Source organism: Sinohyriopsis cumingii, unplaced genomic scaffold (genome assembly GCF_028554795.1).
Source record: "Sinohyriopsis cumingii isolate HCF-2022 unplaced genomic scaffold, ASM2855479v2 utg000305l, whole genome shotgun sequence".
Lineage (NCBI taxonomy): Eukaryota > Metazoa > Mollusca > Bivalvia > Unionida > Unionidae > Sinohyriopsis > Sinohyriopsis cumingii.
The window spans coordinates 582231-726409 of record NW_028315886.1 but is presented as its reverse complement, the minus strand read 5'-3'; the positions used below and the strand labels follow the sequence as shown (position 1 = coordinate 726409).

The window sequence follows — 144179 nt, the reverse complement described above, 5'->3', positions numbered from 1 at the left end:
TTACTGAAAATTGTGTTTTCTCGAAACACGACAGGTTTAGAATATTATTTTTGGCAAAGCCTCCATTTGATTAAAATCAAATCTAAATTTCACCTTGGACAGTATTGATTTGATTTAGATTGTGCCATGTTAAGGCATGCATGTCAACATCTTGAAAATACATTTACTAATTTCACCAGCGCGATCAAGGTTTCCTCAGGCAAACAATTTTTGTTTCGACAAGCCTGACGGGCACCTCATTTTGAATACAGGATGGGCCGGAACTAAAACCAGAGGGACCCAGGGTGTCGGGCTATCCGATTTATTTTTAGCACTGCTGGTGTAGATAAAAGATCTGTGAATTGATTGTTGCATTTTGTGGTCACTTACTCGGCCTTCTGCCTATTTTCGTAACTCGCACGTTCAACACTTTTCCCAGGATTTAAAATATTCAACGTTATGTCTGGAACAGAGCCAACTTTTTGTCTAAGCCTAGCGTTTGCGTATCCTTGAGCTGCCATTTTTTCAGAATCCCTGTCGTAACAGTTCTTTGAGAAATGTAACGAGCACATAGGGCTGTATGGTGTTGCTTTGAAATCGACTCGTCTGTAATAATGTATCCATTCTTTCAGTATGCCTTTATCTTTCGGAAAAGAAAAAAAAAATGTTGTCCACTGGCTTTTCTTAATGTTTTATTACACCCGTAAGCAACGCAAAACGGTATTGTCTTTTACTCTGGCAACTCCCACTTGGGCTGCTGGAGTCGCTACTATGACGTCACATCCCGAAAGTAACCGAATAGGCGCGGAAATTTTGCATACGAGGTCACGGAAATTCAGCTCCTAGAAGAGAGGCCAATATTTTAATATTGGCATTTCGGTCGCAGATGATACTTCAGAATAAGGTTTACTGCTATAGTACCTTTATTATTATCCAATATTTCCATTGGTTTCTGGTCTCCTTTAAGCTGTGTAAAAGTCATCCGAAAACATTGGTGAAGATGCAGGAAAAGGAAACGACACTTTCCGCAGAAAGCTCTATTCTTTATTCAGTGAACGTAGCCTTGACTCTTTACCTTTTGACTGTATGATTATATTTCAAGTGGAATCTATAGCTAAGTTACTGTCAGGGTATGTGATGCAGAATTAACATATTGCAAAGAAACCTGGTTTCATTGTTCACTCATTGTGACCTTTATTATTTCATCTTTTGGTCTCAAATCAGTTCTACCTTACCACAAGTGGCATCCAACTACAGCTTCATAACTGTAGATGACGAAGAACTTAAATATTGTCTAGTAAATTAATGTGTGTGTATCTGTGTGTGTTTGTGTGTGTTAGGATTTTTAACGTAGTTTTGAAACAAATTCAGTCATATCCATACGATGTCTGCAGTGTGGCAGTTCATAGTGATGTCTAGAACTGGGGCATCATGCCGCAGACATGTAGTGCCAGATTATTCTAACACCAGGCCGACCATTCCTAGCACTAACCTCTTAATGCTGAGCGCCTATCGAGGCAGCTGTTAGTACCATTTTTGTAGATCTTTGGTATGGCTCGGCCTGGGTTCGAAACCACGACATCCTGCTTCCGGGGCGGACGCTCTAGCCACTAGGCCACCGGAGCGGTCCCGTAAGTTAATGGACATACTTCATGGACATACCTATTCATAACGTAGTCCCACTACTTAACGGGCAACCATAGTCATAACTTAGTCCCACCACTTAATGGACATATTCATAGCATAGTCCCAATACGTAAAGGGCAGCCATATTCATAATATAGTCCCACTACATAATTGACATACCTGTTCATAGTATAGTCTCACTACTAAATGGGCAGCCGTATACATTGCATAGTCCCACTACTTAATGGACAGTCAGATTGATAGCGTAGTCCCACTACTTAATGGATAGACAATTTCTTAGCGTAGTCCCACTACTAAATGGGCAGCCATTTACATAGCATAGTCCCACTACTTAATGGATAGTCAGATTCATAGTGCAGTCCCACTATTTAATGGATAGTCAGATTCATAGTGTAGTCCCACTTTTTAATGGATACACAATTTCATATCATTAGTCCCATTATTTAATGGACATGCATATCCTTAGCATCGTTCCACTGCTTAATGGACAGACATTCATAGTAGAGTCCTGCTATTTAATGAACAGATATATCATTAGAATAGCCCCACTACATAATTGACACAGAGTTTCATAGCATTAGCCCAATTAATTAATGAACATACATATACATAGTATAGTCCCATTATTTAATTGACAAATAGATGCATGATACCTGTCACGGAATTTTATAAATAACTTTATTTATTAAATACATGTACTCGGATTTCGTTTTTTGTTTTGTTTTGTGTACACTGATACACAAAGGTGATTTATGTATATTGTACGATATTTAAAACAGTTCGGATGAGTTCGGCTCATCCTATGCCGCACGTGCGAAGTGCTTTTGATGGAAAAAAAATCGAATACTTCCAGCGCACAGATGACGTATGACTGCGTCGTCTGTGTATAAATGCCTCACCGTAACACTAAATATACACATTACGGAACGTCTTGTCAGTGAGCGGTCGATATCAACTCCGTAAGGTATAACTTCAATGCAAGAACATATCTGGCAGAGGCAAGGGAGGAAATTTTAGGATATGTTCTGCCAAGTCCAGCATGTTTGTGGATAAGGGACTGGATCATAAGTATCTCTAACGAGGGAAAACCCACAAAACAACAAACAACGGAATATAAATGGAAAAGAACAAGGACTTCGACTTATAATAGCGAATCTAGATATGGTATATTTTGACATATCATGGCAAGAATGCAGGAACGAAAACGGAATTTGACCCAAAAATTTGGACAATTTATATGGAATTCTAAGATTTAATCTGCATCTACAACAGCAGACGTAATGTCGGGCGGAGGAGGGAGATATTTCCCGCCAAAACCGGGCGCGTCAGCAAGGTGGGTTTCGGATTGATTCAATAGCACCTTTAACAGATATAAACCACAAAACAAATAAAAACACCCCACCAAAAGGAATAGAATTCGAAATGAACAAGGACTCTGATATATAATAATGTTTTCGAGATAAGGAATATTCTAAACCAGGAACGGAAATGGTCTTGGACACACGAATATGGATGATGTACATGGATCAGGATTCTTTAAAGAAATGGAAACAATAAATGTATTACCTGGTACTTCCTATGACGTTTACCCCGCTTAGCACAGCCTCTAATAACGGCCCCCTCCCCTAGAAAACGCACAATAAAGCAGGAGCCGGATAGTCTGCAAAACGAACGAAAGTAAAGAACCTGTTGGACGAAGATGTTGATGAATTACTTTTAAAGTTGCCATAGGTTAATGTTTTCTTATCTAAAACACTGGAATCGGATTACAAATACTATTACAACTTGGAATTTACCAAAACTAATGTATAGTTATAATTCAGCTCGGTTGAAGCAACACTTGTTGATTACTACTCTTTTTATGGGAATTAACATAAATAAGTTGAATACATTTTAAAAGTTTCGAATGGAATGACTCTCCCTTCTAAAATATTGACATTTCAACATACAACCAAGAACTGATAATATAAAGTGACTTAATAAGTGTTTTCCATCACGTCCGCGTGATGGAAGATTTCAATGTTCTTTTTGCAACAAGGTGCAACAAGAAAACAGAGCACAATTAGATCACAATATGTTAAGGCATATATAAAAGCATCAATAACAATACGCAACATACGCAATCCCTAAAAAAATAAAAAACACAAAGCACTTAGCTACTTTAGCATTTGCAACATTAAATATTCTATTTTCAGCCTAAAATACTGTTTCAAATTCATTTTAATACAATATGTTTAGATGAGAACAAACAACTACAATGAATTTGATTTAGGTAGAGCCATCCTTACATCTAAACGGGAGCTACTACAACATAATACACACTAATGCACAACATAAGGACAAAATGAATCAGGAAGAATCTCTATAACAAGAGCAACCACAAGTAACAAAAAGAAAAAGAACTCCTCCCATGGACTTAATAGTTCTATGGGAAGTTAGTACTATCCTAAGTTCTAAGCGAGGGTGGTTAGAAATCAGGCCAATTGCCAGCCCAGGCAGAGAGTATAGCTACCTAAGCTTTATTGGGATAACGTTAAACTCTGCAAGTTGGCGAACTAAACAAATTAACCATGACAGAATAACAATTATTTTATTCATTTATTATTATTTTATTTTAACACCAACACATCCAACGCTTAATTTGTGGACAAGAAAACACCGCATCGCGTATCATTTTCGGAAAACAAGGGTGTCACTTCTAAGCTCTGACCATTTATTTGGGTTGTGATGGAGCTAAGGGGATGTCAACATCTACTTAAGGATTTGCACATCTTCAGCTGTAGACGTATGTGAGTTATTTATTAATTTCCTGTGTATAACTACTGTACTACGTTTATGTTTGTATACTTTTTATGTAGCTTCGGCTTACGTGGTGTAATGCAAATATCTTATATTCTTGTTTGCTACTTAGCAAGGTATTTATATTAGCAATGTAAAGCTCCATTTTTAGGAATTAGTACCGTAGGATTTTTATCGGGCATGGGTAGGTTCACTTCAGAACCTGATTATTTATTTGTAATTATTGTGCCGATAATGTAATCTGTATAGCTTACCGTATATAACGTTATTACGTTTGATCGTATATGCCCGTGTCATGCATAGTACATGGTGTTGGATGTACTTTTAGCTGATCTGAGTCGCAGTTGTAGAGCTGATCGGAGCTCACTATGGAAGTTGACCTTATCAGCTGTAAAGCTGAACCATAACAACCGCAGAGCTGAGTGAACAGTGGTTGTTGGTCAAGTAGCAGGTGATCGGGCGTTGCTGACCGATTGGTGGGCGCTGATTGCTTGATTAACCAAGGAATTGAATTGTGGTCGGTGACTACCGGGAAAACTGACTGCTTGATTAACCAGAGTGACAGGTAGCTACGTGTGCTGGTGACCGAGTGTGTAACTCCATACATGTGATGTTTTAGCCGTGGGCTAATTTTGGAGTTTGTAATACCCAGTGTTTAAGAATTGTAAAGATATTTTGCATGATATCTGTCCTTTTGTTTTCATCCTTTTACTATTTGTGCAAAATACCTCATTTGTCACTATTTGAGTGAATTCTTTACTATTTAAGTAAAACTCTATCATTTTGTTGGTCGTGTGACATTAGTGAATCACTGACCCTTGTCCTTGTACTGTGTAAGATCATTTATCTGTATTTTCATTTGCTGCATTATTAGGTTCGTGCGAATTATGTTAATTTTTCAATTATTTGGATCATATACACGCACGTATTAATCAGAATTCTTTTCTCATTCAAGTCATTCATCATTAAAGACTAGATTTGTATCACCATCAAAAGTATTCTGTTCTAAATCCGAAATCCAACCCCGTTATCTTGTTACAATCCCACATATCCATATTAGACTTGGTGTTCTGGAGACATGGATATTATTAAGTTTAGAAATGTATTTAGTCGTGCTTAGTTAACTCCACATGGATTCATAACGATAAATTTGCATGACACACGAACACGATATCGAATCGGTCTAGACAAAATATTTTAACTATTAACATCAGCAGGGAGGAGCCGTCTCCGGGTCTTTCTAGGTTTTGTCTTGATGTTACTTAATATATTTAATCCCATAAGGAAGCTTCTATTTGGGTAAATAAAGACTTTTCCCAACGATTTTTTCGTAGAAGCCTTTAATTCGAAGAAATCTTTGGGATTCAATTAGAGACTGTTCGCCCTCCCTGCTGCTCAATGACTCTGATATAACATTAATGTTTTCGAGATAAGGTATATTCTAAATCTGGAACAGAAGTGGTCTTGGACACACGAATATGGATGATGTACATGGATAATAATCTCTAAAGAAATGGAATCAATAAATGGATTCCCAGGTACTTCGTATGAAGTATACCCCGCTTAGCACAGCCTCTATAACGGAGCCACTCCCCAGAAAACGCGTAATAAAGAACCGGATAGTCAGAAAACGATCTAAAGTTTAAAAAAAAAAAACCTGTTGGACGAGGATGTTGATGATTACTTTTAAAATGCCATATGTTAATACTTTCATATCTAAAACACCGGAATCTGATTACAAATACAATTACAACTTGGAATTTACTACAAATGACTATTTATAACTCAGCTCGGTTGAATCACTTTCAATTTGCCGAAGCAACACTTACTGATTATTACTCTTTTATTGATAACTAACCTAAATAGTTTGAATACATTTTAACGTTTTAGAAGGGGATGACTCTCCCTTCCAAAATATTGGCATCTCAACATGCAACATACATTTCAATCGTCACCAAAGTGCAACAAGAAAACCCAGCACAATTAGATCACGATATGCGAAGGCATATAGAACAATTGAAAAATCATTAACAGTATGCAGGACACGCACTAACTAAACAAAACACAATGAACTTAGACACTTTAGTATTTTGAACACTAAATATTTTATTTCCAGCTTAAAATACTGTTTCAGATTCATTTTAATACACTAGGTTTAGACAGGAATAAACAACATATAATGTATTTCATCTAGATAGAGCCGTCCTTACATTCAAAGGGGAGCTACTACACCACAACAAACACTAACGAACAACATAAGGACACAATGACTGGCAGAGTCACTTTAACATAAGCAACCACAAAAAACAAAAAGGAAAGGAACTCCTCCCTTGGACATAATAGTCCTAAGGTAAGTTAGTACTATCCTAAGTTCTAAGCGAGAGTGGTTTTAAATCGGGCTCATTGCCAGCCCAGGCAGGGATTAGAGCTACCTAAGCTTTATTGGGATAACGTTAAACTCTGCAATTTGGCGAACAAAACAGAGTAGCAATGACAGAATAACAATTTTTTTATTTATTTATTCTTATTTTATTTTAACACCAATACAGCCAACGTTTAATGGTTGGACAAGGAAACACCGCACCACGTAGCATTTTCGGAAAACAAGGGTTTCACTTCTAAGCTCTGACCAGTTATATGTGTTGTGATGGAGCTAAGGGGATGTCAACATCTACTTAAGGACTTGCACATCTTCAGCTGTAGAGGTATGTGAATTATATAATTTATTGTGTATAAGTTACGAATATTGTACTACCACGTGTCTTTTTGTATATTTTCTGTGTAGTTTCGGCTAATATTCTTGTTTAATACGTAGCAAGATATTTATATTAGCAATGAAAGTTGGATTTTTAGGAATTAGTACCGTATGATTTTTATCGGGCACGGGTAGGTTCACTTCTGAATCTGGTTATTTATTGTAATTATTGTGCCGATAATGTAATCTGTATAGCTTACCGTATATAACGTCATTACTTTTTATCATATATGCCAGTGTCATGCATAGTACACAGTGTTAGATGTATTTGCAGCTGATCGGAGTCTCAGATGTAGAGCTGACCGGAGTCGAAATTGCACCAGCTGTTGAGCTATCAATAGAAGTTGACCGTAGCAGATGTAAAGCTGAACCATAGCAGCCATAGAGGTGAGTGAACAGTGGTTGTTGGTCGAGTTGCAGGTGATCGGGCGTTGCTGACCTATTGGTGGGCGCTGACTGCTTGATTAACCAAGGAATTGAATGGTGGTCCGTGACTACCTGTCATATTGACTGCTTGATTAACAGTGTGACTTGTAGCTAAGTGTGCTGGTGACAGGGTGTGTAAATCCATACATGTACTATTTTAGCCGTAGGCTAATTTTGGGGTTTGTAATACCAGTGTTTGGGAATTGTACAGATATTTTGTATGATATCTGTCCTTTTGTTTTCATCCTTTTACTATTTGAGTAAAATGCCTCATTTATCACTATTTTAGTGAATTCATTTTACTATTTGAGTAAAACTCTTATCATTTATTTTCAATCTTGTGAAATTAGTGAATCGTTGACCATTGTCCTTGTACTGTGTAGGGTCATTTATTTGTATTTTCATTTGTTGCATTATTAGGTTCGTGCGAATTATGTTAATTTGTATATTGTATGATCGTATACACGCACGTATTAATCCAAATTCTTTTCTCGTACTAGTCAGTCATCATTAAAGATTGTATTTGTATCACCTTCTCATTCAAGTCATTCATCATTAAAGATTGTATTTGTATCACCATCAAAAGCGTTTTATTATAAATACGAAATACAACCCTGTAATCTTGCTACAGTCCCACTTATCCATCTGAGGGTATGCTGTATTGTTTACTCCAGAGTATTATCTGTATTATCCATGCTAGGGTACGCTGTGTTGCTTACTAAAGAGTATTGTCTTTATTATCCATGTTAGGGTACGCTGCGTTGCTTACTCCAGAGCATCTTTATCATCCATATTAGGGTATGCTGTGTTGTTTACTAAAGAGTATTGTCTTTATTATCCATGTTAGGGTAAGCTGTGTTGCTTACTCCATAGTATCTTTATCATCCATATTAAGATACGCTGTGTTGCTTACTCCAGAGCGTCTTTATCATCCATATTAGTGTATGCTGTGTTGTTTACTAAAGAGTATTGTCTTTATTATCCATGTTAGAGTACGCTGTATTGCTTACTCCAGAGTATCTTTATCATCCATTTTAGGGTACGCTGTATTGCTTACTCCAGAGTATCTTTATTATCCATGTTAGGGTACGCTGTATTAGCAGCAGGGAAGTTGAACAGACCAGTGCGTCCAGCCAAAATAAACCTTCCTACGAGAACTTTCTCCGTAGAAGCCTCGGAATTCAAAAATAAAGCCTTCTACGGGAGCTAATTTTCGTGCATTTCAGACCAAGTGCATCGGGTGGTCGCGCCGTGTGTGTTAGTAAATATAGCGTCCAGGACAGGAAAAATAAAAGTCAGGGAATAATTTTTTGTGTTATGTTTTTTGTTGCATGGTGGGGCTGCTTTTTCATGAATAAATTTGATCAAGACCAATTCGATACCGACTGCGTGGATCATGAAGATTTATCGTGATGAAACCATGTGGCGTTGCCTGAGCGCGGCTGAACAAATTTTTAAATTTATTTATATCCATGTCACCGTTGCACCAGGTCTGATGGATATTTCGCAGCGTGTGCGTGTCTACGCCATTGAATACCGATAAAATATTGCAATTATCTCTAATCACCTTTGGAATCTGCGTATATATCTGTGTCACGTAAATAACATCGGTGTTCTTGTGTCTGCCACGCGAGAATATCCTAGCCGGATTAGTTTGCTTGTCCAGCATAACGTCATCGAAAACAACGAGATTATTAGCATCGCCGTCCAAATTCTCCACGGATGGAGCTTCATTGATGTCTGTGATGAATTCGATCGTGCCTTCGTCGGTATTGTCGCTAAATTCCTTTAACACTTGATAACAACGTTGATCGTCCACGGATGGTGCAACCAAATACAACTTGTCCCATTTCAGCCATCGCATGATCAAATTCAATAACAATTGCGTCTTACCAGATCCTGACGGGCCGATGATTATCATTCTAATCGAATTCGGTAATGCCGCATGATGTTTTACCTGCTCGCGTCGTTTCTGGCTGAAAAATCAATTACATTCATGTTACTAAAATACATGGATCTATATTGTGTTAAGTGTTGCACACACACAGCTACGATAAATCCAACCGAAATTGTTACACGCAATAACAGAAACGCAATTGCAGGGGAATGCGAAGTTTGTAAGACACGCAAGTTCAGATTTGTAAAAAAAAAAATAGAAGAACCGGAGGAGACATTGCCGCCTCCTTGACAAATCTACCTGGGACCCCCTGGGCAAAATATCCCGGAGAAAAGCATCTGCCAGGGTATAATTATTGTGGACCCGGAACGAGGCTCGATATCAGACTCGACGATAATGACCAACCAAAGCAAGGTGAAGATCCGGTAAACGCAATCGATAAAGCTTGTTACTACCACGACCTCGCATATCGCAGCGGAGATTTACAACAAAGACATCTCGCTGATATCAAGCTAATTCACGCATTAGACGCGATTCCTAATAAAAGTTTCAAAGAAAAATTGGCAACTTGGTTGATAAAAGGCGCTATGAAAGGCAAATTAGTATTCGGTGCTGGTAAATAATATGGAGCAGATATATTATTCTCCGCGAGGATTCTGGCGAGGAAAATCAGCGATCGCCAAACTTGCCAAAGCCGCTAAAGTAAAACAGTCCGTCGCTGAATCGTGGTTATCGAAACAGGCAATTTGGCAAATATATCTTCCTCCGCCTAAAAAAATACCATACGCGAGTTTCACTGTCAGTGTCCCTAATGAGGTTCATCAAGCGGATCTTATGTTTCTTCCTCATGATACCGTTGACGGCGTCACATACAAATATGTCCTGACCATCGTTGATATCGCTAGCAGGTATAAAGAAGCCGAGCCATTATCGAATAAAACAGCAACGGAAATTGCTAAGGCATTTAATGAAATTTATTCACGATCCCCGTTGACATGGCCAAATCTTCTTCAGGTTGATCCAGGTCGAGAATTTCTTGGCGCGGTTACTTCATTGATGAAAAAAAATAATGTGAAAATTCGTCGTGGTATCGTAGGTGTTCATCACAATCAAGCTATCGTCGAAAGATTCAACAAAACGCTCGCAGAACGATTATTCGGATACCAATACGCGCGCGAGTTTATTCAAGATAATCGATCTCACGATTGGGTATCAAGATTGCCTCATGTAATTAACGCGCTGAATAACGAAGTAACTCGAACAATAGCAATGAAACCTGCAATTGCAATTACAAAATCGAATATACCTTTGAAGCGAGATTCCACAATTCAGCCTGTACTAGGTAGTGTCACGGTCAGATATTTATATAAAGAAGGCGAGGCCGAAGGAGGCAGAAAAAGAGCGACCGACCCAACCTGGAGCGTCACAACTCACAAAATATCCGCCGTAACAAGATCGTCAGGAAGACCAGCGATTTATATCCTAGATTCGTTAGCGCCACAACGCGGATTTACCAAAGAAGAATTACAAATAGTCCCCGAAGATACTCAACTACCGCCATCGTCACTAATGTAATTTACTCGAATTCGTCCTAGGTGAGATAATTTTCTTACTCTCGATACGGCCAAATATACTAGATTTGACCAAGAAATTCTGTCATCGACGATCCAAACTTGGCCATCTACGGTCAATCCTTGCGACGAGTGTATCGTTGTTGCGTAACCTAATTTCCACGGTGATTTTTCTGCATTTATCGCGTCATTGACAAGATTAATATCAACAAAGATAATATCGTTCAGAACCAAAATCTTTTCCTTTCCACATGGCAGAGTAATATTAATATTTTGTCTCCTAGTATTAGCGGGTCTGTAGCATAACGGTACCTGCAATGTTGGAAATTTCTCACAATGCAGCTTGAATAACATTTCCTGAATAATATCACGAATAATTTTCCTACTAGCGACGATCAAATGATCAGGACGCCACAAATTTAGAAAATCGCTCATCGGAGTTTCGTCGATTATTTTCCTCATAACGTCACACTGAATCTTATTCGGTTGTAATCGAATCAATTTTTTAAATTCGGTCAACAAAATATCTGTAGATCTATAATCAGCGTCGATTTCCTCGTAATAATCAACGAAGTTTCTGAGCCATTCGTGAGGCGATTCGCCATCGATAGGATTAGGTTGGCCATGATCGCCGCACATTATTACGGCGGTATTTTTCCCTCCCAGCCAAGCTAATATCGATTTTAATATATCTAAATTCACCGTGCAAATCTCATCAAATATTATGATCTTGTTGATATATTTATCGCCCATGCGTGCCGAGTCCCATGATCCACCGCTGTATTTGAAATAGCTATGGTACGTGCAAGAATTAACACCGCGCTGCTTTATTTCTCGCGCTAATCTATGTGTCGGAGTCAATACGATCATATCGGAGTTCGCAAATAAGTTTATTACTCGCGTTGTTTTACCGCTACCTCCAGGCCCATTTAGGTAAACAAATTTGCTGCGTGAAATTGGATCGAACGCAGATGCGGCCGCCGAAGATTCTCCAAATTTACCTTGATGAAATTCATCGCAATCTTCGACATCGGCGTCTTCACAATAATCTAGGATATCCTCGTTTTTTATCCTCCAGGTTCCCCATGAGCTACCATCGGTGATTAAATTTTCCAACCTATCTTGGTATTTTTTATCGATATAAAACGAAGTCGTCGCGACCCTTACTGCGATATCAGAAAATTTATTTATCATCGAGAGTAAATTTATACTTACATAGGCGAGCATCGACGACCGCAAATGCGTATATTGCGCTGATTCTCCGTCAAGGTAGCTAATCACGGTACCTAATTTTGCTCCATCAATGATAATATTCTCTCTGTTGCAAAATATTCCTCGTGATACCGTATCGGCGATCATAAAATCCATCTCGGCGTCGTTGATAAATAATCTAGCGTGTCGATGTTTGTGATTAACGGATCCACCTTGAGTAAATTTACCGATTATTTTTCTTCCTATATCTTTCGCGTTGTCACAGTCCGACGGCAACCACACCTCGATCTGTTTTCTGTAAGATACAATCGCCTCGCTCACCGTCAACGACACTAACATCGACGAATCTAGCATATATCTCAATAACACCGTAGGGACCCAACGGCGCTGAGAGAAATGCTTGCCAAACCAAATGTAGCAGATTTTATGTAGATTTTCAGCAAACTCGAATGACGTAACGCAAGCGAATCCGGTCATGACAAAATCAGGCAATGGTCCGTTAATTGCTACTCTTGTCATCTCGCTGGTAGGATGGCCGAATTTAGCAAAATAATCTGCACAATCGCCATATCCAAGGAAACCTCCAGGATAAGACGCGCTCATGTCAACGGAGATCATATCTTCGAAATCGTACTTGGTATTCCACAATCCGCCATGGCCATACTCGATACAACTAAGTTGAATATCAGCGAGGAATTCGTTCCTCGTAGGCTTCCACGAGTTTTTCTCTCTAGCGGCGTGAGCAGCAACAGACGGAATTGTAAAGCAATTTGTTAATAATTGATCGGGATTCGACGAATATTTCACCGCGAGTTTTTTCATCGACTCGTGTAATATTTCGTCTCTGTAAATATCACCGCATGGTAGGATAAATTGATCGTATCTTTCCTCGCTGGAAAACAAGCATATCGATATTGGATCAGATGCGCTTAATTTTTTGATAAATCTAAACATGGCATCGGAATTATCTTTCGCAACATCCGCCGTGGAAAATTCCACGGGATAAAATTTAACCACACGATCTCGCGGAAATATCATTACCGAATGCGACCACGCGTGGGAGTTATGATCGATAATCTCGATTGGCGCTCCTCGGGATCTGTACGGCGACGAGTATAATATTTCTCCCGATAACGTTTTCACCGTGATTGGAAATTTAAGTTTTTTACTCAACGCAGCTACATCGTCCACCGATGCACCATCAGCGACAGTCTTCGCCCACGCGTTAATTTTATCCAACCTTAATTGTGTCAAACTAGATCCACGTCGAGCGTTTTTCATATGTTCGATAACACGCTCAGCCACGCAATTTATCATCGGTGATTCTTTCATCGCAGGTAGGTTTTTTACGTCCGGATTGTTATTCAGCCGATAAATTCCATAAACAACAGCGCTGGCTGGATAGGATCTAGCATAATAAGGGCCATCGATTCCCAGTAACAATCCGGGTTTAGAATTTTTATCAAAAACAACGTTTTTCTTACCACCACGCACAGGATCTCGCTTATCGCGAATAATCCAGGTATCATCAGGCATTTGTGCGATAAATTTTATTCCAAAGATAAATCGCTCTTCTTTGTGTTCGGTTTTTATGTGCTCGATTATTTTCTTAGCTCGCTCCAGGTTCATCGTAGCATGAATAGAATTTGTTTTCCATGTCGACCAAGTGTGAACAGCTCCATCATCAAAGAACTCTTTCTTGGCTCGATCAACCTCAGGAATAATATATTCTGCCTCATCAAGATCAAATATATCCATGATTATATTTTAGACATATGTTTAAATTATATGCATTGCAAATGGATACTAATCGGCTCAACAAATAATTGTGACAAATCTTGCAGAGGCGATTATTGCGGCGCTCACATACATGCGATTCGGCGTGGTAGCAAAGGACCACAGCGATGTTTAGTTTGTCAAGTTGGCACGCGAGGGAAAACTCGGTTGTGTTTGGCTTGTGGAGGAAAGAATTATCGAGAATTGCGTCGGTATTACGAAAAAAAATCCTCGTCCGTGATAACATGCGAAGAAGATTATATTAATCGATTTCAAGCTAATAACGATTTAGACATATAGATTATCATATATGAGCCTGAAATCAGAGATTCCTGAATCAACAATGACACACGAGTTTAAATCTCACCCAACGATCACTGGATACGAGGCGTCGTCCGATGGTATCGTTAGAAATATTAGAACAAAGAATCGGGTCGGTAAGGTTTGTAATTCAGGTTATCATATTTTTACCATTAACAAAAACAAAAAACGAAGATGTGCAAGTTATTTTTGTCATAAGTTTGTATTTGAATGTTTTCACGGACCAATAAAAGTCGGTCTTGTTATCGACCACATCGACGGAGATAAGCTTAACAACAAGATATTCAATCTTCGCGCGGTAACTCCGAGTGAAAATTCCAAATCTGGTAATACCGGTGGCGTACGGCGACCATCTAAGGCGGTTAAATCAGTAAATCGAGAAACAAACGAGGAAATTATATTCACATCGATGAGTGCCGCTGCAAGATATTTTGATATTAATCCAGCATCGGTGCAACGTGCGACAGAAAAAATAATCAACGCGACGTTTTCCTACAAATTCAGCGAATGGTTCGAATTTTACTATATTCCGATAATATCCGATTAAAAATCTCAGGATTTTCTAAAATTAAATTGAAGATTACAAATATAATATAAATGAACGAGGAAAATGTAAACAACATCAGGGGCCATCGAGGATCTGAAAAATAAAAATGTAAATTTATCTTCAGATTTGGACGCAGGTAAAATCCGGTCCGAATTTGAAACGATCGTCCAAGGAAAACTCGAGTACAGGTACACGCTGCCATCCGAATACAAGTTCATAAAGAAAATCCAGATTGCGATGTATCAATCGCTTGCGTCTGTCAGCGATGATCAAATCGAGGATTTCGTTAAATTATCGACGCTGGTAGAAAAAGTAAGGTCGAGTTTATCAGACGAATACGAGTCGAGAAAAATTACCAGCTCGCGCGTCAGGCAGCTAAAAAAGCTGGTCGATGAGAGTAAAATTAAAATCAAAGATTCTTAAAAATTTCTATCAACAAAAAAAAAACAAAATTTCAAGAATCTCCGATTCTAATTTTTATTATTTTTTTTATTTATTTTACTGAAATTGTGCAATTTTCTTATTTCTGACTACCATTTACCCCAACAAATTTACGAAATTATATAAATTGCACAATTTGACAGGTATTTACCCCAGCAGATTCACGAAATTATGTAAATTGCTCAATTTGACGGGTATTTACCCCATCAAAAACATAAAATTACACAAATTTCTTAATTTCCCTGATTTTTATTACTTTTTTTATTATTTACTAAATTAATTTATTTACTGAAATTGTACAATTTTCTTAATCTTGACGGGTATTTACCCCATCAAAAACATAAAATTATATAAATTACTCAATTTGACGGGTATTTTACCCCAACAGATTTACGAAATTATATAAATTACTCAATTTGACGGGTATTTACCCCATCAAAATTAAGAAATTTACTAATTTTGAAAAATTTCCTGGTTTTTATTTATTTTTTTGGTTATTTTTCTCTGGCGGGCAGATTTTTTACGATCTCACCAGCAAGTTGATAATCAGTGTTTCCCCGCGTATATCAAGCAAATTTCCATTCTGGTCCGTCAGTTTGAAATTTATCTTCGATAATAATCGATTGTGGCATCGCAGGTAAAACGGATTTACTGGCTCCTTTATTATCAAAAAACCCGGAGAGGCGCTAGGTGAAAACGAATATAAGATAAATCCCTGTTGTGCCTGCTCTGACACAGACGCATCTGCGTTGTAGCTACCTTCAACGACGTCCGCGTGAAGATCAATCGCGATAACCTCCGTTATATTGACGATCCCCGGCGAGATATGCCGCCCCCCTTCCGTTTGATCATTATTGTGTTTGAGAATTGATTCCGATTGTGAATTTTTAGTCCACGCGGCGTGTAATTTCGGAAATAAATCATCGATGGTATCAGTGACGGATTTTCTCATTTTATCAACGTCATAATCGGGAAATTTGAAATTTGGTAGCGTTTCCTCGGTTAATCCAAATACTCTCATGAATTTTTGTTTTTCTCCTGAATTTCTGATCAACGTGAAGCTGCTAATAGGAAGAACATAATCGGCAATTGATATATCATCGGTTATCGCCCGAATGAACATGTCGTGATAATATTCAACATCATTCGCGAGTTGATTTAAAATCTTCACACGTCCGATAATTTCGCTGCATGAACCTGATTTATTTAAGATGCATTCATGAAAGGATTCCCGCAATAAATTTAAATGTAATTTATGTTCTTGATTAAATTCGTTGATGGTTTTTCTTATCATGATGCCTTCTATGGGGAATATTGTCCTGTTAATGTTAGTAGCGTCGAAGATTTTCACGCCGGGGGGAATTTTGGGAAGAACCAACCACGAGAGAATTCTTTCGTCCCTAAAAGTAAAAGCGAACATTAACATGTTAAATTTGTGGATATTCATGATGTTGATGGCATTGTGGATTAGAGACTTGTGTTTGATATCTCCGTACCATCCCTCATCAGTAGTAAAATCAGATTTTTTTTGGCTCCGGTAGCTCTGGAGGAGCTTCCTCGTGCCAACCTGGAATAAAAACATCTGGTTTTTTTGGTTTTGCCAGAGGTGTGATTTCGGGCCAACCTAGAACTGTCCTAATCGATGATTGGTAAATATCAACGACATATGGCGATTTTACCTCGATTATCGACGACAACGTTGGTTCGTGCGCTAATATTTTTATTCCTGGCTAGGCATCGCCGGTTGTGTTTGATATTCTACTGGTAAGTTCCTTGTCGATTTGCTCAATTTCGTAACTGCCTGTTGGTATGCCAACGACGATCCAATCGGGAGTTCCATCGGGTTTGTTTTTATTGGCAAAAACAAGCGAATTATTTGACAATAATTTACCGAATGGTTTTGATCTAATATTGGGCCAGCTATTATAGACGCGTAACTGTGACAGCGCAATTTCCTTGACGCTAATTGGTATTGGAAAATCGATACTAAATTCTGGCCTGGTTGAGCTTGCCGATATCAGCGTTGTTATCGGTGGTGTCGTGTTTGTCACGATTTGAGCTAGTTTCGACATTATTGATATTCATTTGTTCAATCTCAGAGTAGATATTTACCATCATGGGAAATTCTAGATTGGATATAACGCCGTCGTTGAGACTCTCAGAAAGCAACGACGATAATTTCGAATACGCTTCGTTGACCTGGGATAGTTTACTCGTGTACAGGGACAATTTTTCATTTGTGCATGAGGATAATTTTTTTGCGATAATATTGAGAACACCGGCGATTGTCGTTGTCGATTAGATTATTATCGTTACTACGATTGGCGCGATTGTTGTTACCGCGGATAAGATTATTCCCGCACCGGCGACTATTGCACTTACCGCGTACACAGCAACATCGATGGCAACTAATCTACGCTGGTATTTTTTTATTTTTGTTTGATATTCGTCGAGGAGTTTTTTTAACGAATCCTGCCATGAACGCGCCTGATTGTATCCGTAATCCGATGCAGTCATTTATTAGTTAACTTGCCCAATCAATTGATTGTGGAAGTTCGGATAAATATTCGAAAATTACAATATATTCAACTGTCATCTGAAACGTTCTATCTGGCGGTTCTAATGTAAACGTTTCTGTATAGTTTTCGTATATCGGAAGAATTAAAAACCCGGGATGATACTCATAAGAGTCACGAATTCTGGCTTTTACTTTGAATTTTACCGGGGAGATAAAATATATTCTATATACACCAGCAATCGAAAAAGTAAAACTAAATGTGTTATTCTCGGGAAACCATCTGTTTTTTTGTTTCATTAACACAAATGGCACATAACAATCAATTTTTTCTGTTTCTACCTCCGATGGTATAATAATACGCGCTAGTTTTTTAAGATTCACTGACGATATTTTTGCGCTAATATCGTTAATTTTTGTAGTTGCGTCAAGAAGTTTCGTGTTAAAATCTCGAATTTCTCCGTCGTACAATGATATATCTATCTTTTGACGCGCCAAATCACGTATCGTGGAAATTTCCTCGTTAATTTTAGCAATATCCTCGTTGATTTTTCTAACATTCTCGCTGAGATCGTCGTGTGATGTTTTATCGCTTTTCTGACTCATTACGGTATTTATTTCGGTAACATCGGTGAAAATTTTAGTAATATCTTCGCTGATTTTTCTTACTTTATCGCTAAGATCATCGTGCGATGCTTGATCGACTTTTTTCTTTGCTAGCTCGTTTGCGGTGGTGGAGATATTATCGCCGGATGTTTTTATATCTTCCTCGATTTTTTAACTAAATTTAGTTAAAGTATCGTCGAGTTTTTTAAGATCGTTATTTAGCCTGTTAAGTCTTTTTGTCACTCTGTCCTGAAGATCGTCGTATAATGTTTTATCGGCCTTCAGAAGCAACGTTGCTGATAACTCGTTGTCTTTTTTTTCCACATCTGCGATATTGGCCTTCAGGGGCAACTTCGCTACAAAATCGGCGATATCAGCGATGGATTTTGATACCGATTCTGATAGGTGAGTAAATTGATTGATATGATCGTTATATTCGTCTCGCTTGATTATATCAGTTATTTTGACGTTGCTTGTTTGTAATCTCCCTTCGCGGCTCTGAAAAATAGCAACTTCGCCAGGATCCACTTCTGACAGCGATAGAAGATTATTAATATCATCTCTGGTGGCGAATTTTGATGTATCAACGTCGTCTACCTCCTTCTTCCTGTAGAGAGATCTACCGTAAATATCAACCATGATATTTATCTACGGCGTATTTAAATACGATCCTATGATACGGGTCGGATGCTTTTGAAATTGCGTCGAGGACGTTAATTGATTCTGGACCACATATCGGTGGATCCATTAATGTTTGTGTTGGAAGTGTCGAGTACCAAATCGGAATATTTAACTTTGACACGTAACTGATGAATTCTTTCGGTGGAGCTAATCCGTACGAGTCAAAATAAACAACTTCGCGAGGATTAATCGCGTAGGCAACCCAGTGTGTGCCAGGTCCGGTACTTGAATCGAGATTTATTATTCCTGTCTCGGTAGAATTTGGTTTTTCTGGTAGCTGATCCCGCATAAATACGCCTCTGAAAAATTTTATTTTTTTATTTTTTGCTTCGTTGAATAAATCTAAATTTGAATAGGCCGTGCTAATCTTAGGCCGGATCCGTATGGGGGGCGTCTTAGATAGAGGCCGTTTCCCTTTTTTTTACCATATCGCCCTCCCATTACTTTGTGTACTAGTTTGTCGCCTACAGCTCCGGCCGCACCTAATCCTATCGCTTTTGCAATTGCCGGAAGAGCCCCGGATAATAATCCAGGAATAGCAGCTAGGAAAGGGAAAATTCCGCCCGTTTTGACCATGTCTCTGATGGCACCTATACTAAGATTCACATGAACGCCGAAATTCGCTGATTTGGCTTTGGTGAAACGTTCACGTTGATTTTTAGTTAGCGACAGTTTGTTAGGCCCGCCCTGAATTTGATCGTTTTTCAGGGTTAATTTCACACCGCATCGCTTTGCTGTTGCTGTTTGGAGTTTTTTCATCTGACCCGGGGTCAGAGTTACGCTGACGTGTTCGTATGGCATATTAATAATCGTTTAATCTAAATTTAGAAATCTTAAAAATCTTAAAAATCTTCGATTTTCATTTTAAAGTTACATTTTCTCGACAGGAGCGTCGATGACTCTCATTCTGCCGCTGATGCCTTCCAAGATCATTGTTCTATCGCTGAGAATCACCGCGATTGCCCTTGCTGCTGCTCCACCTGTGTTAATTGTGGCTTTGAAATGGATATCAACGACAGATTGTTTTACCAAATCGAGATGTTCCAGGGAAAAGTAATAGATAGGATAAAGAGTATTAAAATCTAACTGTGATATTTGCAATCCAGTATCGATATTTTGATCACGACCCATGAAACACAATAATCGATGATATGCGCGGGCCGTAGAATAGTTGACAAAATCAATCGATATATCCTCGGATGGTTCTTGTTGCCCGTTTATCCTTAATGACACGTTTGTTGCTGCGAATGCATCAAATATCATGTGACTGTTCCCTTGATTATATCTATTTGCAGCTTGAAGAGCAACAAAGATGTGTCTAGGTGCCGAGACACCTTGTTGTGACGCAATTCGCCATGTAAACATTCCGTTAATATTAACGTCGATAGAGTCAGTCGTAGTTGTTAGCCAGGACATAACAGACTTACCACCTTGATTCATGAATGACAATAATTTTTCTTCCGCAATTATCGATGGAACTATCGCTGGCATCCACAATGTAAATTTAGATAGTTTCACCTTACCTCGATCACCTACACCCGCACCTGCTTCTCGCCAGATGGCTCTGTCATTGCCCGTGTCATCTCGAACTAAAGAAATCGTGTGTTTCGCTCCGTAAATAACTTTCCTGAAATGCCTGCAAAATCCAAAAATGTGAGATAACGGAATTGCACAAGAAAAATCTCTCTCATTTCCATTTAACATTTTTCTCCGTATGGCAAATCCAAGGTTGTAATCATCATTGGTGCTCATCATAATAGGCCTAACGTCGGCGTCAGCATTATTAGCGTGATTTCTCGGTCTACCGGTGTTATACTGGACATGATCAGCTTCATCGGAATTATCTTTCGCGAACATCATACTAGGACCTGCCGACCTGATAAAATCATCCGAGTATCTGGCCAGACCTATTATCGTCGTTGCAACATCAGCGTTGCCTGTGATTGATTCAATTTCTCTTCCATCAATCATATAAGTGGCGCTCTTAAATAATGCCATGATGCCATTGTTGACAAATCCGATTTTAAAATCTCCTCCATAGGCGGTATCGTCATGTCTCAAAATTTTACCAACAAATTCGATATATGCCTCAGATGGAAGAAAATATCTCGTTGTATCGTGAACTTGAATTTCAATGCGATTAGGTGCATTTGGTATCACTGTGTCGTACGAGTAATACTGGAAATCACGCACGGAGGTGTCTCTACCTACAGGCTCGTCCATGTCGAACACTTCGTTTGACACTTGTGCGAACATTTATTATTAAGAATATCATCTAAAACGAAGACCGCCGCCTGATATGAAACTTGTGTTCGCTATTTCCTTTGCTACTTCCTTTGCGAGATTTGTGTTAGCAACTTCCTGTGCTAGCTCATTTATTTTTTTATTTGCTGCGTCGTTTATAGCTTTACTGACCTCGGGGGGCATTTCGCTGGTGCTAGGTAATTTGACTGGCTGCTTTTTTTTGCGCATCAAATTTGATATTTTGCCTTTGACAAAATTGAAGCCTTTACTGGCTAAATTACCAATACCAGAGATGACAGTCTCGCCAATTTTTCCTATTGCTTTTGATGCAATTTGCTTAGGTGCGGGTCCGATTTTAGGAACTACTCGCGTAACGAGGCTTCCAACGATGTCGCCGAATCCATTGCCGTGAATATATTTATATACGGGCAATCGAGAGTTAGCTACGCGAACCTGTCTAGGTCTGCGTTGATGTTTGTGAACGATCATGTTATTTCAATTAATGTTGTTTTAATCGATGAGTTCGTCAACGAGCTCCTTGTAAATGTAAGAATCAATAACACCACCGCGGAATAATCGCTGGCAAATATCTGAGGCCTCGTTGATTATTTCAGAAGAATTGTTTCCGGCTCGCTTTCCTCCGATTAATATTTCGAGGCGAGATACATCGTTGACGACGCTGTCAGGGCAAATGGTATATCCGCTTCCTATTTTAGTATCTTGTGGTGGTGGCGTGCTTGGTCTAGGATCTTCCGGTAATGGTGTTCTTTTTCCAGGATATTGTGGTGGTGACGATGATAATCGTTTTTTTTGCCTTTCCCTTTCTTCATTGACCTCCCGTAAAAAATCCGAATATCCGAGATCGTAGTAATTTATCGGCTTTCTTAAACTACCAAAATAAATTATCGCCGACCAATCCCCTAATCTGATTGTATCAACGAATTTTTCTCGCAGGAATAATTTTCTATTTTCTGGAATATAATTCGCAGCGACGGCTAATCTTGCAAATTTATCATCGAGCATATCGATATTGTCTTTTCTCAAATAATAATCGGCAGATTTACTATAATCAATCTCCTCTCTTGAACGAGATGCAATTTCTTCCTCAGTTAATGCTCGAACTGTCTCGTCCGCAGGTGGCTTGTAATCGCTTGGTTGAAATATTGGTTCCTGGTCGCTCTTATCTTTTTTCTTTTTTGGTTTTTTCTCTTTTTTCTGAGGTTGACTTTTTTCCTTTGGTCTAGCCCCTAATTCCCGTGGTTGAAATTCTTCTTTTAATACCTGTGGTCGAAATTCAAACTCCTGTGGTTGAAATTCTTCTTCTTGTGGTTGAATATCTTCTTCCTGTGGTTGAACTTTTTCTTTTGGTTTTGCTTTTCTTCGTGAAGATTTAGGCTTTTCTTCTTTCTCCTGTCGTCTTTTTTCTCTCGTTTGTTGAATTTCTTCTTTCTTTTGTCGCCTTTCTTCTTCCGCTAGTTCCTTATTATACCGCGATTTTTCAGCCGCACTTGATAAATATAAATTATAAGTCGGATCGTTTTTACTTGCTTGTGTTAATCCAAATTTAGCTTTGAATAATGTATTAATCCAAGTCTCGCGACTTTTTAATTTTTTTAGTCCTTCGCCTGTTAAAAAAGCGCCTCTTCTACGGTAGGAATCTTCGGCAAACGCACCAAATTTCGCAAGATCATCGGTAGATTGAATCGACATTTTCATTATCGTATTCCAACCACCATCGGTAAAATTTTTCTTAATTTCATCGAGAATAATTTGTTTTCTTATAGCAATAGTTCCTGGTCCTTGTGCCTTCGGTTGTATTCTTGGTATTTGTGCTGGCAAATCCGGTAATATTCGAGTATGTTCCTCAATATCTCTCAACACAGGAAGAATTCCGCGTTTTCTGATATCCGGATCTTTCACATCACCAAGAAGAACTTTTTCGGTTGTTTCGGTAACTGGCTTTAGCCATTTCGACGATAAATCGGTAATTTCATACTTCATGTCTTCGTGTGCTCGGACCTTTTCCTTGAATAATTCTTTTACTGGAATAGTTTCTTTAGTGCCGCTAATTGTTCTCGCGCTAATCTAGCAGAATGAGGTTCTCCAACTGTGCTAGTTTTCGAACTCATATTATTTTCAATCATGTCGTTTTAATGCGACGTAAAATGGACAAAAGCAGCCCAACCATGCAACAAAAAACAAAAATTTATTCCCTGACTTTTATTTTTCCTGTCTCGAACGCTATATTTACTAACACACACGGCGCGACCAACCGATGCACTCGGTCTGAAATGCATGAAAATTAGCTCCCGTAGAAGGCTTTATTTCTGCTTTCCGAGGCTTCTACGGAGAAAGTTCTCGTAGGAAGCTTTATTTGGTCTGGAAACGAAGGTCTGTTAAACTTCCCTGCTGCTCTGTATTGCTTAATCCAGAGTATCTTTATCATCCATTTTAGTGTATGCTGTATTGCTTACTCCAGAGTATCTTTATTAACCATGTTAGGGTATGCTGTATTGCTTACTCCAGAGTATCTTTATTATCCATGTTAGGTATGGTCTACTGCTTACTCCAGAGTATTATTTATTATCCATGTTAGGATATGCTGCATTGCTTACTCCAGAGTATTGTTATCTTTATTACCCATTTTAGTGTATGCTTTATTTTTTCTTCAGAGTTGAAACATAAATCTGACGATGTTACAATAATTTAGTTTTCCAACAGGATCTTTAAAATGTCCAGGGTAAGAATAGGAGACAAATCAATCCAAATTGCATAATTTGAAAACAGGCATACAAAATACTTTGCTCTAAAAATAGAATAGCTTAAAAAGAAGACAATTTTATCTAATCAGAAAGTTCTCTACTTTACTGTAAATGTCTACACGTTTACAAAAATCCAATTAAAGTATAAAAAAATTGACTGACCGTTTAACATTTATCAGTATCATGGAGTCTACATCTTTTGGACTTCGGACAAAACTTGGTACACCTGCACATCAAGGACATGGAATACATCCGCAACATTATGTTTTTGGACATGCGATATAACTAATATGAGTTTGGGGTATTTAGTTAACAGATATATAAGTTCCTCTTAAGTTTTATGTTTTAACTTAGAAAAATTAAATTATTTGTTAACTGTTACAAAAATGAATCATTAGTTTTGTTTCTTCCTGCTACATAGTTTATGACCATTGTGTCTTCATAGATGATTACATAAAATTTAAAGAGTTTTAAAGCAACATGACGTCCAAAAGACTTACCTCAATGTCAATGCGTACAGAATAACTTAAGTGCAAACAATATAAACCAATGACCTATTTTGGATGTATCCAAGTAATATACCTTAAGATGAATGGAAATATGAGGTTCATCAACGTGCAAGAATTAGTCTACTATAAACTCCCCGAAATAAAAGGAACTTTTCCTGTCATTTAAGACTAAAGAATACGTTATGTCCACCTAGTATAATGGTGGTGTACTGTACATACATATAATCCAGTATTAATATACGTGGATATCTATTTAGTTTGGTCCACATACAATTTACACTGCCATGGGTTAGCATCATTTATATTTAATAACAGTTCACCCTGCCCTGGACTAATATTATATTCAAAATAAACCATTTCCCTGCCATGGATTAATATTGTTACAGATGACGATTTACCAGGTCACGGGCTAGTAAGATCTGCTCCTGACAACAATATATCCTGCATCGTAAATGTTTATATTATTCAACGTGCATTTTCAAGTATGTATTGGCATTTCTATACTGTATGAAATAAAAATTTGATTTTTAAAACTATTTAAGAAAAATATATTCTGTTTTAAAAGTACAATTTCAGTACCTCACCATGCCAATTTACCTGAATTTACAGGAATAATTTTCCCACTTTCTGTATCCTACATTAAGTAAATGTAAATCACTGTTTACATTATATAACATGTGTTTAAATGATCTATACATTATCTGTTCAGTAAGGGGTTGTCCATAAAAGACGCCCGCAAAGATGGGGGAGGGGGTTTGTCCAAATGCGAACGACTGCGGACAAGGGGGGAGTGGGTGTCAAGGACCTTGCAGACATCAACAAGTTAGAATTTTTTGTTAGATATTATGTGTTAAACAGCTGCTTTAGGCCTACTGCGTGTATTTCAGTATGTTTTGCGGACGTCCTTAATGGGTGATTACTACGTATAAATTATTTAATTTCAATTTGTACGATTCTTGCCACGGAATACAAAGCTGTCGGGCATTTCTGCGTACTTAAGGTTTCCGTCTCCAATTTTGAAGCAAAACGCAAAACCGAATCCGACCTATTGATGAAAATAAAATATTGCAATGCTTACCATTTGATAAAATGCAATTTGTCCAGTACATTCTGTTCATACTAATATTAATTTTGGACACACCGGATATCACCCCAGTGTTTTCGTAACTCACAAACAGTTGACCTATTCTGCGCACAGCTTTGAAAAGATGTAATATTTATCTAGCTACAGAAATGAAATATATTACTTTGGACTTTTTTTCAGCACTTCAGTCGAATAATTAGGTCGGATTTATAGCTAGTTTTACAAAAGTCAACGTGTTGTTCTTGTTCTGATTTGGATTTTTAACGTAGCTTTAACAAATTTTCAGTGATATCACTACGATGCCTGCAATGTAGCAGTTTATAATGATGTTTAGCATTCAACGTAACAATGCCAATAAATGGCAAGAGCTATTAAGCAAACTAAACCGATCCTGTAAAAAAATTAGTAAAGTTCAACATTTTATCAAAAAATAAGCTAATATGTGGAAGAGAAACAACAATGAATAGGATATAATGTGTTTACAACGTCTTGTTTATGGGGAAAAATTACTAAAGAATTTAGAAAAAGACTATACGTCCTGGAATTTAGTTCTAGGTTCTAGCGGCATGTTGATACGTTGGGTCGCAGCTGACTTTGTACGTGTGTGACAACTTCTTGCAAAATGGGAAACTTGGATTAAGATGCGATGCAGAATTAGTTAAGGTTAATATTTCCATCTTTTCAATAATGCATTTATTTGTATGATTCTAAAAGATGCATAGTAAATCGAATTTTCTGGGTTACAAGTTCAAGAAGGTCATGGAGTGGGTCTACATGTTGACGTTTAGAAATCACATTTTCATGTGCATTTCGAATCTAAATGTGGGACATTTTTGTACACTTTATGAATAACAATGACCTTGATTAAAATACGATTGTCGTTTTTTCTTGATACAAACTGGATTTTTGAACCCCAAAAAAACACGTGATCCAATGTTTACATCAATGACGTATCGTTGCGCAGTTACCCGACGCGCATATTTGGCCGACATGGTTGGTGTTTATGAATGGGTTGGTCTTGAAGCAGGCGGCTGGATACAGTAGCCACCACTACACTGCTGCTATGCACAGTACATCTCAAAGCAATGACTCCAGCTGTCTTTCGCACATGTGTGTTGGGGCCCGAAGTGGCCGAGTGGTCTAAAGTGCTCTCCGTTACGAATCACTGCCATCTCACCTCTGTCTGCGCGGATTCGAGTCTCAGATTCGGCTAATGTGAGTATGTGAGAAAACCTGCCACTAGCTTTTCGTGGGTCGATGCTTGTTTCTAGGGGTTTTCCCGGGTTCTTCCTCCAACATTAATACTGGCCGCCATGTATAGCCTATAGTGTGCTGAAAAATGGCCTTAAACCATACAACAACAGCAATAAGACACGTGTGTGTAAATCAGTGCCATAGGCAACATACTGTTTAATAGTTATTAATATTAATATTTTTCCAGCTAATGCTTCATATTATTTAAGAATATTGTTACGTATATCTGATTTAATTCATATTTATTGTAATTTAATTGTTGGTGAGCATTTAATTTTTAATTCTTTTATATGCTATTATAATGTAAATTTATTGACTGGAGATGATATTTTTTCCAGACAATCGGTTGACCTTAATCATTATTTATTCACCAGGTGTTGAAATGGATCCTGACCTTGATTCAAGACAGTAGCAGCCAATTGAATAGGTTGTTTTTATTTTAAAATGATCGGTTGTTGTCAAGGTCATGATGGGACTACGTGCTTGAAGAAGTAAATAATTTTTATTATCGGAGAAAATCATTGGTATAATCAAGGCCATATTCTGTGTACGTGATGTTTTATATGTAAACACGATCACGTGAATCCACCCTTTTTGATTTCGCAATTGGGGAAACTTCGAAACTGCGTCTTAGAATAATATATAACCATTGTTTTAGAGAGATCTCTCAGTTTTCGGGCTTTTACACTTGGTATCAAATTGTGCTATTTTATTGTAGCCATATTTTTGAGTTATACTTTTCTTCAGGTCGTTTGTTTTTCAAAAGGATTAATTACTTTTCCTGGAAATATTTGTGTGCTCAAACATGATTCTTGAGCAAAGACATTTAGTGAAGTTTTATTCGGATTTCCAACACCGGAGTGGCATTATTTGTATTTCTACAAGGAACTGTATATAATAATAATAATAATAGTAATAATAATAATAATAATAATAATAAAACAGTAAAGACTACAGCATGCGTCATCGTCATCCATCTTGGATTGTTCGTCGAGATTTTGAACTTGAAATTATTAGAACATTTCATTACTAGGATGTTTGCAATTTAATTTGTGGATTATTCTTGGAGTATTTTTTTGATTATTATTGCATTTGATTCTTGAAACCGTAAGTTCTTATTTTTTTCCTCATTTTTGCAGAATGTTTCAAGGGAAATAAATTATTTGTTAAATTTTACAAAGCTTGTTGTTTTCACTCTTTCTGTGTTACTGTTTATTAGAGCTTAAACACGTAACATAAGAATATTCTGATTACTACCGATGCGCGTTATTAACTGTAAAGCGACTTCAAGGATGCTTTCATTGTTGCACACCATGATCTGAAGGCAGATCTGGCACATAAACAAAATGAAGAAGTCAAACACTTGATTCGAGTTTAGCATGCGAGAGCAGCAGAAAGAAAAAGTCGTATGACGAGCGTGTGGGCCCGCACTAACACGGCTAAGGCAAGTCTAGGCCAAGCATCAGTTTCAACTATTTGACGGTAACCACGTCATCTTAGGAACTTCCGTCAACTGTGGTGATAATAATTAGTGACGTTCAGCCAGAAGTGGAAGAGGCATCTTGTGCTGACGTAACAGCAAGAGAGACGGAATGCCCCGCTTTAGACGGAGACCAACCACAGTTGCTAAAGACAATCGTGGACATTGTATCATGTGGAGCAGCTGCTGATCCGCGGCGACGATATCAGAAGCTTAGTAGCTGCAAAACTTTGGATGACTTGCATGAAGTCCTCATCCAATATGGTTTCATCACCAGTCGAGCAGGAACATATCTACGTCTACTTCCACTTAACTCGTTGACGAATGAAGGTAAGCATCACATGATCATTTTTCAGCAGCTACAATCTGCTCCCTGAATGATCTGGCTGTCGCTATGGAAGAACACTGATTTTGGTCTTCAGCCAAGACGACAAGGCACGTGTCCCACTAGAATTACCAGCAGTTAATAACCAGGCGCCCATTCTAATGCACATCGAGTGCCGTGTGCAGCTGCCAGATCACGACTGTCTAATTTCTGAACGCCACAAACTGACCCCATCAGTTTATGTTGCATGTGCTATAAAACCAGGGGCAGTATCGTATTCAGGGCCAACTGCTATCTTCATTCGTGGTGGGAAGCATGACAGTAGCACAGCAATGACACACGCTGCTGATTTTGAAGAACTGAAACAAATTCCAGCTTTTCAGCCTGTTATGTGTATTAATGGATCAGTGAAGCCGACTGTGGTCATAATAGCAGATGGCGGTCCGGATGAGAACCCTTGATTTCCGAAAACACTGGCCGCCTTCCATTACAACAACATGGATGTAATTTTCGTTGTGTGCCATGCACCAGGGCACTCTGCCTACAACGTCAAATGACGCATGGCTCCTCTGTCACGCGACCTATCAGGATTGATTCTGCCTCACAGTCCTTATGGATATCATTTGAACAACAATGGCAAGTCATATGATGTAGAGTTGGAAAGGGACCATTTCCAGAAGGCCGGTATAGTTGTTGTTGTTGTTGTAGCTTCTCGTGAGTCGGTAGTTCTTCCCAGGGTTTTCCCGCTTTCTTCCTCCACCATTAATACTGGCCGCCATGCATAGTCTATTGTGAGCTGAAAAATGGCGTTAAACCCCACAACAGCAGCAACAACCATTCTTAGTGTTGTCAAATGAATAACGTAATACTAAAAGCTGTGCTCTACATATATTCTGATCTTCTGAAAGATTGACAGGTGTAAGGTGAAGACTTTACATTTGTAACAAGCACAATGGACAGAATGTTGGTATATGTCTGTTTCTTTCATGTGAGTCGCTACTCACATTTCTTTAGATATTGTCATTTTGGAAATTGAACATTACCTAAGAGGGCAGGTAATTAAAATGATTGCTCCCCTGTCCTAACAAAATCAGCCTGAATCAGTCTAAAGTACATCATCTTTAGCAGTCATTAAAATAGGGAAAATACATTTTGCTGGACTAAACACTATCAGGTTCCGAAAGTGAGATGAATGAATTACCAAATATATAAAACGTAAGAACATTTTATTGGCTTTGTTCTACAATTTAATTAAGTCTGGTAAGTGTAAATGACCAAGTGGAGCTAGCAGTCTTTTGAGTGGGGCACATCGTAAGTATGGCCAAGCTGTATAATCTATAACACACACAACTACCATCAATCATACAACGGCATCATGGGAATTAATGGTTATATGAACACTACCTAAGATATGCAATGCCTTTCTTAAATAGCCATTGTAACTGGTGAGGAAATCCTGGGGAATTATTTTTCTTTAAAACTTTTACCATCATTGGTGTAATAAAATAAATATGTTAACACTAAGTAATTTCCAACACTTTTACCATTTTAGTAATCTCACATGAATATCTTAAAGCTAATAATACTATACAACTTTTACTATATTTAATGTCAAATCAAATAAATATGATCATAATATGTAGTTTACAAATCCTTTTACCATCTTCAGTGCTATCAAATTGGTATGTATTTTTGATTTGTATAGTGTGACTCACCTTTGCCTGAGGGCAGTAGTTTGGTCCTACCTGACTAATGTAATGTTTTGTATGTATGTGTATTTGGGTTTGAGTTATATATACATCTTTGGGTCTGACCTTAGGAGACTTTGGAAATGAATTGTGTTAACAGTTGGATGAAAGTCACAGTCTTTTCAGAAATTGGTAATTGCAGCATGTTTCACGTGGAATGGAACATACAGCTAGTTACATCCGAGTTATTCATCCCAAATATTAACATGAGTCTTAGTGTCATCAATTTTAGTTGTGATTTAATTTGAGAGGAATTGATTATTTTTATTTTTTAATTACAAATTACTCATTTATATTTTAGGGCGAAATGACTTTTGGAATTATTCTAGGATATTTTTGGATTATAACATTCAGATACATCAAAGGTGTTTACAACATTAAATTTAAAACTAGTGGCACATCAACACATTCAACATTGGAATCGAGTTTGAACACCACTGTAATTCATTCAAAATAATCTATATCCGTGATAGAACCTTTAGCAATACATCAGTAGATTAGTAATATACAGGATTTAGTTCAAAATACTGTACTTTTTAACTTTGTATTCTAGTCATGGGAACTAAATAACTTGTGAAATGTAGGCTTGTAATATTTTATGTTATTAAGTTTGAGACCATATAGTTATAACACAAATAAAATAATGCTAATATTTAATTGACAAATCTAATTTACAACACATTTACCATCTTTAGCAATATAAAACAAAGACAATGATGCTAATATTTAATTGACAAATCTAATTTACAGCACATTTACCATCTTTAGCAATATAAAACAAATAAAATGATGCTAATATTTAATTGACAAATCTAATTTACAACACGTTTACCATCTTTATCAATATCACACGAATAACATAATATAACATGCAATCTGCAACACTTTTATATGAAAATAGCTATGTTCTATATTCATCACGCTAAATCTTCTGTTCAGAAAAAGGCAACCTGCTTTAATTATTGATAGCGCGTCATGTAAGAAGACTACTTCTGCTATTAAGTCAACCAATAATCAAGAAACATAATCTTCTAGCTTCCATTTACCAGGTGACTAGTTAAATGACAATACACCATTATTCTCAGTCTTTAATGATATTTGTTTTACCAAGAAACGTAACATTGGACTTGATATCATAATTTCTTTCTAGCATATATGCACATTTCTGTACACTTTGATCTTGTCGGAATTTTCATGCATAAACTTTAGCCTTAATAAGTCTTCAAATTTCCTATATGTTTCACTAGAGTTCCTGTAAGCCTCATTATTCATGCATTCACTTTAGACCTAGTAGGTTTTTAAACTGCTGCATATTTCAGTAGAGTTCCTTCAAGTCTGTGGATTCGTATAAAAAATGACCACCTACTAAATCTCTGAATTCATAATTACTATTTGCCCATATTTCTGAAAGAAAAAAATGTCATGACCTTCCAAAAGGTTAAACATTAATATATCCAAAAATTATTTTGGAGACCATTAAGGTTCAAAAATTGAAGATCAAGCATGCAAACATCTTACTAATATCCAAATCATGGAGCTTCATAATCAAGGCCTTTTCTGAAATTGTTACAGCCCTCCAACCCTGTCACTATTTGAAGATTAATATAAATGTAGCTGCTATACATTTGTTAGCCAAACTATTTTCAGACATTTTACTTTTTCTCTCCAAAGTTACAAACAAAAGCTTCTGAAGGGCATGGAAATAGTGTAATTTAAATGTCTCATTAATTTGCATGTACACATATATGATCATATAAAATAAAACCGATATGTTTAATGTCTTTCAAAGAATCTTGTGGTGAGTTCTTTCATGGTATGCCTTCTTGTCCAGAAGGGAAGATGTGGCAAATAAGAGTTATAATATATGTTCTGGTTTTCTTTCCTTCTTCGGGAGCTTCATGTGGTGTAAAAGGGTTTGATTACTAAGCCTCTATCACTTATTCCTATAATGCCTGAACATCAGCAGGTTTAAGATTTATTTACAGACTGATCATCAATGCTATAAACAAACTTCCACACACTAGTTGTATCTCTTGGTTGACCTGTTGAAAACTCCATATCTAGTCCTACATATATCACCTGTTCTGTATTGTAACATCCTTTTTGCACTATGCTTGTGGTAAGCAATTTTTCACATTACCTACCACAACAAATATCAGACATTCACATTTGTATGTATATGAGATTCCAAGAGAACTGTAATACCCTCAAGCACAGCCAGCAAACCCTATTCACTGTATATTTTTCATGAACCATACTGCCTCTTCGTCATTAACCCTAAGAATTCAAAGTGAAGAGCCAACCAGTTGACACTGCATTTGTGTAATTTGTTGGGACAGTTTGAACGATTGTGATTGGTAATATATCAATCTTGAATTTGGCACTAATTGGCCTTTATTAAATCAATATACAAAATATTCAAATACAACTCAATCCCAGTACATTTAAAAATGTACTTATACTAATTTTATCTAAAGTAATTTATTTCCTTCATCAGGTTTTTTTTTTTTTTAAAGCCAAAATCCAGATTAACTTAAAGAGGAGTAAAAAAGCAAATTTTCACATAGGTTACATTAAAATTACAAGAAATAAAGTAACATCACATATCATATCCCTGTCTTTTGGACATATCCACCCCAAATATTACCCATAATGCATTAACGCCATCATGTTAGTCTTTTTGCTTCAGGAAGAGAACACAGTTTCACGCTCATTACATTTTCCACAGCTTTCCAGTCAAGATGGATTAGTTTCCTTTTTATGGTTTCAAACTATTATCTGGTACAAGGTCCACCACTATTAGAAACAGCCTGTAGTGTCTGTTGCATGACTCATTCTGAAAGATAAATGTAGATTTAGTTTATCAAACTATATTCCTACTTTGATGAAGAGAAGAATCCCCACGGATTACTCCCAGATGCACGGTTTCCCATATACCATATAACCATCACTTTCTCTTAACTCACGTTCTAATGACCAACATATTGGTCAATCTGTATGCTAGGTTGGCCGAGTGGTCTAAAGCACTCTCCGTTACGGATCACTGCCATCTCACTTCTGTCTGCATGGGTTCGATTCTTGGATTTGGCCAATGCAGGTATGTGAGAAAACTTGCCAGTAGCTTCTTGTGGGTCATTGATTATTTCCGGGGTTTTCCCTGGTTCTTCCTCCACCATTAATATTGGCCATGTATAGCCTAGCGTGTGCTGAAAAAAATGGTGTTAAACCCTACAACAACAACAACAACAACTGGATGCTAGTTTCTCTTTGAGAATCAACTAGACGCTTTAAGAGACCTTCAGATGAGATACCAAATGTCACTATAACTTTCCATCTAACTGGAGTGGGTACAAGAACAATTTCATGATGGGTGATGTGGTAGCTATATTTGAGGTCAGATTGGCACCATTTTATTTAAGGTTCAACTGGATATTATAAGTGATCTTCTGGTAACAACTCCATGATGATGTGACTTTCCAGTTGAAATAGCATAAATAACACAATTTTCAAGACGGATGCGAAGGTGACCATACTGAATGTCAGCTCATCACCAGTTTCACCCAGGACTGATGTTAACAATCTTATAGCATCAAACAATATTGATATGACTTACCACCTAGCTGGCATAGTGACAAGTTTTCGAGAAGGCCATTCTTTGAGTTATATCGGATATCTGATCAGCACAGTTTTTAAGACCGACTATACACTTTAAGAAGTCTTCCTGTGGAAATCGCATGCACATCAGACTTTCCATTCAGAAGATGCATGAGTAACAAAATTTCACAAGATCTCTAACCACACTGGATATCCGATGAAAACTACTGTCGACAATTGACAGATTAATGCTTATACATCTAGAGGAAAGATCTTTATAAGATTTTAATTTCAATTGCGGTCTTAAAGAGTGTAGCAGAAAGAAAGACATATGGATATTGAAATGGTTATTTAAATATTGAAGCATGGCATCATCGTCATTTAGGATCAACTAGATTTCATCCAAGTTTTCAAGTGAACACCTGATATAAGAATCCATTGAAGTAGGATAGTGATAAAAAGACTGTCAAGATGGCGACACTGATCGCTTTAATGGGTTTGCATGCAGCACCATTTTAATTTACAACTAACCATAAATTGTAAGAAGTCTTCTGGGGAAAACTTCAGTTAAATACAATTATCTGCTCAGGAGAAATTTAATATGTCAAGATCACTGCCAAGGTGGCTATTGAGAATCAACTAGACAAAATAAGTTGTTTTGTGGTAGAAAGATTAAATCTTGGCATGATCATCCATCTGGAACATTACTATTTTATTTAGAACCCATTAGACCTAAGGGCGAATGTCTGTGTACGGTTTTGTGTCAATCTTCCAAGCAGCTTCGAAGGAGTAGCAATAAGAAACTTGTGTTTGTAGACACAAAACTTTGGATGATATTTTACAGATGGCAGACCAGTTGCTAACTCATAAGCTCTTCTGCTCTATGACCCTTAGCCTTGTTAACAGAAGAATACTAGAAGACCGCATATTGCACATCATTCCTTCATAACTGTACACTACATTAATGTGTAAAATGTTTGTGAAAGGAAACATCAACTGTTATTTCAATCACTTTATCTGGCCTTCACAGAATGTACTGTATAAGAATGGCTTATGCCTCTTAATCTGTTACCTCAGACACCTTCTCTTGTCCTAACAATTAACATAATATATCGTCTTTTAGAAACTGATTACATACCAAAGATTAATCTTTGTATTACAGAGGTGTTGGGTAGCAGTAGCTTATTACACTATTTAAAATTTCAGCGCCTCCTTTTGGACAATTCTTCAGACCATCAGTACCAGAAACCATGGATGGCATTCTGGATAAGCTTTCTTAAAATGGGATTGAATTTAAGAAGCAACAATGCAAGGTACTTAAGAGTCATTCATGCACGAAAGAGGTCATAATTTGGAAGTGATTTCAAATGTCAGAAGGATAGCTTTAAGTAATATAATTGTTTATTTTGTCCTGTTTCTTAGGTTATTTCAAACTGTAATGTAAATGTGGCAAGTCCAATATCTGGACATATGTTTTATGTATCTTTCTTTCTGATGAAGTTTCCAGTATTGTTTACTCAGTATTGATCTTTTTCTGCACTCATGAATGAAGATAGATCTCCAGCATTGTATAAAGTGTATCAAATATAATGCAAGAGAGGGAATCATAAAACAAATGTAATAATTTGTACGCACTTTAAAAATAAATATGGATGATCGCGTAGCTGTATGCCCTAACTTACTGTCCAACATTTTGTTTCTTTCTATGACAATATAACAGTATGAACTTTACATATATACCAGATGAAGTTGGCTTTTATTGGTAATCTCTACAGTATATCTTTGTCTTATAAAAGCCTGTTGTGCTACTTTTTTAGACAATCTTTAACAGATGGTAACCTAATTTTATCATGGAAAAAATGCTGTATAGCATGTATTGATTGTTTCGTTACAGTAGTAGCAACCAAAACGTGTATACACAACTACAATATATATTGCTAACTCCTATTTGTACATAAACATACACACTGTGTAAAGCAAGCATACAACAGAGCTACCTACATAGACATGTAGATGTTATATCATTATACATACATAGAGGCAAGCATGCAGGTGCTATATCAATCTACAAGCACAGAGGCAACATAACATGGAAATGATGTCTCTATTTACTCACACACACAGGCCAGAATGCACATGCTATATTACCACACACATAACACACCAAGACAAAGCATACTCATATTATCTCTATCTACACACACATATACATGAAGACAATGTTGCATATGCCAGATCTACCTACAAACATAAAAGGGCAACAAGTACATTACATATATACATATGCACATAAAAACAAGGATTAATTAGCATATCTACACAAACATACTGAAGCAAGCAGATGCATTACACCTATGACCATGAACATATGAACACAAAGCAATGATGCACATATCATAAACACCCCCAAACATCCATAGGCAGGCATGTACATATGAGCTATGCTTACTTTCAATCTGGACCTAACTGCAAACAACATACTCAGACCTAATAATGCCAAAATGTTTGTAGAACAGACCAGTCCATAGTCATGCTTGCTGTAGCCATACTTCTATGATAACAATATATATTTTGATATGTCAATGCAATGTGCAGCAGCAGATCTAAATCTACAATGAATTAAATAAACAGCAATGACACTGACCTGCCAATACTTAATGTGTCCTTGGAGCTAGACCTACATTTTTGTATGTAATCAATATAGACCTTAAGCGACCAGTGATGTGTGTGTCAGAAAATCTAGGTCAACATACAATGTGGCAACTCATTCAGTTAGAATTTGATCTGCCACTACATTTCAGAGTAGGGTTAGGTCTACACTATGGTAAGTGAACATCATACACCTAGATCTGTCAGAACAAACTGTGATAGCAGTTCAATGTTTGCAGTGTGGTAAACAATCAACATAGACCTTGATCTGCCAGTATGTGTGACTGTTGATCTAGAACTACACTGTGTTAGGTAAACATCATATACACTGTTGGAATAAATCAACATAGACCTTGATTGTTCGCAATAAGTCAACACAGACCTTGATCTAGATCTACCCTGTTCTAGGTAAATATATAATTTGATCTGCCAGAAAACAATATGACAACACATCTAGGTCTACACTGTTGTAATTAATCAATATAGGCCTTAATATGTCAGTCTAACATAAGAGATATTCCTAGGTCTGTATCATATGGGGGATTCCTGCATCCTTGTAATAAAAATGAGAGGGAGGAGGTTAGAACAAAAACGAGCGGGATGACGAAATGCCATACTTCAATATTTAAATAACCATTTCAATATCCATATGTCTTTCTTTCTGCTACACTCTTTAAGACCGCTATTGAAATTAAAATCTTAAAAAGATCTTGCCTCTAGATGTATAAGCATTAATCTGTCAATTGTCGACAAGATTAATATATTGTGTGTATGAATATTCTTCTGTACTCAGATGGGATACACATGCCTAGCTTAGCAAACTGTAATGTATATGTGGCAAGTCCAATATCTGGACATATGTTTTATGTATCTTTCTTTTGATGGAGTTTCTAGTATTGTTTATTTAGTATTGATCTTTCTCTGCACTTATGAATGGAAGGCTAGATCTCCAGCATTGTATAAAGTGTATAAAATATAATGCTAGAGTAGGAATTATATAACAAATGTAATGAATTTGTATCCACTTTAGAAATAAATAGGGATGATTGCTTAGATATATGCCCTAATTTACTGTCCGACATTTTGTTTCTTTGTACGGCAATATAACGGTATGAACTTTACGTTTAAACCAGCTGAAGATGGTTTTAATTGGTCATTACGTTTATGAATATTTACAATATATCTTTGTCTTATAAAAGCTTCTCGTGCTACTGATTTAGACAATTGTTTAAAGATGTCAACCTAATTGTATCATGAAAGAAATTCTATCTAACATGTATTAATTGTTTTACAGTTGTAGCAACCAACACATGTATACATATCTACAACAGATATTACTAACTCCTGTTTGTACACAAACATACATATTATGGAAAGCAAGCACAGAATATAGCTAACTACATAAACATGCACAGATGCAGGCGTAAAGGCTTGCATGTATGTGCTATATCAATCTGCAAACACAGAGGCAACATGACATGGAAATGTTTTCTCAATTTGCACACACACACATGCCAGAATAAATGTTCTGTTTTACCACACACATATAAACTGAGGCGAAGATGCTCAACCTATCTCTTTCTACACACATATATACACTGAGGCAATGCTGCATGTGCCAGATCTAACTACAAACATACAAGGGCAAGCAAGTACATTACATATATACCTATACACATAAAAACAAAGATTCACTTAGCATATCTACACAAAGCAAGGATGCACATACCATATATACCCTCCACTCATCCATAGGCAGGCATGTACATATGAGCCCTGCTTACTTTCAAGCTGGACCTAACTGCAGACAACATACTCAGACCTAATAATACCAAACAATTTTAGAACAGACCAGTCCATAGTCATGCTTGCTGTAGCAGCAGATCTAAGTCTACAATGAAATAATTAGCAAAGACCTTGACCTGCCAATACTTAATGTATCCACAGAGCTAGATCTACATTTGGACATGTAATCATTATAGACCTTAAGCTGTCAGTGCTGTGTGTGTGTCATAAAGTCTAGGTCAACATACAATGTGGCAACTTAATAAGTTAGAACTTGATCTGCCACTACATTTCAGAGTAGGGTTAGGTCTACACTATGGTAAGTGAACATCATACAGCTAGATCTGTCAGAACAAACTGTGATAGCAGTTCAATGTCTGCAGTGTGGTAAACAATCAACATAGACCTTGATCTGCCAGTATGTGTGACTGTTGATCTAGAACTACACTGTGTTAGGTAAACATCATATACACTGTTGTAATAAATCAGCATAGACCTTGATCTTTTGAAATAAGCCAACATATACCTTGATCTAGATCTCCACTGTTGTAGGTAAATATATAATTTGATATGCCAGAACACAATATGACAACACATCTAGGTCTACACTGTTGTAGCTAATCAAAATAGGCCTTAATCTGTAAGTCCAATATAAGAAATGTTCCTAGGACTTTATCATATGGGGGCTTCCTGCATCCTTGTAATAAAAATCTGGGGGAGTGATTTAGAACAAAAATGAGGGGGAGGAGGAAATGCCATACTTCAATATTTACATAACCATTTCAATATCCATCTGTCTTTATTCATGCTACACTCTTTAAGACCGCTATTGAAATTAAAATCTTACAAAGATCTTGCCTCTATATGGATAAGTATTAATCTGTCAATTGGTAACAAGCTTAATCTATAGTGGTATGAATATTGTTCTGTGCTGAAATCACTTTCAGTCTGCTGTCTGAGATGGGATACACATGCCTAGATTAGCAAGCTAGAACAAGTTTAAAAACTGTTCCTTTTAGATGGTATGTACAATTGTTTACAGGTAATAGGTATTTTAGTTGGTTATTTCCGTTCCAAAATAAGTCTTTTCAAAAGTTCTGTCAAAGTTTAACTTTCTTGAATAATCATTCTACAGACTATACAAGATTTACCATTTAGTGATGAACTATTAGCATTGTAAGTCTATTAATGCCCTAGTTCAAGCAGGTATTTTGATCAAATAAATATCTTTCCTTCTTATCTTCAGTTTTAGATTCTTATTTATTAAATATATCCTAACATTTATGATAGGGTCATAATGTTTTTGCAGCACACGATCCTGCAGTGCTAAGAAACGAGAAAGAAGAAAGAAAAAAAAACACTCTACTTTTAAATTGTCTGTATTTTAAGTGAGCCTGTTTTGTCTCCCTTTTCTTTTTAGTACAACTGAAACTTTCGTGAAATTATATGGAACAAAACTGACCTAATACCCCCTATATTGTAGCTGTCTTGTAACTATTTATACCCTGACAACCAAGAAGTCTGAAACTCTGCAGCATGTTTTGATTAGTTGTTTTATTATAACAAATCTAACTAGGTGTCTCACATTGCTGCTCCAGTTTACTTTCGACACTCTTCCCTAATCTAATTTTAAGTTGACAGTAACCACTAATTTTACGTCCCTTCATGGCTGATTTCACTTTCTGGAAAGAGACCAAATTGTTGTGCATGCGACAAAGACACTAAAGTGAATCACTTGCATAACACATCTAGGACACTCGTGTTTCGGTCATAAAAAAATTAGTGGAATTTCCAAGTATCCCTTTGTATCTGCATACATCTTCAGACCTTGGAATGGAAGAGATATGGTGAAAAAAATGCAATTACAGATGAGTTTAGATTAATATTTGTTCAACTCATCATAACAATTAAAATGTGTATACTACTACACAAATGTCATCAGTACATCGTATTTTGTATGTGTGACTTAGGGGGAGGTTTTAAGCATCCAAATTCATTCCAATTTTGCGTGAGTCACGCACAGGAATCATATATTTGAGCATGAACTTTGATTTCATTTTTTGTCATCAGTTGGGGACTGTACTGGACATTAGCTCATCTATTAGTACTCTTGGTCTGCATTTGAGTAATTTGCTTACAACTTTGGGTCCTGATAGTGTTTTGTTTCCTATCATTTCTCCTGTATTCTGCATTCTGTAATTTATTTAAAATGGACTTTGGAAATTGAAATGGAAGGAAACTATAAAAAGTCAATATTCAGTACAGGTCCTTCTTTACCGAATATTCATTCAGTAAGAAATAATATCAAAGCTGCTGCTTGATGAGGAAAAGTATGTAAATTCATGCATGTCTCTATGCTTAAAAGTATATGTATCTGTAGCATATTAAAAGGATGCCTACTATACCTGGAAAGGTTTTTGATACATTAAAGGCACATCCTACAAAAATAAAAGAAGATATTTTGGTCTACGTTACTCATGCTGATTTATGTGTATGCCTAGCAAGACAACTGAGAAATAACAAATGAATATGTCGTACTCAATTTGTATGGCAGATAAGCATCTTTCATAAAAAGTGTTAAGACTCTAGATGTCACATGGATTCTTATTTTTAAGTGAAATGTGAAATTGAATTTATGTTTTAGAACTGTTAGATGAAGCTGCAATTAAAACTAAATATAGTATGCAAAATTATTCATGTGATAAATGTCTAAAAGACTTGACTTGTCAATATGATTCTTGCTTACCTTGTGCCTCCAGTTCCATCACTAACTTGGGCCACCAGGTGTCTCTCATGCTAGTATCCCGAGCATCAACATAGTTCAGGATCTTGAGGTGACGTGGAACTTCACAGTCCTTCAATAAAACTGGGACAACACATTTTCTCCTTTCCTCAAACCCTTGAGTAATGGCCATATCAATTTCATGCAAAACAAAACCACTCTCAAATGCTTCCCTGGTCATGACTACTACAGTCTTGTAGGCATTTCTGATGCTGTCATCAGCAAATTTCAACAATGGTGTTCCTGGAGTATTGTCTCGATCATACTCACAACAAACAAACCCGTGGTCATTTTCTAGTCTTTCTATAGTTTGCTTGACCCAATGTATGTCTGAGCTAGAGTAACTGAAAAAGGCATGGTATTTCTTATCTCGTGGCAGAGCTCTCTTTTGTACAGACACTTGGCATTCCCCTTGTTTAGTGGAAACTGATTCAACTGACTGTGCTTGCTCACTTGGTTCAATCGTTTTCTGCCAAGCAAAATAAAAATATTAAACATCTATCAGTTTCCCATAATTAAGATTTGTATCTTTAAAAATAAGAAATTTTAATGCAACACTATCTACAACGGCAGGAAAGGTTAATCAATGATAGGTCTGCAGTTGCAGTTTTTGTTTTAAATTAGATGCTGTACAATGGATAACAAGTGGATTTGCACTGTCATGTTCAAACATCATTTTAAACCCCATCTTGTGTTATTTGTGATTATAGAGATGTAACGAGAATAATAATGAGTTACTTTGAATGTGGAAATTTAATATCCATAACAGGGGCTAGATATCATTCAATTAACCTATTAATTTGATTTGTCAATTCAGATCTGGCGATAAAGTCATTTTTATCAGAGTTTATTTTAAATAATAATAATAATACTTCCATGAAGATGAATACCTTTTGGTAAGGCTTTCATGCAGACACAGACAGTTGCTAAGGAAGTTATGACATTACAAAAAACAGTCACTTCAGACACATTACTGATGAAACATGTCCTAAAAGTGCTCATACCAAGTTTGGTTAATAATGGCGCAGATGTTCTCAAGAAGCAACAAATAGGTGTTCTATATAATTGCTATGGAACTCACACTATTGCTTTGGACACACTTTCGAAAAGCATATCGTATGTAAAACTCTACCATCATTTGACGAATCCTAGCTCGTTCTAGTGATGATGTCAAAACATTGGTCCACTGGTTTTCTAATGATGCTACATAGTTACCAGATGAGGAAAACTGGAAACTATTTTAATGGCGAATGTCATAAGAAACATTTTTTCCAAATCTGATAAAAATTGTCTCTGCTGTTATATGAAGATAGAAAAAAATGTTTTCCGTCTGGTTGCTTTGGAAACCTAACAATTTATGAGGAAACCACGTTAGACATAACGTGAATAGTGTTTTTCCTAGCAAATATTCATATCACATTTGATATAAATTGGCCAAGCTATTCTTAAATCAAACTTGAAAATAGGTGTTCCACCCAGTTGCTAATGAAGTCATAGCAGTACTATGGGAGCAACATCAAAACATTTTGATAAAGCATGTTCTTAGAAATATTAAAGCAAAGTTTGATTCTAACTAATATTAGCTGTTCTAGATAGGAACTAGAAATAGACGTTCCACCCTGTTGCTAAGGAAGTCACATAACTACTATGGAAGTAATTTTAAAATGGTTTGACAGAGCATCTTGCATGGAATATTCCACACTGATGTAGGGGAGTTACCCTGAAAAAATTTTAATAGTGCATTTAGGAACTAATCATTGCAAACTTAATCAACATTTAGTCCCTTTTGTGGCTTTGAAAACAACACCATTGCCAACATGGACACAATTTAGATTAAGCATGGCTTAAAAAAGGACTCTTATGAGGATGGTTTCACTTGGTCTTTCTATAAAACAACCAGAAAATACGTTTCTCACCAATAAGGATGCCACATCAAAGCTGATAGAGCTGCCCTGGATGCATTTTGATCAGGGCATTTATTTATCAGACATTAAACAATTTCACGAAAATCGGTACACCAGTCTAGAGATGCTGAAATAAGTTTTCCATAGATACAACGACGCTGCTACGGTAGCCATTCTGTACACACTTGTAATAAAGCATGTCTGAATAAATAACGCTAGTAAATTTCATCGAGAGGAATATTCTAAATCAAATTTCTCTAACGCCGATAGGTGAAAAATAAAAGAAAAATGACAATGTATGTACCACCACATCATGTGAAGTGATACTTCTTTGACAACAGAAATTCACAAGATGTTTACAATAGTCTGCGTGTCAACCCAACAACCAATTTATCATGGGTGTGAACAGACCGACAGACAGGCATATACCAGCCACATGGATACCAAACATAAGGATGTTGACTGTTGGCCAAAGCAGGTTCAACAATAGGTCAAAGTGACCGATTGTTGGCAGATTAGTTTGTAATATACAAATGAACAGTTAACTTCAAGCTGATATATCTAAAAGACACCTGTCAAACTGGTTATAGCAACCTACTTCCTATTTACCATATCGATGTATTAACATGTTAAATCATGGACATTTTAATGTTTGACATTTCCAACCCCCACCCCCAAGAACATGCTTCCCTCTTACCCAGTGTGCAAAACATCCACGAAGAGTGGTGAAGATATCAAAGTCAATATTAGAAATTCTGTTTGAAAATTATGTATTCCTCAAGCACAGTGATGATGTCTCTGATGTTTGACATTTAACCCCGAAATGACCTTCCTCCTTAACCCAAGTGCAAATCACCCAAAACCATGTAGTTCAGTTTTCTGACATAACCTAACATTTTTATTTTGGGCAGAAAACCATGTTTCTGCTTTAAATCGCACCGACCTTGAACATTGATCTTTTAGTATAGGACATGATTCTTTCCTGAATATTCATTTTTACAATAACTGCACTTCATTCACAAAGTTAGGTAAATGCACATTGTAGTGAACTTCAGTTGATATGCACATGTCATTAATGCTTTAAAATCATACAAAGTGTGTGTGTGATTTGGATTTTTAACATAGCTTTAACAATTTTTCAGTCATCTCCCTATGATGTCTGCAGTGCGGCAGTTTATAGTGATGTCTAGCACTGGGGCATCAAGCCGCTGTCATGTAGCATGATGTCCAACCCAGTCACATTGTCCTGACAACAGGCCGACCAGTCCCACCACTAACCTCCTAATGCTGAGCTGAGCGCCAAGCGAGGCAGTTGTTAGTACCACTTTTGTAAGTATTTGGTATGACTCGGCCGGGGATCGACCTCCCGCATCCGAGGTGGATGATCTAACCACTAGGCCACCAGAGTGGTCAAATCATGCAAAGTTTATAGACACTAAGCATCTAAAGTTATAAATATGATATTCTTGAGAAGGCCGAAAAAAAAAGTATGTGTGGGTCTGGTTATATGACCTAACCTATTTTTACAACTGAGCCTTTATGTACATTTTCGGAGATAACAAACTCAGAGAAAACAAAACAATCAGGAGAAGAAAAAAATTAACAAAGGGATCTATTTATAATCAAAGTTAAAGTCAGGTTGCAACTGACAAATATTATACTGATGATTCATTTAAATCTATCTAGACACAAACAAAATGACAAGATGGTAGTGACCAATCTTAGTTTTAAGTTTAATAGAACCAGAACCACTTATATTTTTATTTCACCAAATGTGCTTATTTCTTTCCTTGGATCTATCAAACTTCTAGAAACTTTAGATTCAAGCTAATGAACTGATATGTGTAGGTAGGGCGAGAGATGATATCTTTGATTTCAAATAATCATTTTAGTCAGTTTTAAAAATAAAACATGTTCGTCACCAAAGAATATAAAGAAATTAAACCGATAAAACGAGCAAATTTACCCAAAGGGATTCAATTCAAATATCCAGTGGGACGTTATTAGAGTTATATAGACTGATCTCAATACACTCTTTACATTATACAATCCCGTATGATGCAGTATGATATGGGCTGTTGTCTACATGCTACATGGTGAGGTCACAATACACCTTCAAGTCAGTATTCATATTAGATACTGTTGTTAACTATGAAACAGGTTAGAAGTTCACTTGCAAATGTTATTAAGAGCTGTTTTCTTTATGACCCAAAAGGTCTCGGAAACTATTAATCCTACGTATTTTGAGGCAATGTTTTTTTTTTTACCTGCAATGCATAAATCACTTATACGTGTCCTCCGTACACACACATTTGCCGGATGGCAAATTCAAGGGCTTGCCGTTCCTGATTCAACCATCCGCTGTGTTAATCAAATGGTCATTTTAGCTGTGCTGATATAAACAATGAGAAAATTTAGTGGCTGAAAGAACCCCTGCTGAATATTTTGTCATCGTATGAGTACATCAGAAGAACATGACCCAATAGCTTGGCGGCAAGTTCAACAACATGTCTAGCTGCCGAATGGTGGGAAAATGTACTGATATTTCCAATGACTGAATGCAGAGGCAGAAAGATCAAGTGATGTACTTTGGTGTAAGAGTACATCAAATGAACTTTATGTTTCATTATTGTTTTCATTTCCAAGAGTAGCTGAATAAGCTGTGCATGCGACTTCGAAATCAAGACATGTTGAGAGTTAGACAAAATGCTGTTTCCAAAATTTTTGATAAGTATTTTGGGGCAAATTGGCTAAGGTTGTAATGAGATTAAACAGAGTGCTGGAAGTTTCTATAACTGATATTTCGCATGGAACACTATGTGTGATGCTTAGCTCATTGCATGGAGTAAGGTGTTTCCTTGGCCTGACATAATTCACTCTCAGTTTAATGGACAAACAAGAGCTATATGTCAGTGGTGTAAAGAAGTTTATGAAGAACATTAAACTCAATGGCAACCACTGGTTCTAGTCATATGGAAATTTAGCCACTTCAGGTATGCCCAACATGCTTCTGGGAAGGGACTGCAACTTATGCTGGTGCGACTTCTGTTTATTTTTTTCTTCAAAGAAGGAGTCCTGGACTCATAGTTTTAAAATCCTAGCAAGACCTCCAAGTCTATGTTTTTATATAACGTGGTTGTGATCATGTGAGCATTTGCATGGTAGTGATGACTGATGATATTAACTCTACCAACTATTCATATTTGTATGTATATTAAATGTTTAAACGAGACAGACAAAATACTTTTATATTTGAATTTCCATTCATTTTCTGAAGGCTTAAATAATAATGGCTGTATTGTCGATTGGATGACATCACCAATTTGGTCACTGGCATCTCATAGGACCACAAAACACTTCTCGAGTATACAAAATCCATATTTTGGTATGGGATTAAGGCAAGTATGTGTCAATACAGCTATCCATTCAAGAAAATTAGTGACAACAAGCTTTTGTAAGCTCACTGTGCTGACACAAGTCAAATCATAACCAGTTTCATTATATGAGTAGCCAGGATAACACATGAAGTCTTTAATTATTACTTCATGTTAATATTATTTAAAATATGGCAATTTCGACGAGTTAAATTTTGCTTTTTCTCCAATTTTTAAAAATCTATTATGATATCCAGCTATGAAGGTGATTACTGTCTGTAAAAGGTTGGATTTTACAAGGGTATATGTTTCTCTTTAAACTGACATAAACTCTCTATTGTCTAATTTATACTCTTATCATCTACAATGTGGTATGGCAAAACACATCTATCCTACATGTTTTATGTAGATAATACCACTCTGCCTATTATTTATTTCAACATATATCTGTGTTTCAATTTTACATTTTTATACTTTTGTTTTGGGGAGATCTCTAAAGGGCTTCATACTTGTACTCACCGTATCCTCATACCAAAATTGCAACAGTTTGCATGACTGAATCATATTGTCATGGAGTTCACAGCATACATCTGCATTCTCTTTGAGCAGGGACACAGGAATCAGGCTGTTGATACCGTCACCGTTGTATTCAGGACATTGTATAAAATGCTCAAACTTCAGACTCTGACCCAGGTAACCAATGATCTTGATGAGAGTGCCAGTGACAAACTTTCTGACCCCAATGCACAATTCTGAAGATGGAGTTCTGCCTTTTCTGTCCATTCTTGTGACTCTCATATATATGATGTAGTCCCTAACGTGAAGGGTCAGTTTGTGATAATGGTCCAGCTGAAAAACACCACACCCACAGAAGATCAGATTCTCTAGTGTCTCCTCTTTCTTCTTTGTGGCTATTGGCCAGTATGCAACACAGGCAGCAAGAAGTCTATGGAAAATGGGAGACGGCAAATATTTTCCCACGAAGAGAAAACATAGGACTGAGGAGCTTTCCATCTGAGGGTGTGGTAATGGGCAGATGACCTCTCTGGGAGTTTTCTGACGGAGCATACATGGAGCAAGAAAGCAATTCTCTTCCTAAAAAGTAAAAGGATTCATTTTAATGTGAATTTTGTCAGAGAGATAAATGTTTCATTTTTCATAATAAGCCCCATATGAGGAAACATAAATGAGTAATCAATTTACATTTTAACAAAGGCAATTATAAGTCATGTAATTGTATTATCAGTGTAACAAAGTAAATGCTACGTTTGTGAGACAGCAATCGTAACTGTTTACTGATATTTCTACAATGATAATGACATGGCAAAAGTCTGAGAAAAGTAATCCTTATGACCAACATTTCTTGGGCTGGAGAATCAACAATGCAAAGTATTTCAGAATGTGAGAAAACTTGGTCACTGCAATCTACGTTCCCCATGTGCAGTTTAGAATGATGAATGAAACCATCTGATCTAAATCATGAACATAACACAGATCAGTCAAAACATATTTTCATAAACAACAATGTTAACTTTTGAGAAATAATTTTTTTTTGGCACTAGATGACCCAGTATGCAAAACATGCACATCTTGATTCAAGTAGATGCAAACTTTCTGAACAATCAAACATATGTGCTTCTTGTAATTTCTTGAGATAAATGTGCCTAAAGCTAGTTACCAATAAAATCATGTAATTTTCTTGATATAAATGTGCCTCAGGAGAGTAGCTACTAAAATAAAGATTTTCTTGATAAATGTGATTAAAAAGGGTTATCAATAACAGCATGTCATTTTCTTTAGATATAAAAACCTCAAGCAGATTATCAATGAAAGCATTTCATTTTCTTTAGATATACGTACTTCAAGCAGATTATCAATGAAAGCAACATTAATAATAATCAACTGAGACAGACTCTTCACTGATATTTTACGAACTTAAACAAGCATCTTAAAATGAATACAAATTGAAATTTTCAATGCTGATATTACAGTGAGTGACCCAATCTGTACTAAGTATGGAATCCAATGCTTCCACAATGGTAGCCTGGTACACCATTTAATAATAGCTACTGGTCTGATTCATAAATACATTCCTGCAACTAATAACGCCCAGCCAATGAGTTATGTGAGAAAGCTTACCATTAATGCCACATATGTCTATAGTTCTTACCACGCTTATTTCATCCATGTGACATAAAAATCAAGCCGTTTTGCTAATCTTACTTTTCTTGTGTCAGTCTGTTTAACTCGGTCTCACATGGTATCCACGCACTAGGAACTACTCTTAAAAAGAAGAACCCTTTACTGTTTTCTGTTGTGCCTGATGGAGTTGTTATAAAAGTAAACAACAACATCAACAGATATATAACAAAGTAAAATTCACAGATAAAGCAAATTAAGGTGTCTCCAACTCTGATAATATGCACTTATCTATCCACACAGGTAATACACATCACTGGCTACAGAAAATCCAAACTCTTGCAAGAGCCACCTGCAAATACAGCAACAACCAGAATGTTTTATGCCATATCTGCATTCTTCAAACTTTATCAGACAGCTCCAACTAGCCCCAATTGAATCAAACACTGAAAATAAATGAAAAGTCCTGCACTTAACAATCAGAGTGGTTCATTCATCAGTCCACACGCTATTACACAACAAGCTTTCCATGTTGCGTATTATTGCACAAGTAATAGCAACCCATACCACATTTCCAGAGAAAATGTAAATTTAGAAAAATAAATTAAAAATCTCCTCATAATCATTAGACACTTTGTTAGAGCTGTGTATTTTATTGCACACTTTGTAAGAGCTGTTAAGTTTATTACAAACTTTGTTAGAGCTGTGTAGTTTATTGCACACTTTTTTTAGAGCGGTGTAGTTTATTGCACACTTTGTTAGAACTGTGTAGTTTATTGCACACTTTGTTAGAGCTGTGTAGTTTATTGCACACTTTTTTAGAGCGGTGTAGTTTATTGCACACTTTCTTAGCATCGTGTAGTTTATTGCACACTTTGTTAGAACTGTGTAGTTTTTTGCACACTTCGTTAGAGCTGTGTAGTTTATTGCACACTTTTTTAGAGTGGTGTAGTTTATTGCACACTTTGTTAGAGCTGTGCAGTTTATTGCACATTTCGTTAGAGCTGTGTAGTTTATTGCACTTTATTAGAGTGTGTAGTTTATTGCACACTTTGTTAGAGCTGTGTTTTTATTATACAGTTGCCTAACATAGAAGGTTTTCCGAATTAGTATTGATCAAAGTTAAAAAGATATCAATTATTTATTGTTATTTTCACATGACATTCATCACTTAAATGTGTTAATAACAGTAATAATATCAAAAGATTGTATGATTTTGTTTCATCAATTATGTAACTTGTGTACCTAGAGTAGAATGGGAACTCCATTTCCCTCATTAAAATATTCACATTAATGCTCGTTTAGAAAAATAAAGCACGTGGCTCGAGATGCTCATGATGCAGTACTTGCAACACGTAATAATTATAACTTGGTGTTTTTGTCTTGACTTTGTTTCTTTTCTAAGTGCAACATATATATCTCGATTCTACTTAGATTGTCATCCAGATTTTCATAAAAGTGCACAAAACCTGACAACTTTATTAAGAGTGAGTCGCATTAATAGTATCTGATGAGTACTGTGCTTTTAATCTGCATATATGCCAACCCCTGGCGAGGAAAAGGTGTAATCCCAGTGGACAAAAAGAGTAATGAGAGTAGAAAAAGAGTAATCCACATATAACACAATACAAATTCAATGAACATGTGTACACAATGATTAATTTATCCCGATGGCCTTTTCACATCGACAATTGCTTCAAGTTTTAGTACACAGCACTTTGAGCTTTAAAAAGCAACAGACTTTAGAAATGTCCTTAAACATGACATGAAATATTCAACATGACATTAATGAATGAAACATACTGGAAAGCAAATTCTAAGCATAAGCGCCAGAAGCAGTGTGCCAGCTGGTTCTACTGATCCACATAAAACATGGAAAGGGACAATTAGGTTCCATACAAATTCTATTGGTGAAAAAACTCCATATCAATATGGCTTTCCACTGGGAGAGTAGAGACAATTTTGTCAAGACGACCACCATGGTAACCATACCGCATCATTTTCATTTATGCCCACCTTGACAGATGGTTAAATTTAGATGTGTACTCGTTAATTTATATGTAGATTTATATTTTAAAATGAACTAACCTTGATTTTGGATGCCTCCTGGTTGTATATTCTCAGCTTAGCAATTATGTTCAACTGCTCCATTAGTAACAGTATGTGTTTCTTGTTGTTATGGAGGTCTGGGTGTTTCTCTTTTGTCCAGATAGCATCTTGACACAAAACAAAAGTAGTTGTTACATATTTGAATCAAGTTTGCGCATTGATGTATCATCAAAGATAAATATCAAGGAAAGCAAAAATGCATCGAAGGAACTAATATAATACTGGTTGAAAAGAATTTCCAGGAATGCAACAGAATCCAATATCTGCATTTCTAATCTCATGGTCATGAAACCATCTTGAATATTTTTACATTAGGTCCAATCTTGTGTATAATATCATGCATTAACTTAAATATCTAGACATTAATATTACAATTTCTCACTATCCAGATAATTCATAAACAAAAGAAAATTAATCATTAATGTTTTCTCTGTCCAGATAAATCAGGTACTAATTCTCAATTTTCGAGAATATTTTGTCTAAAAAATAATATAATGCCAGTGAATCAATTCACATCATCAATAAAGAGCACTTCATAATAATGATGCAGTGTTTTGTTTACAATACTTCTGGCTGCATTTCCGTTTTGTTTGTTAAACTATGTCAGTGTCTTTACCAAGGACATCTACAGTTGTCAGTGACAAGTATGAATCAATATATAATGATGATCCTTAAGTTTCTAGGTAAATTCACGAACTGTAGAATATATCTTGTTATTTGATCAGTTTGCTTCAAATATTAACAAAATCAACTGAATCAAGTCTGACAAAATGTCACTCATCACTAAAAATGTATCTAAAAACTTGTCCCAAACTATATTAATGTATAGATGCAAACTGCCTATTGAGGCTAGTTCAAATATTACTATTGTTTCATAACTGAGAGATTCTCTTTTACAGTTAAATGTATTATCGAATGATGTACATCGTCTTTGCTCTGAAAATTGGGAGAGATAATCCATATTTTAAATAAATATCGTCAAGCTATCTTGGCACTAAAACCAGATATGGTGATGATTACCCTAAATATGCAATGATACTCTTGGTACAAAATCAACGCTGAACCAACAAATTCAAAAATGTGGATTTCAAGGTGAAATCTGTAACTGCTAAAAGTGAGAATTCTAAAACTTGTTAACCTCGCACTTCAGAGTTGCTGACCACTATATTTGCTAATAAATGACAACCCAGTTTACGTGTATTGGTCAAATAGAGATAATAAACTGCATAAACAGTTAAAACTTTTATCACACATGTTAATCCACTTTACTGAAAATCTGAACTGTCTACAACAACTCTTTCGGTATACCACTGAGTAATCAAGAGTTGTGAAGTGTCAGCTGTTTTTACTGGTGCCTGTCGACAACACATGAAGTCAATCCACAAAACTAATCAAAGACGTGTAATGTTATGATGGTGTCTATTCAAACACGTTTTAAGTATTCTTTAATTAAAGTTCTAAAATGAACATTGCATTTTTCACATGATTTAAAGGAAGTTACTCATGACCGAAAATTACATTTTTTGTACGATTTAATATTTTTACAAGTTTGAAAATAAATTATTAAAATCACAAAATTCATTGTATTCTTCATATATATCCAAACACTGGGTTAACAGATACAAATCCACTTGTACTTGTTAATGTTATTATGCTTACAAGCCAGTACTGCCAACAATGCAAGACTGTTGACATTAAAATCATGTTCAGAGTGCTGACTATTGACTTTTCATTAAAATGCATCTTGTAAGAATTCACATGTACATGTGTACAAGCCACTGTGTTGAGAAGTCCAATGATGCACAACAATAGAAGCAATAACGACTGGCTTAACATCAATGCTAATTAGGTCTGGTTCTCAAAACTCCTTCACAAAAATGTTACTATGTTAGCATTCAGATATGTACCAATTTATTCAGAGTCAATTAAATAGTGCAATAAGTGTTTTAATGATAATGCTATTTCACCAATCATGCAAGAAGAGTAGTGAAAGACTTTCAAGATGGCAACTGTTACCATCATCTAACAAGAATGAATTAAAAATAGCTTTAGCCATTCAGGAAAACCTGATGCTGATATCTGTCCTTTCAAGAGAAGCCGCCTTAGATAGATTTTAGAAGGTACATCATGGATGCCATTGAATAAGCTGTACCAAAATTATTTTAATACAAGAAAAACTATATATGTAACAAACACATTGTTAAGTAAGTCAAATTTGTTAGTACTGTCATCCATTCCGGAGAAAAGTAGATTTCACAAGATTTATAAATTAGGGCATCTGCAAGAAGTGTCTTAGTGAAATCAATGTGTCAATATGAATATCCCTTCAAGGGGATAATTGATAATATTATGTGTCAATCTGAAAATCCCTTCAAGGGGACAACTGATATTATGAGTCAATATGAATATCCCTTCAAGAGGACAATTGATAATATTATGTGTCAATATGAATATCCCTTCAAGGGGACAATTGATACTATTATGTGTCAATATGAATATCCCTTCAAGGGGACAATTTATACTATTATGTGTCAATATGAATATCCATTCAAGGGGACAATTGATACTATTATGTGTCAAAATGAATATCCCTTCAAGGGGACAATTGATACTATTATGTGTCAATATGAATATCCCTTCTAGGGGACAATTGATACTATTATGTGTCAAGATGAATATCCCTTCTAGGAGACAACTGATACTATTATGTGTCGATATGAATATCCATTCAAGGGGACAATTTATACTATTATGTGTCAATATGAATATCCCTTCAAGGGGACAATTTATACTATTATGTGTCAATATGAATATCCATTCAAGGGGACAATTGATACTATTATGTGTCAAAATGAATATCCCTTCAAGGGGACAATTGATACTATTATGTGTCAATATGATTATCCCTTCAAGGGGACAATTTATACTATTATGTGTCAATATGAATATCCATTCAAGGGGACAATTGATACTATTATGTGTCAATATGAATATCCCTTCAAGGGGACAATTTATACTATTATGTGTCAATATGAATATCCATTCAAGGGGACAATTGATACTATTATGTGTCAAAATGAATATCCCTTCAAGGGGACAATTGATACTATTATGTGTCAATATGGATATCCATTCAAGGGGACAACTGATACTATTATGTGTCAATATGAATATCCCTTCAAGGGGACAATTTATACTATTATGTGTCAATATGAATATCCATTCAAGGGGACAATTGATACTATTATGTGTCAAAATGAATATCCCTTCAAGGGGACAATTTATACTATTATGTGTCAATATGAATATCCATTCAAGGGGACAATTGATACTATTATGTGTCAAAATGAATATCCCTTCAAGGGGACAATTTATAATATTATGTGTCAATATGGATATCCATTCAAGGGGACAACTGATACTATTATGTGTCAATATGAATATCCCTTCAAGGGAAAAATTTATACTATTATGTGTCAATATGAATATCCATTCAAGGGGACAATTGATACTATTATGTGTCAAAATGAATATCCTTTCAAGGGGACAATTGATACTATTATGTGTCAATATGAATATCCATTCAAGGGGACAATTGATACTATTATGTGTCAAAATGAATATCACTTCAAGGGGACAATTTATACTATTATGTGTCAATATGAATATCCATTCAAGGGGACAATTGATACTATTATGTGTCAATATGAATATCCCTTCAAGGGGACAATTTATACTATTATGTGTCAATATGAATATCCATTCAAGGGGACAATTGATACTATTATGTGTCAAAATGAATATCCCTTCAAGGGGACAATTTATACTATTATGTGTCAATATGGATATCCATTCAAGGGGACAACTGATACTATTATGTGTCAATATGGATATCCATTCAAGGGGACAATTGATACTATTATGTGTCAAAATGAATATCCCTTCAAGGAGACAATTTATACTATTTTCATGATGGCCACAATGGCCACTGTGTTAAAGGTCTGACTAACTAGAATACATTTTTCAAGATGGTCACCATACCTGCCATATTATATTTCAGATCATTTTCATTTTAATATAAAGCACCATCCAGATATAATGTGAAGTGTTTTGGTGAAAATTCCATGATTCTAAGGTCATCTGTTTAAGATAAGTAACTATACAAGTAGTTGATGGTCATGCTAGACGTTTGAAAGGCAACATTTTAATTTACAATCAAATGGATATGTTGTTAGTGAACACACAAAACCATTTGGACAAACACTACCCCCAGGTGTAAGTGTAATTATTGCTATTATAAGTGACAAAAAAACATAATTTGGGCATAAAAGGTGTAATCTATAAACATTACATTTTAACTACTACCCTGGTTCTGCAGCTGGTCAAAATTCGTGTAAGAAATGGCAAAACCCACATGGAATAGAACCAGAATACAACACAAAATATACTGAAAAATTATGTATATTTAGCACACAGTTTAACTAGTCTACAAGACAATGTGTATCTTTTTGCAATGAACACATCTGATCTGACAAGTTTTGAAGTTTCAAAAGATCATGTGCAATAACATTTTCTGCCATATATCATCCACAACGTACATTGTAAATCATTTCACTTAACATCTGGCACCATTTTCTTTAATAGTATAGATGGTACACTTACTAACTGGGTTTTCAATATCATGAATCTATTAGATAAAGTTCACATTGAAAGAAACTCGTCTGTTTTCTTAAAAATGGGTTAGTTGCTATAAATTGCCAATAAGGAAAGTACTCTTACACTATTCCTATGCAGCAGTCACCTTTTTAAGAAAATCCTCAAATTTATAACAGTGAAATTAAAGTGATGATTATAAAAATGACAAAATCAACTTTTCATTGCTTTATTTTTATTTTATTTTTTAATGTACTGTTACTTATATTTGATTTACTTTATATTTGATTTAATTTGTGTTTGATTTGATTTGATTGTTTGTGGGTTTTGGAATCTTTTTATTTTTCTTTACATGTCAGTGTAATGTAATTTTGTCTACTAGGAATTTTATAGCTTCCAGAAAATTCAGTTTGACCTGAAAGTTTCCATAAATACCTAGTAATATAAACACTTGCTTCTATTTTTGACATTGTTCCTGTTCTTGATTGTGGGTGAAGTAAACAACTTTTTCTCGAGTAAAAAGATTGGTTTTTATCAAGGACATAAAGGAGCTATGTGACTTCTATATGTAAACATGATCACGTCATCCTCTATTTTGCAGTTAGGCATTTCCGAAATTGCGAAATACTTAGCATTAATAGTGATGTTTAGAGAGAGAGAGAGAGAAAGAGAGAGATCGGAGAGTCCAGGCTTTTAAACACTTGATGTCAAGTTGTTTTCTTCTGTTGTGACCAGTACTGAAGTATTTATATTTTTGAGTTTTTGAGTTATATGTTAATTCTTCGTCAGATTACATGGAATCTAAAAGTCTTGATTAATTTGTTTCTCTGAAAATATTATTGTATTCATACAGAATTCTTGAACAAGGACATTTCCTGGAAATGTTATTTGGATTTCCAAAACCGGAGGATAAATTATTGCATTTGTACAAGTAACTGTAGACTTCAATACAGTACAGGCTACAGCATACATCATCACCTTCCATCTTGGATTCATCCTCGGGACTCGAACTTGAAATCATTAGAACATTTTAATATTAGGACTAAAAAAATTTTATTCATGGATTATTCTTGCATTATTTTTGGATTTGATTCTGGAAACCGTTATATTTTTCAAAGCTTGCTGTTTTCACTCTTTCTTGTGTTACTGTTTTTTCGAGCCTAGACACATAAGATATACCAAAAACGCACAATCCATATATAGTCCAGCGAAAGCATAAAGATTACTCTTAAATGGTTAGATGCATGTTTATATATGACCATCTGTACCAAAGGAAGTTGCACAATTTTCAAGACAGGGCGTCTATATTGGATTTCTGAAGAGCCTCATTTGCCATTTAAAACCAATCTAACATCATAATAATTTTTTTCAAGAAAACCACCATGTCATGATTCTCAAGCCTGCTACCATGGTGGCCATATTAAACATGGAATGTTTGCATCATGTGAAGTCTTTTAGTGAAAAGCATGCTGATATATCAACACAAGGCAGCCACATAGTATTGTCTGAGAGGTACCAACTATATAACATACAAATCTTTCTTCAATTATTTAATGTCAACATGATCATCTATTCGCAGTCAGAAGCAATAACAAGATTTTTCACATGACTGCCTTGGTAGCCATATTGAATGTCAGAGCCATACTGGATATCACATGGCATCATTTTCATTTAAAACCAACTAGACATCATAACCAGTCATTTAGTTGGAAGGCCATGTCCATATTGTCATCCTTTTTGAAGTAGTAGGGGGTTGTCCATAAAGGGCGTCCGCAAAGATGGGGGGAGAGGGGCTTTGTCAAATGAAGACAAGTGGGGACAAGGGGGAGGGGGTGTAAAGGACATTGTGGACATCTGAAATCTAGTAATTTTTTGTTATGATATTCTGTGTTGAACAGCTGCTTTAGGCCTACTGTGTGTATTCCTGTATGTTTTGCGGACATCCTTAATGGGTGGTCACTAAGTATAAATTTGCTAATTTCAGCTCGTACGTTTCGTGCCATGGATTATAATGCTGTCAGGCATTTCTGCGCACTTAAGGTTTCCGCCTCCAATATTGAAGAAAAACGCATACTGAATTCGACTGATTGACGAAAATAAAATATTGCAATGCTTACCATTTGAAAAGAGGCAATTGTCACCAGAATATTTTGTTCATACTAACATTAATTTTTGGACACACCAGATACCACCGCCGTGTTTTCATAACTCATGAATGGTCAACGTATTCTGCGTACAGCTTTGAAAAGATGTAATATTTACCTATCTGGCTATAGAAATGGAATATATTACTTTGGACTGTTTCTTTCAGCACTTCAGTCGAGTAATTAGGTCAGGTTTATAGCTAGTTTTACAAAATTCAATGTAATAATGCCGATAGATGGCAAGAGCTATTAAGCAAACTAAACCGATCCTGTAAAGAAAATTAGTAAAGTTCAACATTTAATAAAAAATAAGCTAATATGTTGAAAAGAAATAACAATTAATAGGATGTAATGTGTTTACAACGTCTTGTTTATGGAGACAAATTACTAAAGAATTTAGAAACAGACTATACGCCCCGGAATTTCGTTCTAGCGGCATGTTGATACGTTGGGTAGCAGACGATTTTGTACATGTGGGACAACTTCTTGCAAAAGTAATATATTCCATTTCTAAAGCCGGATATATAAATATTACCGTATTTTCGCGCATTTAAGATGCACCTAATTATAAGACGCACCCATATATAAGACGCGGGTTTTGACGATTTGTGTAAAAAATATTTTACATAAGACGCCCACAAATATAAGACGCACGCGGCCAAGCCATCTGCCGCACCGAGCAATTTATCTCCAGTGGTTTCCTTTCCTTTATCATAAATGAAAATTTGTCCAATGTTTCATCACCCGTCGGATGTAAACAAGGCTTCATTACCATTTTTAGCTGAGATCAAAGAATTGTCTGAGGCAGGACCGCAACGGTTATCATTTATTCTTATCTCCCGCTAGGCCAATAGTGGATGGGTTGAGTACCTGATATCTAGATTCTAGAACACATGTGTCAAACTCAAGGCCCACAGGCCACATCAGGCCCGGCATATAATTATATCCGGCCCGAGAGAGAATTTTAGGCAAAAGTATTTTTTAATGGCCCTGCGATATAAAGTGCAAATCAAATTCCCTAATTAGCAGCCTTGCCAAACATCCAGCTCTGACAAATTGGCATGAGAGCAAAAATGGGTATGCCAATGATTTTTTATTATTAAAATTTTTTTCTGTTTTAATTTATATTAATGTTTAAAAAAGGTTTAATTTTCCGCTTATTGAATGTTTATGCTGTTTGGCCCGCAACCTTACGTGTGATTTGAGTTTTGGCCCACTGAGCCATAGAGTTTCACACCCCTGTTCTAGAACAATAAACGCCAGATGTAAAGGCGGCTTCATTGATCTGCTAGGCCAAGTCTTCAGCGGGTGGGATTAGTACCGTACATAGACCAATAAATGCCCGATGTATGCGGTCAGCATATATACCGGTAAACGTGGGAACAGTCTCTTAATACCGGTATATCTAAATGAGTGATAAATTTGCTTAGCATTTTTAAAATTTATAAAATTGTCACGATGCCGAAGCAAAAATCATATACGGCCGACTTTAAATTAGACGTCATCAAGTTTGCCAAGGAGCGTGGCAACAGAGCTGCTGAAAGAGAATTTAGCTGCAGCGAGAAGAATGTACGTGATGGGAGGTTGAGGAAGAGGAGATTAAGAAGATGAATTTAAATTTAAAACATTTACTCCTACTAAACTTAGATCTGCAATAATTATACAAAACAATGAAATGAAAGGATTTGAAATTTGAAGTGGCCTGCATTGGATTGGTAAACGTGGTAATTACTGAACACTTACCCAATTGTTTTTACAGCTAGGAATGAAAATCGTGAAACGTGAATATCGACCGCAATAATCGTCCTTCAATATCACACACTGTACCGTTCGTTCGTGTTAAAAAATACTTAGATAAGACGCCCATTAATATAAGACGCACCGGGGTAAGTAAAATTTTGTATAAGACGTGTCTTATATACGCGAAAATATGGTACATCATTTCAAACCTGTGCGCAGAATAGGTCGACCGTTCATGAGTTATGAAAACACGGGGGTGGTATTCACAGGCATACAGCAGTGAGCACACAAGCTGAAGTGGCAGATGTAGGCACTGTGGAGCCTGCATCTGTTAGCACTATTCTGTCAACTGCATCATCAACTTCTGCAACTGAAGGTAGTGATGATGGTCTGCCAGTTGTTCGCAAGTTATTTGACCGGCTACAGTCTGCATTTGTTGAAGTCGAGGAAGACATTGACAGTCTATAGAATTTAGGTTTCTGTGAGATGACAACCTTAGTTGTATGTTCTAAATAAAGACATTTTAAAGAAAGAATTTTCTGTTTAATTTTTTTTTTGTTTTGAGCTACATGTTGTGATGAGATCAGTGAGGTTATATTTTGAGAGCACCAGCTATTACACTGCCTGACCATAGTGCCAGATGTGGACGTCCGCAGCCAGGGGAGGGGGTAAGCCACATGCGGACAAAAGCGGACAAAGGGGTGGTGGTGGTGTAGGAAAACAGGTATTATCTGCGGACGTCCTTTATGGACAACCCCTAATAAGAATATTTTCAGGATTGGCATTATGGCAGCCTCATGGATACAGAGTGGCACCATTTTCATCCTAGACCAACTAGATCTCATTATAAAACATTTAGTAAATAGTCCATGTCAATATAATTATCTGTTCAGGAACAATATCAATAACATGATTTCAAGATTGTTGGAATGGTGGTCAATAGGACCATCCAATATGGGCACCATTGTAATTTAGGAACAACTAGACCTTGCCTGAATAAAAATGTTATAACAAGTATTACGAGATCCCTATCAGTGGTGTAACTTGTGTTGTAACTACTTTAATGGTTAACATTTAAATAAACATTTTATACTGTGTAGAGTACATTTTTATATGTGTGAATTAAACACTAATTTGCAGGAGTTATGTTGCAAGACTGGTCTCCAGGTGTGTCAATTTAACACCAGTCTGTAGGAATTCTGATACATCACTGGTCTCCAGGTGTGTGAATTTAACACTAGTCTGCAGGAGTTCTGATGCATCACTGGTCTCTAGGTGTGTGAATTTAACACTAGTCTGCAGGAGTTCTGATACATCACTGGTCTCCAGGTGTGTCAATTTAACACCAGTCTGTAGGAATTCTGATACATCACTGGTCTCCAGGTGTGTGAATTTAACACTAGTCTGCAGGAGTTCTGATGCATGACTAGTCTCTAGGTGTGTCAATTTTTATAAGTTCTTTTCATCTCTAAGGATCTATCTGATTTGTTATTTAGTTTAATTAACCTGAAATGTAAAGAGACATTCATATTTTCAAAATATGTTTGAAAATAAGAACTAACATACCGATGAGTTCGAGAGACAGTTTTCCTTTCTTCTTAAACTCAACCCATTTGTCAGCAACAGCTGGGATACTTCTCAGGACAAACATCTCAGCAGTGATGAGAGACTTGAGGGCATCAATCATCCATTGTGGGTCCAAAACAATGTTCTCTTTCAATATGTCGATGCTGTGGATGGTACGCAAAAGACTATATGATACACAAGATATAATCCATCAACTTGTGCTTTTGTTTCAGATTAAATGAAAACAATGATTCATAATTATAAAATCATGAAACACTCTGACCTTACTTACATGCAAGATGTAAGTAACTTGGCAAAGAAGTCTGATGGAAAATCACATACAGACTAAAATACATCTTGCAATCTATAGTACTCAACACAAAGTATCAAATAAAGGTTAGAGTTACCACTTTTACACGGTGCACAACAATGAGAACCTTTCAGGATGTATACAAACAACATGCATACCCATCAAGATCCTTTCATTTCTAGTGTATCTCTTCCAGGAAAGTATGAAACTTTATGTATACAACCAACATGCATACCCATCAAGATACTTTCATGTCTAGTGTACCTCTTGCAGAAAAGTATGAACCTTTATATATACAAACAACATGAATACACATCAAGATCCTTTCATTTCTAGTGTACCTCTTCCAGCAAAGTATGAAACTTTATGTATACAACCAACATGCATACCCATCAAGATCCTTTTATTTCTAGTGTACCTCTACCAGCCCAGTATGAAACTTTACTGATGACACTATATAAACTACAGGTATACCTTCAGGCTCATTTCATTTCTACTGCATCACTGCCAGCCTGTATGAAACTTGATATATACAAACATGCATACCTATCACGATCCTATGATTTCTAACGTATATGTACAAGCCACAATAGGATACTCTCTCTCAGACCTAGGAGAAGTGAATGCAGGACAACTCCACCAGTCTGTTTCTCTTCAACCACAACACAAGACGTGTATGACGTTTATAACACACAAATCAATAAAGTTGTATATCATAATCTAGTACATATTATTTCCCTTGTATAATGGCCATAACATTATCATAGTCTTAATTTTCTGGACAAACTCATTATTACTATTAGCACAATGTTATTTATCTTTTAGCATACCACTTTTTGGAGGATGACATTCAGTAAAAACTTTTTTAAGATTTTATGTTTGAATTCAAATGCTAACCAGATGAAGTTTTCAAATAATAATTATAACACATAATTAAACTGGCATCAAAACAATATCATGTTGTATGGAATTAAGTGTGTCAAGTATGTGAGGCTGGTACTCTGATCGACTCTGAGAGACCAGAAACTTAGGAAGTCTCTAGGACTGTGTAACTAAGGTTTGAGTTAAGCAATTTAGTTGGAATAATAGTGAACTGAACTGAGCTCATGAAGTTGTGATATTAATGCTCACAATAAATTGGACAATATAGTATCTTATGAAAACTTAATAAGTTATGTTTATGAGCTGCTGGTTTAAGCAACTATTACACTGATATGAATAGACCGTTGGATACTATCAAGTCAGCAAGGACACTGCTCGGGGTATTACACTGATATGAATGGAAAGTTGGATACTGTCAAGTCAGCAAGGACATTGCTCGGGGTATTACACTGATATGAATGGATCGTTGGATACTGTCAAGTCAGCAAGGACACTGCTCGGGGTATTACACTGATATGAATGGACTGTTGGATACTGTCAAGTCAGCAAGGACACTGCTAGGGGTATTACACTGATATGAATGGACCATTGGATATTGTCAAGTCAGCAAGGACACTGCTCGGGGATAATTGGATATAGTAGCTCCTTAAGAATGTTCCTGGGTTACGTTATTGAACTGCTGAATTATGGAATCGTGACAAGGAACTAAACTGAGCATGTTAAGTTGGTCAGGAAAACGGGTACAAAGATTTGAAAATTTTAGCAGTTTTTTGAAAAAGTTTCAGTTATGTTTACGAAATGATGAATTAAACAATAGTAAAATGCAAAAAAAACCACCCAAAAACATACTTATAAACCCACAACTCCAACAAGCACAAGTAACTATGACAACAGTAAGCAGATCATATTGAATTTTCACAGATTCTATCTAAAATTATAAAGGTGGAATTTTACACATTATAGCAAAATTATAGCTCATATAAAATTGTAATTCTGTCTTGTCAAATACACATGTTTACCAACAATACTAAAATTATGATATCTGAACAAGAATCAAGTCATGAACTTTTATTAAAAGTGTAATTAAACCCAAAAATGCAACTGATTTCTTCATACTTTCAGCATGGAAAAATTAATTCTGATTTCGTAAAACACAGTAACAAAAGCCAGCATTATTTTGTAATACATGCAGTTTAAAATCTTAACTGATCAAAACAATTTGTCAAAAAGTGTTGACAAAACATAAAATCAGCTCTGGGAATAAAACCAGCCGAGATAAAATGCCAAACGTATGAGGCAATCCCCATGCACATGACATAAAATACTGAGATGGATTACCTTTTAAATTAATTGATCTAAATAACATACCCAAATTAGGTTCTGTTTAAATGAAACAAAGCAGAAGGAAACATACCAGTCTTAAATTATCAAGGAAACTAGTAATCACGTTTATCCTGCCATTCTCTCATAACAGATATGTTAATGTGTGATGACCGCATAAATTTAGGTGGCAGGGTCCAGTTTTGTAAATTGGCCCCATGGTAAATTTCTTAACTTAAGGCTATGGTGTGACTTTTTCAGCAATATTTGCATACTATTTAAAGATATGCATATATTTGTGACCTAGGTGGCTTGGATGACAACTATTTTCAGTTGTATCAACCTGTTTAGTACACACCGTTTTGCAGAATTGTCATCTAGAAAATGGGCTTGTGTTTGCACTGTGAGCATCACAGGGTGTCAAAAATGACATCCAGACAAGAAAAGTGCAGGTAGAAATTTGGGGTTGTTGGGGTGCATGAACTTCTTCTGCTATGAACTGCCACTGACTTCTCTGATCAAGTGGCTAATACTCTTATGCTTTGTTTTAATATAGGCATCTAAACATATGGACTTTTTTATAATTCACTTGTGTATTTGATTTTGTATCATTTTTTTAATACTAGGTCACTGATTGCTGCATTAAATTTGTACATAAAAACTGGCCCCTGACCCCTTAAATACAAGTCATCTCCATTCTGACTTATTACCTTCCTTTGACTCAGTAAGAAAATGCTTTTATTTGCTCAGAGGGGAAACAACACACAACCTCACCTGAAGTAAAGGACTGTCCCAATATCGTGATGAAATCGAAGAAACAAATCGAGTTCATCTATAGATATTGGAATACCTCCTGTCTGGTTCAAGTCTTTCAATAGGCTGAGAGGAATCACCTGTAGACACAAAGGAAGGTTACGATTACGTTTCATATAGGTTATTTTTTTCTTCATTAATTTGATACTGGTTATTTTCTTTTGAAGAAAATATAGTTTTCTTTCATGAACTTCGTTTGCATATTGACAAATATCACAAAATATACAATTATGTGAAAATATTTTCATTATCATTAAAATGGAAAAATGAGTCAGTACAAATGTATCATCTTCGAAATGAATGCATTTTATTTAACATAATTTAGTTCCTTCTGATTATGCTGTACAATCATGCCTAATTGTAAAATCTTTGTTTAAACGTCCAAATGTCTCACATATTACATTTGTGTGGAAAAACAAGCATACCCAGCTACAAAGACACCACTATACAGAGTTTCTGACTTCAAATGTGTTTTCAAAGCTCTGTTGATATCAACAAAGTAAAACCTTGTGCTTCATGTAATAGCAAGCAATATGTTCCCAACTTAAGATTTTAAGTTCTTGAAAGTCTATCTCTATCTTATTATCACACTAAAAACCATGATCTCGATCTCTCTCTCAGTACAGCAACCGTAAGAAATATTCATACATTAAAATACCACTGTGTAACTCAGTGAATCATTAAAACGAAAGTCATAATGGTATAATTATATGCAAACTAAGCCACAATTATGACAGACTACAAGCAAATCCTGCCAAATCTACATTATGGAAGAAAGTGATTAAGTTCAATTATCATATCGGACTTTAGTCTAACAAAATAAAAATTAATAATATATATATTAAACACTTTAAAACCTATAAAAATATATGTATTCCCAATATAATTTTGAACATTTAATGCCAGGTGTGATATACAAGACAGGAAGTTGAGAATATGGCATAAAATAAAGGAAAAATGTCATTAAATTTCATTATGTTAAGAACCAATGTAAACTTATTTAGGATAAAGTGTTGGTCTCCATACCTTGTGAATCTATCACATATTACTGAATACGAGTTATTCCTCTAAATCCAATATGTAAAGATGTGTCATATTTTAATCATGTTTGTAAATTTGTACCTTCACTCCAGCTGCCCTCAACCTCATCAGCTCTTGTTCCAGAGGGATCCACCGTGCAGGTATCTTCTCTCCCCAATATGGCTGCTGTGATGCCACCTCTATTATTTTCCTCTTCAAATCCTCTAGTTGTATGTCCACAACAGTGTTGTCAATGGCAAAATCTTCATCAACCAAGTGAAACCTGCTAGGTTTGTCTATTAGACAAGATCGGATGGCTCTGAAGTATCTCTCACAAATTTCACGTACCTCATGATGGCCACTCTAGAAATAAAAGGAGATTCGTAAAATATAAGTAATAGCAATGTCACCTACTTTATCAATGATAGCAATATTTATAGACTGTCCATGCCTATTCATCATAATTTATACATGTTCAAGGGCTGGCAACATCTGATTTTATTCTGAACAATAAAGGGGGAACAACTTTTCAATCTCTCATAGTACTATCCTCGCTTATACTGCAAAATGTGTTTTTGGACACTGTTGCGTACACATTCTTGAGGAAAGGTTTACTTTACTGACATTAAAGAACATAGTTCAATTACAGAGCGCAAGTCTAAATCAAGTTTGACATTAATCAATCACTACACAGTGATCAGTGACTCGGAGTGGTCTTTTCACATTAATCAATCCTGGTTAAAGCTTTGACAATATAAACATAGTTATACTGCTTTGTACATGTAAATGCGTTAATTTATTTCCTTTAATTTGGAAAATAAACATTAGTTGTTTGCTCTATTTCTCATCTTATGCCACAGTACTTGATCCTTCAGCAATAAAATATGGTGAGCAATGTTTAATTCGTTTGGTGTATTTACACTGGTGGCAGCCGAAGTTTTAAGTCCCAAACATAATTACAATGTTTTGGCAAGTTCTCTATCAACGATGATATATAATTTAGAGGTGTCATGATGCAAATGGCTGAACCTGAAGGCAGTGAACCTTAAACTGGCCCTTGTAAGCGCTAAACAAAACACTGGAAAGATGTATTTTCAATACTGTCACTGGTTTTATTCTTCCTTGCAAAATATCTCCATAGAAAACATTGTAAAGAAATCCATTTTCATCTAGGCCCCATGGATGCAGGTCATTTGGTGATAACCCAATCTGAAAGTGACCATCCTTATGTCACGGAATTATATAAATACTTTTATTTATGAAATACATGTACTCAGGTTTTGTTTTGTGTGTACAACCATACTCGATGGTGATTTATGTATATTGTAGAATATTTTAAAGCTATTTCGGTTCATCCTATGCTGCATGTGCGAAGTGCTTTCAATAGGAAAAAGGAATGCTTCCAATGCAAAGACAATCTATGACGATTTCACCTGTGTATAAATGCCTCACCAATTAAATATTTACATTAAGGAATATCTTTAAAGACTCGTGGGACCCCGAGTGACCGAGTGGTCTAAAGTGCTCTCCATCACGGATCACTGCCATCTCATCTCTGTCTGCGTGGGTTCAAGTCTCGGGCTTGGTCAATGTGGATATGTGAGAAAGCTTGCCGGTAGCTTCTCGTGGGTCGGTGGTTCTTTTCGGGGTTTTCCCGGGTTCTTCCTCCACCATTAATACTGGCCGCCATGTAGGGCCTATCGTATGCTGACAAATGGCGTTAAACCCTATAACAACAACAACAACAACAACAATAAGGACTCACATCTGCAGCTGTAGAGCTTACCCAAGTGATCACAGAATGACCAGTGTGATCGGCGTCAACCCTAGAAGTCGACCATAGCAGCTGTGAAGCTGAACTATTACAGCTGTAGAGATGAATAAACATAGTTGCTGGTTGAGTAGCAGGTGATCGGGCATTGCTGACCAAGAATGATGGGCACTTACTGCTTGATTGACCAACCCGGAATACTGACTGCTTGATTGGCAAGTGTGACTGGTAGCCTGGTGTGGTGGTGGTGGAGTGTGACTCCATGCATGTAATTGTTTAGCCGTGGCCTAATGTTTGGGCTTTGTATGACCCAGCGAGTGTTTGGAACTGTAAAGTTAATTTGTGTATCTGTCCCTTTGTGTTTACATAATTTCACTTTTTGAGTGAATACATTTTACTCTATCAGTAAAATACTACATTTCTTTACTATTTGAGTAAAACACATCATCCATTTGTTTTGAAATCATTGTGAATTATTCACCCATTGTGTTTGTACTCTGTAAAGCCATTCAGTCATATTTTCATTATTAAGTTTGTGCGTTTTATGTTAATTGATCCAATATTTGGATCATATACATGCATATATTAATCTAAATTGTCATTCAAGTTGTTTGTTATTAAACATTGTATTTGCATCACCATCAGAAGTGTTTTGTTGTAAATCCAAAATCCCACTCAGTTATCTTGTCACAAATGATGTCAGAAGTGGGATCGTCTCGGATTTAACAGAGCACTGATACTGTTAGAGAAGACAGAATTAGAGAAGGGGAAGATAGAACTGCCTAAAGAAGTAGAGGATAGGAAGTTAGAAAGGGAAAAACAAGTGAGGTTAGAAGATAACTGCAGATAAATGATAGAAATAGGCAGAGAGGGTAAGCAGCAGGGAGGGCGAACAGTCTCTAATTGAATCCCAAAGATTTCTTCGAATAAAAGCTTCCAGGAAACAATTGTTGGGAAAAGTCTTTATTTACCAACATAGAAGCTTCCTTATATGATTAAATATATTAAGTATCATCAAGACAGCACCTAGAACGACCTGGATAAGGCTCCTCCCTGCTGCTGTTAATAGTTAAAATATTTTGTCAAGACCGATCCGATATCGTGTTCGTGGATCATGCAAATTTATCGTTATAAATCCATGCGGAGTTAACTGAGCATGACTAAATAAATGTTTTAACTTAATAATATCCATGTCACTGTTACACCAAGTTTGGTGAATATTTCTTAACATGTGCGTGTCAACGCCGTAAAAAAACAGCCAAAATATTACAATTATCTCTAATTACCTTTGGAATTTTTTACCGTTGAGTCACATAAATAACATCAGTATTTTTATGTCGACCACGAGAAAATATCCTTGCAGGATTCAATTGTTTGTCTAACATTACGTCGTTGTACACTACTAAATTATTGATACTTCCATCAAGATCATCAACAGTGATGCATCATTGATATCGGTAATAAATTCAATATTATCATCATTATTTTGATTTAGTAATCGCGCATTCTCGTTAAAATCTTTTAATACTTCATAACATCGCTGATAATCAACTGATGGTACAACTAAATATAATTTATCCCATTTTAGCCACCGCATTATCAAATTTAACAACAACTGTGTTTTACCCAACCCAGATGACCTATTATTATCATTCTCACAGAATTTGGTAACGCCGCGTGATGTTTAACTGGTTCTTGTTTTTTTTTTTTGTAGTGGAAAAAGCAATTACATTCATGATATAATTATACCCATGGATTTATATTGCGTAAAATGTCGCTCGCGTACTCCAACAATAGGAATAACTACGGTTGTCACGCGCAATAACAGATCGGCCGCAACAGGTACATGTGCCAAATGTGGCACAAAGAAATTCAGATTTATTTCATCTGGACAACGAGCAAAGCCGGCCAAAATAAAATCAATTTTAAAAAAAAGGGCGGTGATGTTGCAGCACAGTTAGTAAATTTACCTGGTGTTCCCTGGGCGAAGTTTCCAGGACAAAAACATCTTCTAGGACATAATTATTGTGGCCCAGGAACCTGACTCGATTTTAAACTTGATGATCACGATAGACCAAAATTAAATGAAGATCCCGTAAATGCCATAGATAAAGCCTGTTCTGTTCATGATATTGCTTATCGAAGCAATGATCTACAACATGGACACCTCGCGGATGTAAAATTGATTCATATGCTAAATTCTATTCATAATATATCTATCAGAGAAAGATTAGATAGTTGGTTAATTAATACTGCGATGGAAAGTAAATTAGCGCTAGGCGCTGGTTAATTAATAATATGGAATCAATTTATTATTCTCCAGTTGGATTTTGGAAAGGTAAAGCGGCAATTAGCAAACTTGCCAAAGCCGTTCGAGTAAAGATTCCCATTGCAGCATTGTGGTTATCCAAACATGCTGTGTGGCAAATTTATCTTCCGCTGCCTAAACGAATCGAACACGTACATTTTGACGTTAGTGTCCCTAATGAAGTTCATCAGGCCAATATTATGCTTCTGCCACATGATATTGTTGGCCAAAAAACATACAAGTATGTGTTAACGGTAGCTGATATCGCAAGCAGATATAAAGAAGCAGAACCGTTAATAACTAAAACCGCCACTGCGGTTGCAGATGCATTTAGTACAATTTATCAACGAGGATCCTTAAGATGGCCAAATTTACTTCAAGTTGATCCTGGCAGAGAATTTTTAGGTGCGGTATCATATTTAATGAAACAAAATAATGTCAGAATATGGTAAATTGTCTCGAATCATTTTTCTGATATTTCCATAACATTATACAATTACAAATTGCACAGTGATTATTCTGTTGTTGTTTTAACGATATTACAAAATCAACATCTAGGTCAAAATTGTAATTATGTTTTTTATCGTATTGTTTATAGCTGGATAATTTTTTCCTAATTACATCATCGTCAAGGTCATCGTTAATTATCAGCGAATCTAAACTGATTCGTCTCAATTGAAATATTTTTCTAACGCTAGATACAGCTAAATAAACTAAATTTGACCACTCTATGCAAACATCGACAATCCAAACAACTATATCGCAAATAGTTAATCCCTGCGATGAATGAATTGTCATTGCATATCCTAGTATCCACGGAGAGTTCTCCACGTTTAGTGCTTCTTCGACGAAATCAATATTAACGGCTACAGTATCATTCAACACTAAATTCTTTTTTCCTTGTCCCGGCACATCAACGTCAATATTTTGTCGTCGCGTATCAGCTGGTCGATAACCTAACGGCACAGGTAATAATGGAAATTTTTCTCGTTGTAGTTGAAATAATTCTTGTTGAAGCGTATCTCTATTTTTCTATTAGCAACTATCAAATCATTTGGTCTCCACGTGGATAAAACGTTCTTCATTGATGTTTCTGAGATTATTTCGCGCATAATTGTACATTGAATTTTATTTGGCTGCGATCGAATTAATTTCTTAAATTCACTTAATTTTACATCAAGTGATCTATAATCGGTGTCAACTTCTTCATAAAAATCAACAAAATTCTTCAGCCAGTTATGAGGAGATTCATCATCAATTGGACTTGGTTGGCCGTGATCGCCGCACATAATTATAGCAGTATTTTTCAGCAATAACCAATCTTTTATTAATATATTTTTCTCCCATCCTCAAAGAAGTCCACACACCGCCGCAGTATTTGAAGAAACTGATAAGTGCATGAGTTAACTCCTCGCTGCTTCATTTCCGTGGCTAGTCAGTATTTTGGCATTAAAACAATCAAGTCAGAATTTTGAAAAAATTCAATTACTCGTGTTGTTTTACCTGAACGACCTGGCCCGTTCACGTAGACAGTTTTATGTCGCGATATTGGATCGTACATGGACGGCGACGACGAAATTTCTGATATTTCACCACGATGATATTCATCTTTGTCCCCAATATCAGCTGATTCACAAAAATCAAGAATATCTTCGTTTTTTATTCTCCAAGTGCTTATGAATCATTGCCGGTTAATGTCGAAACCGCATCTAAGTATTTACTATCAATATAAAATGAATCAGTAGCTACTCTAACTGCGCCATTGGGAAATGTATTTATCATCAAAAGTAAATTTATGCTTACATACGTGAGCATCGATGATCTTAAATGCGTGTACTGCTGAGATTCTCCGTCGACATAACTGACAACGGTGCCTAATTTTACTCCATCAGCGAAATAAATATTTTCTCGATCACAAAATATATTTTTGTGATGCGGTATCAGCAATTATAAAATCTAATCCAGCATCATCCATGATTAATCTAGAATGATGTCGTTGATGATCATACGCACCATCTTGGGTAAATTTACCAATCATTTTTCTACCTAAATCTTTTGCTGTTTTTTCGTCATGATCCATTGGCAACCAAACTGATGTTTGTTTTTATACAATATAATTGCTTGACTGACTATCAACGATGTTAATATCGCTGTATCTAGCATATATCGTAACAGCGCTGCATGAACCCAACGTCGCTCTGAATAGTGTCTACCAAACCAAACAAAACAGATTTTATGAAGATTTTTATTAAATTCAAATGATACTACACGAGCGAATCCTGTTATGGGAAAATCTGGCAACGGACCATTAATTGATACTCGCATCATTTCGCTGTTAGGATGTCCAAATTGAGCAAAACACTCGCCTAACCCTTAAAAAGTTCCAGGATAACATGCAACCATGTCAACGGATATCATGTCCACGTAACTGTGTTTAGTGTTCCATAAACTGCCGTGTCCGTGTTCGACACAACTCATCTGAACATCTTTGAGAAATTCGCCTCACGTTGGTTTCCAAAGATTTTTTTCCTAGCAGCGTGAGCAGCAACTGATGGAACAGTAAAACAATTAACTAGTAATTGTTCAGAATTTATTGAATATTTTTCTGCTAGTTCTTTCAACGTGTCATGTAGTGATTCATTCCTGTATAATTCACCGCTAGGCCTTACAAATTGATCATATTTGTCCTCGCTGCGAAACAGCCACACGGACACCAGATCAGATTTACTTATTTTGTAAATAAAATCAAATATGTCTGAGGAATAAAACTGAACAACACGATCTCGCGGAAATATCGTTACCGCAGATGTCCACGCATGAGAATTATGATCAATTATTATAATTGGTGCTCCTCGAGATTTACTGTTTCATATAAAATTTCCCCCGATAACGGTTTAGCTGTCCTTTTTTGTTAACATAATTTCACTTTCTGAGTTAGTACATTTTACTATACGAGTAACATAGTACATTTCTTTACTATTTGAGTAAAACAAATCATTGTTTTGTTGTGGAAACATGAATCATTCACGCTTTGTGCTTGTACTGTGTAAAGCCATTTATTCACATTTTCATTATTATGTCCATGCATTTTATGCTAACTGATCCAATATTTGGAATATATACACGCGCACATATCAATCATAATTAATTGTACATTCAAGTAATACATTATTAAACATCGAATTTGTATCACTATCAAAAGTTTTCTGTTGTAAATCCGAAATCTCACCAGGTTATCTTGTTACCACATACAAACGGAATAGTGATAATATTTTCAAGAGGTCCACAATTATAGCCATATTGGATTTCAGATCAGTATCATTTTTATTCATGTCCTACCAAGTCTTCTAGTGAAAATATATTGATACGACTTTCCATTTAGGCAGAGTGGTTACAACAATGGAGTCACATTTTATAAATGGAACTAAAACCAAAGAGAATAAAAAATGATCTTCTAGTGACATCCACGTGTCAATGTGACAGACTGCTCAAGGGGAGTAGAGATAACAATATTCTAAAGATAGCACTCAAAAAGGCCAAAATGGATATCAGATTGGCACCGGTTTTAATTAGAACCGACTAGACACAATGAAAAATATTGTAATGAAAACCCTATGTCAACATACCATCCATTCTGGAGGAATAGTGACGATCTTTAAGATCGCCACCATGGCAGCAATGTTAACTCTCGGAATGACACCATTTCCATTAAGGACCAATTCTGGTCAATATTCCATGTTGATCAAGACTTTCCACTGAGAATGGTGGCAATACAATTTTTAAGCTGATAGCTGTTGCAGCCATACTGGCAATGAGATTGTCACGATTTTTATGTAGAACCAACAAGATAAGAAATTGTTTAGTGAAAACCCCATTATGATTTGATGCAGGTCCAACAGGCACCATTTCCATTTAAGATCATGAGATAAATCCATATGTAAAGTTTCATAGAAATTCTCCAAGCAGTTTAAGATCAGTAATGTTAACAAATTTATGCAAATGGACAGACAGACAATGGAAAACAATCAATACCATAAACTCCTCTGGTCTATCAGCAATAGAGCTAAGCAGGCAGACGGGAGAAGATGTAACTCATCCGACGATAATGGCCATAATTTGTACCTGTGAAATTTTATCCACATGTGTTCCCACCAAAATCACTGGAGGGATGTTGGCTTCTGATGATAGTGCACAGGAATGTATAAAGTTTAGCCAAACCTCAATCAGTTCTGAAAATAAATCATAAACAAGAGCAATGTCATTTGCACACTATGCAGCCACTGCAAGTCAATAACTGTTACTATAAATAAATACATTTTATTGCAAAATCCATTCTCTTCTTTCAGGATCAGTGACCTTGACCTTTGATCTTAAGACCCCAAATTTCAATTAACTTTTTTCTTACCCAAAGTGTAAGACGTTCAATGAGTTTGGTCTATGTTATTACTTTACCCCAAATGAAAACCATCTACAGCTGTTGTTTGAAGGATGTGATGTCAAGTTTATGACATTGTGTAAAATAACATTTTTATTCTTTCAGTCTCGATGACTTTGACCTTTGACCTACTGACTTCAAATGAATATGGGTTCCTCCCACTCCAAATATAAACCATCTACATAACATGGTAAACGAAATCACAAAGAACTCAAATTATTGTGAGGAAACCATTATTTTCTTGACTAGGGTTTCTTTAAGCACTTGGATTAAAAAATTGACACAGTATATGGTGGAAACTCAAGTTATTGTGTGGAAACCATTTTTTAATCTTTCAATACCACTGACCATAACCTTTTAATCTTAATATTAATAAAAACAATTTTTATCCTTCTTGCAAGCTACCCACAACTTGATAACCATATATTCTGGAAAATCTGAGTCATTTTGAGGAAACGGACATCTTCGCTGAATAAATGACCTTGACCTTTAAGCCGAAAATCAAGATGCAGAGGGTGATGGACTCAATGTTTAAACATAACACCTTCAAATATTTAAACAATATATTTCATAGGATACCTTGCAATAATTTCAAATATTGTATTGTAAAAACGAGTGATCCAAACAGACTGTATACATGGTCTACACAACACTTGAAACAAAAACTTATTGGTGTTTTTTCTGGACGCAATTCATTTCTTTTCAAAGTTAAAAACATTCTGGTTGATAATGCATTCACTGAGGTGAGTGAGGCTCAATAGATAATTGTCCAGGTCATTTTATCCCTTTACTGAACTAAAATAAATACTGGCACCCAATATAAGCTTGATAATAGAAGAGGTTTTCACATAGTCATCACTCTGAACACATTATTTTACAGACATGAACCGATTTTAGTGACAAGATTGCAAGATCCCTGTGTAAAATGAAATGGCCTTTTTGTGACATGTTCTGGATGCACAAATTGGCATAATGTATCTTTGTTAGCTGTTAAACTCAGCTTCATAGCTTGCTTAAGGTAGAAAATGCACACAGATTTCTCAACATTCCAATTTGCATCTACTTGATGCAGGGATAAGTAGTAAAATTTCCTTGGCAATGGACCATGAATAGGAGGTGTGGTTTTCATGAACCCTGCCTGTATCTGGTTGGTATCCAAACACTGACTTTCAATATAATCTGATTATGGATAGGTATATTTAATTCATAGTCAAAACAAAGCCATCTAGAAGGTGGGATTCTGCATGGAACATTTGTAGATTTCAATACATTTAGTATGGACCAACAGTAACAATCACAGCAAAGATGGGTTGGGGTTGTCAAGGGTTACTATTGATAATAATTCATAACAACATGCTGCTAATGACAACTTCTTATAATAGCAATGACATTTTGCAATACAGTTTCATTAAATTTGCATACTAGTCGGGAACGTTGGGAGATTAGATTCATTACCTTCCTCCAATATTTACAAACATCTTATCTTCCACATAGGAAAGGACACTGATATGGAGTTGGACTAAGATGTAACCACTACTTTACTAATCAGATTGACTGAGCACATGAATTGACTGTACAAATGTATTTAGGGCTATCACCCAAATGATCCACACTGTATCTGAACTGAATCAAGAGTCCTACAACCCTGAAAATTCCAGTAAAAATTCACTAAATTATAGTCAGCTTCCCATGGGTCAGTGTTTCTTACTGGGACTTTCCTGGGTTCTTCTGCCACCATTTATAATGGCCACCATATATATCTCATGCACTGAGCAATGGTATTAAACCCAAAACAACATATCCAATTAGGACCCAATTATGTATTTTTTTCTGTCATCAAGTGTTGGCTGAAATTGTCCAGGTCTACCCTTCATCCCCCCAGATGTTTATCAGTATTTTCAGAATTTTCTGGCTTTTCCTGGATAGAAACAAATCTAATATGTCTCCGTAATTTTTCCCAATATTCCAATTATAACTTGCTGTGTAGAATCTACATTAGTTATCAAGATAAAGATAAGTGCAAAATGAAGTTACATTCCAAATGCAAAGAAGATGAAAACAAATTTCACAGAATAAAATTGAAAGCATATGGAGGCCAAAGTAACTGCCATGCCGAGGTTCAACTAAGTCTGGATTGATACGTTTTCTTTACTTTTCTATTGTCTTTTCTTTCCTCTTGGGGAATAAAACTGTGCTGACTTTGCATTATTGTACAGTTTTTGTTGTTGTTGTTATTGTAGGGTTTAACGCCATTTTTCAGCACAAGATAGGCTATGAATGGTGGTCAGTATTAATGGTGGAGGAAGAACCCGGCAAAACCCTGGGAAAAACCACCGACCCACGAGAAGCTACTATCAAGCTTTCTCACATACCCACATTGGCCGAATCCTAGACTCGAACCCACTCAGACAGACGTGAGATGGCAATGATCCGTAAGGGAAAGCGCTTTAGACCACTCGGCCACTCGGGGCCCATCATTATTGTACAGAATATCTAAGAACATAAGGAGTTTATTATTTAAATCTGGTAGAGTAGTAGCAGGACTTACCATGAACTTTGCACTTCACTATTCCATCACTATCAAAGTAACACTCATCAGCTACAAAATCAGCAAGCTCTTTGCTGACATCTGAAACCAAGAGGTAAATGGCTCGTCTTGTCAGGAATGTCTGGTGTGTAGTGTAAAAGGCATACTGGCCTGCAAAGTCCCAAATTGTCAGTAGTGAAGCTTTTTCTGGACCTTGTTTTAATTTATAAACATTTTCCTGCAACAATTTTAGCATGGCTATCATATTTGAGTCTGACTGACTGGGTTCCCTCTGAGCTAATGCTGAGTGAGCTTCTTCTTGCTGACTAGCAGTTGATGAAAGCTCTTGGCCAGAACCATGCTGAGAAGAACGGAGGTAGAGTACTTCTGATTCCTCGCTTTCAACAGTAATGTGAGCCACTTCATGGCTCATATGAGTTGTCTTTCCTTGAGGAGAAATTATCACCTGTTCATCATGAGTGGCCTTGTCCTTCATTGATTGTTGCTCATTCAGGACTCTGGCAAGGCGCTGTAATCGATAATCCTGTTCAGAATCTGAAAACACAAGAAATAACCAAATACAGCTGAATTTTAAGCTATATCAAGCAACGAAACTATCATTGAAACTGAAACAGTAAATTGGGCTCATTTACATCCCATCCACAAACAAACTGCAAATACTCTGTGAGCAGTTGTAAAACAGACTCTGAAAAAATTCACTTGTCAGGTAAAATTTATTTTGGATTAAGCCATGGTGAAGTCTTGCAGGCAACAGTAATGTAATTGAAGTCAAAACCAAATATTAATCATTTTATTTTATTTTAAATCAAGGATTTCTTTATTAATGTGCAACAGTTTAAAAAAAATTATTTCTCCACCTTGTCAATAAAATAATTCTGATGATTTCTCCCTTGTTTTTCCTGAGCTTTAAGGTATCACAACACAAATTGAGTCATTAAGCTCTTATTGCAGCTCACCGTTGTCCCTATGTAAATAGTATCTTTTTTTCATAAACTTACTTGCAAAAAAAACAGAAAGCAGCATCATTAAAGTCCAAGCAGAAAAAATATTGTTATTATTTATTCCCTGACTGCAGCCATTGTCAACAATACTTTAGTGTTTAACATAAATAAAAATACTTCTGTCAAAATTAAAAATTCTTTGATCTAAAATAAAATAAGTTTGCTTTACTCAGACTTAATGTGTGTATAAAATAATACTGCTTTACAGAAATAATAAATGTTTTATGCATAATTATGGGGTATATTTAGCATCTAATCTTCATGTAATCATTCAGAGAGTCAGGAGGAAAACGTTTTGGACCATATCAAATTCTTGTTGGCCTTGTTTAAAAATTATGATCACTACATATCACCATAGTAGTGTAAAATGCTTTTTAATATTGGACCATAAAGCATCTATCTGAGTGATGTGAGCCTTCCTTCACATATGTACATAGTTTACCACAGTGTGACTATGCCTGTATATAGACCAAGCAAGAGTGCCCGCGTGTATAAACACACACACAAACACATTAGAAATGGTCAAACCTAGTCTCAATCTTATTTAACGAAACCATTCATAAGAAATTTAACATAGGATTCAAAATTAAGATTCTCCTTTTTATGATCTTATTTATTTCAAATTTTACCTTCAGCTGACACAGTCTACAAATTTCGACGGTTATCGAAAATGGGGGTAAAGTGTCCGTTGCCTTTAACATGTTTGATATGACCAAGTATCAATTTCTACTTAACCATTTCAATCCACACGATACCCAACGACGATGGTTAAATTATCCTTTCTCGCAGTTTTGCTATAGCACTGCGTTTAATTTGTGAATTTCTCTTAGTTTATTCTGTAGCTCCCAGCACATGTTCTCTTCCTTGTCATGCGGTCTTCTTCGGTAACGTTCGCGACGTAATACGTGTTCCGAACTGTCATATTTAGCAATTTCAGTAAACATAGTATTTCGATGTAAAATCTTTGTGGAAATTATCTAAATGTGCACGTGGGAAATGAAAATAGATTTCGGGCCTTTCATTGAGAGAATAGTGTGAAATGGTTGGCTGCTTGTTGTGATTCATCTGCGATGCTTCAGATTAGATAGTAATGCGTTTATCTTATGGTTATTATTATTATTATTATTATTATTTCATTTATCATATTTCCGAACAAAGCTTGGATGTTTTGCTAATATTTTGAACACAAATTTTTTGTCTTTATTTTTTTTAAGCACCAGAAAATATTTATTCAGCCTAGGCTATTCACACAGATCCTATGTTGGGCTCCAACTTGAAATAGCGCTATAATTCGGAATCCCAAGTTGTTGCGCTCATTCTCAAGAAATTGTGCGACTGTGTCAAGCGATATAAAAAGACCTAGTGGCTGGTTTTTGTAAGCAGACGTACAAATACAAGGAATTAGATGATACCATACTCTATATGGAAAACATGACCACAACCCCCCGTCAATTAGACCAAAATATAAACACCAATACAACTCCACTACCAGCATACAAATTGCTTGAAATACCCCAATCAAAACTACCAACTGGACTCCAAAGAACCAAAAGCTACCATTACTCCACCTCAACAGCAACCAGGTCAAGATAGAGCAAACTACTCAGCAACCAATCAAAATGAGACATATCCAACCAACAGAAATCAACAAATTAACCAATACTAACAAAAAGGATGTCCCCAACAAAAAAACAAAAAGAAATAATTCATAACAGTTAAATTTCTGGCCCCTCAGGGATCACATCAGGGAGTAGAGCTAATATCCAACTCAATAAGGAAAAATCTACCAAATCAGACCACCTCTCCAACAAAGACAGCCCCAATTAGAAAAAAAACATCACCTACACAGTAAATGGAAAGCTTCCCATGAAATCTAAAACTCCAACCACCCCAATCCAAGATGGGAACCAAAGCACAAGCGCAAATAACTCCCAACACAATAATTATGAAGCAAAACCCTAATTCCACTCACTTGAACACACCTTATACATATCTATCAGGGACAGACAACTAATTCATCTAAGCTCCAACATTATCTTTTGAACCCTGTCAGGAGTCACCATGGGCAATTCAGACTGATAAGACCAAAAACTGATTATCCAATGCAGCACACTCAGCCAAGTGGAAAAATTCCTACAACTAGAAGGCATAAAAATTAAAGTTAAGACATTACAAAAAAACAAACAAAAAAAAGCCCCAAACTTGTAAGCCAAAACTCCACCCACACAAAACCACCAACTGAATCTAACACTAAAAATGAGTCCACCAAACCATCTTAGACAACAAATTTCAAAGCAGTACTAACACTTAAAGGCTATAAGAAGGACAAACATTCCTCAAAAAATTTAACGAGAATGGAACTAAAGTAGAAAAAAGCCTATAGAATCAGGAATCAAAAATGGCAACCAGCATCAAAAGCAGTAATTGAATCAACAGACCCCCTCTCAACCCTGGTTAGGCAAGGCCCCCATGGGGTGCGCCACAAACTGTAACCTTTAATTAACAAATCCAGGTTCTGCACCAATTGTAACAGTGGGGACAGTTTGCCCTCAAATGTTGCTACAAACCAAGATCTGATCGTTGTGGTGAAGGGAGGGGGGCAACATAGAGGAACATGCCACATATGAATTATTAAATGCCCTAGTTGCTTGGAACAACACCAACCTAGAGTATCTGAATGCCCTTATGCCATCAACGAAAAGCAAATCGTAGAACTCATAAACACCAAACAATTGTCCTATATTTAGCAGCCCAAAAACGTATTAAAAACACCAACCCAATACCCGACAAATCAGATTCAGGCAACACACCTAGTAACCCAAATTAAACCAAGACAAATAAAAGCCCCCACACCTCAAACAATAATCCCAAAACTATATTCAAATCAAACACACAACCAGAGTTAACACAGGAACTAAAAATGAAAATCACACCAACCAGATCAAACTGAAAACACCACCAACCCTGCAAAGGTATTCCAAAAATAATTAGATGGCCAATGTAGCTAGAACTATTTAAAGAGATAATCAAACCTAAAGAGCTATAAACCCCCAACATTAGACACCATAGTTGTACACCAAAATTAAATTGTAACAAAACACTTTCAAGCAATACACTCAATCACTCCCCAGTCTACCATTAAAACTATAACTACCAATAAATACAATTGATAGCACATACAAAAAGCTAACAATTCGGCAATAAAATTATCGCGGATTAACTAAAACCTTCCCGAAAAACAATACATAAAATCATACAATCAATAAGCCAGATATAATCTGCCTCCAAAAAACGCACTTACCAGATAATCCAAAATAGCTACCTAAGATCCCAGGGAACTCCCCAGGCATACTTAAAAGTCTCACTAATGGGAAAAAGGGAGGTGGACTTGAAATTTTTCTCATCGATACCCTACCCTACTCAGAACCATGAACAATTCCATTGCCAATTGATACCAGCAAGACCTTTGAAATGCAAACTGTCCTAGTCAACATTGGATCCAATGATATTCAAATAGTAAACATATATGACCAAGAAGGCAATGAAATCTCAGTTAACTTAAATAATTACCGTCAAATCTCCACAAATTTAACAGACAACATAATCATCTGTGGCGACTTCAATGTGCACAATGAACTATGGGGAGAAAGTAGGAGGGATAGAGGCAAGTTGATTGAAGCATGGATTGCTGAATCCAACATAATCATCCTCAATGATGGATCAAAAACAACACTCAATCTTGAGGATGGCTCCTTCTCAACAATTGATCCAACCATATGCACACCCAAACTAATCCAAATTACTAATTGGTGGGTTGATCAAGAAAATACGTTAAGAAGTGACCACTTCCCTATTATCATCTCCCTCCAGATGTCAGTTCAACACAACCCTTTGAAGTCCCACCCAAATGGAGATATGATAAAGCTGACTGAGATAACTTTAGAAACATCCTAGCCGTTATTAATACCAAAGAATTAGAAAGTACAGATATAACTATATTCCATGACAATGTAATTAACACCATACCCAATGCAACCATATTAAGTATACCCAAAACAGCAAATACCCAAACTAAACAATCATTGCCCTGGTGGAATGACCAATGCAAAAACGTACATCAGGATAAAAATCTCAGTCTGCAGTGTTGCAGTTTATAGTGATGTTTAGCATTGGGGCAACATGCCACAGACATGCAGCATGATGTCCCACCCAGTCACATTATCCTGACATTAGGCCGACCAGTCCTAACACTAACCTCGTAATGCTGAGCACCTAGAGAGGCAGCTGTTAGTACCATTTTTATAAGTCTTTGGTATGACTAGGCCGGGGATCGAACCCACGATCTCCTGCTTCCGAGATGGATGTTCTAACCACTAGGCCACCTGAGCGGTCCCATCAACAAGTAGAAGCACACATGAAACTACCTTGATCTCATCCAATACAAAGACGAGGACAAAAACTAAAACAAACCATAAAACTGGCTAAAGAGAAAACTTGGCAAATTTATTTTGCTCCAAATTAAACTTAAAAACAAACCCTATACAAGTATGGGACACGACAAAAACTATCCGGGAGAAAACATCTAACCTAACACCTAAAAACAAAGAAATGGCTAACATGCTTGCTAGTCAGTCCTCTGACATGAGGAGTAGTACCAACCACTCCAGAAACTTCCAAGAACACTAGGAAAAAACAGAAAATACCTTTAATCACCTAGACCTAGGAACCAAGGTCTCAGACTTCTTTAATGAAATTACCTTGTATGAATAGGATTTAGCATTAGGGTCAAAGAAAGTGATATCACCTGGAAAAGATCAAATTGGATATATCATATTATATAAAAATCTCCCCAAGAATATAACAGCAACCATTCTAAATCTACTTAACCTAATTTGGAATAGCAGATAATTGCCCAATAGCTGGAAATATGCCCCTTGGATAAACTCTAAGACAAGGAATAACACCAAAGCCACCAACTGTGAGAACAAGAGATTAAACTAAAAACCATCACTGCAATGGACATATTTGACACCTACCCTGGTTTCGTTAAGATATACACTGATGGTTCCAAAACAACTGAACCACCCAGACTGGCAGCTGCAGTAGTTATCCCAGAATACAACATCCAAATGGGAACCAGACTATCAGACCACTGCTCTACTTTCACTACAAAATTATGGGCAATTATTGAATCAGTAAAATGGATTAAAGCCAACAACATCCAAAAAGCATTAATTATCAGCTACTTCCACAGTGTAACAAAATCAATTAAATCCCACAACACTACATCAGGATAGTGGTTCCTTGCTAGGACGTACTATATGCTTAAAGAATTGTCCACAAGGAATCGGTTAGTTGAATTCATGTGGATATCATCGCGTATAGGGATCCCTGGTAATGAGCTAGCTGATAGTTGCCAAAAGCTAACTAGGAGACTCAAATCCTGCTACACTTAAATATAGTATCACATAAGCCTAAAGTTTTACAAAAACCGATATTTACCAAAAATGGCAGAATCACTGGAATTCCAACCCCAAAGGTAGAAAACTATACTTGACCTTAAAATACGTTAACAGGTCCATCAAACCACCTAAAGTAAACAGCTTGGACCAAACTATCATTAACCATATCGTGACAGGCAAAACTAAACAAGCAGGAAGTTTTGGTAAAAACCTAGGACCCAAACCTGCTAACATTAACTGCTACCATTGCAAGACCGTCGAAGACCTGCAACATGTATTCAATAATTGCACCAAATACCAGCTGGCAGGAGTGAAATTCAAAAAAGCTCAAAAATAAATTGGATCCCCTTCCATCTTCCCAGAAATTCTAGGTAATAATAACCCAAACATAAATATAACATTCCGAAACATCCTAAACTTCCTAGACACAACTGGGCTAAAATAGAAAATATAATCTACTCCAATCAGCCCTGCCAGGGAGTAAGCCAATCATAAATAAAACCTAATGTTAACAGTATCCAAATCTACTTAAAAAAAAACAAAAACATGGAAGGTATTGCAGTGGGAAGTAGCGTGCCCTCGTAAGGTGAGAGACAAGGGCATGCATGTCACTAGGTCTCCAAGTTTGAACCTACCCTGGGTTCATTAAAATTGGCAGCTGCAGTAGTTATTCCAGAATACAACATCCAAATGAGAACCAGACTACAAGGCCACTGATCTACTTTCACTACATAATTATGGGCAATTATTTAATCAGTAAAATTGATTAAAGATAATAACATTAAAAAAACAGTAATTATCAGTGACTCCCAAAGTGTAATAAAATCAATTAAATCCCCCAATCAAAAGCACGGTTCCTTGCATGGACTTGCCATATGCTTAAAGAATTGTCCACAGGGAATCAGTTTGTTGAATTCACGTGGATACCATCGTTTATAGCGATCCCTGATAATGAGCTAGCTGAGAAAGTCGCCAAAATCAAACTAGAAGACCCAAATCATGCCACACTTAAATATAGTATTTCAGAAGCGTAAAACTTTACTAAAAACCATATTTACCAAACATGGCAGAATCATTGGAATTCCACCTCCAAAGGTAGAAAACTACACTCCGCCTTAAAAGAAGTTAACAGGTCCATCAAACCACTTAAAGTAAACAGCTTGGACCAAAAGATCATTAACTGTATCATAAAAGGCAAACTAAACTAGCAGGAAGTTTTGGTATACAAACCTGCCAACATTAACTGCTACCATTGCAAAAAAACCACGAAGACCTGCAACATGTATTCAATAATTGCACCAAATACCAGCTGGCAAGAGCTATATTCTAAAAAGCTGAGAGAAAAAAATGGATCCTATCACACCTACCCAGATTTTCTAGGTAATAATAACCCAAACATAAATATAACATTCCGAAACATCCTAAACTTCCCAGACACATCTGGACTAAAAGAAAACATATAATCCACCGCAACCAACCCTGCCAGGGAGTAAGCCAATCATAAGTAGAACCTAATGTTAACAGTACCCAACTCCACTTAAAAAAAAAAAAAACAAAACAAAACCATGGAAGGACTTGCAGGGGGAGCAGTTTGCCCTCCTAAGTTGAGGGGCGAGGGCATGCATGTCGCAAGGACATGATTGTCGCCAGTGAGCGATCTTGGATCCACAACCTGGGGGGAAGACATACTGCACCCCTTAACTACTTAAAAGTATTTTTTTTTTTAAAAAAACAAAAAATAAAAATAATTGCTCAATGAAATTACCCACCCCTAATCCATTATGAACCATATAAAGCTTAAACTAAAAGAGGGGCGCCTTTGATACATCTCATGGGACCTGAACACTCAATAAAGGTGTCCGTCTTTCTAAATCATTGAACAAATATACGCCACTCAACAATACATTTTTTTTAAAAATTCTTTCTCACCCCCTACTCTTAATAATCTCTCCCTTACTTACTACACACACAAATAGTCACTACCTTACCCCCCCCCCCAAAAAAAAAAAGGATGAGAGTGTGCTGGGTCTACTCCCACTCATGACAGCCTATCACTCAGGTAGCATGAAACATTCTGTTTCGCTATCTGACAGCTCAATTAACAGCACTCCTTCAGTGCATAAACACCTGGGGGATGTGGCTCTGATTCTTTTCCCCAGGAACATGTATCAAACGATACTCTTCATTTCATATGTAATGAGTCCATATTCATTTGATGATTTAATGAAGGTTCATAGTATTTGAAACTCATAATATATTTTTTAGTTGCCATGAGGATAGTCGTTTCTACAGTGGGTACACAGCACTCATGCACATAGTATTTAGAAAAATTGAGTACATAGTCACCATGAAAATAGACACTATTTAGGAAAGTTTATGTTTTTCATTCTTCAAAATCACTGTATATACTCTGGTCTAAGCCCGTTCACATATAAGCCGACCCCAAAACTGAACAGGTATAAAGACTGAAACGTGGATGACCCACGTATAAGCCGACCTACAACTCTGAGACATCTTAAGATGCACAAGTTAAGTTCTAAATGCATTTATTTAGGCAAACTTATATTTAAAAAAATTATATGTATACTTATCTTGAGGTTGGCGTGCATGATTATTAAAAAGAAATGGGATAAACTTATTGAAATGTAATTTATTTAACTTTGTTTTCTTATTGTTTCTATCTACATCAGATATGTGTATAATTTGATAGAACAATGACAAAAGTTTAGCCTTCACGAGTAGCTGTAACACTACCTCTCCCGTTTGACTCGATTATTGTTCATCCATTATTGCATTGGCTATTTTATGAGAGCACCAGTAATTACATTTTTGCTTTTCTTTGAAATTGTAAATACCTAACCCTGTAAAAGCTAAGCTGTAGTTTGCTTTGATGTAAGTGACCTGACGCCATACCTATCAATTTTCATGCCGGGAGGGGAAAAAAAACTCCCAATTTTTGGGGTCACTCCATGTTTACCTCCCGATTTCATAAAATCTTCTGATTTTTTGCAGAGAACTCCCAGTCATTACATTATATCTTCAATTTTCATTTCGTCTAAACCTGTGAATTATGGTTGTGATGAATAATTACTTTACTATAAAGAATTTGCATCTTCACTATCAAGAATGTTAGGTTTAAACATTATTCATGTAAATTAATGATTTTTTTACCTCTACAATAATACAAAAATAAAAAAGTAAACAAGAACAGAAAAATAAAACAACAATAAAATCGTCCACAATTAATTTCAATCCCAAGAATGATCACTACGAATGCTTAACTCCTTATGCTATAGCGCCATTTCCACGAAAGGAACAAAACACGAGTGAACACCTGGCATTTTAATACCTTATGTACCAATCTTAATTACCATCGTTAAATTAAAAAAAAGGAATGAAAAATACATACCATGCAGGAAATGTCTCCTCAAAAAACTAATTCAGAATACATGTTGTATAATAAACAATACTAAATGCTTTACGAGTTGACAATATGGGAATAAGGTCAGATATACAAAGAAGGGTAAATAGCTGCCACATGTACTGTACCATAAGGCTGGGTATTTTTGGTACCTCTAGCTCAACAAAAGTGGGATTCCTTTATTTGCCAATAAATTGATGTTTTTTGTGTAACACACAACAGTGTAGAACGTGGTTTCTTTGAATTACGGCATAGGGCCAATCATTTTCGCAAAATAGTTGCATGGATAAGGATTAACTTTTAATCAGTCGCACTGGCTTTCTTGCTTGTTTATTTAAGACTAATCTTTAGCTATTGTGCAGTTTGATCACAGATGACCAGAATATAAAAACAGGGCATGTCCTGGGGGAAAATAGGTCATGTCATAGGGAGAAACGGTGAGTCTTTTTGTTAATTTCATGCATATTGGACTATGACGATCGATCAATATTTAGTGAAAACAAGGCTTTAAAAATACCCCCCCCCCAAAGAAAACCTTGAGGTTTTAGGTCCCAATCTCTATTTTTTTTATTCAGTCTCTATACTTGGCTTTTGAAAAATTCATAGGTATGCCTTACACCCTGTTTTACAAAAAATACGGTAATCGTGCTAATATTATGGAATAAAAGACTATTACACATCAATGTAATGGTATAGTTACCTGTCAAAATTTCCTCTTATCACAAGCCAGTTGCAGGGTTTGTAATGATTAAATGGTCTGTACTGCTGTCACGACACTAAAGACAAATTTGCTAACTATCAACATAGGAGACGCCGAAACATCAAGCTTTCCATTGTGTGGAAAGTTATGTTCAGCTAAAACACAAAACTAAAATTGATTTATGCTGATCTTAGATGATCTCTATGAGACGTTTCGCCTTTATTATTACAACTCTTTGTGAACATGTAAATTATGTTGGTTATATACCTTGTACAATTAAACGTGCATACCTTTTTAAAAATATTACCTCAATTTGTAGGATCGCTTATATCATTAAAAATGAGTAACTCATGAGCATGTGATTCAACATAAATGAAACAGCTATTAAGGACTACCTGAAATGTTATCTGGAAGAATGCAATTTGGTTGAAACAATGAATAAAGCAAAATCTACATCTAATATGTTTGGGAATAAGTAAGGATTTAAGTGATGCCATACACGCTTTGCACTGTGTAAGTACTGTGCATTATAGTTCAGCATGGTCTCCCTGATAGCTCAACCAGCTCGCGAATAATGAAATCTGTATTTACCTTTATTTAACTTCATGTTGGAGAAATCAGAAAATATGCACAGGCAAATAATAACAAAATCAATCATAGTACTTTATAACAGTTTAATAATTGTCAGGTCACCGAAAGTTACTTTTTTACATGCCTATGTCTAAGAAAATGGAAAAACTTGTTTCTTGTACCGAGATTTACAGCCATTATAGTAGTCAACAAAAACGTCTAAAGACTGTCAAGATTAGACACTGGCCTGTGGAGAAGCCGCCCCCCCCCCCTTCCAACCCTTTATGGATTCCTAAATTATTCAGCTTATATGTGAGGATATACGGTACATAAATTCTAATTCTTGTAAAACTTCGAGCAAACTAAAGATTGTTATTTCACTTTCGGTAAGAATTGAGTTGCATGGTCTAAGCAGGGTGACCACTGGCAGAACTTGACAATACTGGACACTACCCTACTGTCCGCTCCAGTGGCGGTCAGAGCATCTGCCTCATATGCAGGCGTTCTTGGGTTCGAACAAAAAACCACCCACCCCCGAGTCATACCAAAGACTAATTAAAAATTGGTAATAGCAGCTGCATCTGTTGGCATTCAACATTAACAGGTTAGTGTTAGGATAGCTGGTCTGGTGTCAGGATAATGTGACTGGATGGGACATGCTACATATCTGCAGCAATGATGCCCCAGTGCTAGACAGCACTATGAACTGCTACACTGACAATATTGTAGCAATATGACTAGAAAATTGTTACAGCTCTGTTAAAAACCCAAATCACAAGCACATACTCACACACCCCTTACCAACAACAATACACACGTGCAAACATTGTCAATGTTAAGGCTAGAAAGAATCAGGGCCTTTGATGTAATCCTGACCCAACCTATGACAGTCCTGACTCAACCCATGTATGGGTGTTAATTTTTTAACATAAATGATTAATAATATGGTGCTAATATTAATTGTGACCTCAGGGATGGTCCGAGGGTTTTTGGCAACCAACATATCACTCCAAGAAATAAAAATCACTTCCATCTAATTTAGCACCACTTATACCTGGATCCCCAGGCAACTGCCTAGTAACACCTATATGTTCAGGCCAGCTCCGTATGACAAAGAAATACCATTACATAAACTAAGATAACACTCAGGCCATCGTATAAAGACAAGACCTTTATGGTTATGCTCTGCATTTTTATTGATGGCTATTAATGCATGAGTAATTTATATTGTGGTTGTAATGCAATCCAGTGTCTGAGTTTTCTGTTAGTCATTAGAAAGGAAGCATACTCATCCATGTGGTCATATTCTGATGTAGTATTAATATAACCAAGCTTGGGCATTAGTTATTTGGTTCAAATGGGACAAGCAGTGAATGACTGAAAAATCTCAAATGACATGATATTTAAATCCCATATGAGGTATTTCAAAAGAGTGGAATCAGAACTTATACAACTTGAGAAAGACAAATACTGTATATTCATATTTTTACCCGAAATTTATCTCTCGACAACCAAAATAATTGTTGTGAGAGTTTGAAAACCTTTGTCATTGTTATGAAAAAACTTACTAAATAAGAACCCTATGCCTTTGTACTATTTACAAGATGAAGAAAATGATGAGTACTTTAAGAGGTGTCAGACACTGATAGATAACTGAAGTAAAAAGTGGATCACTTTGAAGTATGCTAATTTTACTCTAACAGCTTTGCTGGCTATGAAAATGATGGATCCCTCATACCAGCATTACTAGCAATGTAATGGATGAGGGATATACCAGCATTACTAGCAATGTAATGGATGAGGGATATTTTCACATTCGAATGAATGCCCTTCATTCATCACATTCCCAAGATGAGGAATCTATTGTTAATGGTGTATAAGGATACTTCAAAAGTTGTGGTAGCTTCAAACCTTAGATGGGGAGGGAAAGTCTAGATTGGACTATAGATTTAATATCTAAATTGTATTTAATAAAATCTATTCAGGAAGAAATATGTTTCTTGGTGTTTAAGCAAGCTAACACTCATAAAACAAAAATACTGATGTTCACACAAAAACCATTCAGTGCAATTCTTCTAACACGAACCCCCAGGTCTTTCTGTAGATAAAGTTGCCTGGTTAATGGCTTATATGGTGTTAGTACAGATACCACTCACCATATAGCTATGTTACAAAGCAGGTTAGCATGCAACAGAGGGTGATTAAAAGCCAAAAGGTGCATACAGGATGAAAGCAGCCTATACATTTATGCACATCAAAGGAAAAAGCACACTAAAAGATAAAATACAAACAACATCAGATAACTGTGTTACAAGCATACAATACAGTCAAAGGTGAATATCAGAATTATATTGATTTATGGTTATAAAAAGTCACCGTCATATGACAGAAGAAAGTTGGTTTCTGACATATGATGGAAGAAAGTTGGTTTCTGTCATATGACGGAAGAAAGCTGGTTTCTGTCATATGACGAAAGAAAGTTGGTTTCTGTCATACGATGGAAGAAAGCTGGTTTCTGCTAGTAACTCAAGTTCTGTACAATATACAGTACCAACACTGTGTGGATGGCTAGTACTTGTGATTGGAAAGTAATCATTTTGGGGCTCAAAAGCTAATGTCAGGGCCACTGAAAATCAAACAGTTTCCACATAATAAGTGGACTTTTCCAACATTTACTGACTGAAACAATTTTTAAAATGTTTTTTGTACAATAAAAAATAAACATTAGTTCTACATCTCTAACACTGTCCACATATTGTTGATGGCTTTCACTCGGCGTATCAATTTTGAGGTCAAAAAGTTGTTTTATTTGCAATAGTTATAAACCTTCTGATATTTATATGTATTTATTACATATTCACCGTTTTCAAGACTATATCATTTTCAATGATAAAGTGATATATTACAATTTAGTTAAATATCGTAAATAAATTTAAATCATTACAAAATTATAATTGCCAATTAATGTTAATTACTTTCATAGTACTTGGGCCTGTAACTTACAACTGACCATTTGAGCCAGTGTGGGTAACCATGTTGCAAAGTGGCAAATTGGACAAGAACGGTTGGCTCAGTTCTTGCATGGTGTGGCTTATTTTCACTTCTCATTTACCATACCTGTGGCTACATTGAAAAATAGGTTGCCCACACAGGCCCTAGAAAAATAAAGGGTCAATGGATACCAACTAACCCTCAAGAAAATCAGCATTCCATTTCTGTATAACAAATAGAAGTTTATGTGGAGAGAGTCAATCTGGTCATGAAGCAATACTGACTTCACCATCTCCTTGTAGCAAGTTTACGTTATGAACAATATACTCCAACAAGCAATGGACAGATTCACCTCCCATGTAATTTCTGTAAACAAATCCTGACTTCATGGCACAAGCCATTTTATGAAAATACAGGTCCATGGTAAGAAATTTGTAATGAAACATGTCTTGAATGTAAGATCCAAACATCATCAAAACTTGATCAATTTATTACCTCTATTCTGAAAGGGTCTATGGATTCTTTCGAGGTACACTGTTTGGTATACTGACATATTTCCTGCTTCCAATGAGTTCTTTGTTCATCATGAGATACACAAATATATCAGAGTAACTGTCATGATAAAGCTGATATTAATGATGAAAAAATTAAGAAATAAAAACTATGGACTTTTGGATGACTTGTCTTTTTTTTTCCAAAGTAAGCACGTCTTCTGGTCTTACTATGATTTAATAAAAAGTAAGCATACTTCCAATTTGTAAGGACTGGTATGAACCATGTGATTTGTGCCCCTGCATTTACTTATTTAATATTAAACTGAGTTATTTAACAATAGTTTCATTTTCAAGCTTTATTTTACAATTTATGCTCTCTTTCTCATCTTATGTCCTTTCCGATTGAATTACAAGGCACAAAAATAAAACTTGGAAATATACCATGCCTAATCCATTTTAATACTTATAGAGATAGCTTCAGAGTACTTAAGCAAGCTTTTTTAACACATCTAGATAATAACCATGGCTGAGCAGCCAGCTGGTATATTTATAAATAAATAAATTGAATCAGAAAGGCATCAAACATAATCAAACATGGCTTGTAGCTTTTGTGAAAGGCATTTACTCTGATGCTGCCAATACAAGCACAGTCATACACTCTTAAGATTTTCTAACAAGCATAATCCTTAAAATTATGAAACAATGTAGTGTTATACTGTAAGGCAATTGTAATTAAAAGTAAATATGTAACTTGTGCACAAACAGCTTCCTATACATGAGTTAGCATGAAGTAAAATCACACAACACTAGAATGGACAGACTACAGCATAACATGATAAATTTCACTTCACAGCCTAGGTATAAATACATAACAGGATCTTTTATGATTGTGTATATGCATATACCTTGTGTTCGTCTTGTCCATTCCCAGGTCGATAAAGAAACATCACAGCAATTGACATAGACATCTATGCCCTCTGTACTACATCTGTCAGAAATGTTTACTTCCTCCCCAAGAAGTCGCTTGACCAGGGTGGTCTTGCCTACACCAATGTGTCCGACAACCATAATTCGTATGCTGTATACTGCCTCCCTTCCATCTTTTAGAGCCTCTTCAAAAAGTTGGATGGATCTGTCATCCATGTTTAAAATTTCTACTGGAATACCTGTGCAAATGATTGATAAGTTACATAAATAGTTCCAACATTGCAGTCCAAAATTCACAAACTTAAGTTATTTTAAAATAGGAGAATTAATTTTTACCTTAGTAGGCAGTACCAGCTTCTAAAAGTACAATGAAAAATAAGATTATATAAACTGTTTTAAAAACAAAGTTATGATCTTTTTATTTCCATGTTATCTCTGAAGTTCGGGAAATAAAAATGGCAAAGCAGAGCTAGCAGTTGTTTGAAAGGACACATCTAAAGCAAGGCATATCTTATCTTGTCAAAAACAAATTATACCCATCACACTCATACACCAAACAATAAAGAGAATTTAAATTTATTTTAATAATTCCTACATATACCTAGTGTCTGGTTTTCAACAGCAATGATCAGTTTTTTCTTGAAAAATTAAATCCAAAACAAGTTACAAAACTGCATAGCCCAACCTAAAGGTTCCTGTTTCTGCCAACTTTGGTATTCCAGGTCCATTTATATGTTATTAGTAACCTGAGAGGCACCAACAAAGGTTCCTGGTCTGCCAGACATTTAGTTTCATTTTCATTAGTTAATAGCAATCAAACACTGTATTTTATGTTAAGGAAAATGTTTACCATTCCAAGTGAAGTTTTTCACTTTAATATAAGTGAAAGCACTAATCTGATTGGCTAATCAAAATGTCACTAGAATATGGCCTCATATCAATGTCATTTAGATCGGTACAAAAAAAACTTGAGCTGTAACACTGAGCTAAAGCAACTCATAAAATATTTTATCCATTCACACTAATTAGAAACTTTACATTTCTTTCTTAAGCACAGAGTTAAGAAGATTGCATTACTGAAATTGGCCTAGTTGTATCATGGGATAGAAAAAAAAAACTACATTTTTGAGAATTCAACTGTTAAATAAAGTCAAAAGATATGGATACTCTCCAGCTACTTCTGAGCTCTGTATTCCCAACTGATAAACCGTTACATTTATATCAAATGTTTATCAAATGATTTATGTTTAGGTACCATAGGAACTCGTATCGTTGCTTAAACTTTACCTATAAATCATACATGTACTATACTACTATTATAGTAGTACTGTATATAGTGCATGTATAATTTATGGGTAAATTATATGCTACTATACAAGCCCATGTGGTGATTGTTACTGATATTAGTGCCCAAGTTCCACTGGGGCTCTTATCATTGTCCTTAAAGGAAAAAGGCTATTTTTATATACATTACATCTCAGGTGCATGTTCACACACCTATATTGATAACTAAATGAAGTCCACAACACATCCATCAGTAACAATACAGATTTGGCAGTTTGATTTATGGGACAAAAGACTGTGGGACTGATGTATTCAACATGCAATATACCAGCTGTTATAACAAGCATAATCAAAATAGTGTACGAAACTCAAATCACAGTAAGAAAATTCTCTAAATCATAAAAATGAAATCTTAAATAAAATACTTTATTTGTTTAATTACATACTAAATAATCCAAAATAACGGTTGCTGAATAAGAACAGATGCATAACATTATTGTAAAATTCATAATTACACATTTCAAATGTTTGTGAATTAAGTACATCAAAAGTAACTATTTTTTGCATGCCATTAACGAGTTTCTTTTTTCACAAATTAAAACAAAAATGCAGAAGGTAACATGGTTTCTAAGGTTTATGAAGCTAAAACAGTCATCATTTTGTTGATAACTATGCCATGTAAATACTTTTGAAGACCGGTGATGGGGCATGATACATAATGGTATGGAGCCAGACCAGTCTTCTTAATAACACTATTGCCGAATTTTGGTGCCGAGACATGAACATGTAGCGTATATATGCATCATATGACATGTTCTATCTGAATTATCCTCCGTATTCGCCCAATTAAAAAGTACATACATTTACAGCCTTGTCTTTTCAGTGTCCATATAAAGTCATTGCATCCTTTGGAAATGTAAACATATCCTAGTAAATATGGCGCGCATTGAATAACGTATTGTAAAACAGCCAAATATGGTATAGCAAACATTAGACTGGTCCCCTGTTATACTCTACATATCACAATAAAATTGAAGAATTTGATTAAACATATATTTCCATTGCGATTAAACATTATTTTTTTTTCTAGTTGATAAATATCTTTATAAGATCAGTATACAATCGTTCCATAAACACGAATGCTATATAAAAATTAAAAATTTAAAAAGAAAACTATATCAGAATACGTGGGAATTTTGAACGCTATAACACTAAATGGTTGATCCGGTCTAAACCTGATTCAAGGTCGCGTGCCAGGATATATCAATGAAAGCGCCACCTTCTGGGATAACAGTTTATTACTCTTGAATGACAGTTACGACTGTACTAGCCAGCCGCCATTAACACAACCAGTATATATTTAAAATGTTTATATGAAAATTTTGTGATGACAAACAAGGTGCATATCACTTAATAATCAGGACTTAATGGAATTGAGTACATGTATATTAGTATTAAATTTTAAATGAACGAATAATATTTTATTTATACTTAAAATCAATAAAGATTCCTAAAGATCATGACTGACGTACGTTGGAATCATGACGATAAAAATTAATTTATTTCATTTTTAATTTATTTTACCTCTTTAAAACATGTTTGTCTTATAATAAAGTTAAATTGTAACATTTATAATTCATACATATTGTTTTCAGAGGTAAATTGAAATCATTCATACCTGGTTGATGTGAATACTCCAGTCTGTACACTGTAATCGCATTACTGTCAAAGCTTGTGGTGTACATAACTCCATGCTGGTCATCATAGAATATTCCATAAGGCCTTGATGACACTGTGTGTATGGTCACTAGTTGACCGCTGTGTGTCAGCTGATGAATGATGTTAGAGTACTCGTCACACACGTAAATGAAATTCCTCCTATCAACCATTATTGAGGTCGGTCTAAATCCAATATGTTGATGCAGAAACTTTGGTGTGTGTGGATTAGAAATATCATATGCATACACACCACCAGTAGTGTAGTCACCAGTCCAACACGAGATGTAGACAGTGTTGCCTTTTACGGCCAAGTGACTAACATTAGCAATCCAGCCCCCTTGACTAACACTAACAAAGTCTCCAACACTACTACTAAAAATGTCCCCTTGACAGACCTTGTGAGCTGAGTCTACACGTCCATCTGTAAGGTTTACAACACACCAGTAAAACATGCCGTCGTCCAATTTCCAACCGCTGACAACCAGTTTGTCTGAATTCAATTTTGCCACTGAATCACATCTATCAAATCCTGTCCTTACTTTTAATGTTTTGACCTGTTTTACGTCATGTATAGATTTCAATGACATGATTACAATCGTACTGTCTGACAGATACACAGCAACTTCCGTCTTGTTAAAAAGACAGACACCTGTGGGATCGTCCTCCAGTTTGTGTGATGTTGACAGTTTGCCGTCACGAAGTCTGTAAAGATGGAGATTCCTCTCACGAAACTCTATGACCAGCAATATGTCTTCTGTCACCACAACGCCATTGTAGACGGGTTTACGGCCGGCTGTGGATAAAAATTTCAGACGTAAGGAAACGGAATACACAAAATACAGACATATATACTTTTAGTAAACCATGCAAAATAAACGTGTAAACATCTATTCACTCATTTCTGATCTAAACAGTAGTCTACTATCCTAAATGTAGCCACCACCACCATTATCGTAATAGTCGTATTATTTGTATTATTGTTGCTATTATCATAGTTGCTATTTCATATTGTTTTGCAACTACAACAACAAAAATAACAACAACAACAACTACTACTACTACTACTACTACTAATAATAATGTCATAATGTTCGTATCTGCAAGGAATACACTTAATGGATTTTTTCAATTAATAACTTTAATAAGTCACTACTGAGTAAAGTGAAATACGTGTTTTTTTTCTTCTCACTTTCAGTCAATAGATAGATAATATTTGCTTCAAACGAGTGAATAACGGATATCTTTCATATGGTGTGTAAAAAACTCTGTACTTTCACCAGCGGCGAATCTAAAAAATAACAAGTTTTTTGTCCACGAGATGAAATATATCCGTTATTCACTCGCAACAGGCAAATATTTATATCTGATGCTCAAACCTGGCTTATTTGAGAAAGAAAGACAGTAGTAAATAAACGGTAATCGAGTAAGATATCTGCTACTTCAGTCTGATGTAAATATTATATGACAATATGCTTGATTATAAAATAACCTGAAAAATAGCATCGGTCAAAGTAAAGGAGGGATAAACAGGTGGCAGTGAATTTACATAAATTTCAAGTAACGCATGAGACGTTGACATATGTGATTTATGGCCCATGTATCAATACGAGACATCATGATGTGATAGCCCGGGGTCTATCCCCACCCTAAAAAAAGTCATCCCCTGGGTCATATCATAGAAATTATTGAGAAACCCTCCCTATACGCATAATACACATTTATTTGGCACGAAAAAACAAATTTACACGTACAACCAGCATTTACAACTATGGTCAATTTCTACTTATAAAGAGACTTCATGACATATTGGAAACCATTGAGATCCACACAATATACATACAGAATGCATGAAAATTAAAATTAAATATGCAACCGAAATAGCCCTGACTCCTGTAAACTGAGCTATAAGCATTTCCCACCTTATAACTACATACAAATGGCATAACGTTACTAGCTGGTAATGAAATACAAATGTAAAGACAAACACAACTAATGTTTGCATATAGGTCAGTTCTTATCCACGGGATCTAGACCTACCCATTATTATGTTCAATTTTCAGGCTTTCTGTCAAAACTGGAACAAGCTAAGATTATGATAGATGTTTAACATATACAAAATTCAAGCTGTTGATTGTTCTTAGGTAAAATTGCCAAATAAAATCAAATCATCAAATAAAATCATGCACAAGGTATGACAGTAAATTGAAACTCTATTTCAAAGAACCAGGGAAAAATTACTTGAAGGATAGAATATCATGCGAATGATGAACTAATTATCCGTAAAAAAAATATGTAAAACCCGTGAACTTTTTCTTTCGAAAGTGAAATAAAATCTGCATTCATTTAAGGCACCAGTTAATGTCAGTGAAAAGAGGACAGTTACTGAAAACACTCATTTCCTTCTAAAAATTAATATAATGGAAATGGGTGTAGCCCATATATTTTCTTTTACTGACGGTAACACGCAGCCCTAATATTACCCGTGGAATTTAAAACAATAGTTTGTAAAATAAAAATAAAATAATCGAAAAATATGTAGGATATATCATCCTCCAGTATTTGCCAATGATGTTCAGCTTTACATGTATATACTACCCTGACTACTTCAAAGAAAAGTCCTGTTTGCATGTAAACTTCTGTACTCTCCATGATTCCTGTCGTCTGCTACAAAATCCAGCTACGCGTTCCTCGTAGCTCGCACTTCATTAACATTGGGCGTCTTACAGCGCATTAATACACAACATACGGTCATTGGAACCTCCGGGCCATATTGAATCAAAGGTTAATAACCAAGAACATGACTATTTGGTGGTTTAGCCGACGCTTTTTCAAAAATGGTAGTCGTCTTTAGTAGCACACTTCAAGCACAGGTTTGTTCATACCATCTCAATAGAAAAATTGATTTCGATTGTTCATCATTTATATTATAAATTATAAAACTGCACATTCATGCATAGAATGCTTATGTTGCACTAAGAGCATAAAGTGTGCAGCAGCGCATGTGAAAGTTGTCAACGATTTCAAATTTGCTTACTAAAAAGACGGGTTAGATTCTTATACCCTTTAGACGTTTCTCCACGTATTAAATGCTTTTAATATTTTAGTGACTTGGGCGAGCACAGCTACGAGAATATCTTAAAACCACGTACTATATTCTAATAATAACTGGAGTCCCTGTGGCTTATTGGTGCTTTTTTACACAGGCATTTGATTTCGGGGTAAACTAATGTGTACACTCACCAATTAACAGTTAATTGGTGAGTGAGCACATTAGTTTACCCCCGGAATCAAGTGCCCGTGCCGTTTTACAACCCTTACCATTATTGTACTTTGACTTCGTTAAGATTTATTCCAAAGAAATTTTCAGTCTTCCCCAAATGAAATCACTTAAAGTATTGTCATATTTATTTAAGTTCATGTGCAAATTGTATCAATCTTAATCAAGGGAGACCAGTGGGATGACCCCAGGTGGCTGAGTTACCTACATAGCTCTCCATTACCGATCACTGCCATCTTATCTCTGTCCATTTATGTATGAATCTCTGACTCGACTAATGTGGGTATGTGAGAAATCGTGCCAGTAGCTTTTGGTTGGTTAGTGGGTTTTACCAGAGTTTACCCAAGTTCGTCCTGCACTAGTTATAATGGCCAACACATATTGTCTATCTCGTACTGAAAAATGGCTTTCGAACCACAACATCTCATCAAAGAGAGGTTAATAGTGTGTATGTTTTATATACTGTTTGTGAATGAATTTCCACACATTGTAGCAAAGAAGAGTACCCTCTAGGGAATATCTCCTCTCCAATCTCCACTCCAAACTGTTCTAAAAATAGCTTACTGTCAGATACTATGTTTTAAATACAATTCCATTGCCAATTCTAATCAAAACATAGGTACATAATACTTTGATACAAGTTTTTTTTTTGGCATTATTTTTGGACTAGTTGATTAAATGAATTACCCTCTTTCCCCAATCCAATTGAAGAAGTCCATTTAACATAATATCATTTACCATCACCACCCTTCCATTCCAGTAAATATGTAACATGCTTGTTATCAGCAGTGATGAAGTTAGATAACATTTTCCAATAATGATACATTGACATGGAGGAATGGAAAAAACTGTATATGTACTTTTTGATGATAAATTTGTCTTATCCATAAAATAAAATGATATTTTAACTTGAAATCAACTCAGTAGTACATAAGTCTTATTAGTACAAATCAGGTTACCAATTAACACTTGTGGAGACCATATGGTCTGTTAGAGAACTTTAATGTTATTAAATATTTTATTACCTAATCAAACAATAAAAAGTATTTCACACAATAACATTCTTATCATATATATTAATTGCAGTCATATTTACCATTAAGAAAATAAAGATAAGCTGAGACAACCATGCTTGTTGTTGGCATTTTATTGGTGGGGTATGCATTTTTTACTTTAACTAATAACAGGAACCTCAATGGAATTTGGCCCTACTAAACCTTTGCTATGAAGAAACAAAGAACATTAATTAATGTAGCTATTTTCAAGGAAGTTGTTTTACTCCATCATTTTTCCCAAACCACTGTTCTCATTGGGGGTATTTGGAAGACATTTCATTCTGTTGACATACATAATTCACAATGACTCATTCTGGTGTTTATCTCTAGCAATACACAGTAGTTACTACTACCACAAAAGCATCAACAGTAATTAATTGTATGATTAAACTATATATGTTTCAATATAATATGTACTAAGCATTACATAAATTGCACTCATAATTTAGATCTCATGATCTGGCTATAACTTGTAAGCATGCTTTTTAAAACAAACATTAAGTCGGACAAAACCAAACTGGATATTTATATATTAAGAGTGGTTCAAAAACCTGATTTGCTTCCAGTAACTGACCTTATTTTTAAATTATCTGCATACATTTTTTCATTTTTATATGTTTGGAAAAGCATTATAAGCAACATTAGTAAAAATCATTTCTGGTTGACATTAAATGAAATAACCTGATTAGACTTGCATGCCCTGTTGGTAATTTTTCATCTTTTACCCATTTTTAAACTGTTGAAACTTTGAATTGTTGCACACAGCTTTGAAATAAAGATTAAGTCAAAATCATTTGAAGCAGAAAAATGAAGTTTAGAAGGCATTTGTATAACATACAAATAATCTGATTAAAAGGTGAAGTCATTGTAGCTATTCATTTCATTTTTATAAAAATATTATTGGACATTTTTGTAATACCAAAACCTTTTTTTTCATTTACATGTAAGCAATCTATCAAGAAAAACTAAAAAATAAGAAACAAAAACAAAAAATAAATTTAATCAAACCAGGCAATATCAGATATTTTAGATATATTCAGTAGGCATTAATATCTGTTTAAGTTCAGGTGATTCTTTTCCTGTCATTTAATTTGCACACCTATTTAAAACTTTTAATGACGTTTATTTCAATAAAATGTACTTACATAGTTAATCAGCAATCGCTTATGTCAGACAAATAACATGTATAAGCATATTTTATTTTACTATAGTATATGAATGACCTGAATAGGTTTCCATGCCATTCAAATTTGTACACATTTAGTAAAATATTCAATTTGACTTTTTTGATAATAACTGTTGGCTCCGTTTAAAACCAATTACTTGATGCAGGCAAGGTATATATGTTGGTATACATAGGTGGATTATTTCAATACATTTTATGGTATCGTACCAAATTTCACATATTTTACTTTCTAGGAACAAAAATGTTTCCCTTTGGGCTGCAAAATCAGCATATGTATGCTACACTATTACTAACATTCCCTTAACTTCACCTTGGTAAATGTTTCCTTTCCATGTATTAAGTACCAGTAAAGCAGAATGACATTACTGTGTGGCTAGCATGGAAATATATTTTTTTTTTTGTTCCAAAACAACTTGCTTCAATTTCACCAAATCGTAAGGCTATAAAATCGTTAAAATCATTGCTGTGTTGGATGGATGCATTCTAAAGCATCCCATGATTTGGGTCATTTAACAATCTTTGTTATATATATATATATATATATATATATATATATATATATATATATATATATATATATATATATATATATATACCACATGCATTATAAATAATATGTAATTTAAAGTGTTGGGTTAAAAGAAATTCATATACCAATACTATTAGTATATCAAACTGTGAACCGCCCCTGGTGCAATAATACGGATATGTAAACATTCTCGCTTAAGTAAAAGTGACCTATTAAATCTAGATCAACGATGAATTTCCACACATTAATCGTTAGTGATGTATGAAAACAATGATAAAAAGGGTTAATAATCCCGTTTTCTAAATAAATTTAATACGGTACACAATTTCATTTTTCTGTTTTCTGTTACACCCCCACCCCCACCCCCACCCCACCCTCCGCTCTAATGCATAACAGAAAAACTATGCAGTAACCTGGGGTAGGAGAGAAAAAGGTTTTGGGTTGGATGAAAACCTTGAAACTGAACTTACATCAAGTATTCTGCAAGAATACGGTTCATCGTAAGGGTATGTATGCACTTTCCTTGGGATTTATCTACAGTGTTTATATAATTAATGATACAAAGTTGCAAATCCTGTCGACATTATACAGTAAATCTTTTAGCACGGGTGGGGGGGTGGCGATCCGACCAAGCAGCTTTTCCATTAAAAAAGCCCTGCAGAAAAGTATGTTCGCAACGGGGCTGAATTTCAAAATAGAACGTTTCCACGATGATTAAAAATCGTCAAAGAATCCAGGAACAATTATAGGTATTGTCATCGTTGTTGCCGTAGTGGTGATTAGTTTTCTAGCCGAAGATTTTTAATTTTATAATAATAAAAAAAAATATATTATTAAACTAAAAACTAAATTATATATCAACAAACTGGTTGTTGGACAAGCACTTAGAACCAGATTTGCACGAGAACGATTAGAAGCAATACAAAAATATTTACCCGTGACAGAATCAATTAAACGAGAAATACGAGCAGTTGAAGATGCAAAGCAGGGTTTTGCTGTGTCAGCTGAGTAATTATTTAAACCAATAACTGCAAGTACTGAAAAAAATCCTTCTGGGAGATATTAAAGATCCCGATGTGAGAAAACGTGGTATTCTTCCGGTGCTAAAAGCAATTGAAGAACAAACTCGACCTCAACCTGTTCCTGCACCTGTTCCTGTAGCTGCATCTAGACCTAAACTTAAACTGGAACCTAAATCTAAGATTAAATATAAGCCTCAAACTAACCCTAAAGCCGCGGCTGCAGCTAAAATTTAAACTGAAATTGAAGAAGCACCTGGTGATGACGAGGATGATGAGGAACAAGCCGTTGCTAGGGTTGTTGCAATTGATAAATATACCGATGATAGTATTAACGGAATAAGATCATTTAAAAATATTAATATGCTTGCTGGACTTGCCGTGGAGACATTTAATCAACGAGAACAAGTTTAAAACCTGAATACGCCGATAAACCAGTTGCTCGTGAAATGTGGTACAAGTGGACATATAATGTATATTACAAAACTAATCAAGCTAGTGCAAATGATCTTAGATTTGTTGAATATAATGATGCAATAGATAGATATATTATATCACGACAACAACAACCTAAACAACCTCCACCTGTGCAAATACAACGAAAACAAATATTACCTTCTCCATAACAACAACAACCTCCAACTATGCAAATACAGCAAAAACAAATGTTACCTTCTCCACAACCTGAACAACAACCTGGAAAATTACCACCACCTGCACATTTATTTACCGATGATACTCTAGATACTTTTGAGGACAGGGATAAATTACTTCAGGTTGCTACATTTGGATATGATAAAAAAATGAATACTTAAAATCAGAATACATTTACAGAATAAAAAAGATAATTGGATTCCTGCAGTATATTTTGCTTCTAAAAAAACGATTGTTGATTTAAAAGATTTGAATTATAAACAATTCAGAAAAGAAGCGAAAATATTATGGAAAAAATCTCAACGACCAAAATCTCCAGAAGAAGAATTTCAAGATGTACCACAATCTCCTGAAGAACCTGATATACTAAAAACTATTTTCTCAGATGAACCTCCTGGTGCTACCGGTAGCGGTTATAATTCTGTCTGCCCCGATAGCGTCGTTAATGATGTATCTCGGTTGGAGGTTCTTATTGGAGGAAAACGAGCAGGAAATAATTCATCAGAAATAACCAACGAGGCAACCTATATCTGCCTGAGATTATTTCAGGGTGGTATAATGGATATCAGTGTGTATCGAAATTTAATTGATGAACTTGCTGACGATTACAGCGACTAGTTAAAGACAAATAATTAAATAAGATGATAATACACAAAAATAATCGTAGACCCGTGCAGGTCCGCGTGGTAAACTCGCGATTACCGGTATATAAAATTGCTTACGGAAACGGACTGGGTGATGATATTAAAGGTTTTGTTACGCGAATAGCTCCTAAAGTCGGACCAATTGCAAAACAATTATCAATGAAAGCAATGAATTTTATTCGTGATAAAGCCGTAACTGATATTGGTGCTGCCGCCAGCAAGGTATAAAGCGCTGTCAAAGACAGAATATTAAATTTAGTACGTCGAAAAAAAAGACTATTGAGTTACCGAGTACAGGTGTGATGCCCAACGATGTTAGCAAGATAATAAATGATGCAGCAAATAAAAAATTAACAACGTTGATAAATCAGCAAGATGAAATGGTAAATACTAGTATGATCTCAGGAAGCGGTCTTCGTTTTAGAAGATAATCTTTATAATAAAATGTTTAAGCGCATACCCAATGAGGCATTTGACATGAATGAACCAATAAGTAAAGATGACTCGGTAAGCGATTATCAATATTATTCATATAACGCAATAGACCCAAATGGCGTTAACAAAATTGAATTACAAGTACATGACATGAGTAGATATTTCCTGCCGTGTGAAGCATTTATTGAGGTTGTTGGTGAAATTATAAAAACTGACAATACCGAATACGGAGTTAATTTTAATGTCGGATTTGTCAATAATGGTATTATGGCGTTATTTAAGAGCGCAGCATACATGATTGATGGAAAAGAAATTGAATCAATTAACGATAACGTCGATGTTGCTACAACAATTATAGGTTTAGCGAGATATTCAGATGATTTTACCAGATCGGCTGGTCCTGGCATGATGTTTTACAAAGATACTTCCAACCACGCTGATAATAATTACGAAAAAAAAATATCTTCGTGTACCAATGAAAAATTATCCGATTACGTAAATAAACTAAATACAGTAACAGCAGCTTATTCAAAATTATCTTCGTTGTTATCTGAGAGTCTCAGTGATGGAATTATATCTGATACTGAATTTGCCACAGTGATAAAAATTTACGAAACGATTAAAGTAACGGATAATAATAATGACAGAATTACTTCAGCACATCATAACAAACACAACTCCGCAAAAAACAACGAAGATCTCGGCAAGTTCGACTAATCCGGAATTTAGTATTAATTTTCCAATAGCTGTTTCTATCAAAGAAATTGCACTCGCACAGCTACGAGTTTACCACAGCTGGCCCAATATCAGATCTAGATCATTTGGAGGATTATTATCAAATAATTCTTTTGTATTCGCTAATAAAAATAAAGCCGACGGAACACCTGATTGGAACGTAGTTGGATTACCAACAGGCGGTTACCAAATCGAGCAAATTAATGATGAGTTAACGCTAAGAATAAAAAATATAACGGGAAAAGATCCCGGAATAAAGATATCTGCACACGAACAAACATTAACTTCGATTATCGAAATAAGTTCAGATTATGTTGTTGATATTTATGCGAGTTCGATAAGAACCTTACTAGGCTGACCAGAAGCCGCGCCACCAGCACCATCGGTACCACCAGAACCTAAAAATCTGATTACGTTACGACATGGACATCATATTTTGGATTTAATGTAAATCTTTTTAAAAATTTACGTATCGTTGGTGATTTTGACTATTACGATTTTATTTTTTGAGTAAAAGATGATATGATGTGTAATAGCAATAAGGGGGTTGTTTCTACATTTGTTGAGATTAACGATATAAACAAGTTGTTATGAGAACTCTAGGAAGGACATAAAATACAATTGCAGCTGCTGCGTCAATATTTTCAAGAGTATTTTTAACGTATCAACTTCATGTGATGTCATTAAAAATCATGTGATGTCATTAAATATGTTCGCACAACTCATGGAAACAATTAACAGGAAATTAATTCGCGTGATAATTAATGAAAAATCAGATAATAAACATAAACTTTTAACCGCGTATTCGCTAATTGAGGCTATACTACCAAATTTTAAATTACCTGGATACAACGCAGATGAATTAGAAAAATCCGTCACTGACACCATTGATGAGTTATTTTCTAAGTTACATGATGCTTGGACAAAATCTCTACCTCCGGCATCTGTTCTTAAAAGTGACAATGATCCATCTGGCGGTGGCCGGCATATTTCACCGGAAATTGTAAATATGACCAATGTTGTTGCGGTTAATCTTAATTGCGATATTATCGAAAACAGTTACAGCGCGGACGCGTCGGTGTCAAGTCAAGCACAGCAGGGGTTTGTTATTTATTCATTTTCACCCAAAGAACCACCAGGGTTTTTACTGATACAAGAACCAATTAATCCGGTTTATCTAAGATGTCATAATAATTCATTATCAAGAATGAATTTTCGTCTAACTGATCAGTCTGCAAATCTGCTTGATCTGCGTGGGGAAACACTCAGCGTAAATCTATTGGTGCGATCCTAATAATAAAAGTATTTAGTGACACTTTACTCATATCATAAATGTCCATAATTTTGATGGGAAAAATCCATGATGGTCATAGTTGTACACGTAAAAAAGTAACACAAAAACCCGATAAAACCTGACAAATTATCATTTTTTTAGTTTTATTAAAAAGGACATTTATTTTTTTATCGGAATATAACTAAATTTGATCCACTCTCCAAATTTATATGAAAATGCTGAATTAGTTGTTCCTTCTGCATGTCTTTGTATTGAGGCAGAATGAATACCAAAATATTTACCAGCAGAGTTCATCGAAAGAAATCCTATCTCTTCGCTGGTCTTTAAATTCACCGATTTAACCGATTTTTTCCAACACTTTTAAGCTTACCAGTATTTCCCCGCGCAGAAATTTCACTTTGAATAATCGCCTGAAGATTATCTATGGAATTATTAAGTGTACTTCCGTCAATGTGATCAATCACAAGACCGTTATCAATTGTTCCGTTGAAACACTCAAATACAAATCGATGATTATAATAATCTTTTTTGGGATGATTTCCGGTCCTAAATTTAATATAACCAGAACTATTGATGCAGCCAACTGGTTTTTTTTAATTTAACGTGTCTGACAACGCCGTCGCATGATGCTTCATAGTTATCAACGATTGGATGTTTCTCGAAGATTGTATCCATATACAATTATTTATTTGTCTAAATCGAAATTTGTCTGAAATCTATTTAAATAATCTTCTTCACATTTGATAGCGATACTACTATCAGCGGATTTTATTATTATAATATCGCTTAAGTTCTCGATATCATTTTACGCCATATTTTACACAAATTCGTGTTTTTCGCCGTATTCCGATACTACATTTGATGCATCTAGTTGGTCCTGGACCGATTTTACGAATGCGCGCTAAATGTTCTCCGCAAAATTCGCCTCGACATGATTTATTGCAACAAATAAATGAACCAACAACTATCCATTTGCATTGATTCATTATTATTTAGATATCTGTTTAAAATATAATAATGAATTTATTCGACCTTGATGAAGCTGAATATGATTTACCTGAAATAAATCGGGCAAAAAAGGAATTTTACGATGATGGAACAGCTCATGTGTGGTCAACGTGGAAAACTAACGGCTTTGATAATACCATGAACGATATACGAGGTAAAAAAATAATTAATTTATTAGGTGATAACAAATACATCTTTAGGATAAAGTTCATAGTTTATAATGAAAATGATGTATGGATTACTCGTGATAAACGTGATCTGGTAATTGGTGGAAACAAATCTGTCGTAGTGAGTGCAAAATCTAAACCGGGATTACTAACATGAATTGATAAACCGTATTATGTTCGCGCTTATCCTGTTACTACTGTCATTTATGGAGTTTATCAGCTTCGTGATAAACCTGACGTTGAAAAACTTGCGCTGATGAAAATGTCGGCGAGGATACATTGTGTAGCTGAACGAGTAATAGAACACTTTACAAATACAAAACGCGGAAATGGTTTAACAGATTTACGACGAGAAAAAATAAATACTTGGGCGGAATCAGTTGCGTGGTGCATCATGTTAAAATTTCCCATGATGGTGAAAACGCTATCGAGGGTGATTTTATATTCATCCGCGTACAAATCTAAAGGAGCACCTATCGTAATTGTTGATCACAATTCTCCTGCTTGGAGTAACGCAGTAACAATATTTCCTCGAGATCGTAGTGTTAAATTCTACCCAGTAGAAAATTCTACTTTAAATATATTTGATTTTATTCATAAAATAAGTAAATCCGATCCCGTATCAGTTTGGTTATTTTCCAGCGATGAACGATACGATCAGTTTGTACGACCTAACGGAGATGTATATAGAAGTGAATCATTACATGAAGCAATGAAGGAATTAGCAGAAAAATATTCAGAAAATCCACAACAATTATTAATTAACTGCTTTACTGTTCAATCAGTTGTCGCCCACGCCGCCAGGGAAGAAAACTCATGGAGGCCAACGCGGCGAGAATTTCTAAAAGATGTACAAGCGAGTTGTATCGAGTACGGTCACGGCGGATTATGGAATACGGAATATTAATACGCTGATATGGTTTCATTTGACATGATAGCGTGTTATCCTGGAAGATTTTTAGGAATGGGCGAATGTGCTAAATACTTTGAACAATTTGGACATCCATGCGACGAGATGACTCGTGTTGCGATTAATGGTCCGCTGCCAGATTTTCCTTTGACAGGTTTTGCCCGTATTATTTAGTTTAAACTCGCTGATAATTTACATAAAATCTGTTATGTTTGGTTTGATAAACAATTTTCAGAGCAAAAATGGGCTCCAACAGTGTTATTACGATATATATTAGATGCAGCGATACTGACGTCGTTGACGGTCAGTGAAGCAATTATTTCGTATCGAAAACAGAATAAACTTTGGTTACCAACGGAAAATGATGACGTAAAAGACTTATGTAGAAAAATAATTGGTAAATTCATTCAGGGTGGCGCATACGATCATCAACGACATCACTGCAGATTAATCATGGACGAAGCCGAATTAGATTTTATAATTGCTGATACAGCCGAGAGAGGAGTATTTTGTAACCGAGAAAGTATTTATTTATCCGACGAAACAAAATTAGGCACCGTAGTTAGTTACAATGATGGGGAATCACCGCAGTATACTTATTTAAGATCATCATAGTTGGCGTACACGAGTATAAACTTACTTTCGATGGTAAATACATTTCCCAATGATGCAGTTAGAGTGGCAACTGATTCGTTTTACGTCGACAGAAAACATCTATCGGAGTTAACGAAATTAACCGGAGATGGTTCAGGGAGCACGTGGAGAATAAAAGATGAAATTATTCTTAACTATTGTATACCAGCTGATGTTGTCGTGGAGGATAAATATTATTCTGGCACTGTATTAGAAATCTCAACAGAACCATCTATACATGATCCCGTCGCGAGATATAAAACCGTTTACGTGAACGGGCCAGGTGGATCAGGAAAACCAACAAGAATAATAGAATTATTTCAAAACTCTGATGCTGTTGTGTTAACGCCAACGCATATATTAGCGCGTGAAATGAAACAACGTGGCGTTAATTCGTGTACGTATCCCAGTTATTTCAGATATAGCGGTGGAACATGGAATTGCTCACGAATGGGTGATAAATGCATCAATATAGTTATTATTTGGGATGAAATTTGTACTGTTTCATTTGATATATTAAAGTATTTCTTGGTTGGTTATCAGCGAAAAATACCGCCGTGATAATGTGCATCGATCACTGTCAACCTAATCCCATTGATGAAAAATCCCCCCATGAGCAGTTAAAGAATTTTGTTGAGTACTATGAAGAGGTTAATACCGATTATAGATCTCTTGATGAGCGGTTAAGTGAATTTAAAAAACTAATTCGGTTAAAATCTAACAAAACTCGGTGCAGTATAATGAGGGAAATAATTCCAGAAACACCAATGAAAGATTTTTTAGATTTATGGACGCCAAGTGATTTAATAGTTGCTAGTAGAAAAATAGTTCGTGATTCTCTTCAGCAAGAATTATTTCAGTTACATAAAAAAATCCCCATTGTTGCAAGTACCGTTATGTTATCGACCAGCGGATACTCGGCGACAAAATATTGACGTTGATGTACCAGGACAAGAAAAACAAAATCTTGTATTAAATGATATTGTTACCGTCGACGTAATTTTGTTGAGGAAACAATTAACGCAACAAAATCACATTGGACGTTAGGATATGCTATGACTATACACTCTTCGCAGGGATTAACTATAACTGATACTCGGGTTTGGATTGTTGATGACCGCATACAATGGTCTAATTTAGTTTATTTAGCCGTATCTAGGGTTTGAAAAATATCACAGCTGAAACGTATTCTTTTAGATGGATCAGTAATAGGCGACGATGAAGGTTATATGATAAAGAAAAAAATATTCAGTTATAAACAATTTGATAAAAAAATAATTATGAATTTGATTTGAACGTCGACGATGTAATATCACTTCGACAACAACAAAATAATCACTGTACCGGTTGTAATTGTATTATGACTTGGAATTATAAAAAATATGATTCAAGACAATTTACCGTCAAAAGAAAAAATAACCATTTAGATCATACGCGAGAAAATGTTACTCTGGCGTGTTTGGAGTGTAACCAACGTGGAATTGATTATCTAAGTGGCTGAGGTGGTAATTGAGTATCAGCGGGAATTACTTGTAATTGTTCACGAGTAAAACCGCGCTGAAGAGCAAGTGAATCAAGTACATAAATTGCTGGTCTACCTGAAGATCTTGTCACGGTGGATATTTTATGTGCTGTTGTACTCCAAATAGGATCTGTTGCTCTTTTTCTGCCACCCTCATCCTCACCTGGTTTATATAAATATCAATAATAATATCACCTAATACTGGCCGAGTTGAGAAATCTCGTCTTTTTATTGGTATAATTTGTTTTGTGATAGCGATTGCTGGCTTCATTGATATTGTTCTTGTTGGTTCATTATTTATTGCTGCTATAACACTCGGTAATCTTGTGACCCATTCTTGAGATCGTTTATCTTCAATAAATTCTCTCGCGTATTGATAACCAAATAACCGTTCAGCAAGTGTTTTATTAAATCGTTCAACAATTGCTTGGTCGTTGTGGATGTTAACTTTTCCACGTCGTATTGTTACATTATTTTGTTTCATTAAAAAAGATACTGCACCCAGAATCAACTTGAAGTAAATTTGGCCACGTTAATGGTCCTCGCTGATAAATTCGTCTAAATACGTCAGCAACTTCAGTAGCTGTTTTAGTTACCAGCGGTTCAGCTTCTTTATATCTGCTTGCGATATCAACTATCGTTAACACATATTTGTAGGTGTTACCGTCGACGGTATCATGTGGTGAAAACATTGTATCGGCCTGATGAACTTCATTAGGAACACTAACATCAAAATGTGCATATTCAATTCGTTTAGGTGGTGATAAATATATTTGCCAAACAGCTTGTTTGGATAACTACGCTGCAGCTGTTCACGGTTTTACTCGAGCAGCATTAGCGAGATTTTTAATAGCTGGTTTACCTCGCCAAAATCCAGCGGAGAATAATAAAGTGCTTCCATAATATTTAATTACCTGCACCCAAAACTAATTTGCTTTTAATTGCAGCATTAATTAACCAGCTTGCCAATCTGAGCTAGACATGCCTGATCGATTAAATTTATTGGATGCTCACCAGGATTTGGATGATCTTGATTATTTAATCTGATATCGAGTCGTGTTCCTGGCCCACAGTAATTATATCCGGGAAGATGTTTTTCTCCTTGGGACTTAGACCAAAAAAATCCTGGTATTAATGCCAACTTTGCGGTGATATCACCTCCGTAAGTTTTTTTTCTAATTGTTTCTGATTTTGTTGGTTTTTGACCAGATGAAGTAAATCTAAATTTCTTTATGCCACATTTCGTACATGTACCAGTAACGGCTGATCTATTGTTGCGCGTGACAACCGTGGTTAGGTTTTCTGTTGGCGTACGAGTTTTACATTTCACACAATATAAATTCATATTATAACTATATTATGAATGTAATTGATTTTTCAGCCACAAAAAAATACGAACCTGTCAAACACCACGCTGCGCTACCAAACTCTATAAGAATGATAATAATTGGTCCATCTGGGAGTGGAAAATCTCAGTTGTTGTTGAATTTGATAATGAGATGGTTGAAATGGGATAAGTTACATTTAATTGTACCATCTGTTGATGATCAGCAATGCTATCAGGTACTGAAAGATTTTAGCGAAAATGCATCATTGATAAATAACGGTGATAATATTATTGATTTTATAACTGATATCGAAGAAGCACCATCAGTTGATGATTTAGATGGTGGCGTAAATAATTTAGTGGTTTACGACGACGTGATGTTGGACAAACAAGCTAATCCTGCAATAATATTTTCTCGTGGGCGACATAAAAACACAGATGTTGATTATGTAACTCAACGGTATTCACAAATGCCAAAAGTAATTAGAGATAATTGTTATGTTTAAGCGGTTTTTAACGGCGTGGATATCCACACGCTAAGAAATATTCATCAAACGTGGTGTAGCGGGGATATGGATTTGAATAAATTTAAAAACTTCTTTAGTCGTGCTCAGACAACAGCGCACGGATTTGTGACTGTAAATTTACTTGATCCTAGAAAGCGATATCGAGTTGGCCTTGATAAAATCCTATGCTAAAAAACTAATCACCACCACGGTAACAACGATGACAATATTTATAGTTGTTCCCGGATTCTTTGACGATTTTTAATCATCGTGGAAACGTTCTATTTTGAAATTCAGCCCCGTTGCGAACATATTTTTCTGTAGGGCTTTTGTAATGGGAAAGCTGCTTGGTCGGTTCGCCCCCGTCCCCCCCCCCCCGCTGCTATCTTTTGGTTAGGTGGACCATATACTGTGTTGTATTTAATGTCTTGTCCTTGTTGTTTCATAATCCTATTATATTACATTTGAACAGAATGCTGATTCATTGTAATGCACGTCACCCACTTAGGGTAAATAGTTGTAACATCACTAGAGTCTAGGATGCGACATTCTCAGGCAGTACAACTGTACCATCACTAGGGTCTAAGACTGTTACTCCATATTCCCAGGAAATACAACTGTACAATCACTAGGGTCTATGACTATGACTCCATCTTCCCAGGAAATACAACAGTACCAGCACTAGGGTCTGTGACTATGACTCCACCTTCCCAGGAAATACAACTGTACCATCACTAGGGTCTATGACTAAGACTCCTAAGCGGAAGCTAACAGTGACTTCTTGTGCCCCTGTGACTGTGCAAGGTTTGAAGAGAGTGCTGTTACATTGCAACATGCTTCCCCCCTTCATTATTAATACAACTGCAGCATCAATAGGGTCTGCAGTTTTCGTGTGGGCATGCCTGTCTATATGTTGGTGATAGCTGCATCTCATTAAGGTAGACCAATGTTTAAAGTTGGAGACGTCTATAAAGCAGGTTAATCATGTCGATTTCTTTTTCTTAATTTTTAATTATTTAACGTTTCCATTTTTTTGTTGCTTTATTTTACAGATGATTTTTGTATTTAGGTATGAAATTAAATGTTTAAGTCTTCAACTTGAAATCAGCATCACAATTATTTATGAAAAATATTTTTAATAACTTGCACAGTTAAAACTATTCATTTTAGATCACTGAAGTTTGGATACTGAGGAAACTTGATAAATGGATACATCTAGTGAACACATATCATCATGTTCATAGGTCACACAACAACATCGTTTGCACAATTGCTGGTATTTTTATTAATATCTGTTTTCACATATTTGTCACTCAAATTAATTATACTGAAACTTAATATATGAAACTGAAAAAAGACAATGTTATCTGTGTCAATGGCTTCCAGGAGCCAGCACAATATTTTTCAAGGATTTTTTTGTGTGTATTAGACTGTATTTTCACTGTCGAATCGTATTCCCATATATTAGATAAATATTTTAGATATAAGCCTACAGGGCGCATTTAAACCTAGCAACAGTAAGACTGACTATTTCACTCTCATATCATTTTGCAAATAACTGTATCAAAGCAATATAATTTACAGCATAATTTGCTTCTGTCCAAATGATTGTTAACATTATCCCTCCGTAAAAATCAACACGTATATTCATTGTTTACAGAATGCGTAAGGGTCGTGGTAGATATATAAAACAAAGGAAAATTACTGTTACGTAAAACATTTTATGTCCTGCAATAAAAAATAGGTTAAATATAGCACTTTAACCGTGTGAAAAAGCTATTGTCAATAGATAAATATAACAGAACCTTTTTTTAGTAACATCCCGAATACAATTGCTGTGTTCCAGAGCTTCCCGCCAATATTTAACACATTCCTTAGTAAAACAGTTAAAACAGTAAACGATGAAGTATTGGATCTAAAGTTCACATATTATTTTCTCCAATAGTTTTATTTCGTTTGCATCAGGGCATATAAATTGCGGGATCATCTACGCATCGTCCATTTTGTTTACATTAGATACAGTGTTCGTAACCATGTTTTAGGAAAGGTCAAGGCTGACCAATGTTCCTACCAGTTGTTAAAGTACGACAGGGGTCCAGTCTACCTGTCGGCTCAGGTGCTGTTCATTGTGACGTCATCAGAATATAGTGACGTATGGCCTTCAACCGTTTAACATAGATATGTGTTCCATCGCCGCAAGAAAATAATTACTCGCTGATTGAACCAAAGAATTTTGAAAAATCTTACCATTCTGCATCAAAACCACAGTAGGCACCATATGCAATCTAAACTAAGTGTACTGCATTTTTCAAAGGGTGTGATTTTCTCCAGCGGCATTTTATTGCATAATTCATAGTACTGCTGTACCGTGATAAGTATACTCAATGGAACTGAAGGCCAGGTTAATGGGGTTATCAAGTGTGACGTACACTAACTGTTTATTCATAGACTGGATTCGAAACTTTAACAAGAACAAAAAAATGGAACTTTAGATTTACGAGTTGGGTATTGAAATAACTGAGGAGGAACGTTTTTAAGAAATGTTACGATCATCCTCGTCATTGTCATCATTGTCAAAGTATTCATCAAAATAATCGTCACAAGAATAACAGTACCTACATCATTGCCACCAAATTTGTATAATCATTATCATTGTTAATATGGTCATTACGATGATCGTTAATTCTATTATTTCTGTAATGTTGTTGCTGTTAATCTTATCCTTCCTGTGTTTTCTTTTTTTTTGAGAGGTGGGAATGGGGGCTTTCAACGTCTAACGGACGCTGTCTGTGTTATGTAGTTTTACTGTTTTTCAGGAATGTTTTATGATAAAATACATGATTTGTGCACCATTGTTTCAAATATATATAACAAATTGCGCGAAAAGCAATGTTCCATTTCTCTTTCTTCTTCATTATAATCATTTTTGTTTGCCACCAGAAAATGATATTGTTTAGCAAATTAAAGGTCAGTGAACTTTATGTTTTCAAAACCATCTGCACGTTTGGCCAGATATTTAGTTTAGTTTGATTTGCTGTTTTTAAGTACAGCAACACAAGTAGGTCATTTAATGCTCAAACAATTGGGATAAAGTGTCTTCTTTTCCGTCTGACCGTCATTCCTTTGTTCTTGTATCCTGAATTGTTACACTGAGTATGAGAGAATTATCATACTGTGTATCATGTTTCAAGAGGATGGATAGATAACAGGGAAAGTTTCGGATCGTGAATTGCCGAGAATGGGGGTTGGGGGTTGGAGAGTGCGTGTAGGAAATCGGAATGCCATCTAAAGTGACAGATGTAATACGGAGACAATTGGAGTAAAGTCTCATGTCCAAGGACATTCTATCAGTCATATTATGATTGAATATTGATCTAGTAATTTACTTTTGCTAGTTGCAGTTTATCTACCTTTTCTGTCAGTCTACCATTGATCTCGTATACTTGAACTTGTCATTTAGTTACTTTCACTTTCCAAGACAACACTTGAGGCCACAAAAAGAAAATGGTTTGGGTGATGTCTCAATAATAAATAATAAATAAATAAATAAATAAATAAATTAAAGATTTTCTTGTTTTTAATTCCGAGTTTGAGACTTTAAAGAATATCATGCTGGCAAAATCTATTTATAATCAAGATTTATTCGTTTAAATGCAGTTGATTTTTTTACTATATCAATTAATCGAAGTCATGATATATTATTTTAAGTTATTAAAAAAAAATGATTGTATGACATAATAGTTAAATGTATAATATCACACATTGAAAATATGTCGGATAATCCACATTGATAGGTGAACATTCGTAACTATGCTTAACCTGATAGGTACACTGACTTATTTTCTATCATATGTAACCATGGCTGTATTTATATATCAAGAGCACAGTCACGTTTTACTTGATTTAAAGGTGCCAAGCACAATCATTTACAGTTTGATAATTAACGGATTGTCCATTGAAGCTCCGTAGAGATTGCAGTTCCCGAAATATATTAAAGTTACAGTGCAGTTACTGGACCTAAATAATAATCTTCATTTTACATTTAGAAGATAAAAAAAACAAAAAAATGAAAAAAATATACATATAATAATGACTCGTTACAAAATTCAAATATGGTCAAAGATAAATGTGCTACAATATAACATTCAGGAGAATAAGATGTTCATTTATGAATTTTAAACCAAAAATATATCAAACAATATTCTGGAAAACGTGAACATTTATATAGTAAATTAAGTGATTATAACATTGAAATAAGCTGCGTCAAACCTGATAATAAGATTGACACAATTATTCCGTGTGAAAAGGAATAAATTACGTTCAGGTGCTGGTTAAAAGATATAATTGACATCATACTGGTGAATTTAAAAGGATACTTCTAAATGCTACTTTTCTGTGTTTAACGATTAGGGTGGATCATGTTATCTGTGTCCAAGTTGTTATATTCAGTTTATCTATCACATACCTGTAGTTTCTAGTTCCATAGTCCTGTCTTCGACCAATCTGCAAGCAGCATATTGTGATACTGATGCCGCCATCGTGACGTTTTAATTGACTGTGAATCGAGGTGAAATGAATTGTCAACCTAACACACTGCCATTCTTAGGACTCCGCTGTAAAAGAAAGGGAACGAACTATATTAATAACCTCCAGCATGTGTGTGTGTGTGATTATGATTTTTAACGTAGCTTTTAACAATACTTCAGTCATATCGCTACGATGTATGCAGTGTGGCAGCTTAAAGTGATGTCTAGCACTGGGGCATCATGCCGCAGACATGTAGCATGATGTCCCACCCAGTCACATTATCCTAACACCAGGCGGACTAGTCCTAACACCAACCACTTAACCCTAAGCAACAACTGTTTCTAACCGTTAATATCTTATTTGTAAGTCATGAGTATGACTCGGCGAGGTTTGAACCCACGACCTCCCGCTTCCGAGGTGGACGCTAAAACCACGAGGCTAGCGGAGCGGTCAATCTCCAGCATGAATCGCTTTATAACTGTAAGGTGAATCTACATAGAGGCCACTGTATTAATAATCTCCAGAATGAATCGTTATATGGATGTAAGATATGAATACCCACTTAAACAGATTTGAAGTTTTGCAAGAATATTATCTCTTTAACTCTTCAGAGATTCGAACCCAGGTCCACGGGTAAACGCACGCACCATTTCATACGCCATCACAACTAAACATGAATAAAAAGAATGATACAAAGTCGGTAGTATATGCACTCGTGCGTAGGAGATACACTCACATTTCGACCTAGTAACTAGTTCCAATCTAACTACAGAGTCATTTCGAACTGAAGTCAAGGTATAAAGAATTAGAGATCTATTAAGCATTCACTAGGGAATCCACGGTAAACACTTTCCATTTTGTTTCGTTTATGTTTGTAACTCTGGAAAATTTTAATGACAATGAATTGGGTAGCCAAAAGAGTTTAAAATAATCGGTTTCAATTCAAAATCGCTTGCTTGTTTAAAGTCACACCTATATCTACAAAAGGTCGGTCATGTGAACCTATACGCTTGAAGTCACACCTGTCTTTCAAAGGCCGATCATGTAACCACATGCCTTTGATGTCACACTTGTATATTATAAGCCGGTCACACAAATACATACCGCTGCAGTCACAGATGTCTTTCAAAAGCCAGTCATGTAAACATACCTGTGAAGTCATGCGTCTAAGAAGTTAGAATATACTTTAAACGCGATTAAATATACTTCATAGGCGTTGGAGTTTGATTCTAACACTTTGAAGATACATGTCAAATCCTGTCAGAGCGGGTTTTACACCCGGGATTGATGAATCTTCAATGTATCATGCAGATGCAGATAAACAAAAATTTGCGGCTCATATCAATCTCTCCACACAGAAGGTTTCATCGAGGAAGGGTTGATAGTGAAATATATAGGTTTGGTGATAACTATGCAGAAATATCTATCTACATCTATCGTCCAATCAACTTTCATAATTAGTCACTTTATAGAAATATACTGCAGTCGGTTGTAAATGGTGTTTAGTCCTATACCCATAGTGAAACCATGACTCATCTATACATCCGACCTAAATACGACTACAAAGACATCCGTCCACTTACGCTTCAGTTATTATAGTTAAGCTGTAAATATGCTCACGCAGATATTATGCAATTGATTTCTACTCGAATATTTTAAAAACATTATATATATATATATATATATATATATATATATATATATATATATATATATATATATATATATATATATATAATGATGTTTTTTGTTTTCGGCAGACGATGTAGAAGGAAAACGCAACTGTCAAACTTTAGAACAAGTAAGCCACTATTAGATAGTGGCATCCCTCGTATAGAACTAATCGTGGCGATAGCCTTGTGCGATTGCGGTTCTGACCACACGTATAACGGACTCATGCATACCACATGAAGAGCGGACCGCGACCAGACTGAGCGTCCTGCTGGTGGACACTGGCAACTGAACACATCATTTTCGGGTCTATACGCTTCCACCCTATAAGACAGAATCATTTTGATGTGAATGCGATGAACAGACTGTATTATGATACAGCATCCGACATCATCTTGGACATTTTTAGCAGATTAAGGGCAGCTGAGTTCAATTTATCATAGGTGGAGTCCCTCTGACATCTCCTTCCCCTGTTGGAGTTCCTCTGACATTTCCTATCGGGTGCATGAATTCTTCTGACATCTCCTATCTACTATCACGTGTTTGATAATATTAGTTTCTACTGCTATTATGGGGTGAATCAACCATAATAATTTGACAACTTTTAGATCCAACATGGGATGAGATCTACTTCGTAAGTCAAGGTTCAGATATGTTAGCCTATCTGCACCTTGGGGGATCAATCAGATATTTAATTGCTTCGAGTCAGTGAATTTCAATGGATGCGATAACAAGCCACCGCATCCATTTAAAATAAAGTTGTTCAAATCTGAATACTGTTCCTCGTTTATCAAGACAAAGTGTGTACACAAATGGAATGGATTCATAAATAAACGATTTTCCACTGCTGGTCCATGTTTGCACAAATACATCCTTTTCCTCAAATACACCTGCAATGGCTTCTTTCTGGTATATAGTCAGACGTTCGATATTAAAACCCACAAAATATCCATTTGAAGTCAGTTGCCTACACCATCTACTGCCGCCGCTTGTACACGCTATTGGTTAGTTGACATTGCATACTAAGAGAAGAAACTCGTAATGCCAATAGATGTCTCCATCATGTCTATTGCAATGCACTCGAATATTTTATCTATCCGCCCGGGTGTAGATCGGCTAAAATATCGGAAATTTGGTTTCCGAAGATGGGGCTGAGAGCGGTCAGAGGAAACTAGATTTATATACAAACGACAAGCCTACCAAGAGATTACGATGTACGTACATTTTTATACACAATCTTCTCTCATACCTGGGCCGTTTTTCATGAATAATGTCAGCAAGCCGTCGTATATCTTCAGCTGCTTCTAGTCGACTGTAGTCGTACATGATAGTCACTCGAACCTGTACCGTATTACTGCCGATGAAATGTGTCGTACATGAAAGTCACTAGAAACTTACACATTGCTATCAATGAAATGTCTCGTACACAATATTCACTAGAAACTGTCCCACATTGTCGCCAATGAAATCTGTCGTACACGATATTCACTAGAAACTCTACCACACTGCTGCGAATGAAATGTGTTGTACGTCAGAATTTCAATTCCGTTCGCATATTCGAAAACAATAATCATTATAATTTAAGAAAAACTTCTAAACACATAAATATGATGGATCATATACTTTATTGCTTATTTATTTATGTATTTATTGTATCTATTGTAATACCAGTTAATAGATTTTTTTACGATAAGATTTGTCTCGTAATCTCTAAGTCAATCTGTTTCCAAAACCCGAGAGAGAGAGAGAGAGAGAGAGAGAGAGAAAGAGAGAGAGAAGAAAGGAAGTTCAATCATCTTGAAAGAGGTGTCACTTGATGATGTTGTAAATACAGCTAGCTACATGTTGGGAAATCTTGGCATGCCAGAGTACTCGGGGTCGAGCTGTAAAGACAAAAGTCTGTTTGAGCTCTGGCGCTTTATATACCAGTTTCTTAAGACAAAGCCAAATATGGCACGTGCCTAGCTCTTTGCGATGGCCAGAATCTCAAGTGAGGCTTCGTAGTCTCTTGCAGATTATCGTCTGGGTCTATGTACGTCATAAGACAGACAATTATACCAAGGCAGCGCGTGGAAGCCATACCTTAGGAATTTTTAGGTTTCCGCAATGTGGTACTTTACGTGTAGATTTTTGTGTGCTGACTTTAGGATACAAGGGAAATGTATATATAAGACGGTTTTTACTTGTTCATAGGGGCCCAATCTCTATTAAGTTGTATATAATTGTAATAAGGAATAAATGGATTCAATCTCAATACATTTTTGACATAATTTATCAACTTACTTTTAATACAATTTAGAGAAAATTTCAATCCTGTTACTTGTACTAAAATATACTGTCCTAATATTATCTAGCAATTTCAAACTAGAAGAAACATACTAAACTACCTATCCATACTGTGTTACTCGTTTTCGTTTCCACAATATCAAATCTTACAAAATAAATGGCATTTCAAAATTGCATAAACCAGAATACTTATTAGGATCACTAACGCCCTACACTCCAGTCTTTGTCAAATCGATTGGAAGTTTATTCATCGTTATCTGAACTCAACCATTATATTTATGTCAATATTGGATAGAAAATAACTCCGAAAGTAATGCCATTCCAGTAACAGTTGATATATTTCTTTAATTGTGTATCCGTGTAGTCAGACTGATATTTGTTGTTGTTATGGGGTTTCGGTGCAAGACAGGCCATACATGGTGGCGAGTGTTACTGGTGGACATGGTACACATGAAAACTCCTGGAAGAACTATCGACTCCACGAGAAGAAACAGTGAGCGCTTGAGACCACTAGGCGATTGGGGGATCCGACTGATATTTGCAAAATATATTGACAAGACAGAAGTTACCGTAAATGTGAATACGGATAATATGACTGATTTTGTATATATTTAGAATGATACTGGCAGGTAACTGCCCCACGGCCATTGTGAACACGGGTAATATGAATGTAATTTAGTAATCAGACAAAGAAGACTGATACTTACAACATTTATATAAATTCCTTAAAATGTAAGGGTCACATTCGGCGACATGTCTTTTTCTACCTTCCCAGGCGAAGTTGTGACGCTTTAAACAAACTCGCCAATCACTGCAGTGAATGTTTGAAGCATGTATGAACAAGCTAGGTAACGTACAGATTACACCACACCTGGCTGATTGTGTTGCAAATTATTATTTCAAAGATTTTTCAGTCTCCCAAATATTTGTCTCCAAAATAGAAAGTTTAAACAATTAATGTGATTTTAAAAAATGTATACACCAGAGAGCTTCTTACAATCACCACCGTTCTCCACTAAAATCTCTACCAAAACGATTGTATGTTCATAGATCTGTTTGAAGTCTGAACTCAGCCATGGCATGTATATATGTCAATAGTGGATAATAAATACCATCGAAAGTAATGCCATTCCAGTAGCATTTTATACACTGACTGGATACGAGTTTCCGTAATTGTGAACACTGGTAGTAGGAATGCCTATTTATGTGTTAGAATAATATTTGCCAAATACATTGACTCAATATAAGTTACAGTAGTTGTGAATACGGGTAACATGACTAAGCTTGTATGTAGTTAGACTTACCCTGGCTGATAACTGGCCAAAACCCATTACGAACACGTATAATATGAATGCGCATTTGTCTAGTACAATAATCATATAGAAATGATACTTACAACATTTCTATAATTCACTCAAACTGGAAGCTTCTTGAATTATCTGGAAGTTGATATATCGACATGTATCTTTTTTTACCTTCCTTGGCATATTTGTGACGCTACAAACAAACCCGCCAGTCAGTGAATAGCATTTCCGAAGCACGCACCAACAATCTAGCTAGGTACTGAATATGTGACACAGTACCTGGCAAAGTTATGCTGTTGGGAATTTTAGTTCAAGGACATTTGGAGGATAAAAATGAATTGAATGGCGATATGTATGTCTGGGTCACGTGCTTTGTTCAAACTAAGAAAGGCAGTAAAGATAAAATAACACGAAATAATGAGCAAGGATCGTATTAGGAGAACACAACGTCGACCTTTGCATACAAGTATTTCTGTTTATTTGATGTTGTTGTTGTTGTAGGATTTAACGCCATTTTGTCAGCACACAATAGGATATACATGGCGGAGGGAAAACCCCGGAAAGAACAACCGACACACGAGAAGCTACTGGCAAGCTTTCTTCTATACCCACACTGGCCGAATCAGAGACTAGAACCCACGCAGACAGAGGTGAGATGGCAGTGATCCGTAACGGAAAGCGCTTTAGACCACTCGGCCACTCGAGGCCCCTGTTTATTTGAATTTTTTAACTCGAATATTTGCATCTATCTATCTGTCTATCTATCTAATAGTTATCCGCCTGCTAGATACTGCTACTGTGAATTATAACCATTGTCCTCCTTTTTCTTAACCGCTCCGGTGGCCTAGTGGTTAGAGCGTCCGCCTCGGATGCGGGAGGTCGTGGGTTCGATCCCCGGTAGAGTCATAGCAAATACTTAAAAACTGGAACAAACACCTGCCTCGCCTGGCGCTCAACATTAATAATTCAGTGTTAGGATTGTTCGGCCTGGTGTCAGGATAATGTGACTGGGTGGGACATCATGCTACATGTCTGTGGCATGATGCCCCAGTGCTAGACATCACTATAACTGCTATATTGCATACATCGCAGCGATATGACTGAAAACTCGTTAAAGCTACGTTAAAAATCCGAATCACACACACACACACACACCTTCTTTTCCTTTTCTTACTAATGTTACCACCACCATCATCATTACTACAAAAATAACTACTACCACTGCAGCTAACACAACTAGTAGTGCCGCTGTTGCTAGCACAACAATCAGCACTCAGCATCTCACCAAAAAGTATTATCAGAACTACTGTCAGGACATCCAATCTGGTCGAACAACTAACACTGCCAATGTAGCGATTATAGCTTCACTCTCCCACTACAATGAAATCAGCACTTATCATCTCATCAAATAATAATACAGGAACCACTGCTACTGTTAATGATGTATTTATTGCTTGTACTCTTAAATTAACTGCATGTTATTTTTATACAATCTCTACCTTCTGTTGCTATTAACACTGCGTTGATATTCATACAAACGCCATCGTATCTATTTTTTTCTTGTACGTTTTTGCTCTTCTTTTGTGTTGCTGACACCAGCAAAGGTGCTACAGATTGTTATCGATGTATTACTGAAACCTACCAAAAATAGGTATAATCCACCAATACAATCACCAGAGTTGCTGCTCCTCTTTTTTCTCTCATCATTTTTCAAAACGCAACTAGCATCATATTCAGTATAAATATATATGCTCATATGATACATTTGGTATAATATATTACTTAGTCCACTTGAAATTACGGCGTTCAGGACGATCTTACAGCAAAAGTAGTATGAAACAAAATTATACGATATACCATCCTGCCTAGTGCACAAGCCTCAAGTCCCGCTGCGCTTGCTAACGCGAGCCATCACAGCGTTGTCGACATTCACCCATCTGTGTTTACTAACGAGGGTCATTACAGCGTTGGCGACATTCACCCTGCTGTGCTTAATAACGTGAGCCATTACAGCATTGGCGACATTCACCCCGCTGTGCTTACTAACGTGGGCCATTACAGTATTGGCGACATTTACCCAGCTGTGCTTACTAACGTGGGTCATTACAGCATTGCCGACATTTACCCAGCTGTGCTTACTAACGTAGGCCATTACAGCATTGGCGACATTCACTCCTCTGTGTTTACTAACGTGAGCCTTTACAGCATTGGCGACATTCACCCCGCTCTCATTACTAACGTGGGCCATTACAGCATTGGCGAAATTCACTCCTCTATGCTTACTAACGTAGGCCATTACAGCATTGGCGACATTCACTCCTCTGTGTTTACTAACGTGAGCCTTTACAGCATTGGCGACATTCACTCCTCTGTGCTTACTAACGTGAGCCTTTACAGCATTGGCGACATTCACCCCGCTCTGATTACTAACGTGGGCCATTACAGCGTTCGCAACAATGACCTCGTTACCTTTGCTAACGTGAGTCATTACAGCGTTGGCGACATTGACCCCGTTGTGCTTCTTAACGAGGGCCATTACGGCCATTACCCGTTTGGTGTGCTGGTGTGGCCCATACAGCGTTACAGACATGACGCCAATGTGTTTGCTTAAGTGGGTCATTATAGCGTTGTTGAGATTGACTCATTGTGTCCGCCAACGTGTGTCACCGTCGTAGACATTGACCCCGCTGAGTTTCCTAACGAGGACTCTTACAATGTTGTCAATTTAGTCGTTCACTGGCTGTGGTAGTGACGGCGGCCATCTTGATGATTGTAGTGGTGATGCAATGACAGCGATTATATTAATATTGTTATTTCCATCTCCACTATTTCTACACTTGTGTACCTATTTAACAAAATATATCTGTTCTCTTCTGATACGTAGGCATTTGTTGCATACTGATAAGTGTTCAAGCAAAATGATAATTATCCAATATCTCAGTACTGTAAAAATGCTGTTATCTATTGTGCGTAAATTACAATAACAAATTGCCTAATTTAGCTCAAGTAAATATATGTTCCATAAAACAAATTGTCCCTGAACATTTAAATGACAGACCTTTGTGTTCATAATATTTAAATTTACGCTCATTACGTTCGATGCATGATATCTGATTATGCCACACCCACCTACCCATTAAGTCTGTTTGCATTATCAATAGATAGGGCCGACAAGGGGGGGGGGGGAGGGACAGCGTATATATCCCCGAGCCCGTAAGGGGGCCGACACGAACAACACTTTTTACTTTTAGAAAAGAAACTTTTTTGTATGAACAAGAACTAGGAGAGGCCAGTGTGTTTCTTACCCCAGGGACCATGATCCCTCTCTACGACCCTGCCAACAACCGTTATTACGAAGTATATTTGAATTGGACTTGGAATCTTGTTCAAATATTGTATAAACACTACAACTGTCCACAAGACGGTCTCTCAATATGCCTCTATGTATTTTTAAAAAAAATGGCGTCCACGTTCCTTTGTCTTCACACATTCTTTTGTCCTCGTGGAAATAATGCCTCACACGTTCTTTTGTCCTTATAGAACTTGCCCCGCGCTTCAGGTGTTGTTTACGTTTAGTAGTAAATTAATATTAGTGACAATATGGCATTTTAATTTTCAAGGATGAGTTATAAAACAAGGTCAAATTTCATTTGAAAGATCGCATCTGTTGCTTTCCGGATGACTTGTTAGAAGCAACAAATTCAAGGTAATAGCTTTCGATTGTCGTTTCTTAACTGGACACTCTTAGATGGACATAGTGAGTTCGATCTGTTTAATATTTCTCTGCAACGGCGTTATCGATATTACATAACATGATGATATGAGAGAGAAAGAGAGAGAGAGAGAGAGAGAGAGAGAGAGAGAGAGAGAGGGAGAGTTGGCTTGACTTATATACCTCAAGTTTCCTCTTGGACAACTTGTCTATTAGGCTGTCTATTTGGTGTGTGTGTGTGTGTGCGTGTGTGTGTGTGTGTGTGTGTGTGTGTGTGTGTGTGTGTGCGATATGGATTTTTAACGTAGCTTTAAAAAATCAGTCATATCGCTACGATGTCTTTAGCGTGGCAGTTTATAGTGATATCTAGCACTGAGGCATCATGCCGCAGACATGTAGCATGATGTCCCACCCAGTCACATTATCCTGACACCAGGCGGACCATTGCTAAAACTAACCTCTTAATGCTGAGCGCCTAGTGAGGCAGATGTTAGTACCATTTTTGTAAGCCTTTGGTTTGACAGGACCGGGGATCAAACTCGAGACTTCCAGCATCCGAGGCGGACGCTATGACCACTAGACTACCGGAGCGGTTGGGGGAGTATGTGGATTAGTTATGGCACTCATAACCTTGACCATATATATATATATATATATATATATATATATATATATATATATATATATATATATATATATATATATATATGTAATTTGCTACGGTTCTTTCAGTCATAACTTATTTTGGGTTAGCCTGGTACTGGCTTGAGGTGAAATGAATGCAGTATTTTCATTGTGGTGTTGGTATTGATATTTCTGTACAAGATAAGGCTAGAACGACAGAGGAGATTTTAGAGAAGAACTAAATAATGTGTGCTATTTATGATGTAAATGAATACATAATTAATTATGTTTTACTTTTTACTGTGTTTTCTTATTTTCTTTTTTATACTAACAAGATCACAATTACATTGAGAAACACAATCAAAAATTTACTTCATGACTATACATTTACTGTAGAATATAAGCAAACAGGATTGTGTTTTAGATTCATTTTTTTATGCATACTTTAAGAAACAACAATTTTAGCATAAATGTTTTATAAAATAACTTTGATAAAATGAAGATTATGCTTTTATAATATCAAAGGATAATCATATTGTTGTAGACTCGTACTAATCCTATTTATAGAAACTCCCTATAAAATAAAACCTTCAAATGAAAATCTGGTCTGAAAGGAGACATATGATTCTGACTTCAATGGTGCCTGTCTCACATCTGCAACGACGGGGCCATATTTATACTCTCTGTACCCTTGGGAAACCATTTATGTTCACACAAAGATAAACACTTGAGGTTATCCGATTCGGGTTAGAAACGGGAACGCTACCACCTCGCGCTCAGGAAAATATAATACTGGGAACGATGGCGCCATTACAAACCTAGCGGATCACGTTCCGGGAGGTAATATTTGATTAAAATACACAGTAAACAAATAATACAACATAAAATATCGTCATCTAATAATATATAAGTAGCTAATAGTTACTCGAAACATAGTGACGAGTTGAAATAATCATTACAATTGTTGAAATGAGTCGGTCGATCTCGTTCCCAGCCGACATGTACTTTTAACGACTCGAGGAATCGTCTCAAGGCAACGTAATCAATGGAAACAAGGTATATGTTCTCAACATTTTAAATAATTATACTAAACATATAGAAAACAAATTGTGAGACTGGCAAGGCATTACCCTCAACCATTAGGGTTTGGTCCCCAATTGGAGAGAAATGGATACTATGCTATATGTAAATTAAAGAAAATTACTTTTATTTTCCAGTGCAGCTGCAGTCTCGATACTTTATTTACATTAAGACCACCATACATGTGTTTACAAATAACATACAGATTGAAAATTTGTATTGATAATATTTCAGTGGAAAAAACCTAAACCTACATATACCTGGTGTACTTCATTTGAAAATTCATCCTTTTACAAATAAGAAAATTATACAGAGCACTTTCTATTAATATATAATTTTCTTATCTGCTGTAGTGGTTCTACCGTGACTGACCAAAGTCAGCTCCAGTGGGATTCGAACCCACCTGATTCTCCCTGGAAGAGCACTACCATAACATTTATTCACCATTCTATAATATTAATAATTCATTGCGAGAACGACGGCTAGCAAGTGAATTCAGAATTGCATTGGTGTTATTAACATGAATACACTAACCACAAAAATATATTGACATTACAATCCAGCATAAAATTAATTCATATTGTTCAATTCATCTTATTTGTGAAGAAAAATATAATTTTGAAAATTGTCCATACATTGAAACAATAATAGTTGTATGCTTTAAATACTTAATGATGCACATCATATTACAATATGTGTGTGTGTGTTGAATATATATATATATATATATATATATATATATATATATATATATATATATATATATATATATATATATATATATATATATATATATATATATATATATATATATATATATATATATATATATATATATATATATATCATGCCTATAGCTTAGTTCAGATGAAATGTATATAACCATTAAGATTATATGAACAAAAAATAAAAATAAATAAATAACCCAGTTTCCACTGGAAATCAACAAGGTGTAATATCCTTGTACATTAAATAGGTAAGTATTCTTATTATAATTCACAGTAACATTCATTTATAAATTATTGCATGTACATCTAGATTGTGCATTTATTTTTCTACATTTTCTGATGATTTTCTTTTATATATGTATGCTAGTCAGTAGGCATATCCAGGTCCAATGGTCCGTTGATCTTTGTTTGGGTCCAGTGGTCTGCATAATGGATTTACAGTTTCTCAAAACAAATCCAACCATTCATAAGTTTCAAACAATATTTCAATTCGATAGTCTTGACAAATCTGAATTTACAGTATATTTATTGGAGTCAAATTTCTGTTAAATACATGTTCCACAACAATTGTTTTTAAACTTCTCCTAGCTCAAATAATAAATTGAGCCTTTCAGAGAGAAGTGAGGATAGGCCTTTCATATTATAATAGACCAACTCATGTAAAATTTCAGTTACGTTTCGCCTGTCTACAAGTGTTAAGGTCTTTGGCATAGAGCCATTTTACCGGAGGTAATTTAAAATAAATCTCATATGAGTTGGGTCTCTGTCAAATAAAATAACAGGGTCTTTACACAAAGTAATTCAAGTGGTTTCCATTCATTTCCCCATCCCCAACACTTAGCATAATCTTACTATTTTGCATTTGTTGTAGCTCCTTTGATCTACTTTGCATGTCCATACCTACACTTCTTCCATCATTATCACTTGCTTTCATTTTATTCACTATTTAAATGCTGTACTATCTGTCTTCTTGTTGAGATTCATTTTTACTTCCACTTCCTTGTCTCTAACTCTCCTCTTTTCAACCTTATTCACAGTCTTATCTTTCAAACCACTCGTGCCATTTTCACCTTTCTCATTAATTATTTCCTGGCCTCTTTCCTTTCTGCTTCCATTTTCTTTTTTCCATGATCTTCATCCTCATTAATATCAGACGTTTCATTCTTTCTTTTATTTTCTTTCTCCACATTTGTAATCTCTTCCTCTAGTAAACATTCCTTATCATCCTCCATTCCCAATAAATGCTCTGTATCCTCAGCTCAGAGGCGTCTTTTTAGTATTTGTGGGGTTGGTGGAGTCATAACTCTTTCAGGTACTCTCCCTTCAGGTGTTTTTGACGATGAAATGGAGTGACTATGGAGTGAAGAACTTCCAGATGTACTGGATCTTCTTGTGGAGTTGGACCTGGAACAGATAGGTGTTGATAAAGCAGGTGATTTTGTTCCACTTCTTGATTTGTCTAGGTTGGATGGTATAGAAGATTAAGTCTTGATGGTGGTGCAGGGAGTTGAGGAGGAGTTTTCTTTTTGAAGAACTGGGAATCACCTTATGTATGTCATTCTCATTTTTCACATTTTTATTAAGCACTTTGTATTAACCACTAATAAAAGCACATAACTCTTTCTATGCATCTTGGCCTAGTTTTCAAGATAGTTGGGTAAATCTCTCAAACCCTTCTTTCTTCGCTTTACATGTGTGAAGTTTATCTTTTCCAATGAATAACTTTCTGCAGAGTTTACACTTGAAACTAATTCCTGAATGCTGCTCATTCAAGTGATTGGCGCACTTGACTCTTGTAAAAAATCTGATATCCTCACAAATTTCACAAGTCCAGTCAAGACTCTGCAATTTATAAAAGTGAGACCAACTTGGTTAAAGTGAGATAAACTTGAATATATATATATATATATATATATATATATATATATATATATATATATATATATATATATATATATATACTTTAAAAAAAATGATTTAATTTTACAAGGCTTATATACACATTTGTTTTAAAGTCATTTATATTGACCCAATTTTACAACTATTAAAAGTTACATTCATTCAATTCCAGAACAATTCTTGTTCAGTAAATTGCATTCAGGAACCACATCAATAATTTTCCTATATTAAGAAAAGCAGAATTAACAATGTGTTCAATACATTTTGGCTTATGTCTTGGACTATTTGTATAGCACGTCATTAAGATTGGAAATAAGTTCAAATGGACCTTTCCAGGTTCTTTGTAATTTTGAATTCAAGCCTCTTACTCTTTTGGGGTCCAAATACCATACTGCATTACCTACAGTGTAGTTACGACTATGACTCTCTGATCATAACTCTTTGTCATATTTTCACCAGAAAGTTGCATTTTTATTCTGGAAAGTTCATGCATTTCATTCAGTCTCTCTTTTAGTTCATTTTCATAATCAGGTTTATATTTCTGACTTTCAGATGGCTGTTTCTCACAGTCATCAAATATGAGGTTTATGTGTAGAGTTCTCTCCCTTCCAAGTGCCATTAAAGCAGGGCTTGTTCCAGTACTTTCCTGAACCGAAGATCTGTAGGCCAATATTACCAAAGGTATGTATTCATCCCAATCTCTTTGATGATGTGAGACAAAAGCTGAAAGCATAATCAGTATTGTACGATTTACTCTTTCAACGATGCCATCTGATTGGGGTCTTGCAGTAGTTGTTCAGGTTTTCTTAATACCTAGAGTCTGACATATTTCTTAGTTCTTTCTATAATCTCCTCTGTAGTTAGAGCCTTTTCTTGTACAAAAATATCAATACCAACACCACAGTCAAATTTCTACATTCATCTCAGCTTAAGCCAGTACCAGGCGAACCCAGAATATGTTATGACTGAGATAACCATAGCAAATAGGCGTAGCAATATGTATGTATGTATGTATGTATGTATGTATGTCTGCCTCTGTGTGTGTGTGTACGTACGTATGTATGTATACAGAGAGAGAGAGAGAGAGATAGAGAAAGAATTTTTAATATACTCCAGACAGAATGTGAAAGATTGATAAAAGTAGGCAGAATTGTATATAGATAGATAGATAGATAGATAGATACACACACACACACCAGTTTTATGTGCAGTGTGAGCAATCAGAGGTCATCCTCAATGTAGGTTTATGGGAATGACATAATATAATTTAAATTTCAAATTAAAATATATATACAGAGGTATTATTTCTCCTATAGTCATTATATATATATATATATATATATATATATATATATATATATATATATATATATATATATATAAGTATATTTATTTTATAGTCATATTCATTTGATTAGTTAGCAGTTATATAAATATGACGGCCGTTTTGACCTTATTCTAAAGGTTACTAAGGTCATACCTGCCTACGATAATTTTAAATTCTGCTCACAAAAATACAGAGTTCTGCCCACAACTATATAGCTTTCTGCCCACAAATACGTTATCATAGAACAAATATATAAGCATTCTGTACAGACTGGTTATGTTATACAGATTTCTGATACTGATAATGTGATATTATCTTCGTCTGTCTAAAGCATAAACATCATCAAATATTTAATCAAAATCAACATCCGAATTTATATACAGATTTTGTCGTTTATGTTGAGAACACGACTTTCCGGTGTGCACACGCATACTGGTTGGTAAGAAAGGATAATGAACATTTAATTAGCATATTAGAGCACTATTTTATGGTCAGCATATATCTAGCAGGGGCACTGCATTTCTAGTGAAACTAAATTAAATGTATTCTGGTTACATTTGATTTCAAAAATATGTTGCTATTTTAACTTCAAACTCAACGTCACTAAGTGTACTGCATATTACAATCATAGGGCCTGTATTGAATCCAATAGGAACACCTGATCTGCTTTTAAGCGAAATTCAAAGGCTATGCATATTTATCTCATTCATACCCAATTCTCAATATCTATAATACAAACTTCCATTCTTTTTAGAAAACAATTTTGACAGGAGGAGGGGTCAATAGATGGAACACTAGATAGTTTTGTCTCAAATCTTTCCCTCAAACAATTATAACTAGTCTGATAAATCGGAACATACTCGTCTTTTACACTTTGGTGATGATTATATTTCCAGTGTAACAAGCTGTGTCTTGACACCATATGGATTTATTTGTGCCAGTAAAATGACAGCCTCTTCTAATGTTTGACATTTGTTGATTAAATCTCGGCAAGGGCACCCACTTATAGGGGCAAGGGGATGGGGAATTCGCCCCCCCCCCGCCTTTCACGTTTAAATGAGTTTTAGCCTGCATGCTTAAAACTCAGTTCCTGAAGACTACGTGTTTGCCCCCCACAAAAAGTTTATGTGGGTGCCCTGGGCCTTAGCTTCTGTGTGTGTGTGTGTGTGTGTGTGTGTGTGTGTGTGTGATTAGATTTTTATCTTAGCATTAACAATTTTAGTCAAATAACTACGATATATGCAGTATGGGAGTTTGTAGTTATGTCTAGCACTGGAGCATTGTGTAGCAGACATGTAACTTCATGACACACCCAGTCACATTATCCTGACACCAGGCCGAAAAGCGAGGCAGCTAGTTGTACCATTTTTATGTCTTTGGTGTGACTTGGCCAGAGTTCGAACCCATGATCTTCCACATCTGAGGTGGAAACTCTAACCACTTAAGCCACCAGAGGAGTCAGCTTATTTATGTTTCTTTTGTGTATCATGCATGCCATAGAAAGATAACATGAAGATACAAAGGCGGTTATTTTAATGACAAGAATAAACCACTAATAAGTACAATACAACACAGCAACATGTAATGTGGATGCAATTTAGCTATAAACAGTGGTATCACGTAAACTGCCATTACACTATTATCTTTGCACAAGCATTATCAGTTCTTTCTTGAAATAATGCTCCTATATCAATGAGTAAAATACATGACTTTCTAGAAAATTAAATCTGGTTATAGGGCACACGGTACTAATTATACGGAAGAACTGTGAACCAGTCTAGAAATGGGTGAACAAATAATAGAGTATATATAGGTTTGGTGGTCCATAATTAGTTAATAATGAAAAGTAAAATTTTAGTTAAAATATCTTTTGAGAGCTTATCCTATCTGTAATTTAAGTATTTTTACATACTTGACATAGGAGTACTCAAAAATGAAAGTAGCACCTGATTCATGTTTGGTGCAGAATCAATAACATGTGTTTCATGCACATGTAGATAAACAAAATGCCGCAGCTCATATGGTGTTCTCCACACATTAGCTTGCACCAAGGTTAGTTGAGCATGTAGAATTATTGATCTCATCATCAGCATCCAGAAAATTTTAATTGATTGAATTTTGAATATGATAGTGATTCCATATGTTTACTATTGGAGTTGAAATAGTACCGCGAGTCCTAAAACATCCAGATATGATATAGCAAGCCTCAGACTGGTCACATGTTATACTGATAACTGGTCTGAAAGGCCCGGTACGGAAAAGGCCCGGGTTAAAAAGGCCTGGTCCAGAAAGGCCACTAGCGGGTCAGAAAGGAGCTGTACGTAAAGTACCCGGGTTAAAAAGGACCATTTAAAAGATTGAATAATAATAATAATAATAATATAAAGAAGGCAGCTTTTCTACAATACACATATATATTTGCTGTCAACGACATTATTACATATATTGCTAAACCACTGCGCTGCAAAAATTGAAGCACTGGTCAGTGAACATCGAGACTAAAATAAAGCATTGATAGCAAACAGCAGACATTTACAGATTACACAAATTGTAGTAACGATATCAGGAAATAATCGCGATAGCATTGCACTTTTCACACTTCCTTTACTTGTTATCTATCTCAGATTTATTTAATATGTTAGGGAAACTTTGATAATCACAATTAAGACGAGAATACAAGCCCCGACAATCACAACCCTTTCCCATGCCTCAAGTCTCAAAAGAGCTTCATGTGTTTATTAGGACAGAATTTTTTAGTACAAGTAACAAGATTGAAATTTTCTCTAAATGGTATTAAAAGTAAGTTGATAAATTATATTGAAAGTAAATTTCTATTAAAATACATTGAGATTCAATCCATTTATTTCGGTACTACAGTTATATACTACTTAATACAGATTGCGCCCTTATGATCAAGTACGAACCGTCTATACATACATTTCCCTTGTATCCTAAAGTCGGCACAAAAAAAAAAAACTACATGTAAAGTACCGCATTGCGGAAACCTAAAAAAATCATAATCTATTACTAATCGCGCTGACGTTGTAGAATTGTCTGTCTAATGACGTACATAGCTCTAGACGATAATCTGTAAGAGACTACGAAGCCTCACTTGACATATTGAGATTCTGGCCTTCGCAAAGAGCTAGGCGTGCGCCATATTTGTCCTTGTCTTAAGAAACTGGTATATAAAGCCCAAGCCACGGACTGACACCAGTTCTGCTGGCCAGAAGCTCAAACAGGCTTTGTATTTGCAGCTCGATCCCGAGTACTCTCGCATGCCCCAGCATGTAGCTGTACTTACAACATCATCAAGTGACACCTCTTTCAAGAGGAATGAACTTCCTTTCTTCTTTCTTCTCTCTCTCTGTCTCTGTCGGATTTGGAAACAGAGTGACTTAGACTTTACGAAGCAAATCTCTTCGTAAATGCTGGCGGAAAAGCTGGTGAAGAAATCGTTTCGTAAAAGCTGGTGGTGAGGCGGAAAATCTTTTCGTAAAAGTTGACAAAAAACTATTTTCATAAAAGTTGGTGGAGAATAAAATGAAGTGGAAAACATGGATAAAGTGTCACTCCGCATAAAGATGATTCACGTGAGAAACTCGCACCAAAACCTTTACGACTAGCAGACTTCATGTCGCCTATGTATGCAGCCGCCTCGCCTAGAACAGCTACAGCACTAATCTATCCACATGGCCGATCCTGGGTTCATTCTACTTCGCTCCTGCTTGAATGTCCAGCAACTAACCGCAACTCCCAGTAACAGGTGTACGCCATTACCAACACCCTGTTAGTTCCAGTGACTCACACTCCATTCGACTATGGTTCCCTTGATACTACGCAGACGACGATTGAAAACTAAAGTCAGTACATTAAGCAGACGACTACCGAATAAAGCCCCACATAAGACAAGTTCAGCAGTAGCAGCCCTCAGTGACCTCCGCCAGTTCTAAAGAATCCTAGCATAACTCTTACTTGGAAAACTAATTGGACATAATATATACTGTCAGTACCTAGAACATTTAGTTTAGCCGTTTAATTCAGTTAAAGTGACTCATAATACTATAGACAGTTTTTCTTGGAGTGCAATTTGTCTTTGGAAACATTAGATTCTCACATACAGGTATGTCTGTTATCACATGAGATATTTTTAAAGGTGACCAATCTCAGAATCCTGTTAAATGGTTAGATCATTTTATACGATGGGCTAAGTTTTATGAACTATCAGAAGATAAAGTTCTAAATGCTTTTCCCTTTCGTCTTCAACAGCATGCTAAAATATGGTATGAATCACTACCTGATACCGTTATAAACAACTGGTCTAATCTAGTAGCTGCATTTACATCCAGGTTTCACACTGACGATATCATTTTAGATTTATCAATTTTACAAACTCACCAAAAGTCTCCTGAAACAGTTATGGACTATCTAAGTCGTCTTTTACAAATTGCAAATAACCACACTATCCCAGATCAAATATTGTTAGCAGTCGCAGTGCAAGGTTTAAAACCAGCCATTCGAGAAATTGTACTGAACAAAAACCCCCAAAATATGGATGATTTACGTCAAGCCGCAAATTTAGCAGAGAAATCTATTGCCACCACTGATAACTATGATTCGCCTACACTTAACGGAATTTTAGAGGAACTTAAACACCTTAAAGGTGAAATTAAAGCAGTCAAGTCAGAACAGAACATAGCAAACAATTCATTCTCTCAATCTTTTGTACATGTCAAGAAGGAACCATTTCGGTCTCAACATCATAACTTGTCTTACCAGCCAGCTAAAATTCCAAAATTTTCCTGCAGCTCAGGACACGATTCTCGCGATAACTACACATGTCAGTTACCTCATGGTGCGCGCTACCAGTCACAACCACATAGTCGTACCCAAAATTACTGTCTTGGATGTGGTAGACTCTGTACATCACGTCGCGTATGTCGTGCACGAAATAAACACTGTTACTCTTGTCATAAAACATGTCATTTTGCACGAGTATGCTTCTCATCACAACAACAATATGAATTCGAGCCAAATAAAGGGACACAGTCGTGCCACAAGCGAACTCGACAGCTCCAATTCAGTTTGGTAGCGCCAATTCATAAAAATCTCATTCCTACCTATGTCAGAGACAAGATAACTAATGCACTTGTTGATTCAGGCGCAAATAGCTCAGCAATTAATGAAAAATTTCTTTACCGCGTAGGTTTGAATTCAAGTCACTACAAACCATCAAATATTTCCAAAACTGTAGGAGCCGGTGGTGAACGTCATAGTGTTTCAGGTCTGGTTCAACTCAGTTTAAAAATAGGAGGCATACGCTTCTCTCACTCATTCTATGTAGTACCTAATTTAAATCATTCGATTATTTTATGTATTGATTTTTTGACTAAACACAAAGCTGTCGTGAATCTAGATACACAAACGCTCTCCTTGGTAGACGATACGATAACCATACATTTGATTCATAATCAGGCATTTTTAGCACGCGTCACGAAACACACAATGATCCAACCTAACTCATTTAGTACAAATGCAATAAGTATCAGTAGAATTCCCAAGGGATCATCTGTTTTACTAGAACAGAATCATAGTATGCCAAATTCTACAATTCTTCCAGCAAGAACAATTTTGACAGTTTCTAAGAAGAACTTTATGCAAATAATTAACCCCACTCCAATGGCTATGCATGTACGTGCCAATACAGTATTAGCATGCTTCGATATACTACATCCACAAACAATATTTACCATTAATGAGGACACTCTTGATAAGAATGACACACCTAATATCATGAATACACAGTCTAGCAAATCACAAGAACCAATTAATTTTGATTTACACTCTTCAGATTTGACAGAAAATCAAAAACAGGAACTTCACTCATTTTTGAATCAACATAGGGATGTTTTCGCAGTAAGATTATATGAGTTAGGCAATACTAATTTATTCAAGCACCGAATAGAAACAGGTGACTCTATGCCGGTTCGTTGTCAACCTTATCGTGCGGCACCACACATCAATAAGGAAATTTATAGGTTGAGGAATTATTAGAACATCAATTAATTGAACCCAGTTCATCTAGTTATGCATTCCCAGTTGTATTGGTCAAAAAGAAAAATAGTGACTATCGTTTTGCTATTGACCATAGGAAACTTAATCAGGTGACACAAACGATGACCTTCCCTCTTCCTCGATTTGAAGATGTCATCGATGCAGTTGGACAAACTCAGCCATGCCTTTTCAGTACTTTAGATTTAAATTCAGCAATTTGGCAAATTTCTATGGACCCATTATCAAAACATAAGAGTGCTTTTATAACATCACGTGGTCTTTACGAACGGAATGTGATGCCGTATGGACTAAGAAATGCCCCCGCCACCTATTGTGTTCTTTTAAGTCATATTCTTAGAGGGATATCGTGGTCAACATGCCTTGCATACATAGATAACGTTATTATTTTTTCCAATTCATTTGAAGAACACCTCAAACATCTAGACCTTATATTTGGACGTTTGCGGCAATCAAACTTGACACTTAACCGTTAAAATGTGTATTTGCAGCATCTGAAGTGGTTTATCTTGGTCATAAATTCTCAACAAAAGGTATCAAGGTAGATAAATCTAAAATAAATACAATTACACAATTTCCTCTTCCTAAAACGCAGAAAGATGTTAGGAGTTTTCTAGGTTTGTGCAACTACTACAGAAAATTTGTTCACGGTTATTCTACCATAGCAACACCATTAAATAAATTGTTGACAAAAGTTCATTCCATTGGACAGATACGTGTCAAAAGACATTTGAAACTCTTAAGACAGCTTTGACTTCAGCGCCTATCTTGGCTTATCCTGACTTTAACAGACCATTTAGGTTCATATGTGATGCTAGCGGCACCGCCCTAGGGTATATTTTGTCTCAAATAGGGACAGACGACAAAGAACATGTTATAGCTTACGGTGGTAGAGCTTTATCAGACGCTGTAAAACGATGGTCAGTTACAGAACAAGAATGCTTAGCTGTCTTGGAAGGTATCAGAACATATCATGTTCACCTATCACATCAGACATTCACTGTCATTACAGATCACAACGCATTAGTGTGGCTTAAGACAGTTAAACACACTTCAGGTAGATTAATTCGTTGGTCACTTCGCTTGCAAGAATACGACTTTGACATCGTATATACTCCAGGACATAAAAACACAAATGCTGACGCACTCTCACGTCGACACTACGAACAAATTGATAACACTCGCAGGGAAGCGGAGAAATCTCCAGGTTACATAGACACACAGACTACTCAATCAGAGCCAGCTGTTTACAGTATTCAAAAAGAATTAACAGAAATTACATTTTACTACACTAACGAAGATATTGCAACCCTGTCCACAGTACACACAAATGACACTACACTCAGTGATTCTCCTTCAGAACTACCGGATATTGCCCAATTTCAGCGCGAGTGCCCTGATTTCAAGGACATGTATATTTACTTAGAACAATGAATAATACCAGAAAACACTCGTCGCGCAAAAGCTATTCCGTACGAAGCAAGTCAGTATGAACTTGTCAATGGTGTCTTATATCATTTTTTTCCAGCCTCGAGCGAAACACAAAACTTCATCAGATCAACTCATAAAACAAGTTGCCTTACCAGCAAATTTGAGACAAGATGTCGTTCTGTCTTATCACGATTCAAAGGCAGGAGGTTGTCATTTAGGTGTCGAAAGAACATATCAAGCTATCAAACAAAAATACTATTGGCCTAAAATGTATCAAACTGTTAATGACTATATTACATCATGTTCTCAAGGTCAACTCTTTAAACGGGACACAAATACGCTAAAGGTCCCATTGCATCCTTTGCCTCCAGAAGACGTATTTTCTCGGTGGCACATGGATATTTTGTGCATGCCAAAAAAGTAAGGAAGGCTACCAGTATATCTTATTGGTGACAGTTTGTCACATTGGTGTGAAGCCTTTCCCTTACGTACTCAGACAGCAACGGACATCGCCAGTGTTTGGTATAATGAAATATTCGCACGTTAGGGCGCACCGCGAAGACTTGTCAGTGATCTTGGACGAAACTTTATGTCCCAAATTGTATTAGCACTCTGTGAACTATTTCAAGTAACGCGTCACCATACCAGTTCATATCACCCTGAAACCAATGCCGCGTGCGAACGAACGAACAGTACCATTAGTCAATCGCTTCGTGCGTACTGTAGTAAACAACAAGATGATTGGCCGTCGCTGTTGCCTAGCATAATGATGGCATTCTGAATGAGTCCAGCTGTCAATTCAACTGGCTAATCGCCCTATTACATAGTCTTTGATAAGGAAATGACTTTACCTTTAGATGTGTCTCTCACACCTCGAGATACTGTCCAGAAACAAACACAACAATACATAGATCAGTTGATTCAAAGATTAAAACTAGTTCAAGAATTAGCTAAAGCAAACACCCGCGAAACGCAAGACACAACTAAACAGAGGTTTGACCAGAAAGCGAAGGAACCGTCCTTTCGCGTTGGAGATTATGTACACCTACAAATCGCACACATACCGGTAGGATTATCAATAAAGCTTATCCACGATGGGAGGGTCCGTATTACATCACTCAATTAGGTCCGAATAACACCTACAGATTACGCCGTTCTTCCGACAATACAGAAATGAAATCACTTGTACATGCCAACAGGCTTAAGTATTATAAAGACCCTAGGGATTATCGACCGCCAGCCCGCATGCAGCTAACACAGTCCCACAGTCGACTCAGCCACGACATGACGAAACGAGCAATGGTCACGCACCAACTGACAACAGTACAGAATGGTACTCAGTTGATAAACTTTTGAAATCTAAATTGATTTCTGGAAATAAGCATTATCTGGTTAAGTGGACCGATGGATCCACGCCATGATGGCAACCATCGGAAAATGTTTCGCAGGCATTAAAAGAAGCATTTCACAGAACACGCACACAATCAAATACACGTCGCAAACGACTAGGTCGAATATTTCGTCATTGAATTCAGTACGAAATTCTGAAGGGAATTCCTTCGTATATGGGAGAGATAATCATAGTCACATCTTCCTCCATTTCATTCTTTCCTCGTACCTTCTATTTTTTTTTTCTTCTTTCTGGCGCCAAATCTCTTAAACCTCTTTCTTTCTCTTTAAGGTATGGATGGAATATGGATTCGGTTCGTAGGATTGTGTTTCTTTTTAACTCTGAATTCAGGGTCCGCAATATCAGAACAAAAACAATTTGAACTACGAGTTATGTTTAGCCTCTCTCACTAATGTATGGTTCAGTCTATAAGTGGATTCATACTTTTACATCAGACTCTCACGGAATTGTTCAGTTGAATTTATCAAATATTGTCTTTCACAGTTAAATGTAATACGTCTTAAAATGAATTGTCTGTTTAATACAACAATCTTATTATTGAAAGAATTAATTCAGAAAGGTGCTTTTCTACATTAAAATGTGTCATAGAGAGACGTTTTGCCCTTCATTGATAAAATAGGTAAATACCTATTTGGAATGTTAACAATGAGAAACGTTGCAACATTAGCAAGTCACATAAATATGCTGACGCAATAGAATAATAGTAAATTATCGGTGCTATTGTTCGATATGGAGGTGATGTCTCCTACTATACCCAACAGGTCAATAATCGACTTTTAAAATTAAAAAAAAAAACAAAACACAACGTTTGACGGCTAATGGTCGAAAGTCGAAAACGTTACTATTTTTAGAGCAAGCGATGTTCGTCACTGTCGAAAACATGCGTGAAAAGTATTATAGAATGGAAGAAATGATTGCTGCTCAAATTGTTGAGTCTCAGCAAATTAGTAACACGGCAGGAGGAAGTTACCTGTTATACCGATTCCACCGCATGTTTTTACGGAATCTATTAATCAAATCGAAACGATTGTATCTACCGATTATATATGCTATTTAATAGCGCCAAAGGATCCACATTACTGTTTAGGTCATTTTTAGCAACACGTAAAGATCGTGTCCTGTATAATTCGCTACATATCCCAATTTCATCCCAACCTTTAAGACGAATTATTAATTCCAGTTTTAATGAATGCATCATGAACACACGTTACAGTTACTTGGTTTACCTGGCATATTACCGCATCGTATCACACATTCTAGATATCTTCTCAAATTAAAAAATTTGCCTCATGCATTAGATAATTTTGGAAAGTCATAATCCACATCACTATAATAAATGTATCGCTTCGATATTATTTCTACGCATTTAACAGCCATCTGGTAATTTGTTTTAAATAATTCCCTCACCATTTCTCAGCCTCAATTCAACTATATCAGCATCAACACAATAACCGTAGACATCCATTGATATGTTCTGCCGATACAAAACCAAAGTGAAAAAAAATAGAAATATAAACATACATAAAGTAAAATAAAGTGAACAAGAAATGTGTGCTGATATTAGTGTTATAATTATTTCATAAGCCCAGTTGTAGAAGTAGATTTCGTAGAATTTTATTGAAATATTTTAAAACCCTATTGGACATCTTTTCCTTCAGATTTTTTATTTAATGTCGTACCATGAACTTTTATTGTATTTGTTTTTTAATATTATCCGATATTGTTAAATGTTCTACTCATTGCATTTGGAATTTTATTAAATATTTTGCAAAAATACTCGTCGTTGTATTTTTTGTATTTTACTTAGTATTTTGCAGTGTTTCTTCTCATTGTACCTTTGATATTTTACTGAATGCTTGCATTGTTTTCGTCATTGTATATTTTGTATGTTACTCGGGATTTGCAGTGTTTTTCTTATGTATTTTTGAACTTACAGTATTTCTCACATTGTTTTATTATTGTTTATTATTGTATGTTTTGATCTGTCACCTTTTACATTCTATTTATGAATGTAATTTTTTTGTCTCTCGAGCCTCGAGGACTCGGCTCAAGTGAACCGGAGGGTATTATTAGGACAGAATTTTTTAGTACAAGTAACAAGACTGAAATTTTCTCTAAATGGTATTAAAAGTAAGTTGATAAATTATATTGAAAGTAAATTTCTATTAAAATGTATTGAGATTGAATCTATTTATTTCGATACTACAATTATACACTACTTAATACAAATTGCGCCCTTATGATCAAGTACGAACCGTCTATACATAACATTTCCCTTGTATCCTACAGTCGGCACACAAAAAACTACATGTAAAGTACCGCATTGCGGAAACCTAAAAAAAATCATAAGCTATTACTAATCGCGCTGAAGTTGTAGAATTGTCTGTCTAATGACGTACATGGACCTATACGATAATCTGTAAGAGACTACGAAGCCTCACTTGAGATTCTGGCCTTCGCAAAGAGCTAGGCGTGCGCCATATTTGGCCTTGCCTTAAGAAACTGGTATATAAAGCCCCAGCCACGGTCTGACACCAGTTTTTCTGGCCAGAAGCTCGAACAGGCTTTGTCTTTGCCGCTCGATCTCGAGTACTTTCGCATGCCCCAACATGTAGCTGTATTTACAACATCAAGTGACACCGCTTTCAAGAGGAATGAACTTCCTTTCTTCTTTCTTCTCTCTCTCTCTTCTGTCGGATTTTGGAAACAGAGTGACTTAGACTTTACGAAGCAAATCTCTTCGTAAAAGCTGGTGAAGAAATCTTTTCATAAAAGCTGGTGGAGAGGCGGAAAATCTTCTCGTAAAAGTTGGCGGAAAATCATTTCGTAAAATGTTTATCTAACTTTAACAGTTTTTGTAGCGACTACAGACCTGAGTTATTTTTGGGTAAACAGAAATGGTCCTGTGTTACATTTACTGTCTTGTTGTTAGAGACCTATGTATAGAAACGTCTTTCCTGCAGCGAATTCCGAAGATTGTTTTGAGAGAGTTTGAACCCGAACAACTTGTTGGAACATTTTCATGTTGGATTCGGTTTGGTTAAATTGTGTTTATTGTTGACATTTAGGTTACTTATAAGCAAGCAGTGATTCAAAAAAAAAAAAATTAAAAGGAAAAAAAGTTTACTTATGGATGTTGAGTGGGAGGCTATTAGGAACAAGTCCATTGATTCAGAGTTTTGTTTTAGTCATCTTTGGGAATCACTAATCGGTTGGGTTGTCTTTTTTGGGGAAAATAATCAATTTGGATTTGACCACAGAAGTGTGACGTTTGTGTCACTCGAGGTTGAGTGATCTTTTTAAAGGCGGGGGTAATGTAATCAATTTAGAGCAGGGGTGTCAAACTCAATCGCTCAGCGGGCCAAAACTCAAATCACACGTAATGTTGCGGGCCGTACAGGATAAACATTCAATAAGCGGAAAATTAAACCTTTTTTAAACATTAATATAAATTAAAACAGAAAAAAGTTTTAATAATAAAAGATCATTGGCATACCCATTTTCGCTCTTATGCCAATTTGTCAGAGCTGGATGTTTGGCATCTTTTCTTGGCTACAAGTTCGTTTATGTTGGGAGTAATGTTCTGTGTCATTGAGATTCTCATGATGGACTGCAAGTGTTCATCAGTGAGACGACTCCTGTGTGATGTTTTGTTAATCTTCATCACAGAAAACAGCTGCTCACACAGATATGTGCTACCAAACATGCTCAAGGTTCGAGCCGCATGTAGACGAAACTGGGGCATCTCTTCAGGAATGAAACGAGTGAACTGTGCAGGCCCCACAGTGTCGTACTTTGCCTTGAGTGTCCCATTACACTGCAGCTCTATTAGCTCCATCTGCAAATTTACAGGTGCAGTTTCCACGTCTATGGCAAATGGGTTACGAAACAGCTCGAAATTACTTTTCTGTGCTTCAAAGTCACTAAAGCGCCGTGCGAACTCTGCGCGAAGTAAGCTAAGTTTTTCAGCAAAGTGTGCATTGGGAAACTCCATAGCCTAAAATTCTCTCTCGGGTCGGATATAATTGTACGCCGGTCAAGACCTCTCGGGCCTGATATAATTGTACGCCGGGCCTGATATGACCCGCGGGCCTTGAGTTTGACATACATGATTTAGAGTATGCGCATTTGGTTATTGCGCCCCGTTTTAAGGAATTCTTAGATTTGTGTGATTACTTGTGTGATTATTGGAACTCGGCGCCATGGAAATAT

The 144179-nt window shown here is 35.9% G+C and overlaps 1 protein-coding gene across 1 annotated transcript; it reads right to left on the bottom strand.

The window, feature by feature from the left end:
• Positions 1–31292: 31292 nt before the first annotated feature.
• On the bottom strand, positions 31293–121914 carry LOC149774367 (uncharacterized). The gene is made up of 13 exons (XM_089945369.1): positions 121776–121914; positions 116361–116508; positions 94954–95787; positions 91970–92230; positions 76426–76959; positions 73565–73671; positions 65466–65726; positions 64305–64423; positions 61019–61182; positions 50895–51022; positions 47187–47762; positions 41354–41858; positions 31293–33415 (listed from the first exon to the last, which is right to left on the bottom strand). Exons 2-13 carry the CDS (start codon positions 116431–116433, stop codon positions 33411–33413), a joined length of 3567 nt encoding a protein of 1188 aa, XP_089801495.1. The 5' UTR covers positions 116434–116508; positions 121776–121914; the 3' UTR covers positions 31293–33410.
• Positions 121915–144179: the final 22265 nt, after the last annotated feature.

What these genes read in the sequence shown, in the direction of transcription:
- LOC149774367 (XM_089945369.1), bottom strand. Translation starts at nt 116,433, where the DNA reads ATGGCGGCATCAGTATCACAATATGCTGCTTGCAGATTGGTCGAAGAC. An exon ending in AGGAGGCATCCAAAATCAAG is followed by an intron (nt 47,763 to 50,894) that starts GTTAGTTCATTT and finishes TTTACTTTTTAG; the next exon opens with GAAGAGAATTGCTTTCTTGC. An exon ending in AATTTTGGTATGAGGATACG is followed by an intron (nt 41,859 to 47,186) that starts GTGAGTACAAGT and finishes TTTGCTTGGCAG; the next exon opens with AAAACGATTGAACCAAGTGA.